The sequence below is a fragment of the Pseudorca crassidens genome, chromosome 3, assembly GCF_039906515.1.
Source record: "Pseudorca crassidens isolate mPseCra1 chromosome 3, mPseCra1.hap1, whole genome shotgun sequence".
Classification (NCBI taxonomy): domain Eukaryota; kingdom Metazoa; phylum Chordata; class Mammalia; order Artiodactyla; family Delphinidae; genus Pseudorca; species Pseudorca crassidens.
In genome coordinates, this window is record NC_090298.1 from 129845621 (window position 1) to 129989799 (window position 144179).

Consider the following 144179-nt stretch of genomic DNA (forward strand, 5'->3'; position numbering starts at 1 on the left):
GGGGTCGGGCCCCGGGCTCCTGTGAGGGTCTGCGTTAGCCTGCCAAGTATCCTTGTGCCTGAGAGAGCACAACATTCAATAGCAAATAAAAAACTCCATGGCAGGTGGACAGAGGAACCATGGAAGAAGGTGAAAAGCTCATTCTTGCTTTTTGAACAAGGAACCCTGCATTTTCATTTTGCACTGGAGCCCACAAATTAAGTTACCCTGGGCAAATCTAAACATAAGGAATGTGCTCATTTAATTTCATTTCACAGGCAAGGAAGTTGTGGTTAGTTTATGATGCCTAAGGAAACATACCTGTAAGTAGCTTAGACAGAATTTGAACCCAGGTCAATTTGAGCCCAGAGCCTGTAGTCTAACCACTGTGCTGCAGGCAGTCAGGTGACTGCGCTGGTGGGGAGCCCCTCCAGAGCAGTAGCCCCTGATGCCCTCCAACCACAATCAAGGCTGTCACGATTCACACCAGGGGCAGCGTCTTCACCTGGACGGAGAAGGCAGAGCCCACCTGGGGGCTGTGAGAGGATTAGGAAAGCCTTCACACCTCAGAATAATTTTCATCAGCTGAGATAGTCTGGCCTGATCTCATCTGGCTGTATGAGATTCTTCTCTCTCCTGGGGAAGCTGAGTGGGCCCCAGAAAAAACCCACAGGGAGCACATTTTCTGGCTGTCTGGTTCCAGAGCTCACCCTGGCTCTTAAACATCTTGCTGTTCTGCCTCCGCAGGGGAAGTGAGCGGGGTAAGGATTGCAAGCCGAAGTGGATTTTATTTTATTTTTTTTAACATCTTTACTGGGGTATAATTGCTTTACAATGGTGTGTTAGTTTCTGCTTTATAACAAAGTGAATCAGTCATACATAAACATATGTTCCCATATGTCTTCCCTCTTGCGTCTCCCTCCCTCCCACCCTCCCTATCCCACCCCTCCAGGCGGTCACAAAGCACCGAGCCAATATCCCTGTGCCATGCGGCTGCTTCCCACTAGCTATCTACCTTACTACGTTTGTTAGTGTGTATATGCCCATGACTCTCTCGCGCCCTGTCACAGCTCACCCTTCCCCCTCCCCATAACCTCAAGTCCCTTCTCTAGGAGGTCTGCGTCTTTATTCCTGCTTTACCCCTAGGTTCTTCATGACATTTTTTTCCTTAAATTCCATATATATGTGTTAGCATACGGTATTTGTCTTTTTCTTTCTGACTTACTTCACTCTGTATGACAGACTCTAGGTATATCCACCTCATTACAAATAGCTCAATTTCGTTTCTTTTTATAGCTGAGTAATATTCCATTGTATATATGTGCCACATCTTCTTTATCCATTCATCCGATGATGGGCACTTAGGTTGTTTCCATCTCTGGGCTATTGTAAATAGAGCTGCAATGAACATTTTGGTCCATGACTCTTTTTGAATTTTGGTTTTCTCTGGGTATATGCCCAGTAGTGGGATTGCTGGGTCATATGGTAGTTCTATTTGTAGTTTTTTAAGGAACCTCCATACTGTTCTCCATAGTGGCTGAACCAATTCACATTCCCACCAGCAGTGCAAGAGTGTTCCCTTTTCTCCACACCCTCTCCAGCATTTATTGTTTCTAGATTTTTTGATGATGGCCATTCTGACTGGTGTGAGATGATATCTCATTGTAGTTTTGATTTGCATTTCTCTAATGATTAATGATGTTGAGCATTCTTTCATGTGTTTGTTGGCAGTCTGTATATCTTCTTTGGAGAAATGTCTATTTAGGTCTTCTGCCCATTTTTGGATTGGGTTGTTTGTTTTCTTGTTATTGAGCTGCATGAGCTGCTTGTAAATTTTGGAGATTAATCCTTTGTCGGTTGCTTCATTTGCAAATATTTTCTCCCATTCTGAGGGTTGTCTTTTGGTCTTGTTTATGGTTTCCTTTGCTGTGCAAAAGCTTTGAAGTTTCATTAGGTCCCATTTGTTTATTTTTGTTTTTATTTCCATTACTCTAGGAGGTGGGTCAGAAAGGATCTTGCTGTGATTTATGTCATAGAGTGTTCTGCCTATGTTTTCCTCTAAGAGTTTGATAGTTTCTGGCCTTACATTTAGGTCTTTAATCCATTTTGAGCTTATTTTTGTGTATGGTGTTAGGGAGTGATCTAATCTCATACTTTTACATGTACCTGTCCAGTTTTCCCAGCACCACTTTTTGAAGAGGCTGTCCTTTCTCCACTGTACATTACTGCCACCTTTATCAAAGATAAGGTGTCCATATGTGCATGGGTTTATCTCTGGGCTTTCTATCCTGTTCCATTGATCTATCTTTCTGTTTTTGTGCCAGTACCATACCGTCTTGATAACTATAGCTTTGTAGTATAGTCTGAAGTCAGGGAGCCTGATTCCTCCAGTTCCTTCTTTCGTTCTCAAGATTGCTTTGGCTATTCGGGGTCTTTTGTGTTTCCATACAAATTGCAAAATTTTTTGTTCTAGTTCTGTGAAAAATGCCAGTGGTAGTTTGATAGGGATTGCATTGAATCTATAGATTGCTTTGGATACTAGAGTCATTTTCACAATGTTGATTCTTCCAATCCAAGAACATGGTATATCTCTCCATCTATTTCTATCATCTTTAAATTCTTTCATCAGTGTCTTATAATTTTCTGCATACAGGTCTTTTGTCTCCTTAGGTAGGTTTATTCCTAGATATTTTATTCTTTTTGTTGCAATGGTAAATGGGAGTGTTTTCTTGATTTCACTTTCAGATTTTTCATCATTAGTATATAGGAATGCCCGAAGTGGATTTTAAATGGCCGCTGACAGCTGATGGGTCCGCCCACTCTAGGTAGCAGTGTTCTCTCACCCCAATTCCATTTGAGCGGCCCCCTTTTTAAGAAATGCCAACCCTGAAGATATAGGAGAACCAAAAACCACCCAAAGGTGGTCTCCTTAAACCCCAAAGAACTTCAAGATGCAGAAGAAAACCCCTCAGCTTGTTTGCGCTATTGTGTATTGTCTCTTCCCTCCCATTGGATCTTGGTATCTTTCACCTTGGCCGACAGCCATCCTGTCCTGATTCCCTTCCTACAGTGTATTAACAGCAGCAGTTGCTTTTCTGGGAGGGCATAATGTGAACTTGAATGAGCCAGCACACAGATATTTTATCTTCCCATTGCCTGTCTTTTAGGTAATCAAAGGAGACAGGCTATAATATGCATTCAACCATCAGGACTCTTTAGAGACCCTAAGTCTATTGGAGAGAAAGGGCTTATTTTTCACATTCAATTGGGATATAACAGGAAGTCCTAAGTAAGTCTCATCCCTTTGAAGGATGAAAAATCCTGTTACCCTCTCTGTCCCTCAACCTGCCCAGGCTTATCTTCTTCCCTGTAAGGCAAGATTGACACTTCTTAAATTATGTCTTTACTGCCCCCTGATAAGTTCAGGTCAGAATTAGCTAATTGGCTCAGCATCCACTGGAGGCATGGAGAATCCAGACCCAATGGTCCAATCTCTTTCCACAGCCGAGAACCAAGCAGCAGTCAGTGCAGTGGCTATGAAGGCAGGCCGAGGGTGGTGGTGAGTCTGCTCTCCCACCACACACCGTGTGACCTCAGGCTAATGTCTTAACCTCTGCAGGCCATCAGAACAGTTCCAGCTTTGTTAGGCTGTTGTGAAAATAAATGGGATGATGTACTTAAAACCTTCAGCACACTGGCCTGGCACATAGTAACCACTCAATTAACAGTAGCTATTATCATTAGCAAGATTAATGCATTGAAAGTGTCTCCATATAAATCCTGTGAGTTAGAGACTAAACCAGCATTAGAACCCAGTTGTCCTGGGTAGGTCCTGTCAAAACCTTTATTTATAAATGGCTTTTATTTAATTTATAATGCTTCTTTCACCTGTTTGATGCAGAATTTGGCTTTAATGATGCTGGGAAAAGAATTCCATAAACATCTTTTCCATTGAGTTGGTGGATTTCAGTGAACAACAATGGATTAGAATCACCCAAGAAAATTTCTCAAACCCCTTCCACTTTGGAACCTGCTCCCCAAGTACCTGTTTATGAAGAGGAGCCAGACGGAGCTGCACTTGCCACCATTCCTGCTTCCGAACACCTGTGATAGGGACGGTCACCTGAAAGAGAGGCCCCTTAGGCCTTTGTTAAACCCAGGAAGTGGGCAACATTTCTTGACTCTTTGGCTCCCTTGGCCCAAAGCCCTCCTCCTTGCTTTTTTTTTTTTTTTTTAACTTAAATAGGTATTGAGATAATTATAGATTCACATGCAATTATAAGAAACAGAGATTCTGTGTTCCCTTTACCCGTTTCCCCCAATGGTAACATCTTACAAAACTAAAATAAAATTTCACAAGGATATTGACATTGATACAATCCACCTGTCATTCAGAGTCCTCAGTTTTCCTTGTACTCATTGTGTGTGTGTGTGTGTGTGTGTGTGTGTGTGTGTATGTGTGCATTTAGTTCTATACACTTTATCACATGAGTAGGTCTTTGTGGCCACCAGTGCAGCCAAGTTACTCCATCACCACAAGGATGATGTGTTGTTCTTTTAAAACCACACCTACCAGACTTCCCTGGTGGTGCAGTGGTTAAGAATACGTCTGCCAATGCAGGGGACACGGGTTGGATCCCTGTTCCGGGAAGATCCCACATGCAGTGGAGCAACTAAGCCCATGTGCCACACTACTGAACCTGTGCCCTAGAGCCCTCGAGCCACAACTGCGGAGCCCATGCACCACAACTACTGAAAGCCCATGCACCCTAGAGCCTGCACACTGCAACTACTGAGCCCATGTGCCACAACTACTGAGTCCATGTGCCACAACCCGCACGCCTAGAGTCTGTGCTCCACAACAAGAGAAGCCACTGCAATGAGAAGCCTGCACACTGCAATGAAGAGTAGCCCCGGCTCGCCACAACGAGAGAAAGTCCGCGTGCAGCAAAGAAGACCCAATGCAGCCAAAAATAATTTTAAAATAATAATAATAAAAGCTTAAAAAATACCCCACACCTACCTAGCTACCTCCTCCCCCATCCCCATTCCTAACCCCTGGCAACTATTCTTCTGTTCTCCATTTCTATAATTTTGTCATTTCCATGTTATATAAATGGAATTATATACCTTATGCAGTTTTGGGGGATTCGATTTTTTTCACTCAGCATGATTCCTTTGAGATTCATCCAAGTTCTTACATGTATCAACAGTTTGTTCCTTTTAATTGCTGAGTAGTAACCCATGGTGTGGATGCATTCACCCACTGAAGGACATCTTCGTAGTTTCCAGTTCGGGGATGTTACAAATAAAGCTGCTGTGAACATTCATATACTCCTCTTTCCTCTTTGATCACTAATTGATGCAGATTCACCAAGATCTCTGTTCCTCCTGCTGCAAACATGACTTGTCACTACACCATCCTTTCTATGCCAACTCCTAGTAGCTTTGGATAATCTGCCCAGATGCTCCCCTACAGACACTTATCACTAGACAGGCGCCTTCAAGCCTTTCTCCTAAAAGAAATAAAATAGAACAAACGTGAGTTTGGGAGCCAGACAACGTGAGCTCACACTGCAGGGGCTCTGCCTTTTACAGTGGTGAAGTCTCATGCGAGTTACTTAACTCAGAATCTGTTTCATAATCATAATAAAACAGCTGATAGTTAAGGTTTCTTTATCAACAACCTGTGATGGCAGTGTAATGTAATGGTTAAAAACAGGAGGTCTGGTACCAAGCTGCCTGGGTTTGAATCCTGACTCTACCACTTGTTGGGTATGTGACCTTGGGCAAGTTATTTGTGACCTTCCTGTGCCTCAGTTTTTCCATCTGTAGATAGGCATACTAATAGTTCCTATCTCGTGAGGATTAAATGAATACACACAAAATGTTCAGAACAGCACCTGACACATAGTATTTACTAAGCATTAGTTCCCACTGCTATGTGGCAGGCACTATTCTAAGCACTTTACACAGATTATTTTACTTAATCCTATCAATGACTTTATAATATACGAGTGCTATTATGAGATCAATTTTACAGATTACCAAACTACAATTTAAGGGATTAAGTCAATTGCTCATGATCACAGGTCTGGAAAATGAGGGAAGTCAGATTCAATTTTGAGTCTGTCTTTGCTTCTCACTTCTACACCATCCTGCAGGCCCATGAACTGGGGGAGGCAGCGCCCTGCCTGGCAGAGCAGTTATGAGAATTTACAAAGTTATGTGTCTTCTGTGGTGCCTGGTAGTCAGTGGGCTCCACATGTGTTAGTGTCCTCTTGTAACTATTGGTAGCTGATGAACAACAGATCATTCTATAGTTCTATACACAGCAGAAATTGGCCTCTCAAGACACAAAGCACCAAAACAGAAGTAGCAATTTGAGGGTTCTGAGGATGCATCTGCAAACATTTGCAATGTGACCTGCCCAACAATCACAATCAGATTTGGGACGAGTCCATCCAGCTCAGCCACAATCCATTACAAGAGAGCAGCTGCCTCACTTCCTTTCTCGGAGGGCTTTGCAGCTACCATGCAGAGATTGCTCAGACAGTGGCACCCACGTAAGCTCCTACAGGACAGAGGCCACACATTCTGCAGTCTGTTCCCCCAGCCCTTAACCCAGTGTCTGGCATAACCTCTCAGTAAATGTGTGCAGAACCCCAGGGAGGCTCTGGTGCAATGGAGAGACTAGGCCGGGATTCAAAGACCCAGATTCAGGTCTACCCTGAGCTTGCTATCAGCCATGTGACTTTGGGGGTCACTTTTTCCTATGAGGCCTCAATGTCCCCAGCTGTGAAATGAGGGTTTTTCACCTTACATGCTCGAAATCCCTTCCAGCTCCATATCCTCTACTAGCAGCAAAGCACTAAGCAAACTTTCCTCTTTTACTTTTCTTTTTCCCTCCCACTCCCCTCCTTTTTCTTCCTTCTTTCTTTCAGCCAGACAACAAGTATTTCCTGCCATGTGCCAGACCCAGTGCCAAAAGCTGGGAACTCAACAGTGAGCAAGACAAATACAGAAAAAAGGTACTTAATATTTGCTGATTTACTGAATGCACTAAATGCCTAAGAATATTCAATTCTTACTTTGAAACTTTTGCTTCGACATACATGCTAAACATGCAGTTCTCGTTACTCTCAATGATATGCCTGGAAGAAGGAAAGGAAGATCAGGTTGTACTAAACACTTAAGAGAAGGCCTTCAGTTCTGACATAAACAGCTACAATTACTATGTAGACAATTCAGGCTTAAAACAGGTTTGGCTGAAATTGCCGAGTCAGTGCACCAGTTACCCAACTGAGACTGGCTGGTAGACACTGTGAAAAACTACTCCCATTCCAACTTTAAAAACATGTTTTAAAATATTAAGCATACTGGTGCATGCACAGTTGTGATGGGGAAAATGACTTCCTCTTTAGAACTAGCTTAAGAGCATAGCAATGGCCCGTGTGCACAGAAGGAAAAAAATGTGGGGCTGACAAGAAGACACAGATGATGATTCAGTGCTATTTGTAGTCTCTGTATCTCTCCCTTACAAGAGTCAGCCAGTCAGAAACTTAGACGTCTAGAAAATTCAACATTCATGCGTGAGGGTGAAGTTGATCTGTCACTGCAGCCTTCCTTTACCTTTAGCCTAAAGGACGTGTTAGTTCAGACAATATTCTGATTTATAAAACAATTTCCCTGAAGAGTTGATTGGGGAAGTGATAGACATGAAGGGACTTTGGGATTTGGCCAGATGATGTAGTGACAAGAAAGGATGTAATAACAAGGGTCACAAGTAAAACAAGGAGGAACGAGTGACTGGTTGGTACGTGAGGAACAGGTTGCAGTTGAAAAGTGACACTAATGGGCGAGTTTTCCAAATTCTCCTCATGTATTAGCCAGAGAACTCGATGACATATTAATTAAGAGGTTTGTTATTTTTAGAACTTCCTCATTTCACAAATGCTTCATTCTAAATCATTTATGAAAATGAACTTCACATTGCAAAGACATAATAAGCGATTTCAACCTTTGACATTTATGAAGAAATATTATGCTTACTGAGAGCCCACTGTGGGTACAATTTTATCTGGGTTTTTCCAACCTGAAGAGTATACTCGCCTTTAAATTCGGAAAACATCTAAAAGTGTAGAAAAATGTCTATTTCTCAACTGATGGCATCAATAGCAACTACTTATAAAACATCTCTCCCTGAAATAGGTCTTTATATAAAAACAAATTCAAAAGAGAGGGTCCTCATTCAAGCAGAGGAACCCACAAAATCTTGTTTCCTGATTGTAGGACTGGAAAATTTACATCTGCGCATCAGTCCTGATTTCAGATTTGTGGTAATGCCACCCATATGAATTACAAATTCACATTTCAGAGACCTGTCAATCTACGTGTCTAACCTTAAAAAAAAAAAAAGAACCACCTATCAAAATTAAGTAAGGAAAAAATAGCTTGTCCTTAACATGTTTCCAAGGTACTGTATAAAGGAAAAAGGAACAAGAATTAGTTCATGGAAATTTCTATTTCTTTTAGATCAAATTAATAAAGTCTCTTTTAATCATAGGCTTTAAAGATCCCAACAGTAGGAAGAGAAACATTTAATCCAGTAAAACCTGAACATTTAACCTATCAAGGTGTTAAGTGAATTGGGAAGGGGAGGTAGCACATACTATGACACAGCAGTAAATCTTAGGTACCAAAAAATTTAAAGGAAGTAGCACCAGAAGAGTAGGTATCATCAAGAAACTACATCATGTACTCACCCCAAATGGAATAATGAAGCATGCACCATCCAAAAACCATCACCATAATCCAACAGGTTCCAATGAGTCCCCTGAATCTACCTATTCCACCTATCAATGAATGTTTATGCTCTTACTTCCCTTACTCTACTGAATCAAAGAACTTTCATTCTTTTTCATTATATTCTAGGTGAAAAGTAGGTAACTGTTACTCAGAATTCATTGGTCCTTTCATCATTTCATTGGTGGTCTCCTAAATCCACTAAAACACATGTGAGTGGGTGGGCAAACCTGATGACAGGGATGAGAGAGAAAGAAGAGACAGTGACTCACAATGGCCTTTTGTAAGGTCTAATCTAAAACAGGTGAAACTGAGGGCTGCAATCTGGACAGGCATAAAAAGTCACTGTTCTATCCCCCACATCTATACCCCTCTTCTTAAAAGAAAAACCTTAGATGCGTTTCCAGATCAAAGAGTAAAAACTGCAAACTGCCCTTATATGAGAATCTGAACAGGTAGTAGGTAGTGTGGCCAGTTTCTAAACCTTACTCAAGAAATACCACCCTCAGGGATCCAGGTTCAGACACAGCAACTGGGCCTGAGGCACAAATTAGGGCTGGGGACACCAGCTTTACTTACCACAACACAACTGTTTTTCTGAAATTACAGAATTGCTCACTTTGGGAAGGGTTAAATGTTTCTATAAAAAGAAATATTCAAAACCTTTTCTCATCATGTTAGAACAGAATATAAGCAGAGTAACATTTTAGGGATGTTGGTGTATCTTTTTAGTCCAAATCTACTTATTTTCCTCCTTGCTAACAAACTGCCCCCTACCCCACATAAGGTGATCACACAGAAATAGTCTTGATATCAACCTGTTATAGGTTCGCTTTGCTATTTCTGTGGTCTGAGAAGATATCAGGGCTCACATTTGCAAAAGTAAATAAAAGGATCAACTGACACGATTATTATATTTTATTTAAAGGTTTTAAAAGATAAGGGGCAGAGCTCACAAAAGTTACCTGAATCATTAAAACCCACAAAGTTGGAGAATTTTTTTTTAAAAGAGTGGATACCAAAATAGCTTTCAGGAAGAAGATAACCTATAAGTCTTTTAGATTGTTGAACAAAGCAAAAGAAGGCTTAAGGTATGAAAGATAAAAGTTATATTTATAAACATGCTAAAGAATACATTAAAAGAAACAAAAAAGAATGAGGAAAAATAAACTGTCTTAATCCTGTTATACATAAACATCATTTCTATGGGACTCTACAGTCCACTTCAATATTCAAACAACAAAATCCCCATCATTGAAAGAGCTTCAACACTCCTTTGGAGTTGGCTATTACAGAATTTATCCTGCATATCGGGTATGCATGAAAAACATCCTGGAGACTCAGAATATCTGCAAACATGAAACTGTTTCTCTAAATTGCATTTATTGGTCATGAATCCCGTAAAGGGGGGTCAACTACAACTTGAAGCTTGTCATCTTGCAGTGGGAAAGCAATTTGAAGCCAAAGGGCACCTTGCTATAGTCCATTCATGTGGCTCTAAGTATATTCTATAAGCTTCTCTTCAATGCCAAATATCTACTGAGAATTAAAGAGGAGATGAAACTTTCTAACCAATTCTAAGAATTCATGTAATAAAGGGTAATCATTACAGAGTTTATATATACTCGGTTTTCTTAAAGCCATAGATTTTATTATAGAGAGGAGAAAGAAAATGGCATTAACAGATCAAGCACATGAAGTCCAGAATACTGAATTCCTTTTCCTCTTGCTTAACAACCAATTACATCCATGGACTGCAAAATTACAGCCACTGCAAAATTTTTAGTGTTTTGCGTCTTGTCAAAGAAAGACCAATATTTTTGCCTGAGTGTCCCCTTAACCTTATGAGCTATTATTTTTTAACTTTGTATAAAACTTCTTTTCAAATAATTTATTAATTATAACAACTGGGAAGAGCAGTGTGAGGACCTGAATACTTCAACCAAGCACTGAAGGCAACAAACTTCCTTAAACATGCTCTTCTGCCTGGATTTTTATATATTAAAATAACCTTTCTCCCTCACTTCTCCAGGGGTACCCAGAAAAGAGTGGCATTTGTTGGCCATCACAAGTCTCAGCTAGAATCTTCTCTGTTCTTCAGTGTCCTGACAAAGGCCTCTGGACCTGTAGCTCATGCCTCTGGTAATTCAGTCTTGTTCTCAATAAGAGAGATCTCCAGCACAGGTAGAAGTAGCTGAAAGGCATCCTGAATGTAGGAAGCACTGTTTGATGCCTATAAGGATAAGGATTGAAAAATAAGAAAAAGAAAATACTGCAGTCACTTAAAAGAGAAAATATATTATAAGACAACAAAAAAAACAAATTAATTTTTACAATCTAACTATATCTGTAGCCTGGCAAATAAGATTACATACTTAACCATTTCACTAAACTTATAGGGGAAAGAATAATCTAGCTCTTTTTTTTTTTTGTTTGTGTGTTTGTTTTGATCTAGCTCTTAAAATGATATGACAGCACCAAAAAACAATGTCACCATTTTTGTCCAACTTGCCCATTAGAATGATAGCCATTCTTTGGCATCTTGCTCAAATACGGCATTCAAAGCTTATTTATTCCTTGATTGAATGGGTAGATCCTATCACAGCATTTTAGTCAATTACTCAAAGAGGATTTCAGAAGGCTATGAATCCTACATCAATAGGATTTCTAGTCCATTGTGATTGTTCTTCTTCCATGGACTCAACGTAATCAGTGAACATGCGACAGGTGCTCACAAAGATAAAGAAGGAATACTGCTTTTAAAGATGATAAAGTACAGATATGTTTCTGTCTACTACAAGAGACATATGAAAAACTTAGAATCATTATGCTCAGAGTTTGCCAGACTTCATTTATATCTGACAAGTTCTGACTTTCCAGAAGCATAAGAGTTCATTACCTTAAAATAAAAATGTATAATTTCAAGGACAAGAGTGTTTCAAATCTGTAAGCAAGAACAACCAACTCAGAATAACAAAAGGGTAACCATATCAAGTGAGCTTACCTTGTTTTGATTTATCAATGGCAAGAACCCCTGTTTAAACTTCAGTGTGACGTTTGATACCAAGTTTTGCAGCCAAAAGAGACCTCACAGCACATCTAGTTAAATCTCTTATTTTGTATATAAAGACAACAAGATTGCCAAGAAGGTAAACCCCTGGTCCATGGTCATAGTGCGAATCAGGGGAGACCTAGGACAGGACTGGGCTCCTGGTTTGCAAACTTCTTTCATCTCTACCACTCTGCCATCTACTAAATCACACACTTATTTTTTTTTAAATTGCTTAAGTGATCAGAATAATTTCCCTGACTATTAAAGGAAAACTATGCAGTTAAGGAATGAAAGGCATTTCTTCATCGGTAATTTTAAAAGAATCTAAAACTAAAGAAGTAACACTCTGGTGGCAAAAAATTTTTTTCAATTCATATTTAAAACCTAACTGATTATCAAATATATTTTCTCCCCTCAGACTTAGATAAATATGTTTTAAACAAATCATCAAACATCTAAATTTCTGCACAATTAATTTACAAGATAGTTCGTTTTTTTTTTATCTTTCACTTTTTCTGCCTTCTGTGGTTTTCTCTTTTTATCAATATAAATTTATTTATTTATTTATTTATTTATTTTTGGCTGCGTTGGGTCTTCATTGCTGCATGCGGGCTTTCTCTAGTTGCGGCGAGCAGAGGCTACTCTTCATTGCGGTGTGCGGGCTTCTCATTGCGGTGGCTTTTCTTGTTGTGTAACATGGGTTCTAGGCATGCAGGCTTCAGTAGTTGCAGCACACAGGCTTAGTAGTTGTGGTTCGCGGGCTCTAGAGCACAGCTCAGTAATTGTGGTGCACAGGCTTATTAGTTGCTCTGCTTCCCGGACCAGGGCTCGAACCCACGTCCCCTGCATTGGACCAGGGCTCAGACCTGTGTCCCCTGCATTGGCAGGTGGATTCTTAACCACTGTGCCACCAAGGAAGTCCTAAGATAGAGTTCTTAAATCATGGAATCCAGAAAGCATCATACATGGCAGCGATATAATCCATCCATGGACTTAAACCACCTACCTTCTTAAATCTAATGAACTGACACGGATTATGTAAACACAGGTAGCTTTTTGACATAATAAAGCAAATTTCTGCGCAAGAAAATGACAAAATGTTTTGTTTTCTTTTGTTTTGTTTTGTAACTAATCTCCTCTGCATAAACCTTACTCCTTTAAGGAGCAGTGCTAGCCTATTTGTAATTTTCAGCGCATCATGTTTACTAGCTAGTCTCCAGAAGATGTTTCATTAATGAGAACCGTCCATTAATTACAAAGGGGTAGTACTAAGTAATGACAGCCTACCGCTTCTTCCACTGCACTTTACCTGGCACCTTCATCTTTATGGTTTATAATTAATGAACAGGAAATATGATAAAATATACACCATTTTGGTCATATCTGCATCAACACGCTAAACTAGTGAAAAAAACAAAAAATGAAAACTTAAAGAGTTATTAATACATAATGCCCTAGAAGTTAGAGACTTAAAAAACAATTAGTACTACTAACCTCTAGAAATACTGCAGTGATTAACGGATTAAGGACGTCTGCCTTTTCCTTGACCTAGAACAAAGGATAATGTGTTAAGCGAGCATAGCACATTAAAAAACAATAGGTAAAATATGATGATTGGTTCAAGATGGCGGAGTAGAAGGACATGCTCTCACTCCCTCCTGCGAGAGCACCGGAATCACAACTAACTGCTGAACAATCATCGACAGGAAGACACTGGAGCTCACCAAAAAAGATACCTTACATCCAAAGACGAAGGAGAAGCCACAATGAGATGGTAGGAGCGGCACATCACAATAAAATCAAATCCCATAACTGCTGGGTGGGTGACTCACAAACCAGAGAACATGTAACCACAGAAGTCCACCCACTGGAGTGAAGGTTCTGAGCCCCACGTCGGGCTTCCCAACCTGGGAGTCCGGCAATGGGAAGAGGAATTCCTAGAGAATCACACATTGAAGGTTAGCAGGATTTGACTGCAGGACTTCGACAGAACTGGGGGAAACAGAGACTCCACTCCTGGAGGGCAGACACAAAGTAGTGTGTGCATCAGGACCCAGGGGAAGGAGCAGTGACCCCAGGGGAGACTGAACCAGACCTACCTGCTAGTGTTGGAGGGTCTCCTGCAGAGACGGGGGTGGCTGTGTCTCACTGTGAGGACAAAGACACTGGCAGCAGAAGTTCTGGGAAGTACTCCTTGGCGTGAGCCCTCCCAGAACCCGCCATTAGCCCCACCAAAGAGCCCGGGTAGGCTCCAGTGTTGGGTCGCCTCAGGCCAAACAACCAACAGGGAGGGAACCCAGCCCCACCCATCAGCAGACAAGCGGATGAAAGTTTTACTGAGCTCTGCCCACCAGAGCAACAGCCAGCTCTACCCACCACCAGTCCCTCCCATGAGGAAACTTGCACAGGCCTCTTAGATAGCCTCATCCACCAGAGGGCAGACAGCAGAAGCAAGAAGAACTACCATCCTGCAGCCTGTGGAGCAAAAACCACATTCACAGAAAGATAGAAAAGATGAAAAGTCAGAGGGCTATGTACCAGATGAAGGAACAAGATAAAACCCCAGAAAAACAACTAAATGAAGTGGAGATAGGCAACCTTCCAGAAAAAAACATTCAGAAAAATGATAGTGAAGATGATCCAGGACCTCAGAAAAAGAATGGAGGCAAAGATACAGAAGATGCAAGAAATGTTTAACAAAGACCTAGAAGAATTAAAGAACAAACAGAGGTGAACAATATAATAACAAATGAAAAATACACTAGAAGGAATCAATAGCAGAATAACTGAGGCAGAAGAACGAATAAGTGACCAGGAAGACAGAATGGTGGAATTCACTGCTGTGGAACAGAATAAAGAAAAAAGAATGAAAAGGAATGAAGACAGCCTAAGAGACCTCTGGGACAACATTAAAAGCAACAACACTCACATTATAGGGGTCCCAGAAGGAGAAGAGAGAGAGAAAGGACCCAAGAAAATATTTTAAGAGATTATAGTTGAAAACTTCCCTAACATGGGAAAAGAAATAGCCACCCAAGTCCAGGAAGTGCAGAGAGTCCCATACAGGATAAATCCAAGAAGAAACATGCCGAGACACATAGTAATCAAATGGGCAAAAAATAAAGACAAAGAAAAATTATTGAAAGCAGCAAGGGAAAAATGACAAATAACACACAAGGGAACTCCCATAAGGTTAACAGCTGATTTCTCAGCAGAAACTCTACAAGCCAGAAGGTGGCATGAGATATTGAAAGTGATGAAAGGGAAGAACGTACAACCAAGATTACTCTACCCAGCAAAGATCTCATTCAGATTCGATGGAGAAATCAAAAGCTGAACAGACAAGCAAAAGCTAAGAGAATTCAGCACCATCAAACCAGCTCTGCAACAAATGCTAAAGGAACTTCTCTAAGTGGGAAACACAAGAGAAGAAAAGGACCTACAAAAACAAACCCAAAACAATTAAGAAAATGGTAATAGGAACATACATATCGATAATTACCTTAAATGTGTGAATGGATTAAATGCTCCAACCAAAAGACACAGGCTCGCTGAATGGATACAAAAACAAAACCCATGTATATGCTGTCTACAAGAGACCCACTTCAGACCTAGGGACACATACAGACTGAAATTGAGGGGATGGAAAAAGATATTCCATGCAAATGGAAATCAAAAGAAAGCTGGAGTAGCGATATTCATATCAGATAAAATAGACTTTAAAATAAAGAATGTTACAAGAGACAAGGAAGGACACTACATAATGATCAAGGGATCAATTCAAGAAGAAGATATAACAATTATAAATATATATGCACCCAACATAGGAGCACCTCAATACATAAGGCAACTTCTAACAGCTATAAAAGAGGAAATCAACAGTAACACAGTAATAGTGGGGGACTTTTAACACCTCACTTACACCAATGGACAGATCATCCAAACAGAAAATTAATAAGGAAACACAAGCTTTAAATGATACAAGAAACCAAATAGATTTAATTGATATTTATAGGACATTCATTCCTAAAACAGCAGATTACACTTTCTTCTCAAGTACGCACAGAACATTCTCCAGGATAGATCACATCTTGGGTCAGAAATCAAGCCTCAGTAAATTTAAGAAAATTTAAATCATATCAAGCATCTTTTCTGACCACAATGCTATGAGATTAGAAATCAATTACAGGGAAAAAACGTAAAAAACACAAACACATGGAGGCTGAACAATACATTACTAAATACCCAAGAGATCACTGGAGAAATCAAAAAATACCTAGAGACAAGTGACAATGCAAACATGACAATCCAAAACCTATATAGCAAGCAGCAAAAGTAGTTCTAAGAGGGAAGTTTACAACAATACAAGCCTCAAGAAACAAGAAAAATCTTAAGTAAATAATCTAACCTTACACCTAAATGAACTAGAGAAAGAAGAACAAACAAAACCCAAAGTTAACAGAAGGAAAGAAATCATAAAGATCAGAGTAGAAATAAATGAAATAGAAACAAAGAAAACAATAGCAAAGATCAATAAAACTAAAAGCTGGTTCTTTGAGAAGATAAACAAAATTGATAAATATTAGCCAGACTCATCAAGAAAGAGAGGGAGAGGACTCAAATCAGTAAACTTAGAAATGAAAAAGGAGAAGTTACAACAGACACCGCAGAAATACAAAGCACCCTAAGAGACTACTACAAGCAACTCCATGCCAATAAAATGGACAACCTGGAAGAAATGGACAAATTCTTAGAAAGGTATAACCTTCCAAGACTGAACCAGGAGGAAATAGAAAATATGAACAGACCAATCACAAGTAATGAAATTGAAAGTGTGATTAAAAATCTTCCAACAAACAAAAATCCAGGACCAGATGGCTTCACAGGTGAATTCTATCAAACATTTAGAGAAGAGCTACCACCCATCCTTCTCAACCTATTCCTTCTCAAATTCCTCAAATTCCAAATTCCTTCTCAAAAAATTGCAGAGGAAGGAACACTCCCAAACTCATTCTATGAGGCCACCATCACCCTGATACCAAAACCAGACAAAGATACTACAAAACAAGAAAATTACAGACCAATATCACTGATGAATATAGATGCAAAAATCCTCAACAAAGTACTAGTAAACAGAAACTAACAACATATTAAAAATATCATACACCATGATCAAGTGGGATTTATCCCAGGGATGCAAGGATTCTTCAGTATATGCGAACAGATCAATGCAATACACTATATTAACAAACTGAAGAATAAAAACCATATGATCATCTCAATAGATGTAGAAAAAGCTTTTCACAAAATTCAACACCCATTTATGACAAAAGCTCTCCAGAAAGCGGGCATAGAGAGAACCTACCTCAACATAATAAAGGCCATATATGACAAACCAACAGCAAACATCATCATCAATGGTGAAAAACTGAAAGCATTTCCTCTAAGATCAGGAACAAGACAAGAATGTCCACACTCACCACTATTATTCAACATAGTTTTGGAAGTCCTAGCCACAGCAGTCAGAGAAGAAAAAGAAATAAAAGGAATACAAATTGGAAAAGAAGAAGTAAAACTGTCACTGTTTGCAGATGACGTGATACTATACATAGAGAATCCTAAAGATGCCACCAGAAAACTATTAGAGCTAATCAATCAATTTGGTAAAGTTGCAGGATACAAAATTAATGCACAGAAATCTCTTGCATTTCTATACACTAATGATGAAAAATCTGAAAGAAAATTAAGGAAACACTCCCATTTACCACTGCAACAGAAAGAATAAAATACCTAGGAATAAACCTACCTAGGGAGACAAAAGACCTGTATGCAGAAAACTATAAGACACTGATGTAAGAAATTAAAGATGATACAAACAGATGGAGAGATATACCATGTTCTTGGACTGGAAGAATCAATATTGTGAAAATGCCTATACTACCCAAAACAATTTACTGATTCAGTGCAATCCTTATCAAATTAGCAATGGCATTTTTTACAGAAGTAGAACAAAAAATCTTAAAATTTGTATGGAGACACAAAAGACCCCGAATAGCCAAAGCACTCTTGAGGGAAAAAAATCAGAGCTGGGGGAATCAGACTCCCTGACTTCAGACTATACTACAAAGCTACAGTAATCAAGACTATATGGTACTGACACAAAAACAGAAATATAGATCAATGTAACAGGATAGAAAGCCCAGAGATAAACCCATGCACCTATGGTCAACTAATCTATGACAAAGGAGGCAAGGATATACAATGGAGAAAAGACAGTCTCTTCAGTAAGTGGTGGTGGGAAAACTGGACAGCTACATGTTAAAGAATGAAATTAGAACACTCCTTAAACACCATACATAAAAATAAAGTCAAAATGGATTAGAGACCTAAATGTAAGACCAGACACTATAAAACTCTTAGAGGAAAACATAGGAAGAACACTCTTTGACATAAATCACAGCAAGATCCTTTTTGATCCACCTCCTAGAGTAATGGAAATAAAAACAAAAATAAACAAATGGGACCTAATGAAACTTAAAAGCTTTTGCAAAGAAAACTACAAACAAGACGAAAAGACAGCCCTCAGAATGGGAGAAAATATTTGCAAATGAATCAATGGACAAAGGATTAATCTCCCAAATATATAAACAGCTCATGTAGGTCAATATTAAAAAAAAAAAAAAACCCAATCCAAAAATGGGGAAGACCTAAATATACATTTCTCCAAAGAAGATATACAGATAGCAAAGAAGCACATGAAAAGTTGCTCAATATCACTGATTATTAGAGAAATTCAAATCAAAACTACAATGACGTATCACCTCACACCAGTCAGAATGGGCATCATCAGAAAATCTACAAACAACAAATGCTAGAGGGTGTGGAGAAAAGGGAACCCTCTTGCACTGTTGGTGGGAATGTAAATTGATACAGCCACTATGCAGAACAGGATGGAGGTTCGTTAAAAAACTAAAAATAGAATTACCATATGACCCAGCAATCCCGCTACTGGGCATATACCCAGGAAAACCATAATTCAAAAAGAGTCATGCACCCCAATGTTCATTGCAGCACTATTTACAATAGCCAGGTCATGGAAGCAACCTAAATGCCCATCGACAGACAAATGGATAAAGAAGATGTGGTATATATATATACAATGGAATAATACTCAGCCATAAAAAGGAACGAAATTGGGTCATTTGTAGAGACGTGGATGAATCTAGAGACTGTCATACAGAGTGAAGTAAGTCAGGAAGAGAAAAACAAATATCGTATATTAATGCATATATGTGGAACCTAGAAAAATGGTACAGATGAACCGGTTTGTAGGGCAGAAACTGAGACACAGATGTAGACAACAAATGTATGGACACCAAGGGGGGAAAGATGTGGGCGGTGGTGGTGGTGGTGTGATGAACTGGGAGATTGGGATTGACGTGTATACACTAATATGTATAAAATGGATAACTAATAAGAACCTGCTGTATAAAAAAATACATTAAATAGAATTCAAAAATTCAAAAATAAATAAAGTATGACTCCACTTTGAAACACACCCACACATACCCAAATATAAATATAAGCATAGACAAAGTCTGGATCAGACTCAAGAAGGGCTTTAAATTTCCTTCTATCCAAATTGAGAGTGTATGCCTTTGTAGTTTTTTTTTTGTTTGTTTTTGTTTTTCGGTACGCGGGCCTCTCACTGTTGTGGCCTCTCCCATTGCGGAGCACAGGCTCTGGACGCGCAGGCTCAGCAGCCATGGCTCACGGGCCCAGCCGCTCCGCGGCATGTGGGATCTTCCTGGACCGGGGCACAAACCCGTGTCCCCTGCATTGGCAGGCAGACTCTCAACCACTGTGCCACCAGGGAAGCCCTGCCTTTGTAGTTTTTACTAACTTTAAAAAGTATATTCATTTTGGAAGGGAGATAGAAATGGTATATTTGACCACAAAAACTTTAGAAAAATTTTAAAACAAAATATACAGATATGAAACATGCGCTCAAAATACTCAACTCGTTTTTAAGATGGGCTGTTTGGAAAATGTGGAGACAAATAATGCAAATTTAATACTTGCATGTGTTAGCACCTTAGAGTTGACTTGCTGGGTTAAAGCATCTTTATGAAACACATGGAAAACTTTAGCCTCAGAAGATTAACTTCAGGAAACCCAGAAGCTCTTTTAAAGAAAATACTAAGAGGAAAAGAGAAACTATATCACAGAATTATCCCTTATAGGAAAAATCTAAACTCAAAGTGAGAAGAATTAATTTGGGCCATGCTCTTAACTAAAATAAATTTAAGGGCCCAGAATAACTTTGCTGCCACACTGACCCTTATACCCTTAACTACGAGCTGATTTTTTTTAATTGAGGTATAACTGACATACAACACTATACTAATTGCATATGTACAAACTAATGATTTACTATCTGCATACATGGCAAAATGATGATAATAAGACCAGTCAACATCCATCACTATACACAGTGAAGTAATTTTTTTTCTCGTGATGACAACTTTTAAGATCTACTGTCTTAGCAACTTTCAAATATGCAATACAGTATTATTAACTATAGGTATCATGACATACATGACATCCCCAATGCTGTACATGCTGTACGTTATTTATTTTATAACTGGAAGTTTGTACCTTTTGATCTCCTTCACCCATTTCACCCAGCCCCCACCTTTGCCTCTGGCAACCACCTATCTGTTCTCTGTATGTATGTGTTTGGTGTACTACAAAGTGATTTTTATCTGTCCATTTCAAATGCCCTTGATTTTATGCCAATTCATGATTACTGATGTCTGAATCATCTTCCATAGTTCACACACCTTCAGTAAATTTTTACAATTCCTTAAAACAAAACAAAAAAACTTTAGCTTTAATTACAACTCTCCTACTGGTTGGCAACTGCAAAATATGAGAGTTGCCATAGTCTAAGTAAGGCGCTGCCCCTTTAAACTAGAATCCAACTTTGGGATTTTTATCTTATCAAGGTCTACATTCTCAGTACAGGTCTTGAGAGCGAGCAGCACAAAATATACTGAAGACTGTATAAAAAAGAACAACGAGTTGCAAAATTCAGTTAGACATAGACAAACTGATCCTAAAATTCATATGGAAATGCATAGGGCCCCCAATAGACAAAAAAATCTTGAAAAAGAAGAAGAAAGTTGGAAGACTTACACTTCTTGATTTCAAAACTTACTACAAAGCTACAGAAATCAAGACAGTATGGCACTGGCATAGGATACCACAGATCAATGGAACTGAAATAAGAGCCCAGAAACAAATCCCTATGACTATGGTCCATTGATTTTAGACAAAAAGGGCCAAGACAATTCAACAAGGAGAAACTTTTCAACAAATGGTGCTGGGACAACTGGATAGCCACATGAAAAAAAAAATGTTGGGTCCCTACCTCACACCATACACAAAAATTAACTCAAAATATATAATAGATGTAAACATAAGAGCTGCAACATAAGACTCTTAGAAAAAAACATGAATAAATCCTCATGATCTTGGGTGAGGCAATGATTCTTTAGATACAATACCAAAAGAACAAGTGATAAAAGAGAATATTGACAAGTTGGACTCTATCACTATTCACTATCAAGAAAGTGAAAGGACTGCCCATGGACTGGGAGAAAATATGTGCATACCATATATCTGGTAAGGAACTTGTATCCAGAGAAAATAAAGAACTTCTATAACTCAATAATAAATAGTAAATAATAAAAAGACAAATAATTAAAATCAGAATAAATTATAAAATAAAAAACCAAATTTATAAAATAATAATAAAAAGACAACCCAATTTAAAAATAGGCAAAGGACTGGAAAAGACACTTCTCTATAGAAGACATACAAATGGCTAACAAGCATGTGAAAAGATGCTCAACATCATCAGCCATCAGGGAAATGCAAATAAAACCCATAATGAGATAACACTTCATACCTACTAGGTCTGGTAAAAGTTTAAAAAACAAAAACAAAAACACAAAACCAGACAATAGCAAGTGTCAACAAGGATGTGGAGAAATTGGAACTCTCATACATTGCTGGCAGGGGTGTAAAATGGTGCAACTACTTTGGAAAACAGTCTGACAGTTCCTTAATGGTCCATATTACCCATATGACCCAGAAATTCCACTCCTAGCTATCCACCCAAGAGAAATAAAAACATACATGCATGCTCATAGTAACATTATTCATTACAACCAAGAAGAGTAAACAATCCAAATGTCTATCAATTGATGAATAGATAAATGTGGTATATATCCATATGATAGAATGTTATTAGGTAATAAAAGGAAATACTGATACAATGTGGATGAACGTCAAAAACATTATGCTAAGTGAAAGAAAACAGACACAAAATACCATAATATTGTATGATCCCATTTATATTAGATGCCCAGAATAGGCAAATCTATAGACAGAAAGTAGATTAGTGTTGCTTAAGGCTAGAAGAATGTGGAGGGGAAGGGAATGGTAAGTGACTGCCAATGGTATGAGGTTTTCTGGGAGATGATGAAAACGATCTAAAATTAGATTTTGGTGACTGTTGCATGGCTCTGTAAATATATTAAAAACCATTGAAACGTACACTTAAATGGGAAAAATTTTATGATATGTAAACTATATCTTAATAAACCTGTTCTAAAAATAAAACAAAACAGACATTAGCCCAATAAAAATCATGAATTCTTACCCCAGCAGTTGTTAGGCAGGTGGTGAACTCTTTAGACAGAGAGGACAACTCTTTACACAACACAACTGTCATCCTAGGAAAGAAGGGAAAAAAGGAGAAACAGGTCCTAGGTCCCCATATATGTTCCAACAGGTCCTAGGTCCCCATATATGTTCAACTACATATATGGGGACCCATGTTATAGGAGGAGAAGGTTCAGTCCTTAGAGAAATACTTTTCTACAAAATTCTCTAGAAAATACTATGCTTTCAAATTAAATCAAAGGAAATAACTAAGATACATTTTAAGGAGACAAGGTCGTACTTAAAAGATCCTACATTCCATTTAGAAATATAGTTAAATTAAATATTTATTCATTCATTCGACAAATACTTACTGAAAGGCTTCTATGTACCAGGTACTTCTGAGCACTGGGGATATATTAGTAAACAAGCAAAGCACCAGTTTTCATGAATACTAACTTACTTGCTGATTGACAGGGATACTATAAATATAGAAAGAGATGGATGTTTGTATATGTTTATAGTTATATATGTATACATTTATACACACACAAAAGTATACATATATTTATATATATAATATGTACTAGATGGTGATATGAAAGCAAGTAAAGAATTCGAAAATGTAACAGGGAAATGCAAATCAAAGCCACATGAGGCAGCAACATGGATGGACCTACAGATCGTCATACTGAGTGAAGTAAGTCAGACACAGAATGACAAATATCATATAATATTGCTTATATGTGGAATCTTAAAAAAAAAGAGTAAAAATGAACTTATTTACAAAACAGAAGTAGAGTCATGGATGTAGAAAACAAACTTATGGCTACCAGGGGATGTGGAGCGGGGGGGTGGTGGGGGTGAAGCGATAAACTGGGAGGTTGGGACTGGTGAATACACACTACTATATATAAAATAGATAACTAATAATAATCTGCTGTATAGCACAGGAAACTCTACTCAATACTCTGCAATAGCCTACATGGGAAAATAATCTCCAAAAAAAAGAATGGATGTATGTATATGTACAACTGATTTACTTTGCTGTACAGCTGAAACTAGCACAACATTGTAAATCAACTATACACCAATAAAAATTTAAAAAACAAACAAAAAACCACACGAGATATCATCTCACACCTGTCAGAATGGCTATCAACAAAAAGAACACAAATAACAAATGTTGGTGAGGATATGGAAAAAAGGGAACGCTTGTACACTGTTGGTGGGAATGTAAATTGGTGCAGCCATTGTGAAAAGTAGTATGGAGGTTTCTCAAAAAACTAAAAATAGAACTACCATATGACCCAGGAATTCCACTCCTGGGTATATATCAAAAAAACAAAAACACTAATTTGAAAAGATACATGCACTCCAATGTTCACAGCAGCATTATTCACAATCGCCAAGATATGGAAGTAACCTAAGTGTCCATCAACAGATGAATGGATAAAGAAAATGTGGTATATATACACAATGGAATACTACTCAGCCATAAAAGAGAACGAAATTTTGCCATCTGCAGCAACATGGACGGACTTGGAGGGCATTTATGCTAAGTGAAATAAGTCAGACAGAGAAAGACAAATACTGTATGAAATCACTTATATGAGGAATCTAAAAAAATACAACAAACTAGTGAGTATACCAAAAAAGAAGCAGACTCACAGATATGGAGAACAAACTAGTGGTTACCAGTGGGGAGAGGGAGGGAGGGGCAATATAGGGGTGGGGAAGTGAGAGGTACAAACTACTGGGTGTAAGACAAGCAAGCTCAAGGATGGGGAATATAGCCAATATTTTGTAATAACAACATGGGGAATATAACCAATATTTTGTAATAACTGTGAATGGAAGGTAACCTTCAAAAATTTTATAAGACTTTTTTTTATTAAAAAATAAATTAAAAAACAAAATAAAAATCCTACCCTTGAGGAGGTTAAACTGATCAATGTAATAGTGAATTAGAGTTAGAGAAAAGAAAAAAAGAATGAGAAAATGGTAGAAGATAGTATTAGATAGGGTGGTGAAAAAGGACCCTCTAAGAAGTAAAGGAAATTCAGTGAAGGAAAGAGCCATGACTGGAAGAGCATTCCATGCAGTGGAAATAGCTAGTTTTCCAAAGAATAGTCTGCTTTGGAATTGTGAATCCCTCATCCTAAGGATGTTTAAGACAAAACTAGGCCCCTCCTTACGGGATGTTGTAGAGGGGCAGTGAAACCGTAGGTGAAGAAATGGCTGAGAGAACATCAAAGGCCCCTCCTTACGGGATGTTGTAGAGGGGCAGTGAAACCGTAGGTGAAGAAATGGCCGAGAGAACATCAATGTCCGAGATAACATCATGTTTTTTCCTCCAATGAAAATTCTCATTATTTAATTAGGAGATTTATTTAGAAAACAGTAGGGGTTTTTTTCCTCCTGTGACTACCTACATTCTATCATTTTTCAAATTTTTGTTCAAAACCAGCAATATACTGGAAAAATACGGTTTGAAACTTAGATAGACCTGGGTTTAAATCCCAGTCTGCACAACCGGGGCATAATTTACTTAACTTCTCTTATGTTTGTGTTTCCTCATTTTTAAAGCTGGACTGATTATTTATCTTGAGGGTTGTTTTTAAAGATTAGAAATGAAACACATAAATCCCTTAGCATGGCACCTGGCATATAATTAGCACTCAATAACCAACAACTGTTATTAAGAACTGAGGTTATTAGAACTATTTTCTGTTTTCACTTATGCAAAATTCTACTTCAATTAAGGTCAGTGATCTGAAAAAAAAAAACTAGTTTTCCGAGTATGAGTTGGTTAATAAAAAAGGGCAGATTTATAATATAGATTTATGGCTCAATGAAAATAAACAACACCCTTGGCTACTTATTAACTAAAACCCAAAATGAACAAACCTCTAAGATGTGAATGGTGCAATGTGAACAGCATCTTACTGAGAGGAAAGTTTCTAAAACTTTGGAAAGAAACTGAGAAAGCTCTTTCAGCAAACTGTATCATTTAGAGGGATACTCATTACACTTACTGGGAAAGGGCTCTGCTCCTTTCTATGGCTGTTACTTCCTGCTTCCTGCCATGCAGAACCAGAGCCGCTGTTTTGTGAAACAGTTCAATTGAGCAGGCAGTCAGTTCTGCTAGGCTCCTGATTGCAAATGCATGGATATCCTGGACAGAAAAACAAAACAAAGCATAACAACACAGAGCATTGTTTTTTTTAATACAAGAGGAAATGACACCACCCTGCTTCTCCCATACTGAAGTATACAATATCTTGAAAGCAACAGAGACTAATAGCTGCCCTTCAATAAACCTCCTTTTCTTCCATAGTAGCTATATAATTTTATAACTGGGCTCATAGCTATAAAAACAGAGGCTCCCCTGAAGTCAGGTGTGACCATGTGACTAAGTTTTAGCCAAAAGATTTGAATAAAAAGTGTCATGTGCAGCTTCTGGGAACCTTCTCATGACGCCACATACATGCACCCTTTGTCTCTTTTTCTTCACTCCTTGCATCCTATAGTCTAGAACTAAGATGTTGCGATCTTGGATCACAAGGTAGAAATTATGGATAGCAGTACAACAAAATAGGTGCTTACATCCCTAATTGCGATACCACATTGAAAAAAAAAAAGCCTTAGTTGTTTTCATTACCTCTATTGAATTGTTATTGATTTGCTCAATTTTTTCTGCTTCCAACTGTTTTTTTCCTTCTTCCTTCTCTTCTAATGGTTTGGCCAGAGATGTCCTGATCCATTCACAGGCTGTATTTCTTGCCTAAATAAGAAAAAGATTATAGTTGGCCCTCCATCTACACAGCTTGCACATCTTCAGATTCAACCAACCACAGTTTGAAAATATTCGGAAAAAAAAAAAAAATCCAAAAAGTTCCAAAAAGCAAAACCTAAATTTGCCAAGTGCTGGCAACTTAAATAGCATTTACATTGTATGTACAACTATTTGCACAGCATTTACACTGTATTAGGTATTATAAGCAATCAAAAGGTGATTTAACATATACCAGAGGATGTATGTAGGTTATATGCAAATACCACACCATTTTATATCAGGGACTTGAGCATCCCTCAATTTTGGTATCAACAGGGGGCCTTGGAACCAGGATACCTCTGAGGATATCAAGGGATGACTGTACAGTCCATCAGCAATTCGATTCAGCTCACCAAGATTACTGTGCACCCACCAGGAACATTTTAGCATCATGGAAGTCAGTGTTCTTGTTCTCACCCAAACAAACATACCATCTAGCTTTTCAGTACTTAACTTACTAGATCTCCTTACAACACTTAACATTTGTGACCACACATTCCCTCTAATCCTTTGGCTTTTTTTAAGCTGAGGTGTAGCTTACACACAGTAAAGTGTGCAAATCTTCAAAGCATGACAGGTTACATGTGTATATGCCTGTGTAACTGTGACCCAGATCAGGATACAGAACTTTCCCATCACTCTAGGAAGTCCCCCATACCCCTTCTTAGTCCCAAATAGCAGCCTTGGCTCTCTACTTATCTCACCCTACTCCCTCCCCTCTCCATCGATCCTATTTCAGTAATTTTAACTATTCCCTACCTGCTGCTGACTCCTGAATCCTTATTTCCAGCACTAACTTCTGAAAACAACATATTCCAACTCCCTTCTGGACATACGCATCAGGATATTCTATAGGCATCTGTCTCACATATAACATGTGCAAAATTTAAATTCATCATCTTTCTCTCCCTGTCCCTAAATTTTTCATCCTCTCTTATTCCCTTGAGCTTTAGAAGAACCACCATATACCAGTCATCCAAGCCCAAATACACGAGCCATCCTAGATTCTTCCTTTCCAATCACCAAGATAGTCTGATTTTACCCTACGTATTTCTCCACTTTGCTCTTCCTCTCTATTACCACCATTTAAGTTCAAATCTACTCTATGGCAAGAGCACTCTGATTGGTCTCCCTGCTTCTGATATGGCTCCTCTTAAATCCATCTTCCATAATGGTACCAGTGATCTATCTAAGCCCATAGCTGATCACTCTGCTTTTCTTCAATGGCTCTCCATCCACTAGATCATGCTCTTTGACATGATCTAAAAAATGCCCATGACCTACTCTACCTACTTCTCTAGCTTCATCTCTTACCACTTCCCACTTTATGATCTGGTAATAATGACCTGTAATATGCCTGTTCTTTATTCATGGTATTCCCTTAGTCCAAAGTGTCATTTCCATTTTTTTTTCCCCTAAATCAAGGCAACTCAATTTTTTTTCAATCCTCCACCCAAACACTGTCTGCTCCAAGTAACTTTCAAAGGCATCCCAGGAGATTGGGCACTTCAACAACCCTTTTCTGTACGTCCACAGTCCCCTAAGTACACCTTCAACTTAGTACTTACCAAAATACACTGGAATTAACTATGTGTTATCTCCTAAATAAACTACATTATTACAGAACAGGGGTGGTATCTTATTTGGATTAGTGCACCCAGATGTTCCCTATAGCATTGAGAGATATCTACTGTTTTTACCTAGTTGGCATATATATCTCCTTTCTTTTGGTAGTAAGTTCTAGATTTTTCTCAGTTCATGTGGTTTGGATGGGGTTACTTTCATCCTCTGACTCCAAGGGTTGGCAAATGATTCAGGTTTAGCTACCAAGAAATTAATCCCCCTGGGATTAATTTAATTAATTAATTAATTTAATTAATTAAAACCAGCTGGGATTTTAAGAACTGATAAAGCACAGAGTCAGCCTTGAAGAAATTTAAGTTTTAGAATGGGAGGTAAGAGACACACATTTAAAAACAAACAAACAGGGGCTTCCCTGGTGGCGCAGTGGTTGACAGTCCGCCTGCCAATGCAGGGGACGCGGGTTCGTGCCCTGGTCCGGGAAGGTCCCACATGCTGCAGAGCAGCTGGGCCCGTGAGCCATGGCCGCTGAGCCTGCGCGTCCGGAGCCTGTGCTCCGCAACGGGAGAGGCCACAACAGTGAGAGGCCCGCGTACCGCAAAACAAAACAAAACAAACAAACAAAAAGCAATGATAATTTTATGAAAATACATTTGCATACAGTTAAGTGAATAAAGTGCTGAAGAATACATATATTAATAGTATGTTAACTTTTATATAAGAAGGAGATAAGAAAATATATCTGCTTGTCTTTAAAATATATCTGCTTATCTAAAAAAGAAACACAGGAAGGATATGCTGGAAAACAAGAAAGTTTAATATCTAAAAGGAGAGGGGAGAGTGAAGTGGGTGGGAATTGAGAGGAAGTGACACTTCTGAATATATTTTTTGTACAGTTTTGACTTTTAGTTTTTGAAAACATATTAATACTCTATATAGTTTTGAAAACATATTAATACTCTAATAGTTTTGAAAACATATTAATACTCTATATATTCAAAGATGAAATTAAATTAACATGGGGAGACAATAAATATATCATAAATTTTTTTATAGTTTGGTTTTATAGTAGTATAGGCAAAGCAAGGGAAACATTTCAGATGCATTACAGGACTAGGGAAATTAGGAAATGCAGTAATGTTGTTGGGAGACAGAATTCTTACTATGAAAAAGAGATACAAATGTATAATGGGGAGAGGCAAGGAAGAACCTGTAAGAATGGACTGAAACTGGACTTATCAGTGTGAACTCATGATCTCTAAAATATGTATGTGAGCATATACATGGACACACACACACACACACACACACACACACACACACACAGGTGCACGTATGTGTACTTGAATACATTTCCTAGGCCAACAGGGCCTAGAAGCAAAGATACCCCAAGCGATGAGCACACCTAGCATCCAGGTTTTGTCCTGTAATATCAAAAAGGAACCATGGCTCCTTGAAGAAAAGGTTCATTCTGGAGAGAAATATGGAAGGTACAAGATCTCGTTATGCCAGAAAATAAGGAAATATTCAAATAGCGCGGGCATGTCACACAGGATTTGAACAGCAAAATAATTAAGGACAGTAATGAATTACAAACCAATGGGGGAAAAAATAGAAACCCATGAGACCATATCAATAACAAACAGATAATAAAGAGATAAGGGGAGAAGGGAGAGCTCTTAATTATAAGTAGAATGCCGAGAGCTCACTGGTAAATGTGGAGCATGTACTGGGATTGAAACAAATCATCATTCAGCAACCATCACAGTAAAGACTGGTGCAGCAAGAATCATGAATAGTTGCTAAATCTAGGATGCTAAATCATGAGGAGCAGGATATTTGTATGGTCTTAAAATGTCTCCCCACAGAAAGCTCATTAGCAGCAAAGGAACAAAATCATAACTATACAGTGAGAAATCAGACAACACATCACCAATAAGGGACAAATGGACATCGTGTGCCTCTAGATATGGTACCCTGTGCAGGATACAACATCACTTACAAGAATGCATAACCTGATTTTAATCATGAGAAAACAACAGACAACACTCAAATGAGGAATACTCTACCTTTATAAAGGGGGAAGGGGCTTGTATTTCTCAAAAATGTCAAAATCATAAAAGACAAAGAAAAGCTAAGGAACTCTTCCAGATTAAAAGAGACTAAAACAAACAAAAAAACAAAACAAAGCAAATATAGATTAAAAGAGACAAAGTACGTGACAACTAAATACAATTCGCAATCATGTACTGGCTCCAACATTAGAGGAAAAAGTTGGATATGAAGGACATTATCAGATCAATTGACAAAACTGGAATGTGGACAACAGATTAAATAAAGTATGGTATCAATGTTAAATTTATTGCAGTTGATAATTTGTGTGGTTATAGAAGGGAATATCCATATTCTTAGGAGATACATATTGAAATATTTAGGAGTACAGGGCTATAATGCTTACATTTTACTCTCAAAAAATAGTCCCAGGGACTTCCCTGGTGGTCCAGTGGTTAAGACACCACACTTCCAGTGCGGGAGGGCATGGGTTCTATCCGTGGTTGGGGAACTGAAGATCCCGCATGCCACACGGTATGGCCAAAAAAAAAAAAAAAAAAGTCCCAATAATAGTAATAACTTGTGTGTGTGTGTCTATGGGGGAGGTGGAGAGGAAGGGATAGGAAGAGGGAAAGAGAACATATTTGCAAGCACAAATGATGAAGCAAATGCAGTGAAATGCTAATAGATGTATCTGCATAAAAGCTATATGAATGTTGTTTGTACTTTTTTTGCAACTTTTTTCTAAGTTTGCTATTACTTCCAAAACAAAAAACACTATAACACAAGCTAGAAAGTGCCATAAAGTGCTACAGACAAGATGAGGGAGAGGAGCTGCTGACGAAAGGTTCTGAAAAGCTTTCTTGGAGAATGCAGTGTTTTTAATGGGCATGGGAGAGCGGGGTAACTTCCCTGAAGCATCCTATTCCTTACCGTGGGGTACGCAAGAGGTGACTCTGATGACTATACAATGGCTATCAGCTCTCCCTGGCCAGGAAGCAATGTGTGCTGCTGCTAACCGATCCTAAGATATTTCTCGAGAAGAGGGTGAAGAGGCAGCAAGCAGCCCAAGACCCAAAGAATACTGTCCCAAGAGCTGGCACTGGTGTATATGCTAGGCGGGTACTACCCTGGAAACAGTATCTCCCGACCCACTCTGAGCTTTGACTGAGGACAGCTCAGGCATCACTACCAAAGACCAAGGTTCAGGCCATGGACTCTCTCATTTCCACAAGCTAAGTGGTCATTATCTGAGTTACTGGGCTCTGGGAAATGGCAAACTCCAGCTACCTAAAGGCAGGGGCCACATCCCATCATCTCAGAATCACTCAGAGCCCTGAGAACAGTGAGCCCTCAATAGAGCACTAGCCCATTGGTATCATGATGGCTGATGAGTGCTGCCAACTTTAACTGACCAATGCTATGGCCTAACTTAAGCTTTCAGACAAGCAAAGCATTCCAAATGGAAACAGGTGAGGATGGCAGATGTGTTGGGGGGCTGGGGGTAAGGGGGTGCAGTGTGAGTTTAGCACACTAACCTGCGAGACCAAGAGGGAGACAGGAGGTATGGAACTCAGAATATACCTTCGGTTTTGGTGACATCCTTACCAGGAATTTACAACCTTACATTCTTTATCCACTAAATATATATGTAAAAAATTGAAAATCAGCAAGAAGGAAAACTTACCCTAGTAAGCTTCTCTGGTTTGGAGGAGACATGCAGCTGGGAAAATACCTCTGTTATCTCTTTGGTAAAGTCTTCATCCCCTAGAAAAACAAGTCCCACATAAAACACTGCAGAAAGACTGGTGAGGATCATTGCAGGGAGAGAGAAGAGGAATGATAGTAGCAGCTGTAGCAGTAAAAACAGCAGAAGCAAATTATATGAGCAAGGTGCTTTAGTGCTTACAGAATCCTTTTATGTATATTTTACTGATGAATTCTTCCAATAGGCTTCTAAAAAAAATGCGTCATTATCCCATTTTCGAGATGAAGAAACTAGGGCTTGAAGAGGTTAATTTATATCCCCAAATCTCATAACAAATAAGGAGTCAAACCTTGGGCTTCCCACCCCCAGTCCACAGCCTATGCTCTTTGGATTACATCCTAGAAGTATGAATGGAAAAGTGATGAAAGCAGAGTACTAAGTGGGTAAGAGGCATGTGCTTCCAAAGAAATGGAATTTAAGCTGGGACATAAAAAACAAGTACAAGTTAGCCAGGAGAATGGAAGAGCTTCAGGCAGAGAAAACAAGTACAAAGATCCAGAGGTGAAAGAAAGCGTGGCAAGAAGTTTAACATGGTTGGGAGTGTCCTAATGGAAGAAAGAGAAGAGGGGTAGAATGAAGCTAGGAAAGTAAGCAGGATCCAGGTAATAAAGGGCATCATAAACCATGGTGAAGAATTCAAACTTTTATTAAGAGAATGAGGAGCTGCTGAATAGTCTTATACAGAGACAGGTAAGTCCAATTAAAATTTTAGAAAGATCACTTTAGCTCCTGGTGGGAATGAAATAAAAAGAGAAACATGAAGGGAGGCAGGAAGCCTGAGGCAATATTCCAGGATCCAGATAAGAATAAGGGTAGGTAATAAGAAAGGAAGAGGATTCCAGAATGTTGGAAGGATAGTAAGGAAGCTTTGGAATAAGCTTGATGAGCGATGATGTGGAACATGGAATACTTAATACCTGAGAAACATGCAAACAGGTGAGTCAAGATCAAAAACAATCAACACATCCAAACAAATGACAGGAAATGGCTCTTTTCCTCTCTATTCATCTAAATCCTATCCAATCTCCTCTTTGAAGCCCAGCCCAAGTTTTCTCTCCACCAAAGAGTACAGAGAGAAATCCTGTACACAGAAATCTCTTAGCACTTACAATCTATGTGAGTATTTCTTAGACACCAGTTCATGGTTACCAAGGCAAATTACTACTGCTTCATACATGCTTTCTCCCCAGAATCCTTAGGAAAAAAAATCTGTCTTGGTTCTTCTCTCTCCATCTGCTCTTCTGTCCTCTCTTGGCATTCAAGGCAGAGAATTCAAAGGGTTTAGTGATCCCAGGTATAACATAGTTTGGGAAAAGCCGATCTCACTAAATGATACAACTGTGACCTATATAACTCATGTAAACAACTCCTAAATCATATTCTACTAAAAACCTGACTCTCAGGAAGGCATTTTGCTTTCCCAGTTAAGCTCTAAATTATGTGAGACACGGGATGGATCTGAATCCAAGTGGGATGCAAGCACCTCAAAGGGTTCACAAAAAATTGAGTGCAGGAGGAAAAAAATGCAACTTTTACTTGTAGTCATTTATCTCATTCTTCAAGAAGTACTTTTTTAGGATGTACTTTAGAATGTAAATAATATATTACTATGGTAGTATATGTGTATAATTTATACACATTCAAATATACACATATTGGGTCTAAGTGCTCAAAAACCTTTTACTGCTAAGCATTGATCAAAAAATGTTTGCATTTGCAACATGTATAGACCTGGAGGGTATTATGCTTAGAGAAATAAGTCAGATAGAGAAAGACAAAAACTATGTTATCACTTATATGTGGAACCTAAAAAACAAAACAAATTAATATTTTAAAAAATAATAAGGTAAAATAAAATACAGGGGGAAAAAATGGAGATCCTTGTCGTGTACTCCCCAGAGACTTGAGCATAAAAAGCAGTTGCTGCATTAGAATAAAGCATGTAAGGATGGAAGGGAGACAGGGTTAGTGCTTTGGAGGGACTCAGCAGAGAGGCTGGCACCTCAAGCAGGAAGTCTCCTAAAAAAGTGAAGGCATTGAGTATATAAGATAGAGGGACAAGGGCTAAGGATGCTGATAGAAACTGAAGATGATCAACATCACCAGAACTAGGTTCTGTGGTTTTCTCTCCCCTCTGCTACCACTTTTTTAAAAAAAACTTCATTGAGATATAATTAAATACCAAGGTCAGTGTTGCATTCTCAACCAAAATCACTGCGGAGGGCCATTGGGAAGGGTGGCATGCAGCACTCCAGTGCTATCTTTGCAGAATCCTGATCTCAGGCGAACAGGGAATAAAAATATTATAGACACAAATCCATCTGTTTAGAAATTCCCTTAGAGTCCTCTGAATGGTATTTAAAGATCAGGATTTCTGATCACTATGTGAAGCCAGATGTCAACTAAATTAAACAAATCCTATTAGGCACTATGTACAAATAACCTTAATTAAGTTCATAAATAACCAGGGATTGTCACACCAGGGCTTAGTTAAGAACAATGGAGCAACTTAAGCAAATCAAAATTAATTTATAGGTTTCCTGCTAAGTGAGACTTTGAAAATGCAGATCTTTATTTATTTACTTATGCCATCCTAATAATGAAAATAATAGCCACCATTTGTTGAGTGTTTACTATGAGCCACACATTAAACATAATATTTCATTTAGTCCTTATAACAAACTGAGAGGAATTAGCTACCTCTACTCACAGTTGAGGAACCAGACACTCAGGGTTAAGTAATTTCACAAAGTTGCATGGCTTAATAAATGGCAGATCTTGATTTAGAACTCAGGTCTAACTCCAAAACCCATCCTTTTATCCACCATGCTTATTGCCTTCTCAATACCTCAAGACAGCTTTAAAAACTCATATTCAAAGACCATTTCATATCAGGACTCTTTTACATAGAGTAAGATACCATTTAGCAAGATATTACATAACCAGACAATTGGTTTCAGAAGATGTGGTATATATACACAGAAGGGACTACTACTCAGCCATAAAAAGAATGAAATATTGCCATTTGCACCAACATGGATGGACCTAGAGATTATCATACTAAGTGAAGTCAGAGAGGCAAACACAAATACTGTATGATAGCACTTTTATGTGGAATCTTAAAAAAAATAGTACAAATGAATCTATATACAAAACAGAAACAGACTCACAGACACAGAAAACAAACTTATGGTTACCAAAGGGGGAAGGGGAAGGGGGGATAAATTAGGAATATGGGATTAACAGATACAAACTAGTATACATAAAACAGATAAGCAACAAGGATTTACTGTATAGCACAGGGAATTATATTCAATATCTTGTAATAATGTATAATGGAAAACAATCTGAAAAATATATGTATATAATTGAATTACTTTGCTATACACCTGAAACTAACACAATACTGTGAATCAACTACACTTCAATTTTAAAAAAAAGAGTTAATGTAATTGGAGAGATTTATTTCAAGGACAATCACTGCATATAAACACACTACATCCCTCCCACTCAGATGCTGGATTTCCATGTTACCTTTCTTCTCTTCCTCCTCTTCCTCACAGAACTCTGCTAGGGAAAATGCTTCTTTGAGTTGCTCCAATTCACATTTTAGAGTCTCCAATTCTTCTCCACTTAGAGAATTAAGAATAGATTTCACCTGAATTGATATAAAATAGTAAGTGGGAGTATGAGAGAAAAAGAAAAACATTCTCAAATGAAGAGGCTTTGGATCATATTAAAATTAAAAGTATGAGTTCACAAGCTCTTCCTCAAGTACCTTAATACAAGAGGCAGGTCATCAAAGAAAGGTACGGAGAATTGTGCTTCCAAAAATAATATAAGCCAGAAATGTCTGGAAATTATTAGTGCTTAACAACAGCTTAGAAATTAGGAGGAAATGGAATAGTCTTGAATCAATTAAATGCTAACAGGTAACTGTATCCGAACTGGCAGCTTAAACCAAAGAAACTTATAAAAAGAAAAAAAAAAGAACAAGATGAAGGAAAAATAATAGATATGCTATCAAGACCTCTTTGTTAACCTGTCCTTTTTTTTTTTTTTTTTTTTTTTTTGCGGTACGCGGGCCTCTCACTGGCGTGGCCTCTCCCGTTGCGGAGCACAGGCTCTCAGCGACCATGGCTCACAGGCCCAGCCGCTCTGCGGCATGTGGGATCTTCCCGGACCGGGGCACGAATATGTGTCCCCTGCATCATCAGGCGGACTCCCATCCACTGCGCCACCAGGGAAGCCCAATCTGTCCATTTTTTGTTTAAATTTAGAGAAACAACACTTGACTCATTCTATTTCTAGCAATTAGTTCAAAAATTAGTTTTTTTGTTTATTTTGGTACAGTATTTTCAGAGAGTCTCAAGCCTCTACCTGACATACATTTCATCCTCCAACTGCACAAAAGGAAAAGAAACTATGCAGTGTGCTTCTGCTTAAAGACTACTCCAGCTGAAATTTTTGGTTTGGAATTACCTTTATTTCACTTTCTCGGGAGAGCATCTCCAGAGCTTCTAGATGTGAAAGGCCTTGAAATTCATCAAAGAGTAGCCCATAATGAGTTTTCTTGTCCGTTTCCATGGTAACCTCATTGGTGGTCCATAGCTCTTCTTTCTCCTTCGCCTCTCTTAAAACCTGAAAGAGATCAAGGCATTACACTGCAACAAGTAACAAGAGCTTAAGGGTGAGTTCTGAAAGTCAAGGGAAGCAAACTGAGACGGGTAACACTGCCCTTTCATTCTTGGAATTGTGATTCAAATCGGATAGGCTCAGGAGCTGCAGGGAAAATATAATCACATAATTTGCTCCTAGACAGGGTAAATAACACCCCAGGAACCAGGTGTTTCTCTGACAGTGGTTTAACCATTAATCTAATAACAACCCTGAAAGGGCTTGGCATCTTATATTGCACTGACAAGAGGCTCCTGTAGAAAGGAAAGAGGAGGAAAAAAAAAAGAACTGGGCATTTTTCTAAGCATTAGAGCTGTGCATCCCCTTACCAAAAACAAAACAAAACAAAACAAAACAAAAAACACTGAAAAGTCCTCAAAAGGAAATAATAAGAAGGTCCCAAATTACCAAAGGCAAAAATACAGATCAAAATACAGACAGGAATGCAAACAGTACCTGAGACAGTGTGGAAGTCCGGTTCATCAGACCCTTGGTTCTTTTAAATCCAGGATCCCCTTCTGCTATTACATCCATTGTCTTTTTCCCAATGAATTCTAAGGCATCCAAACCCCCACTGATAACACTCTTTCCCTAGGAAACACACGCAACCTCATTACAATAATACTGAAAAAAGACACCTGCATGTTTTCATTTCATAAAATAGTGGCTAACAATAGCAACCACTGGCAAGAACAAGGAGCAACTAAAACAATCATACAGTGCCTGTGGAAATGTAAAGCAGTATACCCACTTTGGAATATTATTTGTCAGTATCTACTATAGCTGAACATGTGAATATCCTATGACCCAGCAACTCCACGCATGGTTAAATATTCAAAAAAGTGTGTAGAGCTTCATCAAAAGTCATACAAGAACACCCATAGCAGTACTATTATAAAACCTAAAAGCTGGAAACTACCCCAATACTTACCAACCCTGGAATGAGTAAATGTTACATAGTCACTCGATGGAATACAACAAAGAAAATGGAATACACCACACAAACTATACCGTGGATAAATTATATAAACATAATGAGTGAAAGAAACTAGATACACTAGAGTACATTCTGTATGATTCTGTTCATATAGCAGGGAAAATTAATCTATGATGGCAGAAGACTGGATTGTGGTTATCTTAGATGGCAAGAGGGGGAGGCACAGAAGACTGGGAGACAGCACAGGGGAGACATCTGATATACCACCCTGCTGTTTCTTAGTCTGAATGTGCTCATGTCGTGAAAATTAAAACTGAACACTTATGATTTCACTCGTCTGTATACAGATTATACTTCAATAAAAAGTTAAAATTAAGGGCTTCCCTGGTGGTGCAGTGGTTGGGAGTCCGTCTGCCGATGCAGGGGACGCAGGTTCGTGCCCCGGTCCGGGAGGATCCCACATGCCGCAGAGCGGCTGGGCCCGTGAGCCATGGCCACTGGGCCTGCGCGTCCGGAGCTGTGCTCCGCAACGGGAGAGGCCACGGCAGTGAGAGGCCCGTGTACCGCAAAAAAAAAAAAAAAAAAAAATACACAAAAAAGTTAAAATAAAAAAGTACTAGCTATCTATCCTCATGTAGGAAAGATATTAAGCTTCCTATTTAATCCTTTCAAAAATGTTTCTAATCATCTATAGTTTTATAAGTATTTATCATAAACATCTCATTTTCCCTTTGCCTAAAAGATATAATTATGACAAAAATATTTTTGTAAAGCAGAGATGTTTTTCTAGGGCCACCAAACTAAGAATTCTTAGTCCATAAAATATTAGGTACATTGCCTATTACTCTGCATTTCCTGCTCCCTCTTTTACTTCTTTTAAGTTTTCAAGTTAGCTCTCACTCTACCCTAAGATCAAAGTGAATGATCTTCAGCAATTTGAATTCCCATAAGAGGAATCAGTCCCCATGACTTTTCAAGGAAAAGAAAAAGAGACAAAAACCCGTTATAATCATGGAAGGAAGCAGGCCACCTTGCAATTTTTACTCACTGTGCTCTGAACAGCAGTAGAGATGGTAGAGAATACCCCAAATGGCCCACTCATTGGAGAGGAGTTTTCATTCTCTTTGGCATTTGTGTCTCCTATAGTGGGGAAGGGATGTGTAAATATGAAGAGACAGTCCGTAAATAGTTTTGCTTTATTAGCATCTATATGAATTTTTAAAAATTAGACTTTATTTCCAACACACAAGGCCTTAGTACTTTTTGTTTTATTATTTTAAACCATTTGCCTATTTTAAAATAAAAGTTAAGGCAGTTTTTCATTTTCATTTCAAAAACAAAATCCAGTCTTTTGAACAACCTATGACATATATAACAGACTATATACTGTGTGATTCCATTCATATGATCTTCTGCACGGGTAAAACCACAGGGTCAGAAAACAGATCAGTGGTTGCCAAGAGCTAAGAATAGGTGGAGGGGAGTGACTACAAAGGGGCATGAGGGGATTTTTTTTTGGGGGGGGGAGGAATGAAAATATTCTCAAGTCTTGTCTATACAAATATAAGAAATATTCTATATCTGTATAATCACAATGGACTGTGATTACATAGCATAAACAGGACAGTATGTTTGTTAAAATATGTAAAACTATATACAGTTGGCCCTCTGTTCTATGGATGCTGAACCCATGAATACTCATTTTACATAAAGAACTTGAGCATCTGAGGATTTTGGTATCCATGGGGGGGCTCCGGGAACCAATCCCCCCATGGATATCAAGGGATCATTGTATCTAAAAAGAGTGAACTTCACGTAAATTATAACTCAATAAATGTGACTTTTTAAAAATCCAGTCTACTTTAAACTTTATCCTGGAAAATTATGCTTCTTCACAGGATTCAGACATGCATTACAAAGATTTGTTTAAAATCTGTTCTATTTTATTAACACTAAAATCTCTTACAGGAGATCAACAAATAATCTTTTGTAGGGAGGACTTCTGCTTCCAACTATGATGGATTATCTGGTGTCAGACTTGCCCTTCTACCATAGCATCTAGAAAACTGGACAAATATAAGAAACAATTATCTCCAGACATTGGACTACAGACCGTACTGTACTATGGTTCAGGAGAGAAGAGAAACAAATGATGAGAACTCTATGATTGGCTTGCTTTCCAGACCACAGCACGGGGGGGGGAAACCCAAGCAGAGCATGGCAGTCTTATTAAGTAGAAGAGACAGAGACTGGAATCTAGGAAAGCTGAAGCACCTGGAATTTGCAGGTCAGAGTACAAGCATACCTCATACCTTGTGCATGAAGCACAAGCACTTTATTGTGCTCTGCAGATATTGCTTTTTTTTTTTTTTTTACAAACTGAAGGTTTGTGCAATCCTCCGCTGTCAGATAATGGTTAGTATTTTTCAGCAGTGAGGTATTTTTTAATTAAGGTATGTACATTATTCTTTTTGACATAATGCTACTGTACGTTTAATAGCCTACAATATAGTATAAATTTTTATATGCACTGGAAAACCCAAAAAAGAATTTATGAGACTCGTTTTTTGCGATATTCACTTTATTGCAGTGGTCTGAAACTGAATCCACAATATCTCCAAGGTATGCCTGTACTGGAGAGGAGGGAGATACAGAGGTAAAGAGTTCCAACTATCTACACAGGAGTGCCCTTGAGTCTTTGGATGAATACTAAGCTGTTCCTGCACTGGAAAATTCCACGATACTGGGCAAAGAACTGCCATGGAGCTGTAAACTAAACAATGCCCAAAGCTCATGCTAGGCTGAGAGACATTTGACTTCCAACCAATCAAGTAGAGAGACCTAGTTAAACACCTGGAAATTAAGTAGAGATCTCAGAAGGGTCAGAGACTTGGTAGTTGATCTAGACTAGCACTTAACAATAACTGCTACTCTAGAAATCACCCTCAAGAAGTTTAAAATCGAGACCAAAAGATCAATCTAAGCTACAAATATCTTAACTGCCTTCCAAACAAAACTCACACCCTTTAAAGGACTACAAAATCCACTCAGCAAGGTAACGTTTCTAATGTGCAGCATCCAATCAATGAAATGAAAATGTTATCTCTAAGCAAGAAAAAAAATGGTCAATAGAAACAGATTCAAATGACAGAGATGACAGTCAGGGACACTAAAATATATACATGAGGAGGTGAGAAATGGAAGACAAAAAAAGAAACAAATGGAATTTTTAGAGTTGAAAAATATATCTAAAATTTAAAAGTCACTGAATGGACTTAACAGCATTAGACACAGCAGAAGAAAAGATCAGTAAACCTAAAGCCACAACAAAAACTATCTAAACCAAAGCACAGAGAAAAAAGGCTTAAAAAAATGAACCATGGAACAGCACCAAAACTAACACATTAAAACATTTTTTCATGCCACAGTAGATTCAAATTCAGCTAACTCTTACTGGGCTCTTACTCAATTGTGCCAAGCACAAAGCAAGGCAATTTTTACAATCTACATTCATGGCTTTACTTATTTAATGTTTGTAACAGTCCTCTGCAATATAAAATATCACCCAATTTCATAGATGAGGAAAGTAAAGAGACACCTGAGTGGTTAAAGCCAAAGATTCCAAATCCCATTTCTCATCAGCCCCATGATGCCCTGAATATCAGACAGTCAAAAACATCTACTGAAAAAAATGAGCTTAACTATTCCATTTCAGTTTATAATTCTAGGCCTTAATGTTTCCATATACTGACCTGTTGCATACTGGACTTCAGATGAAATTTCACTGGGACTAGGGATTCCAAGGGAAGTCTCTGCCTTCTCAATGACATTTGAAATACCTTGTCCTAATGAGAAAAAAATAACATTTTTATATTTGAATTTATTTGCTACTAGTCACCAAAACTGAAGAAACAAGCTGAAAATTAAAACCACAGATTTTAAAATTCATTACAACCAGAAGACATGTTATTTTGACCATATATAACTCATCTTTGGGAGTGTATCCTTACTAAAGGAAAAAAAAATTGATTCATTATCACCAATGAATAGTTTTATATTAATTCCTAAATGTCAACCTTCTAATGAAATACGTTACCAATTCTAGTGGCAGTATAAATCAGCCCATCATTACTAATGTATCTTCAAACTATAAAGCCTTTGAGTAATCATGGAAGAAGAATGATTAACAAAGTTGTTTTGAACACACATCTGTAGCAAAATGCACACAAAAATGAATAAAATGACTGATGACCTTACCTACTGTGGCTACTGTAGCTGAGGCTGAGGAGAGCAAGGACTTGCCCCAACTTCCCCAATAGCCCCATCCGGTCTGGGGTACATCTTTGGAAACAGTCTCCTATTCTTCCCAGTAGCCAGAAAAACAAAGGCAAAGAAAAATGGAAAAATTAGAGGAAAATAAGAGTGTATATACAAGGTAGCTAATTATTGGCCAAAAGTATGGGTGAACAGATACATATTAGTTGGCTCAAAAAGTGTATTGCTTGGCTGACAGATGTATGTTACCTTCAATGTAAGCACCACATAGCAAAGGTAACCACTCATAAAAGCATTTATAGAACTGAGAAAATTGTTTTATGGTTATAAAAAGAAAGAAATAGGTGCAATCCCAATTTGGTACTGATTCCGTATTCCTTTTAACCCTAATACTTTTTAATCTCAATGTTTTAATAGATACTTTACTTTGCCTGCAGCCTGTGATGTCTGAACAGGGAGAACGTCTGAAGTCTCAAGGTCACTGGAAGGTTTGGACTCTGGTCTTTTCCGAGTAGAAGCTACAGGTTCTGATTTACTCTCTGACTTGGCACTTTGGTCAACTGACTCAAAATTCTTGGTTGGCTCACAGTTCTCATCTTCAAGGATGGAAGTTGCTTCAGTTATCACTTCAGTCTCAATATCATCTTTATCCGACATGATTAGATCATTGCCTGGTAAAATAAAAGCCCCCCAACCCCCAAAAATGAATTATATAAGCTTGTTTTTGGTAAAAGTTACTTGAATAAACTTTTTGAGATTATCGAGTCACATGCAGGTGTAAGAAATAGTACAGAGAGATCTAATATACCCTTCACCTAGTTTCCCCCAAGGGAACAATTTGTGTAACTATAGCATATCACAACCAGGATGCTGATAAGATACAATCCCCCAACATTACTCAGATTTCACCAGTTTTACATGCACTCATTTGTGTGTGTGTAATTAGTTCTATGAAATTTTATCACATGCACAGATTCATGTGATACAGAATAGGATTACCACAGTCAGGATACAGAATAATTCAGTTACAAGGATCCCTTGTGTTATCTATTTTTAGCCATGTTCCACCCTCCTCCTAACCCACAGCAACCACTGATATTCTCCATCTCTATAATTCTGTCATTTCAACATGTTATATAAATGCAATCACACAGTATGTAACCTATTGAGATTTACTTTTTTCACTCAGCATAAGTCCCTCAAGATTCATCCAAGTTGTTGTACCACTAGTTTCTCCCTTTTTATTGCTGAGTAGTGTTCTTTGGTATGGATGTATCTCAGTTGTTTCACCATTTACCTGTTGAAGGATGTCTGGGCTGTTTCCAGTTTAGGGCTATTACGAATAAAACGGCTATGAACATTTATATACAGGTTTTTATGGGAATATAAGCTTTCATTTCCCTGGAATAAATGACCAGAGTGCAATCGATAGTACTTGCTTAATTTTATGAGAAGCTGCCATACTCTCTTCCAAAGTAGCCGTACCATTTTACATTCCCACCAGCAATGTATGAGTAATCAAGTTTCTCTTCATTCTCACCAGCATCTGGCAGTGTTATTTTTCATGTGAACCATTCTGATATAGGTGCACTATGACAGCTTAATATGGCTTTAAGCTTTAAGCTGCATTTCTCTAATGGCTAATGATATTGAACACCTTTTCATGTGTTTATTTGCCATCTGTATATCCTCTTCAGTGAAACAGCTATTTTTATCTTTTGCTCATTTTCTAATTGGATTTTTTTTTTTTACTGTTAAGTTTTGTTTTGTTTTGTTTTGTTTGCGGTGCGCGGGCCTCTCACTGTTGTGGCCTCTCCCGTTGCGGAGCACAGGCTCCGGACGCGCAGGCTCAGCGGCCATGGCTCACGGGCCCAGCCACTCCGCGGCATGTGGGATCCTCCCGGACCGGGGCACGAACCCGTGTCCCCTGCATCGGCAGGCGGACTCTCAACCACTGCGCCACCAGGGAAGCCCTACTGTTAAGTTTTGAGAGCTCTTTTTATATTCTAGATTCAAGTCCTTTGTCAGATATGTGGTTTGTAAACATTTTATCCCAGTTTGTAGCTTATCTTTTCATCCTCTTCATAGAGCTTTTCACAGAGCAAAAGTTTTTAATTTCAATTTATCAACTTTTCCTTTTTTGACATTTAAAAAAAATCTTATTACTCATTAATCATTCCTACCTTAATTTTTCAGAGAGAAGATTATGAAATGTAAGCTACCAGAATAAGATTTACATCAGACTAGCTTTTGAACAGCAATGTTAACAAATTCAATTCCTTCCAGAAGTACAGCTCTTTGACAATTAAAGTCAAGATATTATTGGTGTTTTTATAAGGAGGAGATGCTGGTTTCCAGGATAACCAAGTATTACCAGGGGAGAAATAAACATATCCCACACATACATAGACACACACATACACCCAGACCTCGGTATGTATAAGCACATGTTTTTACCAATATACACTAACCACAAAATTAGACCCAATCCATCAATGCCATCAAAACATTTCTAACATACTAAAAAAGAGACATACTAACAACTAAGGCAGGCTGGAAGTAGCACTATAACTGAGGTACACACATAATGTTAAAAGAACAGAGAGCAAGGAAAAGTATGCTAGGATCAGGAAATAACACTCATGAACTTTAAATACTTGAAAAAAGCATAAAATAGTGATCACAAACTGGGATTTTGAGTCCCAAATCCAGCCTACAGATTTTTTTGTTTGGCCTGCACAGTGCTTAAACTTTTTTCTATACTAATTGGTAACATTTAAAAATCAGAGTTTGTTTACAAATAGAAATTTCTAACTTCCATTGTAAAACTGAAAGATCTGGCGACACTGGGCCCACATTCGACTTGTTAATAACTAGCTCATGCCAAATATTTGCTGGGGATCTTTTAGACAGGGTAGAGTAGTGCTCTCTAGTTCCCCATAATCTCCACCCAAGTTCACTTGACTCGTTTATGTTACCTGATTAGCCCCTGTAGGCATCTGAACTTGTAATACCTACCTTAAAGGGCACTTAGGATTCTGACAGATGAAGATGCCAATGAGAGAATTCAAGGGTGTGTAAACAACACAGGGGAAATCTCAAAGGTCTGAGGTATGACAGCGTGGAATACAGACAGATACCAGGAGTAGTTAATACGGCAAAGAGAATGATGGGGAGGCGTAAGGCTAGAAAGGTAGATTTATATAACATCCTGGATCCTAGACCATATGGTATATGATATACATACGTTTCCGAAACACATAGAAAAAAACAATCTAGATACAACTATCCATAAACATAAAAACCAACTGTGAAACACTCATTCATTTACTTGCAAACATTTTTTTTGACTACCTGTTGCATGCCAAGCTCTGGAGACTGAGAACTAATTTAAGACACTATTTCTGCCCTACTTACTCCAGAGGCCAAATAGGAAAGGCTACACAGTGCTTGCACAAAGTTCCATCGATGTTTCGTGTAGCTGAAACATTGATGGAATATTTTTTTGCTCTCCTTATGCTGTCTCCAAGTTACAACACACGGTAATATGCATGTAACATACACATTATATACTATATATAATACGTAGTTAGGCTGACACTCTTCCAACTCTGTACTTGAGTGACTGTGAGAAGTCAGTTCACCTCTCTGCGTCTCCGTTTCTTCATCTGTAAAACGAGGAGAGTACTACCTACTTGCCAGGATTCCTGGAAAGACGAAACGACCCGGTGGATGTGAGGGGTTCGGAACGGAGCCTGGCACGTAACCCCTCACGGGTAAAAGCTGCTGTTAGTACCTGGTGGTTGTCTGGAGGGAGCATTACTATTTTCACTAATATAACGATTTGTCTCGAGATGTACAAAATCCGTTCTCCCTTCTTCCTAATTACAAGAACAGGTGCCAAACCGGAGTTCTGGTGTAAACCTGTGCTCCTAAGTTCTCCGACGCTGACAACGACGAGAATTCCTCACGCAAGCGGAGCGCTTCAATAACCAGAGCACTTCCGCAGCCTCAGCGTCCACCGCGAGGCGCCCGCCCCCCAGCCCCAGGCCGCTTCCTCCCCTTCCGCGGCGACCCCGAGACCCCGCACACGGCCTGCCTCCTCCCAGAAAGCCCCGTACCCAGCCCGCCGCCATCCGCACCGCCACCACAGCCGCAGAGAAGCCACTCCCTACTGCCCCGGAAGTCCTCCTTCAGGACGGAGAAGGCCTTGCCTACCTGAGAGAACTTCCGGGTCAAGCAGCCGGTCCAGCCGGAAGGAGCTTGGCGAGGGTCTGGTGAGTGAGGGATAGTTCGCGGTCGTTGTCTAGGGCTGGGGCGGGGTGGGGGTGGGGGTGGGTTACTAGCGGTGTCGAGGCGTGGGTTTGAGCGGTGGGTTGGGGTACAACGTGAAGGAGGGTGGGGTATCCGCTGCCCTTTTGCAAGCCTGGCCTGGGCTGCAGGAGTTCGGCCGTCGTATATTTACGGAGCTCCACATACCTGCCAGGCACTTCTTTGGGCGTTTGGGACATACTGGTTTACGAGCGACTGTGGCTTTGCTCACAAGTAGTTGACAGCCTAGCGGAGGAGACCGACTATAAACAGGTGAACAAACAAACACGATTATCTAAGACGGTAGTGAGTGCTTTAAACAAAATTAAGCAGAATAAAGTGACGGAACGAAGCGAGGGAGTAAACCTTTTGAAGATCTGGTGAAGAGTATTAGAAGCAGAAGGAATAGCAAGTGCAAACGCCTTCTTGTGGGAACAAACCGAGCCAGGCCAAGGAAGAGGAAAAAGGCTACTGCGCGTGGAGCAAAAAGAGGAAGATGAGACCAGAGACTTAAACTGGCCAACCCTTGTAGGGGCTGTGAGCCAGGAGAAGGATTTTGACTTTTATTTGGAAAGCAGTGGAAAAGCACTGAAGGTTTCTGTGCCCAAGAGTGACATGCTGTGATTTATGACTTTAGGTTACTCCTGACCCTTCATCAGAAAGATGCACCTCTTCACTTGCCCTTGGACAGTGGAATGCATGAAACCCAAAATGACGGCCAGAAAAGCATTAGAGACAGCCTCCCTGTAGAGATGTGAAAAACTAAGTCCCAGAGAGGTGAAGGCACCTGGCCTTTTAAGAACCAACGTCTTCCAACTCCATTTAATGCTTTCAGAATGACCATTTTAATGTCTATACATAATTGTCACTTCCTAAAACTCTTCAGATGGTTTCCTTTGCTTTGATGGTGCTTCTCTAAATTTAGGGGCATCAGTATCACCTGGGAGCATGTTAAAAATGCCTATTCCCAAAAAAAACAAGAACACTTTAAGTATAAAATAGAACATGTTTTCCTCTGATTTTCTGTTGTAATGAAAATGCATAAAATTGGAGGTTTAAGAATAGAATCTTGGCAAGCCACTTAACTGTCTTATCCTTAAAATACTGCTGATGATAATTATAATAGAAAGTGTTCAAACTTTTTGGTCTTAGTATCCCTTGACACTTTTAAAACTTATTGAGAACGTCAGAGAGTTTTTGTTTGTGTGCTTATAACTATCAATATGCCATTTTTCCCCCTCACCCCTTCCCTCGTCCAGAGTTCCCTCATACCCACCCTCACCCAGCACTCCCTGACACCCTCCCTGTCCCAGAGTTCCTCAGTATGCCATTTTATATATCAAAACAGCTTTTCAAAAATTGTTAATTTATTTAAAATGATACATTCATTACATGTTAACATAAATAGCATTTCTATGAAGAATATTTTCCAAAAAAAAATTATGGGAAAGAATGGCACTGTTTTACATTGTTACAAGGTTTTTTTTAGTATCTGGCTTAATAGAAGACAACTAGATTCTCATATCTCCTTCTGCATTCACTCTCTTGTGATAGCATTCATTATGTAGCCTCTGGAAAACTGCACCATATTGTGTGAGAATGAGAGAGAAAAGAGCAAATAATTTTCTAATATTAATACGAAACTCATTTTGAAAAAGTCTCTGGGACCCCCAGAGGCCCCTGCACCACACTTGGAGAATCGCTGAATTACAGTAAGGTTTTGAAAATCAAAAGATACATGATTTGTAAGTCATTAAAACTACATGCACGGCAAAGATGCAGATGCCCAAGAAATCTGCATCTTTATTTTTTTAATAAATTTATTTTATTTATTTATTTTTGGCTGTGTTGGGTCTTCGTTGCTGTGCGCGGGCTTTCTGTAGTTGCAGTGAGCGGGGCTACTCTTCGTTGCAGTGCACGGGCGGTGGCTTCTCTTGTGGAGCACGGGCTCTAGGCGCGCAGGCTTCAGTAGTTGTGGCTTGTAGGCTCTGGAGTGCAGGCTCAGTAGTTGCGGTGCATGGGCTTCTCATTGTGGTGGCTTCTCTTGTTGTGGAGCACGGGCTTTAGGCGCGCAGGCTTCAGTAGTTGTGGCTTGTAGGCTCTGGAGTGCAGGCTCAGTAGTTGCGGTGCACGGGCTTAGTTGCTCCGAGGCACGTGATATCCTCCCGGACCTGGGCTCGAACTGGTGTCCCCTGCATTGGCAAGCGGATTCTTAACCACTGCACCACCAGGGAAGTCCCACATCAGGCACTGCAACGCCAGAGTCCATGTTCCTGACCACATAGCCATGATGACACTGTAACTTTGATCTTGCAAAACTGGAAGAATTGTATTGTGTGGCTATCGTTTGAACTATGTATATACTGGACAGGTAGATCTGAGCATGAGAGTGAGGAGTTCTTTTTTAGTTATACTGAGTTTGAGATACTGGGAGGGTGTGGGGGCAGGGGGAGGTTCAGACTATAGAGAAAAAAATGGGCAAGGAGATCATAAGTCTAAGCTTGTCATATCTATGTCTTTGTGTAGCTTCATAAGCAAATGCTTATGGCAAAAATGATCAAAGTCAAGGGCATAACAACTAACCATGGTTTGAAGCACAGCTTCAGCAAATACAGAGGGTGTTCCTCAGTGTACCAGAAAATATGCTGACATTTGAGCCAAGTGCCCAAAGGCCAGTGATGAGGTGTGTGATGGCTCTAAGATGCTGTTGGGAGCATAAGGGCTATTCAGAAACTTTTTGGAAAATGACCCTCAAAATGATGATTTCTGTTTGCGTATTACTAACCTTTTAATGTTATCTATAGCAGTGGTCGAGTATAAGCACAACAGCTTTACATTTGTTCTCTGAAAGGATAGAGGAGTGCTAACAGCCTGCTCTTCATTTTTTTTTTATCCCCTTTGCCAATTCAAAATGCCACTCTGACCATTTGTGTGCCTCGTGTAAGGAGCTTCTCCATTTTTCAAGTGTAACAGTGCAGGCTGAGGAGAGTGGATAAGCTGTAAATACAGCCTTGAACGCAGTTAGCTATGGAGAATGAACCGTTAATATCCCAGTATACTTGCAGCAAAAACCAATACCATCTGGGCATCAGTGTTTTTCCTTCCTTTGAATTATCCCAGAACTATTTCTGCAAACAGCTGTTTCCTCAGCCAACTTAATATTGAGCCACAAGAATGGAAGTTAGCCACATTACTTCCTTATTTACTTCTGTTGAAAATTGGAAGAGAATGGAAATATTTCTTCTCTCAGAATTTGGCAGGAACAGCAACAAGGCAATCTGTTAGGGATGATAGCTTAGGCGCTTTTCTTTCTTTTTCTTTTTTAATGATCTAGCCCATATCCAGAATGATTCTGGAGGGTAAAATCATCTACATTTCTGATTATTCATGATCCTAGAAAAGCTAACGTTTTAGTGTACCTGAAAGATGAAAAAGGAGTTAGATTAAACTTAAATATCACACTTTTCAGTTATCCTATTCATGCTGAAGAAAGGTAATAAAACATTCTACCAAGTAACTTCATCCACAAGCATAGCATAGCCCCTTTTAACTGTTTACAGGAAGGTGGCACTTTGATTTTCCTTTTTGAACTCTTTCTTCTTAGCCTCCAAATGTCAGCTGCTCCATTGAGAATAGCAGGCATGATATTATGCAAAGTCCCAAACTTTTAAGTGAGTTGCATTTCTAAAATTCATGAAGTCCTCCTTTCTCTTTTGTTTTCACAGCACAGTTACACTTCTCTTCAGTACTTCTCTTGTATATAGTTAGCTGTCTCTGCCCCTGCCTTCCAGGTTTTGCTGAACTCAGTCTTTTTTCTCCTACCTGACCGTTTCTCCATTTCCTTCATTGTTTGCACAGTCAGCCTTCATTTTTGTGGTTTTAATTTTGAATAAAATTAGATAAAGATGTTTATTTCTTTTAACATCTTTATTGGAGTATAATTGCTTTACAATAGTGTGTTAGTCTCTGCTGTATAACAAAGTGAATCAACTATACATATATCCCCATATCTCCAAGATGTTTATTTCTCAAAAAAAAAAAAAAAAGGGCTTCCCTGGTGGCGCAGTGGTTGAGAGTCTGCCTGCCGATGCAGGGGACACGGGTTCGTGCCCCGGTCCGGGAGGATCCCACATGCCGCGGAGTGGCTGGGCCCGTGAGCCATGGCCGCTGGGCCTGCGCGTCCGGAGCCTGTGCTCCGCAATGGGAGATGCCACAGCAGTGAGAGGCCCGCGCACTGAAAAAAAAAAAAAAAAAGTCATATTGAAGCCAGGAAGTAGAATTCTATCAGGAGCCAGAGCAGCATGTGTGAGTCCCTCTTTCTCTTACCCTCTGCAGCTCTTTCCACCACCAGCAGCCCCTATCTCCTGTCTCCTCTCTCTTTCCCTTCTCCACCCCTGTTGTCCTTTCTCTAACCTGATTGCCTCAGCTCCCTATAAGGCTTCTGTTCCTCAGATGGCCCTAACCCACAGTGTCTCAATCCAAATTCCAAGAACAAGATTCTTCTTAGCCAGTGGGTTGACTTCCTCCTGGGCCCAAGAAGGCAGGGCTCCAAAAAGGGAAACACGGGCTAGGTAGATCACAACAAAAGCTCTCTACCACAAGCTCAGGACACATTAAAAACAATGTAATATAATGGCTGGGCTCCAAGGTCAGTTTACAATCCCTGTTTGATTCATATAATTGTAAAATATTTATTTGCAATGAGAAAAAGAGGAGTGTGAAATTTAAAGACTGAAATTACCTAGTGGTGTTTCCCCTCCCCCCTCCATGATTTTTAAATGGTTGCATGGTATTCCAAGTAAAAGTGTTTTATTTATCTTAAATAATGGCTTTGCTGTAACGTGTAGATTTTAGCACCTGAAAGGACCATCAACAATAATAATATCTAGAGCTTATTCAGTGATTACTATTACCAGACTCTGTGTTTTTTATATACTGTCTCATTCAGACCTTGCAATAGTCCTGTGAAAATAGATGGTATTATTTTCCCTGTTTTAAAGATGGGGGGACTGAGGCACAGAGAGATTAAATCATTAACAAAAGTCATAAGGCTGGTTAGAGTCAGAGCTAGGATTCGAGCCCAGGAAACCTGGTTCCAGAGTCTGTACTCTGAACTTCTCTGCTACCCTGCCTTTATCAGAGGCCAGCAAGTATGATGTTCCAGGGTAAACAATCCAGAATGTAATCTGAGTAATAGTTATCTCGTATTGGAAGTGTTCAGACAGTCTGGAGCAGGGCTATTGTAGAGGAAATGAGGAAGTATATTAGTGGTTGCTAGTCCATGGACCCTCTGCCTCAGAATCACCCAGGGAGCTAATTAAAAACCATGAATTCCAAAGTCCAAACGCAGAAGTTCTTATTCATCAGGTCAATAGGTCTGGGGTGGAACCCAGTAATCTATATTTTTAACAAGTTCTCTAGGTGATTGTGATATTCAGCCTGGCTTGGAAACTCTGGACTTGGTAATCTTTTATTGCCACCATTATCTCCTAGGACTAGATGGTAAATGAAGACTTTGAGGGTTAGTGGTTGGTTCAAGGAATGCATTTAGGCATTATGCCTTTAGGATCTTTCGAGATTACAACATTGGTTCTTTTTGTCTCAGAGAATATAACAAGTGCTAGTAAATGCATGTGGGCCTGAATAATTATGATCCCTGTCGTATACCATTCTTCAATTTACAAAGATCCATAACATACTTGGTTATATTCAAACTATTCTCTATCAGTAAGTATTTATTGAACATGTGCGAGTTACGAAACATAGCATCAAAAAAATACAGTCCCTGTGCTTAAAGGGCTCATAGGTGAGATGGTGTAGACTGCCTGGTAGTACAGAGCAGCATATACTAGAGCCAGGTGAATAGTGTAATGGTGAGGGCTACAGGGGTCAGGGAATAGCCATCCTGCATCCAGGTATACTCTGGATCCATACGGGAGGAAGAGCCAGGCCTTGAGAGGAGGCTCAGGGAAGCTGCATGAAGAAGGGATTCCATACAGCAGTAACACTGCCAGGACACTATTGCCCTACAGCCCTGTCACGTGGAGGCTGTCACGTGGAAGCTGTTCATTCCCCTGAAGCTCCTGATCTCAGAGCAGGGAGAGTGAGTCCATGTCTTCTATTTCCAGTGTCTTCTACCTTAGCTGCCTTGATCCTGGGGGAACATTAACACCCCCTTACATGAGGTACCCCACTTTTGAGCCTCTCAGTTCTTTGACTGCTTCACCTTGGACAATTATCTCTTTCACTCACTTCAACCTGCCACTCTAGTTCCCAAAGTCTACCTCCAGTTTTGCTGTTGGTCGAAACTGCTCCCCTCCAGAATCAGGAATCAGACCCATTACTCTCTGGCCACACTTGTAGCTCTTTTTCCTGAACACCTTCTAACCAGTGACCCCTCTGCTTTTTCCCTGTCCCCATCCCTTTACCTAGATGGCTCTCTTGCATTCTCGATTCCCATTTATCCTCAGGTCCTATTGCACACCTTACTTTCTCAGGGAGGCTTTCTGCGACATGGTTAGCTCTCCATGTTGGGTGCTCCTGTGGCATCCTGTACTTTCCCTTGGGTAGCATTTAGTGTATTTTGTATGTACTTAGTGTCTATGTCCTCTACCTGACGGAGCTCCGTGAAGGTAGAGACGGTGTCTGTGGTAGAGTAGGTTGGCACAAAGTAGGTGCTCAGTAGACACAGTTGAATAGATTAAAATGTATACCTCTGGTCTAAAATAGTAGGTTCTAAACTCTGTAGTAAGAAGCGGTGGGGAGCAAAGGAGTGGCAGAATAAGAAATGAGGTGGTATTAGAATAAAGTGGAGTTCTGGGAGGTTGGTTTTGTTTTGTTTTTTTCAGTTTGAAAGCAGTCACTGTTTATTAACTGACCAGATTACAAAAAGAATCGTGGTAGATACCTTAGTTCATCCTTCTAATAAGCCTGTTGATCTGGTCTTCCCTGTTGCCAGCATCTCCACCTTCTACAAAATGGGTGGTCTTTTTCTTCATTCCACCTCGTGGAGAAGACAATTTGAAGGGCCACAGGAAGTTGTTTGCTTCTTTGAAACGTTTTCCAACAGTATAGATCTCATGAATCAGATCCTCCATGCAGATAATACCGTATTTGCCAAGAGATCGAGCAATCAACACGTTATCCATCAGGGCATTTCGCTTCTTGTTGCTTTTGCCATAACCATGCTTGTAGATCAGTTCATTTACTGACTTCAGGTTTGGGTACCCCCATGCAATCAATGTATGGTTCCACGATTCTCATCATGTTAATTGAAGCCTCCTCGTGCTTCACAAACGTGCCATTGAAAATCTGACGGAGGCGAAGAAGCTGCAACACCTTTCGAACCTTTGGGCTCACACCATTGATACCTCTGATCCTGATGACAAATGCCAATTTGGGTTCCGTGGGTACGTGGAAGTTGCCAGCTTTTCTTGCCATCCCAGCCGTTCGAATTTCAGTTCTGTACATCTGCCGGTATTCCCTGTGATAGTGCTTAGCTTTTTCATAGATCAACTTCCTCCGTGCCTTTCGAAGCATCTTTTGGGCAAATTTCTTCCTCAGGCACTTGATCTTAAACTCTGTGAAATTCACTTTTTCTTAAGGGTTTCTGGCACAGCAGGAACCTTCTTTTTCTTCTCTTCTGCACTCTCCATGGTTCCAGCCAGGAAAGAGCTGTTTTGTTTTGTTTTTGTTTTCTCCACAAAGAGAGCAGGCCTCTAGCTCAGAGCCTTCAACAGATGGCAGTATCTCTAGAAGTTAATAGCATGACTTTGTTTGCATTGTGCTTATGCGTACAGTTACTTTTATCTACAGATGTGATACAGACTTTCCTTTTAACGTAAATGTATGAAAGAAAAATGAGTTTTTTAAAGAAAAGCGTAACTAATAATAATTTGGTTCATGGATATAGCAAAAAAAAATCATAACGGTAGAAGAAATGAATGAAATTTGGGAAATGCCAACTTGGGTGAAGCCACAGGTACTCGTTATGGAAGTCCTGGGGAAAACTTGGAGCGCTTTTTCAGCACACTCATTTCCTGTCACTGTTGAGAACCACGAGTCTAGAATAAAGGACAAAAATCACATCTGCCAATTGTAGTGAAAAAGTTGGGAGCTTACATATATCAAGCCCTAGCACAGTGCCTGGCTTACTTCAGTCATTTAATAAATGTTATTTCCATTGTTTCCACCCTCCACTCCCTCCTAATAGAGACCAGGATTCTCCTGCTAACTTACAGTATGCTCTTAAAGAGCAAGTCACAGTGAAGAGGTTAGACCAGATCACTTCTATAATCCCCTGCAGTGCCTAAGTGCTTTGTTTCCTTTAGTGTCATTTTAGTGGGGTTTTGGAAAGAAATGGAAACAAGCACATGTGTTTATCTATTTATGTATAGCAAATTCTGAAGTTCTTTGTTTTACTCTAAATAGTCCATACTTAAATTTGAAAGAGAAAATTACTGTCATCATCCAACCATCCTTTCAAGGTCTAATGAAGATTAAATGATATTTACAACTTAATGTAATTTAGACTTTGAGTAGTTTAATGGCAAAATACAATGATCAATTGATTTTTATGTTGTATGATCAAGCAGCTTTCACGTGAGTATACAGGGGAGTAAATGTCATTTCCAAAGCTAATTATTTTGGTCCCTCATAAGAAATAAAGCTAGGTGTTTCATCCCATATTTTATAGAAATAGAATTTGAAATATTTCTTTAAGAGTCAGTGATTTTAGGGGCTTCCCTGGTGGCACAGTGGTTAAGAATCCTCCTGCCAACGCAGGGGACACAGGTTCGAGCCCTGGTCTGGGAAGATCCCACATGCCGCAGAGCAACTAAGCTCGTGTGCCACAACTACTGAGCCTGCGCTCTGGAGCCCGTGAGACACAACTACTGAGCCCGTGCTCTGGAGCCCGTGAGACACAACTACTGAGCCCACGTGCCACAACTACTGAAGCCCGCGCACTGCAACGGAGAGTAGCCCCCACTCACCGCAACTAGAGAAAGCCCGCGTGCAGCAGCGAAGACCCAACGCAGCCAAAAATAAATAAATTAAATAACTAAATTGTTTTAAAAAGAGTCTGATTTTAAAAGAGGAATCAAATTACCAGGAAGTTCATCATAATCACATAGATTCTTAGACTGGGATATCATTTTGCTTTTATTTATGATATTTTACTCTTCTTTTAAATGTGTCTGACAATCTTTCCCTGTAGTTTACATCTGTATTTCTACCAACTAGACATTTAAGGTGTCAGTTCCTCCCTTAGCTAATTTTGTAGACTGAGCTAGAAATCTGGTATTCTTACAAACTTAAATATACTGAATTTTGTTTCTTGATATTGAAGAAATTATTAAAGGAAAATTCTTTTGTCTAACATTCTTGCCCAAGAGGGAGGTTCTATAGCCTCAGAAGTCAGTAACTATTTATGTACATGTAGTAGTGCAGTTTTCTTTCTGATGTTAAAACAAAAAAACTACTTCAGGTAGCCCTGTATTATTTATATCTTATATGTCTGTATACTTGAATTACTCAAATTTTGAGCTCCATGGTTATGATTATAATGTACCAGTTGATTTAAATTATTGATATAACAGCATTTGGTAATGGTGCAGGTGGAATAAAAGATCATTAAGCTAAATATTTTAACCTTCATTGGCTCCCTGTTGCTTGGAGTTTGTCAGAGTGAAATAGAATCACAGCATTTCAGAACTAGAAGGGCCCTTAGAGATTGTCTCATCCAGTCCCTCATTTGACACATGAGAGAACAAGTCCTGCTACTTGCCAAGGACCTACAGCTAGTTAGTAGCAAAGCTAATACCAGAATCTAGGTCTGCCGTTTCCCAATTCAGTGCTCTTTCAACCGATTCCGTTGGGATTTTTAGGTGGTGGTCTCTCTGTTTCACTCCCTAATGTTGATGCCAATTATTCTAATCAGTTTCACATCTGTTTATTTTTAGGACATAGAGTTTCACCCCGTTATGAGTCTTTCCTGGTTAAACTTTATATCTGGCTTTCTTTTAGGTTGGTCTCCACTCATCTCTTTTAATCTTGAAGACTTCAAAATATACCTGGATCTACCATTTTTTTTGAAAACTCCAATACCAAGCAATCAATGACCCACCGTGCTCTTGTTATAATATAGAAGCTTTTCAGTTCTCCAACTCTAGACAAGATTTTCTCCCATTTTCCCATGAAGCCACATTGTTGTTTATTCACTTTAGTGGTGAGTGTTACTGTGCCAGCTGCTTTTGCTTTGGAAGATGTAGGCTTCAACCAAATGACCCCTCTGGGAGCAAATCATAGTTCTTCCAATGCATCATTTCTCCCAAGTTTTGAACTCTCAGCAGATTCCCACTCAGGTGATGATGTCATCATAGCCAGAGAGGGAACTAGTGTTTTAATTGAGTGTCTTCTCACAGTCGACCACTATGAAGGTGTCTATTGGTACAACTCAAAAGGACAGCAGCTGGATAACAGAGGCAGAGGTAACTATGCCAGAGTATAATTAATCAAGGTTACTCATTTCCTATTCTTTCGTCTTGGTTTTAAGGCATATTCAACAAGAAATCTCTAAGATGAGGTACTACAGTAAATAGTTAAAACTTTGGAAGGCCTGGAGTATTATACCTATCAGAAAAAGCAAAATAATGGTAATTACTTAACCAGAAGAAAATAAATAGAGAATAGTTATAAATTTAAAAGGTGTTCACATAATGATGGTGAGCTATTTTCTCTCCTCTTGGTGAGCTGGTTTCCTTCTTCATTCAAGGTAGACTCCATCAGGGTTGCTGCATACAGCTGTGCAGGCTACACGCTGCACAACTCCAGGGGCGCCATTCACCTAGACTGTAATGTGAGTAGTACAGAGTGCTGGCCCTGTGTGAATACAGAAAGAAGGATTTGGGTTAGACTTAGAGTCATAAATAAAAATGTTTTGCTCAGAAATGAGTTACTAAAAATGTTGGAGGAAATCCAGGATGTTTTTAAAAATAGTTATAAAGATCTGTGCATAAAACTTTAAGTCCCTCGGAATCAGAAGGGCACTGAGGAGGAACTCTATAAGCACTTTCTATTCTATACCTTAATTTACTTGAAAACAGGAGAGTTTCCCTTGTATTATTTTTTTGTTTGTCAGTCTTAAAAAATCACACAAACATCATCATAATGTGACCAAGGTCTTCTTTTTGACAGGTTTTTATTTGATTATGCTGTTTATGAACCCGTAAACACATCTTAATCAGAATACTATTTCCTTTAATTAGTGTTCTGTTAGAAAGATTTTTTTTTTTTGAAGACTACTTGTGTTAAAACACCTTAGGAAGAAATCTCCATGAAATATCAATGGGATAAAGATTAAATTCTGGGATCCTCACAAGCTACACTTTTCGGAAAAGGCCCCTTTATATTTTTTGCTAGAAAGATAGTCTAATCTCTTGGAATATAAGGATATTTGGCTATTCATATTAGAGTGGAAAACAGAAAAGGAGACAGACGGTGCTTCCTTCTAAAGTGTACGCTAAACATTTTAACCTTCTGCAAACTGAGTAACTGGCCACCAAGGGATTGAAGAGTTTGAATGTTAGAAAGAACAGAGCTTCTTAAGAATATAGACCTAGTAAATCAGAATCTCTACAGTGGTGCCCAGAAATCAGAATCTCTAGAGTGGTATTTTGAACATGGTTTGGGGTTCCCTGTTTGGATCCACTGAACTAGACTCTTATCTCGTTTGGCTCTAGGGTCCTAACAAACCCATTTAAGATGTGGGTTAATCAATATGATTATTACGGACTGACTGTATAGACAAAGCTTTGGTCAGAATGAGACCAGCCAAGTGGAATGACAGTTTTATTTTCCTATTTTGCCCTTACTTTGAAAACCACTAACATCTGTCATTGATGCTTTCAGCAGCAGCTCTGGACAATTATATTAAATTTTATGAATCTCAAGTGAGAAGAGTTTAAAGAGCATATTAGTCTAGTATAAGGTTCATAAATCTTGAGCTATTATCAGCAAGTGAGCTAGAGAGTTCAGATTGTGGTTATAGTGGTTGATGAATGGAGTCTATGTAGTTCATCATACCGTGGATTCACAGGGTATCCTTTTCATAGCTCCAAGTTTATAGAACAGAAGTTTATAAAATAATGACTCTATTTATAACTACATGTTTTCCTCTTTTTACTTTAGTAAAAATATAACTAGAATTTAGATAAATTTTGATGATGATAAGAATGGGCACAATCCACAGTACTTACTAATTGATGTGCCACCCAAATAATCCTGAACCACAGAATCTCAGGGATGAAAGAGATCTGGAAGATTAGACCTTGAAATGGTGCTTAACAAGCAGTCACCCAGCCTCCTCTGGGACACCACCTCTAGGCATTGGGACTCATACCTACACCGCACATCTATCCCATCTTTGAATGGCTTTCATAGTTAAAGCACAGAGTACACTGAGAACTTACCACAAAGGTGAGAATTGTGCAGGCAGAGCCAAGTTGGTTTTTCTTTTCCAAGTTATTAAAGGATGTTGAATCACGGTGGGTGGTCAGTGTGCTTTGTTTTTCATACTCATGTGCTTTTGTATACGCGTTCCCTGAATGAAGATACCTTCACGTATGGAAGAGAGGCAGCATGTTTTAGGTTTAAGACAAGCCTAGGCATCTTAAGGGCAACTTTTTTCTCTCTCCCAAGCTGGTCATTTAGCCTCGCTTGTGAAACATATCTTTTGGCTTGTGCTTCATTTACTCCTGCCAGAAAAGCAAGATACTATCATCAACCAACCTTTTCTAACAAGACAAATTAACATGTGCAAGGCATGCCAGATTAGCCACTTAGTAATTGAAGAAATGCATTAAATTGGTAGGGTTTTTTAAAAATAGTTTTTGTCTCAAATAGATAAGTTCATTATTGAAAGTAAACAGTTTAAAAGGAAGTAAAAATTACTCATAACCCATTATAAATAACCATTGTTTTATATTTCTGAGGCACATCCTTCTATTTATGAGAAAGTCTAGGTAGAGACTGTGATATAGACACACACACACACGTAAATATTTCTTTTTAAGTTTAGTCATTTAGCATTATGTCGACACACCTGTCTCCCTGAAAGGCTTCTTACATCTGGCAGTGAAAAGGTAGTTATGATAATCATTAGTGTCAGGAAGATCTTGATTCCCTTTTTTAAGTCCCAGGCTGTTTAAATTCTGACTCTGAACATAAAAAGTCTGCCCTTTCTTACATCTTTTAAGGAAATAGCAGAGCCTAATAGAAGAGTTGATTTAAAGTACTCTCATGAAGAGGTGGAATATTGATAAGGCAGTTGGCATATTTAGCAATAGTATTCTTTATGCTGTAATTTTTTATTTCTGTTGGGTTATCAGGTGGAAAATGGTTGGTTTCTGATAACTTCCTGAATATCACGAACATAGCCTTTGCTGACCGTGGGCTCTATACATGTTTTATCACGTCTCCGATCCGTGCCTCCTACTCGGTCACCCTGCGTGTTATCTTCACCTCGGGAGACATGAGTGTCTACTACATGGTGGTTTGCCTGATTGCCTTTACAATCACTCTCATCTTGAATGTCACACGGCTGTGCATGATGAGCAGCCATCTTCGTAAAACTGAGAAAGCCATCAATGAATTCTTCCGAACTGAAGGGGCAGAGAAACTTCAGAAGGCCTTTGAGATCGCAAAACGCATCCCCATCATCACCTCAGCCAAGACTCTGGAGCTCGCCAAAGTCACACAGTTTAAAACCATGGAGTTTGCTCGTTATATTGAAGAACTGGCAAGAAGCGTCCCTCTGCCACCTCTTATTCTAAACTGTCGGGCCTTTGTAGAGGAGATGTTTGAGGCTGTGCGAGTGGATGACCCTGATGACATGGGAGAAAGAATTAAAGAGAGACCTGCCTTGAATGCTCAGGATGGCATCTTTGTCATTAACCCAGAGATGGGCCGGAGTAATTCACCAGGAGGAGATTCGGATGATGGTTCCCTGAGTGAACAAGGCCAGGAGATAGCAGTTCAGGTTTCTGTCCACCTTCAGTCAGAGACCAAAAGTATTGATACAGATTCTCAAGACAGCAATCATTTCAGCCCGCCTGATGATACAGGATCTGCTGAATTGAACTCTAACTACAAAGATGGGGCATATGAAAGCTGCCAGCTGTGAGCTACCCCAGTACCTATAAAAATGGCTCTCAGAAAAGGAACCTGTTTCATGCAGGAAATAACATTTTTACCAAAAGATAAGTAGGACTTTCCCCTTGCTCATATTAAGCACATCAGGACATGAATTGTTACCAAAATCTTTCTAAAAATTCAGTGTTTTCCCTATCTGATCTTTCTCAGTCATTTACCGTGAGCTTGATTAAATGACACATGTTGAGATTTAAAGGGGCCTGAGACATCAGCCTAATGGGGAAAGTACCACACCCAGAATTACATGGCTTCTCTTCTGGTCATGGTTCTTCCATTGTTAGGGCTGACACTTATCTTTAGGCCTCAGTTTTCCCACTAACAAGATGAGGGATTTGCACTGGATGATATCTAAAGACTTTTCTGGCCCTCTAACTTCTTACCTGCCACCTTTAAACCAAAAGAATCTTCAGCCCATTTCTGAATAAACGCTTCCCTAGACTTTGAGTCCCTTTTTATGGAAAGGACCAAGCTGAAACTTTGTGATTTGGATTCCCACACCAATGCTATGCATAGAGGTGTGGGTGTTTTTCAGATGTCTTGCTGGTGGAGCATACAGTTGTATATGCTAGGTTGAATGTCTCCAGTGTAGCCCATGTCTGTATCGTTATACAGATACCGGGGAGCTAACTGCTCATTAGTAAGCTACTTTCCATGAGTAAATTGGAACTTGTGGGGGTGTATCATGTCTTTTTAACTTACTGAGGCATCATTTAGCTCATTGAGCCGGCAGTGATTTCCCAACTGTTCTCCAAAAGTGAACAGTTCGTTCCTAAAGAATAACGTCTTCATTGTTTTTAGAATAAGAAACAATGTCAAATCATCTGTGTCTGGTAAATTAATGGATTTTGACATTTCTGTTCATAGAATTTCTCAGGCTTTCCCTGTTTAAAAGTACTGGACTCTATGAGATAGTTCTGTGTTTGGGATCCCATTCCAGGAGAAAACCCACAGCTGAATTCCTCTTCAGACCTCTGTCAACACTCTTGCCCTCCGTGGTCTTTAATATGGTGCTAAAGGTTGCATGCCTTTATCTTGTTCATCTTGTTTATATTTTATTGTTGAGGTTTTTATTTTTGTGTACTTCAGGTGTAGAATTTTGAGCTAGGGCTGCTTTTGCGGCCTTTCCGAGAAGCACTAACCTGAAATAAGATTAGATAATGGTGTGTGGTGTATGTTACTATATTAAATATATAGATACTAATACAGATGGATATATATATACACACATACAGATGATCTAGACATAAAGAGGGAGAAAAATTATGAGGGATGCCACCTGATTCAACTGTGTATAATAAACACTTAGGACAGTATTTCTTGCCTGGCTGAGATCTGATATAATGGAATTGTACATACTCTTCAGAATAATTTCTTCAGCTACAGTAAGCTTGGCGTCATATAATTTTAAGAACTTGGCAGTGGAGCTCCATGTGCTTCACGTTTCTTCATTTGGCTTCTGATTACTGAAGCATTACTTGAACAGAGGTTCCTGAGAGAAATGTTTGGGAGAGGTTTTTATCAGGATTTTAATTTCAAATGGAGGAAGGCAGGAAATTCGAAGTGTGACCAGATAGAACTCCTTTCTCCTTTGTGAAGGCTTATCAGAAGTAATACATCTGCTCTCGATAGCATGAATGAATCGATGTGCAGTTTTATCAGATGGCATTACAGATAATGATAATGCTGCCTTTTCTGTCTCTCAGGCTGTTTCCATGGAAACCTCCAGAGCCAAACAAAAGCTACCCGTCATTTAGCCAAAGCTTGTCTTGGCTCATAGACCTGTATTTCTTTAAAGAACACTGTTTTCATACATTTGGCTATGAGAGCAAGGGCTCTTGAACATGCCCTAGATTATAGAACACTTTTTCCCTTCCCAGAATGTTTCTCTTGAAAATGTAAAAAATTTTTAAATCCCTTGTCTGAGGTCTATCCCCTGAATGTCCCTCAGATCTTTAGATAGCACCTTGCAACCTGTCCCAATATAGCAGGTTTGGGGTCATTTTTAGAATGTAGCTTGTCACATTAAAGAGAATGGATTTATCCCACATGTTCTCATAACAGACATGGGCATTTGGGACCTTAATGTAGACATATTTAATGATCAAAGTCCTGAGAAACAGGGCTTTGGAAAAATACAAGAAATATTGGGAAAAAAATAAGTTTGCACAATACTATATAACAAGTATAGGCTACTCCAGTGTATCCTAGATAAATCACTTTAGAAATGTAACGGTGACTTAATTTGGTGGCCAAAGTAACTGGATTACTTTGAATATTCCAGGTTAAGGTGCCACTGATAAGGAATTAAAGTAGGTCAAAATTTAAGTGGAGCTGGCATTACTTTCTAAATCTAGTTGTTCAGAGGAAGAAAACCACACTCACTAACATTTTCTGTAGCTAATCAAATACTCTTCATATATTATTAATACTCATGCTGTCTTTTTGTAAAATCCTTAAACTTAAATCCTTTTGAACTTAAACTCCAGTAACAGTCTTTTGACAATAGTGGTAGTGTAATTATCCTTCTGTCTTGCTAGATTTTATGGTTAGTGAAAATGCCTTTACTCAACAAACTGTATTTGAAATAGTTATGTCATCTCATTTACAAATTCTGTCTTGTATTGTGATTTAATGAACCTTACTGTCCTTATGAAATGAAATGGTGGCTTTGTGAAATAAATTTACCAAAAATAGACATGTGAACATTTTTAGAGATTCCTTACCAGCTGAAATCAGACAGACAGGCATCTTTTGAGCTGATACCGCGATTAGTTTATAGGCAGTTTGATAAGCCTGTCCTCAAAGTCGCATCCGTTCTGATAGTTTAGTTCTTGAGTCTGGCCCAGTGAGCGTTTATATTTCCTACCAACTACCTTGATATAAATATCTTGGGAGTCGCTGACCTGGAATGGTTTGAGGAGGCTCCCGGCTTCTTCACCTCACTTACCACGTATTTTAAAGTCGAAATACCCAGCTTTCCTTTTGTCCTCCAGCCACAGTGAACCCCTTGGCACAGTCCTCTCCACGCCCTGCATGTAGTTTCAACCTAAATCAGAGTTTGTATTCTGTGTCACAGAGCAGCATGGGAGCGTAAATGCTTGTTTTCCAGGGCCCGGCCAGTCATGGGTGCTAGCCTTGCCTCCTCACACCAGCTACGGTAACACAAGTATACCAGATTTCCTGAATCACTATTAAGAGAACACAGTCTTTTGTCCCCTACGCCAGCAATGTTAGAAGTGCTAAGCCTTGGGCTTCCCTGGTGGCGCAGTGGTTGAGAGTCCGCCTGCCAATGCAGAGGACACGGCTTCGTGCCCCGGTCCGGGAAGATCCCACATGCCGCGGAGTGGCTGGACCCGTGAGCCATGGCCGCTGAGCCTGTGCGTCCGGAGCCTGTGCTCCGCAACGGGAGAGGCCACAACAGTGAGAGGCCCGCATACCACACACACACACACAAAAAAGTGCTAAGCCTTATGCATAAACTCCTAGATTCTCAACACATTTCATAAGAGTAAATGAGTTGTTTAATATGGTTCAGATGATGTTTAAATGGTTACCATGTTAATGAATACTTACATTATAATTTTGTCCTTTTTTAAAAAAAGTTATACTTGAATTTAATGTATTAAATGTTCAATGGAGTGTATTTCATTTGTCTGAAGTCTTCTATAGAGATACATTCTTTTTTTTTTTTTGCGGTTGACAGTCGAAGTCTGTACCTTTTTATCAGGAAGGCGATAGCTTTCCAGAAGCCTCACCTGACTTGCACTATACAGCTTCCAGAACTAGGTTACATGACTACCTGCAGTAACTGTAAGAAAGCTTGGGAAGATGAAATTGTATATTTTTTCACTGGACATATTGCAGCAAAGTGTTTTATTATTAAGAAAGTGAAGAATGGAAGTTGTAGGCAACTGGTAATGTGCAACAAGGTCAACTTCACTTGAATTACAGGAGCAAAATGTGGTTGTGTGGTGGATATAGTTGCAAACCATGTTCCTTGAAGATACTCCCATGTATGGATGAAGAATGTTGTGTACCATATCAGTAAACAAAGGATGTTGCAGCCATCAAGCCATCAGCCACTACAGCCACCCTGACTGTGCACCCTGAGGGGATTCAGGATGGAGAAAAACAGGATACCGGCCTAGATAGTTAAGGTGTACATCAAAGGAATGGTTTCGATGAGCCCAGGCTCTTACATCTTCCCATACATAGAGAAGTATTAAGTTCATTAACTTGAGGTGTCTGGTTTTTCTTTAGTTAACTAATCTTTTGCTGTTCTGACTACCTGTTTTTTGTTGCAAAAATTCATGTATATCCTGGCTACTCCCTTACCTCTTCAGAACAGTCCCTCAGCACTATCTGAAAGGCCGCTTCCCAGGCTTAAGTCCTCAGTATGTCTGCTGAATAAAACATAATTCTCAACTTTTAGGTTGTGCATTTTTTTCAGTCCACACATGCATGAACAAAGCAAGAATCAGAAGCATTAAATCTTAGGTTAAATCTTCAAGCCATCACTTATGTAGTCTCCCATACACGTGGCTCAAACAGCAGACAGACAAGTTATGGGATTCTGCTGGGGCATAATTGGCTTATCTTAACCTATTTATTCATTATCAGATACGTACTGGCCACCTGCTATGAGCAAGCGATAACAAAGTTCCTAGGGGACAACAAGGTTGGCCTACTGGAGAAAGAGAAGAAATAAGCCTGTGTGGCTGTGAGGGGAGAATGTCAGAGAAGCAGGCAGGGGCCAGGAATAAGGTTAAAAGATTTAAAAGCTCTTTTTGGCTGTCCCCAGAAATGTGTTTCTTAGAAGAAATGCTAGCAGTGCCTAATTTGGAAGAGGAGATTTACCAATTTAGGGAGGGAAGTTTGATCATTCAGTAGTACTATTCGTTTTGTCCTGAAATCATCTGCAGCTAAAAAAAACAAAACACAACTCGATTGTCCTAATTTTCTTTAAGGAATCAAACTCCTTCAGAGCCCCTTAAATTCCAGTCGTCTCCTCGAGTTTTCATGTTTTCACTGGAACCTATTGATTAGGAAATATATATGTAAATATACATATGTTGCTCCATCTGCCTGGATGATCGAGGCTGCTGCCAGCGTGCTGCTTCTTCCTGACAGTTGGAAACACTCTGCTTTGCCTCCTGCTTAGCCGTGTGAGAAGGAGGGCTCAAATGTCCTAAGTGATGATAAATCAGCCTTCAAGGGGGCCTCCTTACAATAGAAGAGCCACCCCCTGGGAAAGAGTTTGTCCCTAAGCAGAAGGGAAGTTTATCAGGAGGAACTCCCACTGAGGGGTAGTTTTGCCATGTGAATTTCATTGCTCTTTCAGAAACTACAGGCAGTTGGACCATGCCTGAGTCTACTCTGCTCAAGTCCCTTGACCCTTTGAACACCTAAGGCTATGCCTATTCAATTTTTCAACAGATGTTTGTCACACATAAACTAGGGACATTATCATGAGTAAAATCAGAGGTGGTCCCTGCTCTTTGGGAACTGACAGCCTATGGGAAGACAGATCCTATTCAAAAAGTCACACGCAGGGTAGATAATTAAAAACTGAGAAATGTGCTAGAAAATGATTCTCTGAGAGCTTGGAACAAAGGAATCTGATCTCATTAGAGGTCAGAGAAGAATCCCCTGAAGAAGTGACACTAGCAGCTGCAGGCATTGCTTGAGGGCTTATTATGTTTCTGTCCTCAGCCAGAGACAGAAACGTAATCGAATGCTGCTTAGAAGGAATTTATAGATCTGTTTAAAAAGTAAGATGTTCCTACAAATAAACCATCTGAAAGAGACAGTGTGGCATCAAGTGCTAAATGGATTAGCACTAGATAATAAACGCTTAAGGAGTTAAAGATGAAAAGTGAGTGGTAGCAGAGGGTGGGCAATACCTTGTGGATGGGGTGAGATTTGAGCCAGGCCAGGAGGATGAATAAGCCTTGGACAGTGAAGGAAGGGCGTTAATCTGGTCATGGAACTCAGAAATCTTCAATGGTGCCCTGCTGTCTTAGCAGTAAAAAAAAAAAATCCAATTTCTTGACCCTCCATGACCTGCTCCCAGCCTATCTTCCCAAGTTTACCTTTTAAAGACCCCTGCACTCTCTTGGAAATACAGTAACATTCTACCTTTTATATTATAGTTACTCCTTCCTTACAAGTTTATGAGCAACTTGAGAGATGGCATCATGTACTAGTCACCTGTATTTGTAGCCCCTTATTCCTTAGGGTAACACATTTTGTATAGAAGAGACAGTAAATGTTTGTTTAATGGGATGGGAGGGGGGACTAAACTGTTGTGCTGTAGTATAGGACCACATTGGTTAATGTGGGACTTGGGGGTGAGGGCTCAGGAGGTGTGGCTGCCCCTTTTCCAACAGCACCCTCTTCCTTGGAGACATCACTGACTTTTAAATGTAAAACTTTTAAAAAGTTTTAAATACCATCTTCACACTGGTGACTCCAAATTGATATTTCCAGCTCTAAATGCTCTCTTCCAGACCTGTGGATCTAACACCTCCCTACTTGCCATCACCAATTGGCCAGGCACCTCTAAAAGGCATCTCAAAATTAATATATCTGAAACAGAATTTTTGATTCCCTAACCTGATAACAAAAGCATACATCAGTTTCTACCTCCACCATCTTCTCTCAGTAAATGGCACCACCATCTAGTCATTTGCTCAAGACAAAAATCAGTTTCATCCTGGACTCAATTTACCTTACTCTCAGTGTCCAATAGATCAGCAAGTTCTCTTGTTTTGCTTCAAAAACCATATATGTAATCCACCCACTACTCTCTTCCTCCATTGATGTCATCCTGTTTCAAGACACCATCATCTCTTGCTTGTACTATTTGATGTTCCCCACTATTGTCCCCAGGTGATCCATTCTCAGCAGTGCAACCAGAGTGAACTTTCAAAAGCATGTCATCTCCTGCTAATGTTCTATAGTGTCTCCTGTCACTAGAAGAAAATTCTAGAAGAAAATCCATACTCCCCACCATAGCCTATAAGACTCCCTATGAGCTGCTCCTTCCTGTGTCCATGCTCATCACCTACCACCCACCTCACTATACCTCCCAGCCACCCTGACCTCCTTGCTGTTCCTCAAACACACCAAGCTTGCTCCCACCTCAAAACCTTTGGTCTTGTTCTTCCCTCTGCCTAGAATATCTTCCCCCAGATGTTCCCTTCACTGGTTTCTTCTTGGCATTCAGATCTCAGCTAAGCTGTCACCATTTCAGAGAGGCCTCCCTGACCATACAACAGTAGGTGCCCCCAGGGTTGGAGTTAGAGTCAGGGCTAAATAACTGTAATAATAACTGTTAATTTTACCATAGTACTTGTCACTATTTGTCTTAGTCCACTGGGGCTACTGTAACAGAATACCATCGACTGGGTGGATTAAAAAATGGAAATTTCAAAAAAAAAAAAAAACGGAAATTTCTCTCTCACAGTTCAAGAGGCTGGGAAGTCCAAGATCAAGGTGCCAGCAGATTTGGTGTATGGTGAGAACCAGCCTCCTGGCTTGCAGATGGCTGTCTTCTTGTTGTGTCCTCACGTGGTGGAAAAGGGTGAGAGAGCTCTCCAGGGTCTCTTTTATAAGGGCACTAATCTCATTCATGAGGGCCCACCCCCATGACCTAATCACCTCCCAAAGACCCCCACCCCCTAATACTGTAACACTGGGGATTAGATTTCAGCATATGAATTTGGGGGAACACAAATTCACTCTATCACTCTATTAGATATTGGTTATTTATTATTTATTTACTTGTTTATTATATTATTTCCCCCACCTACAATATCAGCTACATGAAAATAGGGACATTACTTTATTTCCTATTATATTATCAGCAACTAAACAGAGCTTGGCACCTCTAAATTGACAATCACTAAATATTTGTTGCATCACTGATATAGATGGATGGGTGAATACTGGTTAATTGTGTAAACTTAAAGAAATAATTTAGAATCTTTGCCGCAATTTACCTCCTTCCTTGATGTAGATGGAAGGTAATATACTACTTATGTTTTCTGGAACACAAAGGACGTGGTTAAGATAAATGAGAAGGCTGAAGGCTTTACCACTTATTATGAGAAAAATATTGGAGTGTATGGGCAAGGAGCCATTTGAAAGTGGTGATGACAGGCTAATGGAGAAGAAATTCATTTGTTTTATTACCCGTGAACCTCCTGGATACTGAGTAAGATGGAGGAAAATGAAATGTACCCATGTGTAATATAAAAATTCATAAATACAGCTTTTGTTAATTCAAAGTAGAGTAATACTTTGTTTTTCTGGCATCAATAGGTATTCTGCTAAGTGTTTTGTTTTTTCAGATAGTTAATGTTCCCGTTGTAAGAAGATTTTTTTCAGTTTGACTGTTTTAATGGAAATAGTTTTCAAATGAGTTTCAGTGCCACTTTCTCTGGCAGCACACTGAGCAGAGCCTTTTGTCAATAACTTGGAATATCATTACAAGCTTACATTACATACTTGGGTATAAAATAGTGATAAACTCTGAAATCACAGATGTGTAGACCTTTTATACTTCCTGCGATCTTTTATGTATATTGCATAGGTTTTTTTTTTTCTCTCTTCTTTCATTTATTTAATCAACAAGTAAGACACACAGTACCTGCAGGCTGGCCACTAAGAACTCTGCCCAGAGTGATAAACAAGAGAAATGTGATTCCTGCCCTCTTGGAGCCCACAATCTGCTGGGAAAGATTACAGTGACCAAGGAAGTACAAGTGCGACAAGAATCTCAAAGGCCTACCCTGGGGCTTGGAAGCACCTCCCCAAGGAAATGGCCTTTAAGCTGATTCCTACAAATTGCTCAGGGGAAGAATGTTCCAGGCAGATGGAAAAGCATGTTCAGAGGGTGTGAATGGTGAGACAAAGGTGCATTTGAGCAGAAAAAGTAAGACCAGCAAGTCTCCTGATGATGCTGTAGTGTCAGGGAACCAGATTGCAGACCCCTCCTCCCATAAGCCCAGGCTAGGAATCTGAGACTTCATTCTAAAAACAAATTAAATGCTTCTTTTAAAGAGGGGAGTAACACGATCAGCATTACCCTTCAAAATATGTGTTAGAAGAAAATAACCACTAAACCTATGCTTTCACACATATTTTTGGTTTAAATGAAGTTAAGATAAGTGATGCCACAGTTATCAACCTTCCACAAAGTATGGAATTGACAGGTGATGCTCAGGGCCATAGGGACAGTGCAAAAATCGAGAAGAGGATGTTCAAGTTTGGGAAAATGTGGGTTTCGGAAAGGAACCTCATTATTGGAGGCCTCTTACAATACGGTATATATAAGAGCCTGATTTAATTCGGTTCGACATTATCTGAAATACCCGCCATATACCCAAGAGCTAAAGGAAAAGTTTAAGTGGATGAACATGCACTGGGAGCAGATGCCTGAGTTCCAGGCCTGCCTTGGCCACTACCAGGATGGACCCTGGCCTTCAGCAAGTCTCTTCCCCCATGGACCTTGGCTTCCTCTCCTGCAGAATCAGATGATGCCTGTGCAAGCCACTCCGCCTGGAAGGCTGAGATGCACATAGCTTAGCAGGCAGGAAGCTCAAAGGGGGGCTCCATCACCTACTCACCAAGTGACCTTGGACAGATTACTTAACTTCTTTGAATATCGGTTTACCTATTTGTGAATGCCCTACCTCACAGATGATTGTGAGAGCTAAAACGCCTGGCACAGACAACGCAGTCAGGAAATATTAGGATCACTCTGTAATTTTACAGCTTAATATCTGCTGGCTCACATGTTAGCCCACTAAAGCAGGAAAAAGAATTTGGAAATGAATGTTTCCTTCAGGAAAAAAGTGGCCCCTTATGAATTAAGAACTCATTCCACATATTTCATTTTTCTGTATCCTTTTGAGACTTAGCAACATTTTGGGAAACATCTTCCACCATCCATCTGTCCAACATTTGTGCTCTGGAATATCTTTCCTCTAACAGCTTGGCCAGACTCTGTTTTGAATGTGTCCAGTGACACTGTCCCTAGCCTATCTATTCTGAGCATGTTATTAACCTGAGCTTGCATGTATCAGTATAAATTCTGCTAAGAGCCAACATTTCCTTACTTTCTGAGCATCCATGCGGAAATAAGCTTGCATGGTTTCTTTGTGGTCTCTTTGTAGACCCCAAGGGTATTAATAGCAAGTCATACACCCTCCATTTTTCTTCTTATTTTTAAACAACTGGGTTTTAAATAAGTTTCATATATGCACATTGTTTAAAAATATGAACAGTATAGAAAGGTTTTAGGTTCAAAAATCTTTTCTTTGCTTCCCGCCCCCTGATCCCTAGTTATACTCCCCATATATGAACAGTATTTTATACATTCTTCCAGAAATCTTTTCCCTCCCTTCCTCTCTTTCTATATATATTCTACGTAATTATCTTTATCTTACAGAAATAAGACAATAACATCCCACCTTCCTTTCTCTATGTATTTTATATCATTGTACTTATTTTACACAAATGGGACTGTACTGTTCAGACCTTATGTCTTAGACATTTTTCCATAGGAATACCTATAGATCTGCCTCATTCTTTTGAGTGGCTTTCTGGCATCCTATTAATGGAATGTACCCTTTAACCAACCCCTGTTGTTGGACTTTTTAGATGTTTCCAATCTTTTTCTCTCACAAACAGTTTCCTAAAAAATACCTCTGGACATACTTCTCTGCACACTTGATAAACTTTATCTGTAAGATAAGTTCTTATAAGTTTTAAAACCCAGAAGAGCATCCTCCTGTGTGTTCACCAAGCCATCAGCCTGTCTCTGCTAACGTCAGACCTCCAAAAAGAGCTCCTTCCAAGGCTGGTGGCTGCCTTATTGGACAACACAGGTACAATCAATACTTTGAAAGATGTTATCAATCTATACTGTGAAGACAGGTGATAATGTAGCAGAGTGCCTAACAAATATCCGAACATCTGACATACTGTAGTTACCTGTAAATTGTGGCTCTTAGTCATCTTGCCTTTATGCTTGTGAACAACCGGTGAGGAATTTATCTCCAAGGCCCGAAGCTAAACACAACTAGAGTCAATGGGTTGGTATAATATTAGCAAATTTAGGTGGCACTATTTTTATGAAACAGCCATTTACTGAAGATGAATGTCCAATGGAACAGGAAAGTCCTTCTTAGGTAGTAAAGGAAAACCTATGAGGCATTATGCTTCAGTTTTAGAAATTTTCTCTGGCTGGATCTCCAAGAAGCCTTGACATTTTCAACAATAAAACTCAATTCATAGCTGGTAGGTATTAATCTTAGCATTTTGGGAAAAAGAATTGCCAATTTAAACAAAGTAGTGTTGATTTTGATCTTGAGAACATGAGAACATGATCAGGCATTTGGGTTCCATTCATTCATTCCTTCATTCAACAAATGTTTATTGAGCACCTGCTAGGTACAAGGCAGGGTTCTAGGTTACAGGGGATGCAATGTAAACCAAACAGATATGAGCCCAGCAATTAAATAGCCATGTGACCTTGGACAATCCTCTTGCCCTTCTTGGCCTTTATCTTCCACATCTTTAAAAGAAGCTGGCTGAACTACATTGTCTCCAAGGATCCTCCCAGATGTATCATTCTGTGCCTCTCCTTAATGCATTCTTAATGGTGATCTCAATGCAGTGCTGCACTAATTGCATAGCACATGGGGACACCACATAATCCTTCACAGGAGTACTGCCAAGTTTTGACCAATGGGTACTGTATTAGTTTCCTCAAGCTGCCATGACAAATTACCACAAATGTGGTGGCTTAAGACAACAGGAATTTATTCTCTCACAGTTCTGGAAACTCAAGTCTGAAATCAAGGTCATCAGGGCCATGCTGTCTCTGAAGGATCTATGGAAGAATCCTTCCTTGCTTCTTCCCAGCTTCTGGTGTTGCCAGCAATTCTCAGTGTTCCTGGGCTTGTAGCTGCATCACTGCAATCTCTGCCTCAGTCATCACATGGCCTTCTCCCTGAGGGTCTGTGTCTCTGTTTTCTCTTCTTATAAGGACAACAGTCAGTGGAGTAGGGCTCAGCCTAATCTAGCGTGAACTCAACTAGTTACACCTTCAAAGACTATTTCCAAATAAACTCACGTTCCTAAGATTCCAAGTAGACATAAACTTTGGCCGGGGGGGACACCGTTCAACCCAGTACAGATACTATTTCCTTTTGCTTCTACCAAGGGTATGGACTGTTACAGCAGTGTCCACCAGTGGACACTGAGCTGGGGAGGTCACCCAGCCTAGTGCAGAGGGGTGCTCTATGAGGAAGAGGTAGGCAGTATATCTGAGCATCAAGGCTGGCACAAAGAACGGAAACGTGTTTAATGGAACCTGTGAGACTGTGCCTTGCAGACAGGTACAACAGGACGAGCAAAGCCAGCTTGTGCGCCCAGGACGTTCCAGGCAATAAACAGCAACATCGTGTTGGGCATGACAGTGTAAAGGGAACGATAACTGAAAGCTTTCCTCCCAGTTATACCTGGGAGACTTTATAACAGCGCTGTAGGCATGATTACTTCCAATTAATTGTTGGTTTCTTTGGTACCGTTTTGAGTCATTTCTTCCCTTCTAGTTGAGCACCCAAAATGCAGGGATTTTAAAGGGTGGCCCACATGCAGGAAGGTCGACAGCTGGGCCTTGCAGAGTAGGGGTCAAGGGCTCTAGCTCTGGAGGCAATTCCAGGATGGAACCTCTGCTCTTCCCTCTTACTGGCTGTGTGTCTTTGGGAACATTAGTTCGTTTCTCAGAGCTCAGACTCCTTGGCTGTAAATTGGGGATAATAATAGAAACGTCTCATAGGATTGTGGTGAGGAGAAAATGTTATGTTGTGAGGAGAATAATTCATGTGCAACATTAAACAGTGCCAGGAGCATAAAAACGTGCTTAATGTATGTTGTTGCTATTAAAATATCTACTAATCTTTCCCTGAGCTGGAGGAGCTTTCCCAACAAAGATAGAAACATGTTGTTACTTCTCTCATATTAAAAAAAAAAGACCTTTCTAGACTGTATCTTCCTCCAACACCTTCCCTTTACAGCAAAATTTCATAAAGGAATTGTTGGTCCTGTGTCTCCAGTTCCTCTCCTCCCATTCCACAAACAGGCCTCTGCCCTTCTCCCAACCCCTCCACTGACACTGTTCTCAGTCAGTGTGGTCCCCCGTGACCTCAGTGCTGCTAAACCCGGAGGTCATTCTCAGTCCTCACATTACTTGCCTGGTCAGCCGTTTGTGACAGTTGAGCAGCACCTTTCTCTTGAAACACTTTACCACTTGGGTTCTTGGGATACCACTGGCTCTTGGTTCTCTTCCTACTTCCTTCTGACATCGGAGCGCCCCTAGGGCTCCTCTGAACTTCTCTTTTCTATCTACGCTCCCTCCCTAAGTAATCTCAGCCAGCCTTTGTACCTTAAACACCATCACCGACAGCTCACACACTTAGATGTCCAGCCCGGACATCTCCCCTGAACCGAGTCCGCATCTCCATTTGAATCTCACATAGACATTTCCAAGTCAGCATGTTCAAAATCAGATTCCTGATCCCCCTCCATGGGGAAACCTCTTCCTCACTTCGTCTGCCCCACCTTAGCAAATGGAAACCGTGTCCTTCCAGCAAATGGAAACCACGTCCTTCCAGTTGCTCAGGGTAAAAACCTGAGAGTCATCCTGACTTTTCACTTTCTCTTACACCCTGTCTCAAATCTATGAGAAAGTCTTGATAGTTCTACCTTCAGAATAGATCCAGAATCTGGATCTATTTCCTCCACTGCTGCTGCTCTGGTCTAAGCCCCCTTCATTCCTCGCCTGTATTACAGCAATACCCTCCCAACTCAGCCGTTTTACATCAGTAGCCTCCCAGCTTAGCTTCCTGCGTCTTCCCTTGACCCCCTGCAGCCTATTCTCGACCCAGAAGCCAGAGGGACCTCACGCTTGGCTGCACATTAGAATCACCTGGAAAAGTTTCAGAAATGTCAATGCCCAGCCCATATCACTCTAATCAAATTAGAACCTCTGGGGGCAGGACCAGAGGGCACAAGTGTGGTTTTGTTCTTTTATGTCAGATCATGTCACTCCTCTGCCCCAAAACTTCTAATGGCTTCTCATCTCAGAGTAAAAGAGTTCCTGAGATGGCCCAGGAGGACTCGCATCAGTGGTTCTCACACTGCGACAGCATCTGACTCAGCCAGAAGGCTTGTTCAAACACAGCCCGCTGGAACCCATGCCCAGAGTTTCTGACTCAGTAGGTCTGCTGGGCGGGGGAGGAGGGATGGGGAGGGGCCACACTTGGAGGCCCAGTACCTTGTGGGATCTGGTCCCACACCTCTCAGACAGCATCTCCTGCTGCTCTTCCCCCACTCAGTCTGTTCCAGCCAAACTGGCCACCTTGTTATTCCTAAAACGGCCAGGTGCTTTCTCACTTCAAGGCCTTTAATCCTTGATGTTGCATGTACCTGGATTCCCTCCCTCATCTCTCTCAGGTCCCTCTTAGATGTCACCATGTCAGTGAGGCTTTGTACCTTATTGAAAAGGGCTATCCTCCTCCCCCTCCCTAACCCTCCTCCCTGCTTTATTTTTCATATAGTTCTTCTGAACATCCAACATACATTTACACATATATGCACATATATTTTCTGTCTCCCACCCCCAACTCACACAAGAAAGCTTAAACCTTATGAGGGAGAGGACTTTGTTTTGTTCACTGATATGTCCAGGGTGTCTAGAACCGTGGCTGACACGCAGTAGGTCTCAATACATCTAAACGGAAAAAAAGGCAGAAAACCCGACCAGACAGGAGTGCCTTAGTTCTGTTGATAGCCACGAGGGGCCGCTGTGGCGCCGCAGAACGGACAGGAAGGCTCGCTGCTGCTCTGCCTCCCACAGCCAAGGGCTTAACACAGACCCTGGGAGGGAAATACCTGGGTGGCCAAGCAGGCCAGCTGGGACATGGAAACATGTTTGTTATTGCCTCCTAAAGCCTCATGCCCAACACCAAGACAAGCTGCTCCCGGAGATCCGCCGCAGCCCATATCCAGTAAGCTTTTGGAAGGCGGCATATCAGGGTGAAAGCATTTGAACAAGTCCCCAGTGGGGTTTGATGGATACCAGGTCCTGGGGAAAGGCTGAGGGGAAGGAGTGAACCTGGCCTGGTCCAGGTAGACACAGCCGAGAGGCAGAATTACACAGAGTGGGGTAGTCACTCCAAGTTTAAATCCAGAAGCCAAATTCTCAGAGGGGAGAGGTGAGCCTAGCTTGAATGTATCCCTCCCTGGATCTGGGATGTTCCAGGGCTCACTCTTTCCTCCTTCCTCATCAATATAGCCATCTATCTATCCAGACGTACATGCATGCATATACCTGAAGGCTCTAAGAGAATTCGTTTGCATTCTCCGTGACATAGCATATAAAAGCTCTGGGCTTAGGAGTTAAAAAAAAAATGCTTTAGTTTCACCTCCAGCTGTGTGACTCAAGTCTTACCTTATCTGTGTTCCCTACCTCGTGGATTTGTTGTGCTGAAATATTAGTTGAAATATTGTGAAAGCTCCCTGCGAACCATCTAAACATCAAAATGTTTGTGTTTTTTTTGCGTGTGGGTGGGGCTGCTTTCACAAATGGCACTTGAATCCAGCAGGGATTTATCAGAAGACCCCACCCAGCATAGAATCCAAGTGAACCACAGATTTATTTGTGTGTTGGTTTGCATACAATTTAAGGACAATATTAATAATAATAATAGCTAAAAATTATGTAGCATTTGCCTCAGGCCAGTAAACCCATTACACACTTCATCTCATTTAATCCTTACAACAAATCTAAGAGGTATGAACTATCCTAATCTTCCAGTATATAGATGAGGAAACTAAGGCTCAGAGAGGTTAAGTAACTTGCCCTAAATGACAGGCTTGTAAATGAGATTTGGGCTCAGGCAGTCTGCCCCCTCCCCCTCCTACACCAGAGCCTGTTCAGTGACCTGAAGGGACAGTGAAATCATCCTGGTGGACCAGCCTTGGACCTTAGACCTGGTGTGCATCCCAGCTTTGCTACTTCTCAGCTGTATAAACTTGTGCAAATGATTTATCTGCCCTAAGCTGCTGTTTCTTCCTCTGTAAAATGAAGATAATATTTCCCTTGAAGGGTCGTTGTGAGGATTAAATGGGATAACACGTAAAGCACCCAGCCAGTCCCTGTGAGAGTAGATGTCCATTAAACATTACTCCGCCCCTGACTCCTCATTAAAGATGAAAAAGCAAAGCACTGAGAAGCTAAATGTCTTAGCTGACATTTTCCGGTGTGTTTTCCCAGACTTTGTGGTAAGTCCCTGGGCCATTTCCAGGTAAGGTTTTCTCTTTGCTGCAGTTGGTAGTCAAGGATCTTGACTTTTCTCAGTTCCCTCTTAGCCAAGGTGGGACCCTGGCAGATAGGGCCCATCAGAAGCCTTTGCCCAGCCACCCTTCCCTCTTACTGGCCCTTCTTTTCTGCCCTCTCCCCATAGGTTGAAAAGAAGAATAGGACAAGGAGAAGTTAAAAGCTCCCTTGGTCATCAAGAGAATTCAGGTGAGGAGGAGGGATAACGCGGAGGGGAGAGATTCGTGGTTTGGGTCATGCCCGCACTCCAGTCAAGAGCCTCTTAGCTCTAAGCCACCCACTTAGGCACAGCAAGATTCACTTAGTCACGCCGTCTAGAATCGCATTTAGTATTAAAGCTGAAAGACCGCAGAGATTATTTCATTTTCAGCCAAGCTTCATGCTTGGTAGATGAGGCGTCACGGGGTGACTAACTTGCCTGGCGTCCCACATTAGCAGTCTCCCCAGCCACCCAGGGTCCGAGTTCCCTGGCCTCTTTGCCTTTTACCACTTTGACTCCCATGACCTCTCCATTCTCTGTGGATTCATTGCCCTGGAGCTTTGCGTGGTCAAGGCTGCAGTGATAGACTTTACCCCTCTAGTGCCATCTTCTCCCCCAACACTCTTGCTCTGCTGAGCACCACTTAGTCAAAACCTTTTTTGCTGCCTCCTGGCTGCCCAGGACCCCACACTAAGGTAAACTCCTTTGGCAAAATCCCATGCGCTAAAGCTTCCCCTATGCCCATTTCTCTATCACAGCTTACCTTTCTTACATCCCAGCCAACAGTCAAATTCAAAAGGAAATCTGATATGTAATAAGTTCCACCATGTTTACGACTGATAATGAACTCAGATGGTTCTAAGGTTGTTTATTTTTAAAACTGGGCTCCTAGAGGAATGAAATGTTTACCCAAAGAGGTAAGGCCTTTAGGGTAGAATTCTGGGAATTCTGATGCAGAAAATTCTCCCCAGCATGCCTCCAAGTGTCCAGTGGAGACAGCTCCAAGCACTGACCCCATGTGATACTAGCCTTGAATTAGAGGTATGTGTGGTTTCAAGCATTAGCCTGATGATGGTCTGATCTCTTTTCTGAATCTAAGAAATTCTTGGTCTTCTTACCATAGCAAATCTAAAGTCGTTTATCATCTCCATTTCCTTGCAGTCTTTTAACCTCTCTTTTTCACCCAGTGCCTGCAGTCAGAGAGTGAAGGGAAACGGAGTCTGTCAGGGGACGGTGCCATCTGGTCTTTGACTACTTCTTGTAGCAGCTCTAGAGGCCCCCCTTGCAAAAATCTCAAGCACCAAACCCCAAATGCCTTATTTCCACAGGACTTGACCTCTTTCCCAAAATGCTTCCTAAGATCAATGTAAGTGCTCACTGTAATGGTTAGGATGGTGGTGCTGCCAGCTGTAGTAGATTTCCTCTCCATGTCATCATGATTCATGGTGGTCCTGAGGGATGCGGAGAACACAGTGGCCAGGAGCTGGGATGACCACACATCCCTGTTTCTGCCTGCTATCCTGGCGTAATTATTAATAGGGCCAAAGTGTCCTGGGTTGAACGATAAACTCTATTAAGATCATGGGCTTGGGAGTGAGTTTGACCTGAATTCAAAGCCTACCCTTGCCTCTTAGTAGATGAGTGACCTTGGACAAGTTTCGTAAAGTCTATGAACCTCAGTTTCCAAATCTGCAGAAAGAGGATGTTATTAGCCACCACCCCCCACCACCACACCCCCCGTTCGTAAGGCCATTTGGCAGGACTGGCTTTGCACAGTGCCGAGCACATGCTAAGAGTGCAACCTGAGTTAGCTCTGATTCTAGAATTATAGAGCATCCATGTACATCCTCCTCATTTGCAGACTCACCGCAGAGAGGATGTAGACTCCAGTGAGGAATATTTTGCACTGGAAAAACTTGCAACCAGACAGACTAGCATTCAAATCACAGCTGCACTATTTCTAGTTCTGTGACCCTGGGCAATTGAAAAAAAATTTTTGAGCCTCACCTTACTCATCTGTGCAATGGGGATAAAAATCTCAGGGTTGTTGAAAGGAGAAAATGAGATAAAGGTATTGGAAAGCTCTGTGCCCTGTGTACTAGTAAAGGCTGCTGCTTATTATTACATTTGGGGGAAGTGAGGCACAGAGAGGTAGGAAGAACTGCCCACGTACACAACTAGGGTTGTGAGAGAGGGGGCATGTCTGGCTCCGTGCACTTTCCACTCTATCTTACGGTCTCTGAGGACTATATTCTCCCTCCTCCCCAGGTTACAATCATGCCCTAAGCCATCAGCATCATTTCCAATGCTGTATTAATCCTTCACAAGCTCTCCCCTCCCTTATCATGGAGGTTCGAAACAGGAAATGGAAGCCTCATGATGACATGCAGCTGGCCCTGGGATTTCTGAATTAGAGCCAAATTTCATGTTTGTGGAATAGATGTCAGTCTGCTGGCTGTGTGACATTGGGCAAATAACTATACCACGCTGAGCTGCAATTTCCTCCTGTGTAAAAAAAAATGACACCCCTTGCAGGGTAGGCGACAAACTAAAGTCATTCTGACTCCCAAACCTCTGCTTTTAACTTTGATCCTAGCTGAAGTTCAGTGGCTGTCCAGTCCCCTGGCCATTTGGGGAGCAGTTAAGATGATGGCAGGTAGTAAGAAAAAACCTACATTTCAGGTGTATGAGGATGACTTCAAAAATTGAGATTTGGGCTATGGTATGAGATAGAATGCTACCTCGTGTGGGTAGATATTTTATTCAAAATCGTCCAAAAGCAGTTGGCCTGTTTTTTGATTTTTGTTTTTAACATCTTTATTGGAGTATAATTGCTTTACAATGCTGTGTTAGTTTCTGCTTTATAACAAAGTGAATCAGCTATACATATACATATATCCCCATATCTCCTCCCTCTTGTGTCTCCCTTCCACCCTCCCTATCCCACCCCTCTAGGTGGTCACAAAGCACCGAGCTGATCTCCCTGTGCTATGCGGCTGCTTCCCACTAGCTATCTATTTTACATTTGGTAGTGTATATGTGTCCATGCCACTCTCTCACTTCGTCACAGCTTACCCTTCTCCCACCCCGTGTCCTCAAGTCCATTCTCTACGTCTGCGTCTTTATTCCTGTCCTGCCCCTAGATTCTTAAGAACCATTTTTTTTTTAGATTCCATATATATGTGTTAGCATACGGTATTTGTTTTTCTTTTTCTGACTTACTTCACTCTGTATGACGGACTCTAGGTCCATCCACCTCACTACAAATAACTCAATTCTGTTTTTTACAGCTGAGTAATATTCCATTGTATATATGTGCCACATCTTCTTTACCCATTCATCTGTCGATGGACACTTAGGTTGCTTCCATAGTCCTGGCTATTGTAAATAGTGCTGCAATGAACATTGTGATACATGACTCTTTGAATTATGGTTTTCTCCAGGTATATGCCCAGTAGTGGGATTGCTGGGTCGTATGGTAGTTCTATTTTTAGTTTTTTAAGGAACCTCCATACTGGTCTCCATAGTGGCTATACCAATGTACATTCCCACCAACAGTGCAAGAGGGTTCCCTTTTCTCCACACCCTCTCCAGCATTTTTTGTTTGTGGATTTTTTGATGAAGGCCATTCTGACTGGTGTGAGGTGATACCTCATTGTAGTTTTGATTTGCATTTCTCTAATGATTAGTGATGTTGAGCATCCTTTCATGTGTTTGTTGGCAATCTGTATATCTTCTTTGGAGAAATGTCTGTTTAGGTCTTCTGCCCATTTTTGGATTGGGTTGTTCGTTTTTTTAATATTGAGCTGCATGAGCTGCTTGTATGTTTTGGAGATTAATCCTTTGTCAGTTGCTTCATTTGCAAATACTTTCTCCCATTCTGAGGGTTGTCTTTTCGTCTTGTTTATGGTTTCCTTTGCTGTGCAAAAGCTTTGAAGTTTCATTAGGTCCCATTTGTTTATTTTTGTTTTTATTTCCATTTCTCTAGGAGGTGGGTCAAAAAGGATATTGCTGTGATTTATGTCATACAGCATTCTGCCTATGTTTTCCTCTAAGAGTATTATAGTTTCTGGCCTTACATTTAGGTCTTTAATCCATTTTGAGTTTATTTTTTGTGTATGGTGTTAGGGAGTGTTCTAATTTCATTCTTTTATATGTAGCTGTCCAGTTTTCCCAGCACCACTTTTTGAAGAGGCTGTCTTTTCTCTATTGTATATTCTTGCCTCCTTTATCAAAACTAAGGTGACCATATGTGTATGGGTTTATCTCTGGGCTTTCTATCCTGTTCCGTTGATCTATATTTCTGTTTTTGTGCCAGTACCATACTGTCTTGATTACTGTAGCTTTGTAGTATAGTCTGAAGTCGAGGAGCCTGATTCCTCCAGCTCTGTTTTTCTTTCTCAAGATTGCTTTGGCTATTCGGGGTCTTTTGTGTTTGCATACGAATTGTGAAATTTTTTGTTCTAGTTCTGTGAAAAGTGCCAGTGATAGTTTGATAGGGATTGCATTGCATCTGTAGATTGCTTTGGGTAGTATAGTCATTTTCACAGTGTTGATTCTTCCAATCCAAGAACATGGTATATCACTCCATCCGTTTGTATCATCTTTAATTTCTTTCATCATTGTCTTATAGTTTTCTGCATACAGGTCATTTTGTCCCCTTAGGTAGGTTCATTCCTAGGTATTTTATTCTTTTTGTTGCAATGGTAAATGGGAGTGTTTCCTTGATTTCTCTTTCACATTTTTCATCTTTAGTGTATAGCAATGCAAGAGATTTCTGTGCATTAATTTTGTATCCTGCTACTTTACCAAATTCATTGATTAGATCTAGTAGTTTTCTGGTAGCATCTTTAGGATTCTCTATGTACAGTATCATGTCATCTGCAAACAGTGACAGCTTTACTTCTTCTTTTCTAATTTGGATTCCTTTTATTTCTTTTTCTTCTCTGATTGCTGTGGTTAAAAATTCCAAAACTATGTTGAATAATAATGGTGAGAGTGGACAACCTTGTCTTGTTCCTGATCTTAGAGGAAATGCTTTCAGTTTTTCACCATTGAGAGTGATGTTGGCTCTGGGTTTGTCATATATGGCCTTTATTATGTTGAGGTAAGTTCCCTCTATGCCTTCTTTCTGGAGGGTTTTTTTTATCATAAATGGGTGTTGAATTTTGTCGAATGTTATTCTGCATCTATTGAGATGATCATATAGTTTTTCTACTTCAATTTGTTAATATGGTTTATCACATTGATTGATTTGTGTATATTGAAGAATCCTTGCATTCCTGGGATAAACACCACTTGATCATGATGTATGATCCTTTTAATGTGCTGTTGGATTCTGTTTGCTAGTATTTTGTTGTGGATTTTTGCATCTATGTTCATCAATGATATTGGCCTGTGGTTTTCTTTGTGACATCTTTGTCTGGTTTTGGTATCAGGGTGATGGTGGCCTCGTAGAAGGAGTTTGGGAGCGTTCCTCCCTCTGCTATATTTTGGGAGAGTTTGAGAAGGATAGGTGTTACCTCTTCTCTAAATGTTTTGTAGAATTAGGCTCTGAAGCCATGTGGTCCTGGGCTTTTGTTTGTTGGAAGATTTTTAATCACAGTCTCAATTTCAATGCTTGTGATTGATCTGTTTACATTTTCTGTGTCTTCCTGGTTCAGCCTTGGAAGGTTGTGCTTTTCTAAGAATTTGTCCATTTCTTCCAGGTTGTCCATTTTATTGGCATAGAGTTGCTTGTAGTAATCTCTCATGATCTTTTGGATTTCTGCAGTGTCAGTTGTTACTTCTCCTTTTTCATTTCTAATTCTGTTGATTTGAGTCTTCTCCCTTTTTTTCTTGATGAGTCTGGCTAATGGTTTATCAATTTTGTTTATCTTCTCAAAGAACCACCTTTTAGTTTTATTGATCTTTGCTATTGTTTCCTTCATTTATTTTTCATTTATTTCTCATCTGATCTTTATGATTTCTTTCCTTCTGTAACTTTGGGGGTTTTGTGTTCTTCTTTCTCTAATTGCTTTAGGTGTAAGGTTAGGTTGTTTATTTTTTAAGATGTTTCTTATTTCTTGAGGTAGGATTTTATTTCTATAAACTTCCCTCTTAGAACTGCTTTTGCTGCATCCCATAAGTTTTGGGTTGTTGTGTTTTCATTGTCATTTGCTTCTAGGTATTTTCTGATTTCCTCTTGATTTCTTCAGTGATCTCTTGGTTTTTAGTAGTGTATTGTTTAGCCTCCATGTGTTTGTATTTTTTACAGATTTTTCCTGTAATTGATATCTAGTCTTATAGCATTGTGGTTGGAAAAGATACTTGATACGATTTCAATTTTCTTAAATTTACTAAGGCTAGATTTGTGACCCAAGATATGATCTATCCTGGAGAATGTTTCATGAGCACTTGAGAAGAAAGTGTATTCTGTTGGTTTGGGGATGGAATGTCCTATAAATATCAATCAAGTCCATCTTGTTTAATGTATCATTTAAAGCTTGTGTTTCCTTATTTATTTTCATTTTGGATGATCTGTCCATTGGTGAAAGTGGGGTGTTAAAGTCCCCTACTATGATTGTGTTACTGTCAACTTCCCCTTTTATGGCTCTTAGCATTTGCCTTATGTATTGATGTGCTCCTATGTTGGGTGCATAAATATTTACAATTGTTATATCTTCTTCTTGGATTGATCCCTTGATCATTATGTAGTGTCCTTCTTTGTCTCTTGTAATAGTCTTTATTTTAAAGTCTATTTTGTCTGATATGAGAATTGCTACTCCAGCTTTCTTTTGATTTCTATTTGCATGGAATAAGTTGACCTGTTTTTGTTTTCCATACCTATGAGCCTCTAGCAGAACCTGTATAGCCTGCTGACTATTTTTGTAAATAGAGTTCTATTGGAGCACAGCCATGCCCATTTGTTTATGTACTACCTATGGCTGCTTTTTCTCTGCTGTGCCAGAGATGAGTGGTTGCAACAGAGACCACACAGACTGTAGAGGCAAAGTATTTACTATGTAAACCTTTACAAATAAAGTTTGTAATCCTGCTAGACAGTAAATACCGCTTAAGTTTTAATAATGATAATTACAGTAATACCTGCTGCTATCACGTGCTTGCTCTGTGCCAAGTACTGTTCTAAGGCTTTATATGTACTGTCTAATTTAATACTTGCAACAATCCCCTGGCACACACATACTTTTATTCCCGTTTTATGAGTGAGGAAACTGAGGCAGAAAGAGATTAAGTAACTTGCTCAAGGCAAATGACAATTGGAATTCTAACCTAGGTAAAGTATTAGACTTCCTTAGAAACTTTCACACCCATTTTCTTTCCTGATACACTTAGTCACTCATCATATGAGAGAGGATTTTAAGTGGTCCACAGCACATTAAAAAACATCCTCTCCTGCGAATTCCCTGGCGGTCCAGTGGTTAGGACCCTGCACTTTCACTGCCAAGGCCCCGGGTTTAATCCCTGGTCAGGGAACTAAGATCCTGCAAGCCACGGTGCGGCGCAACCAAAAAAAAGAGTCCTCTCCTATTTAAAAGGTATTCCCTTTAAAATTCTCTTTAACGTTGTGACTCTCCCTTTTAAAAGAAAGAATGAGTGGTCTCTTCACATATAGCGGTAACTTGCTAAAATTTGTATTGCTTTGTTTCATAGCATTTATTTTTATGGTTGCCTTTTATTTGTGGCAAATGATCCTTGCTTTCCCTTTGCACCAGTTTCCTTTCAAAATTAATTTATTTAGGAGTAAAAAATAGAGTCAATTCAATTATTAAAGAAACAATGTTAATAAATGTACAGATGGTGTGTAGATATGACAAAAATCATGACACCAGCACAGAAATGAATGACAGTGCCCAGAGCGCTGGCCCCTGTCCCAGCCAGCAGCAGTTTGGTTTGTGGCTGTGGACACACCAATGCCCCTTCTCCACCCCCTGAGCCTCAGGTTCCTTATCTTCTGAGAGAAGGAGTTGAATTAAATTATCTCTAATGTTCTATGGCATGCCAGTTTATTCTTCCTGGCCTGGAATTCACCATACCTTCACTTGAGCCAAGATTAAATTAGACTTGTTAGAGCTCCATCCTTTCAAGCGCTGTAAACACAGAGGACTTGATGGCACTCCTTACGTCTCTCCCTGTTAGAGTGAGCCCGTTAATCCCCATCTAGATTCTTGCAGAAAAGGGAGAGACAACAAATGCATATGGTACAGAATTCAATTTGTGCTTCTGGCCTAGAAATTAAACAGGTCCAGCTTCGTCCAGGGCATTTACCAGGAGAAAGAGAAAGCCCTCGACATTACCTCATTCATAGTTATTCCACCTGGGCCCCGCAGGCCTGGCCTGATGGGCTTTCTCACCCTCTGGAGGGCTCTGTGTCTCCTTACCCAGAGACAGCCATGGTCACAAAGCTCACAATGGCTGGAGGGGAAAGAGTAGGATTTCTATTAGAAAATACAAGATGCAGCACTTCAAATGGGCTCCAAGTCTATATGAAAAATATCCTGATCAGTAGTGGCGAGAGTGGAAAGACCCATTCTTCTTCCCTTTAAGGAGACTTAGGGGTGGAGGGGCACCCGGGATGGGCCAGGGACAATAACCTATTTACAGCACACTGCTATATTTAGTACTTTAACACACCCCTCCTCCCTCCCGCAACATCAGTTCTGAGAGGTAAGAGTGATCACCAGTGTCATCATCATCATCATCATTTATCATTCATTTTATTACATTATATTGTATAGATGAAGAAATTAAGACTCAGAAAGGTTGCAATCCCCTCTAACTTCAGTATAGTCCTAATCGGATAGGTGTTATCACTCCCTATTTTATATTTAAGGAACTTGAGATTGAGGGTAAGTGACAGAGTCAGGTTTTGAACCCTGGTCGACTCTCTCCAAGTCTGTTCCCTGTGCTTCCTCTCATGCAGGCCTCGGGAAACTTTCAATTATGGCCTTCTAGCCCTTAGCAGGAGAGAGGGAGTGAGAGGGAGAAGCAGGCAGGCTGGATTCCAGTGGAGATGATAGTAAGAGAGGGCAAGGGGGTTTCCCCCTCCGGTCACGTCTTCATAAGGGCACTGACCCCACCCAACAACACTGTCATTTTTCATTCCTCATGTATGTCAAAAATTCCTACATGGTCAGTACAATGCACACTTCCCCCCAGCCACTCATGCAGATTTGAAACCATCTATCAGTCCTTCCCAATGATAGCTGACGGAGGTATCTGTGGCCAAAAGCCACATGAGTCCCTCCTCCAACTGCCAGCAAGGAGCAGGTTAAGAGCCATGTTGTCTGTCTTGACTAAAGTTCTTTCCTACGGGCTATTACTTAAGCCCCATCCATACACAGTCTGTGAAGCCCAAGTTATCTGAAGTGCCAGGACCTCTGTCTGCAGGGAGTCTCCATCCGTAGTGGGCACTGTCAGTGTTCCACCCAGAGTCCTCAGATCCCCTTCACCATTTCTGTGATCCCTCGGCCAGCTTCTGTGTGCTCTGTTTCTGATGAATCACACCGCTACTTTCTGCAGAGGCCTGCCTCAGGCTGTCGGATTTGCTCTGCCCTCACTTTCAGAGAGCCAGAAGTGCCTGAGAGCCAGTGACCAACTAGGGCAGGAGCCTAAAAACCCAGCTCTCTTGCCGCAAGTCAGGGCCAACTCTAAGGTGTCAATTACATTCCAGAGATCCCCCTGGGATCAGGCTCGGATTGAGCCTGAAATCACACCTTTGCCTGGCCTCTTCCTCATCATGTTTTACTGCCCACACTCCCTCACCTTGGAGCGCTCCCTTAATAAACCACATGCAAGCACACTATCACCTGCCCTGAGACACCATCTGCCCTAAGACACCATCTCTCATCCTTCATCTACCTTCTTTTCCTCCAGGCCCACAGACTATATTCCCTTGAATAAATATTCCCTCCCCATGATCATCTGCATCAGTCTTCCTTATGGAAATGTGTCTCATGAATGTAAACATGGTAAATGGGAATGTCACTGTTAAAGTTATCTACTCTATCAGCAGATTTCTACACAACAATAAACTCAACTTGGTGGTGTTCATGTCCATCTTATATATAAAGCCTTTTCAATAAGGAAATTTCACTACACATAATGGTGACCTCATCCCATTCCTTTTATAGAAAAGAAAAGTGAGAAATTTACCTTTTTTTTAAAAGTTGAATATTCTTTTTAAAAAAAATTTTATTGGAGTATAGTTGATTTACAATGTTGTGTTAGTTTCAGGTGTAAAAGTGAGAAATTTAGAGATGAGTTTTTGTTTTTGATCCATCCACTTATTAACTTGTCCATTCATTTATTAACCATTGGTAAGTGGTATGACCTTTATTTTATTTTTAAAAATAAAAGGTTTTTTTTCTCCTGATTCTTAAGGTAATATACATATATCCTTTGTGAAAATTTTTATTAAATTTAGAAAAATATTATAATTCAAGCATGCTAACATCAATCAGTGCTTTTTGGTAAATTTCTACCCAATTGTTTTTTTCTATGCAGATATTCTTAAATAATTGTGATAGACATTACTCACGCCCATCACCTGCTTCTCTTCTCCTTCTAAATACATGGGACAATTATACTTCCTTCCCCCCTTGATATTAGGCATGGTCATATGACTTGGTTTGGTCCATGAAATGTGAGCAGTGTATTTAAGAGCTTGTGTGCCGTTGTCCATGCCCTCTTCCGTCACTAAGGTGAACCATGAAGCTTCAAGTTGAGATGGTGACTCCTCCATCATTCTGGGTACCTGCAAGATTACAGGCTCTCTGATAGCAGAGCCCCCTGCCAACCCAAAATGGGCATGTAGCATATGCAAGAAATAAACGGTTGTTTCAAGCCATTGGAACTCAGTGGATATATTAGTTTGCTAGTGCTGCTGTAACAAAGTACCACAAACTGGGTGGCTTAACACCAGAGTTTACTGTCTCATAGTTCTGGAGGTTAGAGGTTCAAGTTCAAGTTGTTGATGTGGCCTGGTCCCTTCTGAGGCCTGTGAAGGAGAATTTGTTTCATGCCTCTCTGCTAGATTCTGGTGGTTTACTACTGATCTTGGGCATTCCTTGGCTTATAGAAGCATCTCCCTGATTACTGCCTTCATCTTCACCAGGCATCCTGCAAGTGTACTTATCTGTGTCCAAATTTCTTCCTTTTAATAAGGACACCAGTCATATTTGATTAGGGCCCACCATAATGACCTCATCTTAACTAATTATGTATGTAATGACCCTACTTTCTTATAAGGTTACATTCTGAGTACTAGGGAGTAGGACTTTAACATATGATTTTTAGGGAGACACAATTCAACCCATAACAGTGGATGTTTGTTACAACAGTGTATCTTAGGCTAAACTGACCAATATAGAGCTCATCCTTCTTGTGCTTTTTTTTTTTTTTTTTTTTTGGCTACGTTGGGTCTTCGTTGCTGCATGCGGGCTTTCTGTAGTTGCGGAGGCTACTCTTCGTTGCGGTGCGCAGGCTTCTCATTGTGGTGGCTTCTCTTGTTGCAGAGCACAGGCTTCAGTAGTTGTGGTGCACGGGCTTAGTTGCTCCGTGGCATGTGGGATCTTCCTGGACCAGGGATTGAACCAGCGTCCCCTGCATTGGCAGGTGGATTCTTAACCTCTGTGCCACCAGGGAAGGCCCTCATGCTGCTTTTTAACTTCCTATTTTGAATTTATGAGGCTAAATAATTTTCCCAAGGTCACAAAACCAATAAGAGGGAAAACTGAAATTCTAATACAGGTTTTTCTGATTCAGTAGAGTGTACTTTCAACTAGTCTCCAGAGGTTGATCCCTGACAGTCCAAGTGCTTTGCCACTCAACACAGTACTTGTTATATCCCAGACATTGAGGGTCAGTACTGTTTGTCTTGGGCTTGGCCTGTTGAGTTTCCTACATGAATCAATTTATTTGTTTATGTTACCTGTTTTCTCCCTGTGGGCATTGCTTTTGCAACCTTGTACTATGCTATAGTTCCTCTAAAATAAATATTAAAAGTATAACACATGACCTTCCAGGTCACCAAAAACCCTAGAGTCATTAAGACAATCTGAACCACTCTCACCCTAAGCTCCCCTTGTCCCTGACTCTCTCCTCCCATGAGCACAGACCCATGGACTAGGTCCCCATTACCCTTCTTGTACCTGTTTTCTGCCAAGCAAATTTCCCCTCGAAGGAATGAGCCAGGAATAAAAATATTTGATCGATTAAAGCAAACAGGTTGTCAGGTAATGGCAGCTCCTCCTGTGTACGTCCTTTATAAAAGAATCACCCCATTACAAGGGACTCAATCAAATGGCAACTTTTTCTCATTCCTGATGCTTGCATCTCCCAGTGAAGAGAAAAGAAGAAACCCCACTTTGTGAAGCTTATACTCAGGCAGGGAATCACAGAAGCTCTTCAACCTCTTATTGCTTTTTCCCTCTTGCCATTCCTATTGAGCATGATGTCTTTTTTATCTGACACTGAGAGGCTTTGTGTGTGTGCTACTCCTCATTAATTTGATCACAGAGGGCAGATCTAAGATGTGATTCAAGTAAATGAAAGGTTCTCCAGAAGCTATCCAGGTATAGGCATTCTTTTCTAAGCCCTTATCCGTGCCTTTGAATTCATTAGCTCGGAGAACATAGCACTTCCAAAGAGACACGTAGACCACATGTACACACCTCGGAGAGCCTGACTCTGCAGACTGGCACCAAGTCACCTTCTCCTAACCCAAGTCGATGAGACACACATCGTGTTTACTCCAATTTTCTCATTAATTTTGCTGGCTGCCTGACAGCCTCTGCCTCCCCGGATTAGATTTCTGAAATTAGGCTGATCTTCATGCTGCGACAGGCCCAACTGCCTCCTTGCAGGCAAAAAAATCCCCATCCCCATTTTGGCAACTGAAGCTCTGCCAGGAAAGATCTGTCTGAAGTGGTAAATGCTGGGGAGGCTTGCCTTCGCGTGCAGGTCAAGTGATTTGCCTAACCAGAAAGAAAACCTTACCGAAACATCTCTCAGATGCCTGCCACTATGCTGCAGTGTACAGCATTGGTCCAAGATTTAAATGAGGTGTGTTAAAATGCAGCACTTCCCCGGAAGGATTGCTATAATAAGCCATTAATGCTTTAGTGCAATTGAGTTTGATCAAATTGACTTTAGCCACCTGGCAGGGTCAGGAGGGACACAGCGAGATAAATTCTAGTGAGATAAAAGGATTCAAAAAAGGCAGCAAAGGCAAGAGGAGTAGTAAGGTGCCCAGGACCCCAGGAACATCAAATGGACATTGGGTCCATGAAATGTGAGCAGTGTATTTAAGAGCTTGTGTGCCGTTCTCCATGCCCTCTTCCGTCACTAAGGTGAACCCTGAAGCTTCAGGTTGAGATGGTGGCTCCTCCATCATTCTGGGTACCTGCAAGATTACAGGCTCTCTGATAGCAGAGAGCCAACAGTTTACTTCTTGCATATGCTACATGCTCATTTTGGGTTTTGCCAACCCAAAATGAGCATGTAGCATATACAAGAAATAAACTGTTGTTGTTCCCCCACCAGGTGGGGGAATGAAATGGAGAGGCCAAGAGAACGTAGGGAGATGGTGCAGACAATCCTTAATCACCTAACGGTCTTGGTGGGGTGGAGGCGGGGGGGGGCGACTTGAGATGATGTCAAACAAGCTGTGACCTTGAACGAGCCCCTTAAAAGTCTCTGACCCCATTGCAACTATCAGAAGCAGAAAATAGTGGTTTATCTAACCAAAGGCAGAGGGGCGAATTAAAAGATCCCTTTCTCCAGGAAGATTCTGTGAGTCAGAGTGAAGTCCAGTCAGTGAAGAAATCCTCTGGTTTAATCCTTCCAAGCCTTAGCATCATTGTTAGAGCCAGGTAGACTTGGTCTCAATTCTTTTTTGTTTTTTTTTGTTTTGTTTTGTTTTTGCGGTACGCGGGCCTCTCACCGCTGCGGCCTCCCCCACCGCGGAGCACAGGCCCCGGACACGCAGGCTCAGCGGCCACGGCCCACGGGCCCAGCCACCCCGCGACACGCGGGATCCTCCCGGACCGGGGCACGAACCCGCGCCCCCTGCATCGGCAGGCGGACTCCCAACCACTGCGCCACCAGGGAAGCCCTGGTCTCAATTCTGAGCTCTGCCGCTGCACAGTTCACTGGGCAACCGTGGGTGAGTCTAAATCTCTATGGGCTTCAAGTTTCTCATCTACAAATAAATCATAAAACCTACCTCACTGGGTTGTCAGGAGGTTTCAATAGGACCATGTATGTACAATCACTTAGTAACAATGATGGGCAGAAAATAAACCCTCAGTAATAACAGCTTAGCTTCCATGTGTCATCACCATCACCACCACCACCATCATGCCATACCCACCAGTGATTGTGTGCCTCCTGGTGGGTGGAGTTCAGCAACATCATGGTGAAGGGAGTGGGTTCTGGAGTCAGACCATCCTAGTCTCAAATCTGGGCTGTAATGGGGACCAGATATCTGATCTTGGGCAAGTTATTTATTCTCAGCTTCAGTTCCCTCATCTGTAAATGGGAATAATAAAATTCCCTACCCCACAGGTGAGGATTAAGTGAGACAATTCATGTAACTTGCTGAGGCTGGTGCCTGGCACACAGTCAGAGTTCAATAAATGGGAGATAGGGACCCCAAAACTCCCTTTCTCATCCTCTGCCTTTCTCTGCAGTTCTTTTTTGTTTTTTTGTGTGTGTGACAGATGTGGTTGGGTAGGGGTTATGAAATCCAGTTCTGTGGATGATCAGAGTAGATGCAAAAAACATTGCTTTCAACCAGAGAGACAAAGAAGACCCCCGTGAGCCAGCTCAAATCTGGTTTCATCCAGCTGCCATAGTATTCTGGCTTTTAGGCTGCAGTACAGAAAATTACTTCTCCTGAAGCTGTCCCCTTCAGAGTGCAACTGGGGAAGATAAAGAGTGGCGAAAGAGCTCTGAACAATGGCTAATCTTCTAATTAGCACTTCAGAGAGAATTGGTAACAGGAATCCACTCTCAGCCATAAACCCCAGGGAACGGCAGGATCTGATCAATGTTTTCCTGGAATCTGACTCAAAGCCACTGAGCTCCTGCCTTCTAAGTTTGTGTCTCCCTCCTGGAAACTTACCTTCTGTCCCTCTCTTTTTTTTTTTTTTTTTTTTTCTTTTCAGTACGCAGGCCTCTCACTGTTGCGGCCTCTCCCGTTGCGGAGCACAGGCTCTGGACGCGCAGGCTCAGCGGCCATGGCTCACGGGCCCAGCCGCTCCGCAGCATGTGGGATCTTCCCGGACCGGGACACGAACCCGTGTCCCCTGCATCGGCAGGCAGACTCTCAACCGCTGTGCCACCAGGGAAGCCCCTGTCCCTCTCTTTTATTATCTTCTCCTTTTTCTTTTTCCCGTTTTCAATCTTCCTGTTCCCTTCTAACTCTCAGAACTAGGCAACCCCTTTCCGTCTCTTTCTCTCATAACTACCATAATATGGGGTGCATGTAATCAGGTGTTTGTTCCTTCATTCTTGAGACATTTACTGAATACTTACTAAGTGCTAAGGATATAGAAGAGAATAAGATGGTCTCTTTGTCCACAAGGAGATAGACTAACAAACAATGGACAGTGCTTGCAAACAACCTCAGCTGCTTCAGCAAGTGCTTTTTCAGAAGTATAAGTGGGGCGGGTGTATATACGAAGTGCCAATTTCTGGCTGAGTGGGGCACAGAAAGCTATTCTAGAGGAGCCGGTCCTGAGCCTGAGACATGAAGACTAAGTCTAGGCTTTTTTTTTTTTTTAAGATTTTTTGATGTGGTCCATTTTTAAAGTCTTTATTGAATTTGTTACAACATTGCTTCTGTTTTATGTTTTGGCCCCGAGCCATGTGGAACCTTAGCTCCCCAACCCGGGATCGAACCCACACCCCCCTGGCGAAGTCTTAACCACTGGACCGCCAGGGAAGTCCCTAAGTCTAGGCTTTTAAACAGTATAATCATTCAATCAATTGCAGTTCTTGGTCTTCATTCAAACAGCTGTGACTTCGATGTGCATTTGTCTGTCACACAGGAAGCATATTCCTAAACTAACCAATTGAGTTGTTTCAGACATTTGTATAACCCTCAGTTTTCCCCTCTATATATGTCAGTGACCCAGGAGGAAAAGGAGCTTCCTCTCCTTCTGGGCTCCTTAATCCCAGTGAGCGTAAAAGGTGAGGTGAGTGGGGAACTGACCAGGAAAGTCAGTAATAAGGCTCCTCATTCATAGTATCTGTAGAATGAGGGTCCTGTACTTTTAAATCTCTAAGGTTTATTCCTTGTGATTAAGGCAAGGTTTTCAAAATAACCCAATGCCTTCTCTCCCCCATCCCTCTCCAAGGCCAGAGATAGCAAGAAAGAGAAGCATGGACTTAAAAGGCAGACCTCTCCCTATCCAACCATTGATTCATCCTCACTCTCCCCAGATCAATGCTTGGAGCAATTTCTGAGTGACAGCTCACAGAGACAGCATTTTACATTTAAGCCATTCGGGTTTTGAAGCCATTTAAGTTTGTCAAAACAATGCCACCCCCTGCTGTGTCTCTGGCATAATAATAGGGCTGAGCAGGCCAAATCTTGACTCAGCTTGCCTGTGACCATTTGAACGTATGGGGATAAAAGGAGAGAGAGAGAGGGAGAGAGGGGGAGGGAGTTCTTTTTTCTTTTCTTTTCTTTCTTTTTTAAATTCTTAACAGATACAGGGAACTTTTGGGTCCAGTTTTCCCTCTGATTCACTGCCATGCACCAGTAAATATGGATCTAAGTAGAGCCCAGTTTATCTTGGAGTATTAAGAATTTAGCGAAGCAAAGAAAATTCACTCTCAGGGTTTAGAGGAAGTTGAAGAATATACGTTTACCTCTATCATGGTGGGGACCCTAAATGCCTTATTCACTGGTGTATTCCACAGATTTTCCTGGTACCTGAGGTGTGGTAGATGCTCAAAAAATATTTGTCGAAGGAATCAACGTTTTTACCAACACCAGCTCTACCACCCGCCCCCCCACCAATGCCATACGGGCTTTCTCCCCATTAGTCCATTCCTGGTGGTGGTGTCATTCATGCCACTGCCTTGTGTTTCTAGGGAGCTGCTCTGAATGATCCATCTTCATCTCATATCTGAGTAGTTTTCTATCTTGCAGTTGAAACCATTTGTTTGTCAACCCTATATTTGTAAGGAGGGATTCTTTGGGTCAAGCTTCCAATTAGTGACAGGAATGCAAAGGTAAGAGACATATGGGAGAGGCCCTTGAAGAGATGACAGTTTGGTAGAGGAGACAGGGATATGGACATTTAAAATCAAGGGAGGGCTTCCCTGGTGGCGCAGTGGTTGAGAGTCCGCCTGCCAATGCAGGCGACACGGGTTCGTGCCCCGGTCCGGGAAGATCCCACATGCCGCGGAGCAGCTGGGCCCGTGAGCCATGGCCGCTGAGCCTGCGCGTCCGGAGCCTGTGCTCCGCAAAGGGAGAGGCCGCAACAGTGAGAGGCCCGCGTACTGCAAAAAAATTAAAATAAAATAAAACAAAATAAAATCAAGGGAGTGAGCCTGGGCAGGGATGAGTAAAGATGGAAACAGGAAAAAGAGGACAAATCCTCAAGGCAACCTCATCAAAGGGTTTAGAGAAATGAGAGCTGTCTAGTTTGTGGGGTTTGGAAGTTAAGAGTGTGGACCTGTGAAAGAACTATAAAAGGAGTGGCTTTGGAGTTGGGTACATGTGTTGCCTAGAAACAAGCTAATTAGGACCAGGATCACTCCCCATTCGCACAACCAAAGGGGCTGCACCCAAACTCAGCTCCCCACAGAACTGATGGTTTCCTTCATCTGGTAAGGAGAACTCTAACTTTCTACGGACCCCAAGTTCAAGTGCAGGGTAGCTAGTATCCCAGACTATTCCTATAAGTGGTTGGCACCCCACGTGTGGACTAATGGCACAAAGTAGCCTGTGTGTTCCTCTACCAAGGCTGTTTTCTCACTTTTGCCCTATAAATGGGAGAAGAGCAGGGGGCAGTTTTTCCCTGCTGGAAATCACACCTTAGCTGTGAGCCCCTCAGTGGCTTCTCTCTGTGGGGTATGGAAGCACTAGCTATGAAAGTTTTCCATTTCCCCAGTAAAGCCTGTTTCTTAACCCACAGCCAGTTGAACCCAAACCCTGATGCACAATAGGCAGGGACCAGGAAGAGGTTCCCTTTCCATGATATGGGCTTGGGGAACATACAGAGGTAGGCAGGAAGGGCATCCCAGAGTGAGCAGGACACAAACCAGAAGAAATGGGGAATATGGTAAAGAAGAGGGGACAGCATGTGCTGGGAGTCTTGGGAAGTAGGCCAGTAGGGTGGCTGGAACCTCTTCATGCAGGGCCTTTGTGCAGACAGCTGCTGTCTCTGCCTGCCTTCATCCTTTTTTTTCTGGTAGCAGTACATCAATATTTCTTTGGGGAAACCTGCTTCCCCATAGCATGCAGACTGGCGGGCCTGTCAGTCCCGACACACACTGGGCAGGAGAGAGCTGACCTACACCATAAGAGTCTCTCAGGGATTTCAATCCATGAGCAGAATGACACAGAGACTGAAAACCATTGCACCAACTCACCAGATGGTGTCCCCAGGGAGTGAGTTCATGTTCATTTCTGCCCTGGATCTCAGAGCTGCCTTTGCCGGCCCTGTCCAAGGTCTCAGCCCTTTTTTGTTTTGTTTTGTTTTGTTTTTTATTCTGTCAGCCCCACAGTCTTCCATTAGGCCCCCTTTGGGCCTGAGTTAGCCGTTAGCCTGAGTCAGTCTGGGCTTGCAAACAAAGAGCCTTAACAAACAGCCTTGAACACCAGGCTGAGGCAAAAGAACTGCAGCCCAGGACCCGAGTAGTGTCAGAATCCGTGCCCTCCATCTGTACAGTGCTGGGCAGTTCCCTCACATGGTCCCCCTAAAATGGCACAGTTGGAGCATTTTACCCACCCTAGAGACACTAAAATTGTGATTCAGAGACTCAGGTAGACCTCCCAGCCTACCACTGTGACTGCAGCCTCCTGTTGGGGGAGTTCAATTAGAGAGAGATGTGTTGGTGATCAGGCATGGCTCTTTATCTTCCCAACTCCAAGCTGCTGGTGAAACTTGATAAAGAAATTAAAGTTCTGTGTGAGTGTGTAAATGTATGCTGAAGTGTCCTTGGATAGTATTCCAAGGAGCTGTGCAATTTATTTGTCATTGCCATTTACAAACATTGATCTTACTGATAAAATTCAAACCTGCCACATCCTCTGGTGACCAGCGCTCCTCCCTGGAGCTCTGCCTGGCATCAGGCTTGCCCTGACTCTGCTCTGTGCCTTTCTGGGTACAGTCCTGAGGGTGGGGAGATACTTGATGTGGTCCTGGGAGGAGGCCCTCCTGAGCAAAAGCCTTCAATCTTCAGGTTCACCTGTCTAGAGACAGTGACCTGTACTCGCCTATACCCTCCCCAGATTTTACTCCCCTGAGTAGAAAGAAGGGCACCCAGCATCCCAGGTGCCCATCAACAGACAATTGGATTAAGACGATATGGCATATATATATATATATATATATATATATATATATATAAAAAATAGAATGTTACTCAGCCATAGAAAAGGAAATACTGCCATTTACAGCCACATGGATGGACCTAGAGAATATTATGCTTAGTGAAATAAGTCAGACAGAGAAAGACAAATAATGTATGATATCACTTCCATGTGGAATCTAAAAAATAATACAAATGAATGTATATGCAAAACCGAAACAGACTCACCTATATAGAAAACAAACTTGTGGTTACCAAAGGGGAGAGAGAAGGAGGAAGGGACAAATTAAGGGTATGGGATTAACAGGTACAAACTACTATATATAAAATAGATAAGCAACAGAGATATACTATATAGCACAGGGAATTATACCCATTATCTTGTAATAAATTTTAATGGAATATAATTTGAAAAATACTGAATCACTATGCTGTACACCTAAAACTAACACAATAGTGTAAATCAACTAGACTTCAATTTAAAAAAAAAGAAAAAAGGAACCACATTTGGAGTTTCAGAAGCTCAGGAAGTGTTAATTCCAAAACTCTTGAGAACATTGAGCAGATGCTGGGGCTTGATTGCTGGGGCTCCTACTCCTTGGTATTGTGCATAATCAGCAACAGGGGCCTTTTTCCTGAACACAGTGGTTTTTGCTGTCAAGCATAGTTGTCTTGGAGCCTGCTGTCATCTTATCAACCATGCATTCTGTGTGAAGCATACTGGGTAAGGAAATTAAATCCAGGTGAAGGAAGGCAACTCAGGACTCTTTTATCATCCTAGAATCTCAGAGCCAGAAGCAATTTTAAAGGTCATCTATTTCAAACCTTCATCTAATCCCCTCAAATTAAAAAACTTACATACATGGGTACGTATATACTGAATGCTTCCAGGCACGGTACTAAGTATTTTATATGGATTCTCTCATTAATAGACTTTGCATCCATTCAACCCTCTGTAATAGCCACCAGTATTCTCTCCACTGTACAGACTGGGAACCTGAAGCCCCGAAGTTTCCATATTTCACTCCAGGTCATGCAGTGAGTAGGTAGCAGAACTTCTTCAGAGATGGTGGCCTGGCAGGTCTCAGCCAACTCTTACTTGTATGTGTGTTTTTTTAATTTTCCAATATATTGTCAGTAATATAAAATAGGGAGTTTGACATTAAAAGTATCCAGATTTCCAGCTTTGCCTGAGAAGTCAGAAGAGCTGGGCACACTGGGCTGTGTGGCACATTTCTACAAGGCAAGCGTGGGCTGCAGCTGAGAAACCATCGCCCCTTTGGACACGAATAAGATCACATTAGCAGCAGGCTTCGACTTTCCAGTGGCTCCTGACCACACTTGGAGTAAAATCCAAAGTCCTCATAATAGCCCGCGGGGCCCACGGGCCCAACCCCTGCCATCTGCTACGCCCTCATCCTGTCTACTCCCTGTGCTCCCACACCCCAGGGCTCTCTCCAGTGCTTGGACTTAAAAAGCTCTCTCCTCGGGGTCTTTGCCCTCGCTGTTGGCTCCATCCAGAAAGCTGTTCCTTCTACTCTTCTCATTTCTGACTTGTGCTCAGTCTTTAACTTGAATGTTATTTCCCCAGGGAGGCTTTCTTGACCCCGTGGTAGGCAGAATAATGCCTACTCCCCCCACCCCACACAAGATGTCCACATCCCAATCCCTGGAACCCGTCAACACGTTACCTGACACGGCAAAAGGGACTTTGCAGGTGTGATTAAGGAATTTTTTTTTTTTTTTTTTTTTGGCCACACTGAGTGGCTTGCAGGGTCTTAGTTCCCCGATCAGGGATTGAACCTGGGCCCTCGGCAGTGAAAGCGCAGGGTCCTAACCAGTGGACCACCAGGGGATTCCCTGATTAAGGATCTTGAGATGGGGAGATTATCCTGGATTATTTTGGTGGGCCCACACAGAGGTTGGCCTGGTTCCAGGAAAGGGTCCTGAGCCAAGGAAGGTGGGTAACCTCTAGAAGCTGGTAAGGCAAGGAAACATTCTCCCCTAGCACCTCCAGAAGCAGCCCCCAGACACCTTGACCTTAGCTCTGTGCGACTGATTTAGAACTTCACATCCATAACCGTAAGAGAATACATTTGTGTTGTTTTCAGCCACTGTTTGCGTTGATTTGTTATATCAGCAACAGGAAACCCGTACAACCACTTATTCTAAAATACTCCCTTCCCCCTCATTAGTCTCCAGCTTAGGCCTTTGTTAGTGTCCTTCCATGAATTTATCACAACTTGAAATTACTTTGATTGTTTGCTTAGTTTTGGTGCCTTTGGCTGCTAGCCCAAAGTCCCAAGAGGACAGTGTCTAGCACATTCTAGGAGCTTGACAGATATTTACTGAAAGACTAAATTGGTTATTGAATAATTGGCCTCATTATCCATCCCAGGTGCCTTCATCTGAGCACACTGAGGTTGTAAATGTCCCTATTTAATGGTGGAACTTAGGATCGAACTCAGCCAGGTACAAGTGTTTCTCTGAAGCATAAGAAATAATCAGAGTTTTAAGGAAATTAGGCAGCAAGCCCAATGACAAAACAGGCAATGAGCCCAATATGAATTCATTTTCTGTTTCCTACATCCTTGCTACTCTCAGCATCACCTGGGAACTTGCTAGAAATGCAGACTATCAGGCCTCGCCTGAGACCTACTGAATTAGAATCTGCATTTTAACAAGATGCCCAGGAAATCCACATGCATACTAAAGATTCAGAAAAGCTGCACTACATAATTGGTTGGGGGGGGCACTTTTCTGAAGGACAGGCTACAGGTATGTTTGCCACAGGCAGGTACAATAAGCATTAGCTACCCCATCACAGCATGAGCAAGCCCATGAGCCAACAGCCCTTTGCTGCCACATTCCATCACCTGCCCCATGTGCTGAATTCTCTGACTCTGCTGATGAAACTCTCAGTCCCATCTCTCCACCCCCAGCCACCTGCCGAGTCTGTGAAGACAGGCAAACAGATCCTGAGTTTTTACCCACAAGCCCAATGAGAACCAGGCCTAATCAGGGGAAGAAGCCCTTGCCACCAATGCTGGCGATGGTGGGGTCTGGCTTTGTTGAATCCTGCCCTGCATGATTGTTCCAGGGAGTGAAAGAAGCTAGAAACTACTGAGGGCCTCTGGGCAGCTCGGTCTGCAGTTGGAGACAGTAAAAATATCAGTAATTGCCAAGAGTTGGGTGGGGGAGAATAAATGGGTGGAGTGCAGGGGATTCTTAGGGCAGTGAAACTATCCTTTTGATACTGTAATAGTGGATACATGTCATTATATGTTTGTCAAAACCCATAGAATGTACAACACCAAGAGTGAACCCTGAGGTAAACTATGGACTATAGTTAGTAACCATGTATCAATATTGGCTCATCAAATGTACCACACCAATGCAAGATGCTAATAATAGGCGAAACTGTTGGGGGAGGGACAAAGATAATGGGGCATATGGGAACTCTCTATACTTGGCACTCCCATTTTTCTATAAGCCTAAAACTACTCAAAAAAGTAAAGTCTATTAAAAGTAGTAATAAAAGAGGGGGGAAATGCAGACCACTTCAGTTTCGATCTGGGTTAGGCACTTAAAAACTGGGAGATCTTAGGCAGGTTGTTTAATTCCCAGCCTCAGTTTACTCAGCTGTAAGATGAGGCTGTTAATACCCACCTCACAGGGCTGTTGTGAAAGACGAATTAATGCACGAAGTGCCTAGCATAGTTCCTGGCATCACGTAGTAAGCACACAAAAAGTGTTAGGCTTGGAGATTGGGCAGTAGAGGTGTTGCTTGTTTTCTGTAAACACTCAAGAAGCCTTGGAAATTTCATATGCTGGGAAGCTGCTGCTCAGAATTCCCCTTCAGTAGTCTTCGAATGGCAGCTCCCTACAGAATGGATTGTCATACAGAGAAGGTAGAGGGAGGAAGATAAGTTAGGACATTATTCCAAAAGGACGTGGCAGTGGAGGTGGAAGAGAGGTAGTGATAGTGGAGGTGTTGATCAACGGTGGACATGGAAAGGGGCTTTGGGAGGGGAACAGGGTGCCTTGTACGAAGACTGGAAGTGTGAGTGTGGAGGCAGCCCGCACTGGAATCTTCAACTGGTGAAAGAACTGGCTGGATTCCTGAGATTGTTTACCTCTTCCTCTGGCTGAAGGCAGTCCTCCTGTCTGACGGCTGTCAAAGAATCTTACATAATCTCCTTGCTCTAAAGCAGAAAGAGGATTTTTACGCAGAAATTTACCTGCCAGTTGCACTGCTGCCTTGACATTTTAAGTGGTACCTGCCCTTCTGTGTCGGACATTTCCCGCAAATGAGAAAGTGACAGGCTTCCCTAATGGGCGTTCAGCGTTCAACCCAGTGAGAACCCTGCTAGGGATGGGGAAATGTGGTGCCTGCAGAGACAACGGGAGCACCAGCAGCAAACGTATTCTGAGCAATTATCTTGGTGCCCTCCCACCCAGTCTCCCATGCTCGGCCAAGCAAAGGCTTCAGGAGGAGGGCTAAGTGGATGGGCGCCTCCTCCCCGCCTCCTGCTGAGCCACCAGAGCAAAATACAGCAGGCAAATAGAACTGCCTTGCAATCGGCACGGCCAAGCTTCAGGGAACACAAATGCTGGCCTCTTAGATTTAAAAATAGATGAAAAAACATATTGGCATCAGACTCTCATAGGAGAGAGAACCGTAAAGGTCATGGCGACCCATCTCGCCGTCCTGTGATTGAATCCCCTCTGTGACTTTGTTGCCGTGGACTTCCCTGGCTATGACTCAAGCTTACATCCAATGATAGGGGGCCGACCCCTGAACCAAGGCTACCTGGCCCATTGGAGGATTTAGAGCCGATCCACTAATTTACCTGGAGAATTCAAAACCCAGATGAGAAATTTTGCTTGCCCTAAGTCACCCGGTGAGCTGGAGGCTGACCTTCCTGGGTCTTCTAGAATGCAGTCTTTTTTTCTCCCCCCCCGACCAGGGATCGAACCCTTGCCCCCTACGGTGGAAGTGCCGCACCTTAACCGCTGGACCGTCAGGGAAGTCCCCTAGAATGCAGTCTTGAGCACGTTCACTAGGCCTAACATAGTAGCTAAAAGGTGGGTTATGAGGTCAAAACTCAGCCTCTGCCCTGGGTCAAGTCATTTTTCTTTTCAAGTTCCAGTTTTCTTGGCTAAAATATCAGGGCAATAATAGTACCTAACTTACTGGGTTGTTGTAAGGATTAAGTGATAAAATTGATACTGAGTACTTGGCCTGGCATCTAGCAAGTATACAGTACTAATAGCTGCTAAATATAATTAATACTGATTCTTCTTATGTTTACCTACAATTCCAGTTGAACGTTAGAAAGTCATATTTACCATCCTGACTCTTTACTGCTCATCATTTGGTTCCATTTGGACCCCAGCATCTCAGAGAGTCAAGATGGCTGTGAACTTCCAAGAAGACATGCTGTCAGGAAACAGCCCAGGATAGACAGGGGCGTCCCCTCTTTACCAATCTTTGCAGCCCTGCACCCCACCCCGCAACCACTCATCTCTTTGAGATTGAGATCTGTGCACATTGCAATCTTTGAGATCTCCTCTGAGATTTCCATAAGAATACCAGTTATCAACACCTCGGATAGTGTACAAGTGATTCCGCATCTCTAGATATCAGGGAGGTGTCAGTTCTTTGACACAATGCCAGCGTGGCTAAGATATTTGGGAGCCAAAGGTTTCCCCCCTACCCCCGAGACCAAATTCTAAGGGAAATTGTACTGACAAGGGAATAAAACAAACAAACCAAGAATTAAACCTCCCAGATATATAGCTTTCATTCTCCTCTTTCCACAGAAAACCCACTGCTTATTAAAAGTTTGAGATGGAAAAACAAAGTTGGTAGCCATTTCAAAGAAAGTGATTGGAACAAGGTAGGCACATTTCGTGGGACAGGCTGATCTGCCGGCTCCATCTCTGTGGCACTGTTACAATTACAGCTATTCTTGTGGATGCAATTCATTATGGACCCATTATTCCCAAGAAGCAGAGAAGAGCAAAAATCAAAGATTTATCATCTGGCTGTGGTACATAGAAGACAGCAGGCTGCCTGCTGGGCACATGCCGGGTGGCAATCAAAAACCAGAGATCAGGGACAAATATACACTCCACTGAGCTCCTGCATCCACCCAGATGAAATGATACCATTTGCAACAAGGAAAGAAGGCTGTTGGCCTTCTGGGCAATTTCCAATCAGCTGGCCAACAGAGGAGAAGCTGCTGCTTGCAGAGAGAGGGGGATACTACCCTCACTCCCAGAGCTCAGAGGAAGGAGGACCATTACCAGTGCGGAGCTCCCACTCTGGGCCAGCGCTGTGCTAGACATCTTACATGTGTGGGAGAGGTACCGTTAAACCTTATTTAGCAGAGGACAAACCTGAGGCTGAGAGAGGTCCTTTAGGACTCTTTCGGTGACAGAAACCCAACTATGACCAGCTTAAATAAGAAAGGGAAGATATTGGCTCAAGTAACTAAAAGGTCTAGGGGTAAGTTGGTCTTCAAGTTCAGCTGGATAGAGGGGCTCAAAGATGACACTGTCCATCTCCTGCCTTGGCTTTTCCTTTCCCTCTGTGTTGCCGTCACCCCAGATAGGATTTTCCTCTTGGTTGCAAGATGGAGGCTACAAACTCCTGGCTTCATTCTTCTAGTCTGGCAATGTCAATAGAGAAAGAACTTCTCTTCCTTAACAGTTCTAGTAAAAGTTCCAGAAATGACACCCACTGGTCTGTCATGGGTCACGTGCCCGTCTCTAATGCAAACCCTGTGGTCACTGTAGGTCAAGTCTGTCCGACTTGAAGTTAATGTTCTTGACTATGTGCAAAAATCTTTAGGAACCTCCATTCTTGCCAGGAGATGAAGTAAAGTTTTTTTGGAGAAGGTAGCATTTGAGGAATGCATCAGTCAGAAATTTGGGGCTGTAAATGACAGAGATCCCACTCATACTGGCTTAAACAGAAGTAGAGGATTTTTTTTTTTTTTTCTGGCTTATGTAACCAAAAAAAAAAAAAAACCAGGGAGAGATGGAACTGTAGGCACAGGCTGATCCAGGGACCCGTGTCGGCAGGACTCACTCTCCGTCTCTTGGTCCTTCTCTTTTCTGTGGGAGCTGTGTGAGCACTCGAGGCTGACCTTCTCCTGGCTTAGCCACCCTGCTGGAAAAAGAGCATTATTGTTTCAGGAATTTCAACAGAAATCCCAGATCTGAGTCTTATTAGACCATTGGAGCCATGTGCCCATCCTGGTGGCCAGAGATACACTGATTGACAGTCCTGCAGTCAGAGGAGCAGGTAGACTAACTTCACCAGAAGCATCTAACTTAGAATGAAGGAGGATGTTTATCACTATAAAAGCAGGTTGCTAGCACCAACAGAAGGGGTAAGAGATTAGACTGATAAGACCCATTGATGGCTGCATTAGGTATCTCTTGTGTTTAAGAAACCACCTGAAAAGTGTTACTTAAAACAACGACTATTTATTTAGTACAGGATTTTGTGGTTGGCAGTTTGGGCTCACTCATGCATCTGTGAACAGACACACGGTCTGCTTGGGGCTGACTGGTCTAGGGCCCTTGGTTGAGCCATCATTTCTGATTCACAAGGTCTCTCGGCTTCCAGCAGGCTAGCCCCGGCTCATTCACACAGAAGCAGAAGGTTTCCAAGAGAAACAAAATGAGTACAAGCATTTTTCAGGCCTTTGCTTGCATCCCATTTGGTAATATCCCATTGGCCAAAACTAATCACATGGATGAACCCAGAGTCAGAACGGGAGGGCACGCAGGGTTATAGGTGAGGGGACGTGGATTCAAGGAGGGGAAGAATTTGTGGCCTTTTTTGCAGTCTGGCCATTTCAAACAGCATCAGAATAGTCTCTGCCACATAACAGACACACCAAGCAAATAAACTCTTGTCTAATAAGTGACGTGATTAGGATGAGGAAAGAACAAGGAAGGCCTTCAGGCAGAGGAAATAGCATCAGCAAAGGCCCAGAGATAGTAAATAGGGGTTCATTTGCAGTGAGCATGTATGCTGTGGTTAAAACATGGAATAGAGGAAGGAGTGGCCCTTATGGGCCATATCAGGGTAAGCCGCCTTGGGTGCTGAGTTTAGAGTTTGGACTCTATTCTGTATGTTTGGGGCAGTTGTTGAAGGTGTTTGAGCAGTGACATGATTCATCTAGCAAGTCCAAAGCAGGGTTTTGAAGGGTAGCTGTAGGTGGGGGACTCCTCTGGCAGACAAAATCCTGGGGAAGGAGGAGGAACAGTGACATCCTTGAAGTCACAGAAGCAGAGCAGCTGCAGCGTCCACTGTTCTCCAGTGGGTACCACAACTGAGTTTCGAGCTCATTTCGCCTTGGCATATCCCAGATAGTGAGCTTCCTCCTGCCTCCCTCAGGCTGTGAGAACTTGGAGACGCTCTGTATCCTGAGTGCCAGACAAACACGGGTTGCTTCCCATATCACCTTGTATGCAGCCACCCCCAATACCTGGGATCAACTGCCTGTTGATCCTCCCACCCCAGATGTTTCTTGGTGGGTTTTTAGTGCACTAGAGCCTCCTTGGGAGTGAGATTTCAGCTCTAAGTTCCCAGCTACTGCTCCGTTCTGAAATCCAAACTTCCAATCACAGCTAACTTGTTCCTGTCTTTGCCAGCCCCTCCCACGTGATGCCGGCAAATACCAAAGACCTGAGACCCAAATAAGCATGGAGTTTCTGTGCAGAGCCTCCCCAAGCCCAGTCACAAGCGCAGCAGGCTTTGAATCTGGCTGTGATGGATTGTTACTGTCTCCTGATTTGCCTAAACATGCGTCTCGCCTCTCAGTGCTTTGCAGTGTGGACTTTTTGTTTGTTTGCGTGTTTTAGCAAACGAAATAAATGTTGGAAAACAAACCCACAGGCCATGTGGTTGTCTTTTGAGAAATAATAAGCCTCACGTTCCTATACCCAAATGATATCCCACAGCAATCCTCCCAGCAGCGCTGCAGATTAACCATGGCATGGGCTGCGTCCACAGACCCCAGCTCACTGAGGCTGGACGTGGCTCCTGCAGCTTTCAGGGGCAGGATTCGGAAACTGCAGGCGTCTGGGTTGCTGCCGTGGCTCATTCATACCCAGTTTCCACCTGATGGTGTCCTCTGGGAAGGAAGGCAAGAATCACAGCATACAGTGTAAGGCCTCGTTCTAACCACTGTGTATATTTTAACTCATTCAGTCTTCCCAAGCCCCCTTTGAAGAAACTGAGGCACAGAGAGGCTTGAGGATCTGCTAAAATTCACACAGCTTTGATGATAACGCTTTCTTCATAACTACATATTCAAACTTAAACAAAACTGAAGCTAAAAATAAATAAGTGAATTTTTTTACTTTTAATAAAATGAGTTTATGCAAATGGAAAATTTGAATATCTTTTACTAGAAAGAGCAGGAGAAAGCTCAAGCATGACCTTTGCATTAGCCCTTCAAGACCCCACCCACCGGCCTCCCCTCTCTACCACTGCAGAAGTGTAGATTCCCTACTTTGGGGACCCCCAGAGGTCACCCACACCTATTCCTATCACATCCCTTCTAAGGTAAATAACACTCATAACTGTTCATGTTTCTTTCTTTCTCAGAAGACGTGAGCTCATCAGCATTTAGTACAGCACCCGGCACATAGCAGATACTCAACACTTGGTTGAAGACCAAGACTTAGAAGGGTCCCTAGTCTAGCCAGAACTCATAATTGCAAGTGACTATGAGTAAGTCATTGCCTGGTCTGTGCCTCCATTTTTCCATAAGGAAAATTTTAGACAGCAGGTACTACTGATGAATTTCGAGTGGTGGTAAACTCAGAGACATTATATCTATGGAATCCTAAGCTCAGAAGCCAAAGACGGAGAAGAGCATGTGTGCTAGGCTGCACGTGGGAACCAGACTGCCTGGCGCCCCCGCGCATCACTGGTTCTGCGTCTGGAAGTGAAGGCCCTCCCTCAGTGCTCATGCTGTGGGTCTGTGGCTGCCACCTGTGGCAGGGAGGTGTGATTGAGTTAGCAGTGGCGCTCCCCTGAATCACTGCATCATCCAAAGGCTGCCAGGTGACAGCTGGCATCTTTGGCTGCCACAGTGGACCAGGCAGTGTGTGCTGCTCCAGGCTCCCAGCTGTCTCTCTTAGGGAAGGACTGGTGAGGATTGCCTTCCTCCTGCTGGGTGTATTGGCTGGTAACACTGGGCAGGTGGGTCGGGGGTCATCAATGACACTGCCTTAAAGAAGGTCATATCCCCGACGTGGGAGCTGGGGGTTAGGGTGGGCGAGGCATTCACCTAGATTCCTGACATCCTCATCTGAGGTCTTCTGCTGCCCGGTGCCTTCTGGGTAACCTCCAAACAACTGATTTTAAGTCCTAGTTCCTTCCTCTGCTACGTGGGGCATGGTATCTGATTTCTCTGAGCCATGGGTTCCTCACTGGAAAAAGGAGAGGAGGGGTGAGAGAAATAAGAATAGGTACGTGGCAAGGTTGTTATAAGATTCCAAGATAAAATATGTCACCTCCATACTCTAGCTAAACACCTGGACTCCTGTCCCTTTGCAGTCACTGGCCCTGATAACCCATCTAAAAAGTGCCCTCAATCCTTCCCTGTCACTCAATCCTGTTCTGTTTTCTCTGTTGCACTTACCACAGTCTGTTTAATTAAGCTCTTATTTAATTATTTGCTTGTAAAATATGTACTTTTAAATATTTGTTTAGAATATTAAGTTAATTAATTGTTCAGTTGTGTGGTCCTTCCTGCCTGGAACACAAGTCCCATGAGGGCACAGGCTTCCCCAGTCTTGGTCACTGCTGTTTTCCCAGCACTTTAGGCACTGCCTGGCATCTAGTGGGCATTTTAAAAATAAAATTTCAATAAATGAATGCTGAATGAATGAATTGTAACTCATTTCATAAGCTCTAAAATGCTCCTTAGAAGTTATGGATTATTATTACTCTTAAGGTCAGACCAAGAGCTGCAAGTGAAACATATCCATGAGTTCGGGTGTTTAAGAAACAAGCTAGAAGAGTCTACCAAGAAGATTCCTGGGGTACAATGCCAAGCGCACCCCAACTAAAGTGCACAGAGATGGCCCTCGCCAGAGTTATCATCATTTTCATCATGGTCACCATTTATTGAAAGCTCGCTGTCTACTTGGCACTGCATTAAGAGGAGGAAAAACTATGGTAAGAAAAAATATTGACTTGCTCTTTAGATCATCTATACGTTTGTACGCACTTACACACGTGTTTGAAGTTGAGTTCCTTGGGAGTAGTGCAGACTGAACAAAGCAGTGGTATACGGAGATGCCAGCAGCCAGGTAACACATGCATATTCTCAGTTAATCCTCAGTGTTGTAACTTCTCTGTATCAGTCAGCTATGGCCACAACCATGGTAGTTTGTGCATAAGAAACTACCCCTCAAAACCCAACGGTTTATATTAAAGAGCATTTCATGCTCTAGTTTCTGAGTCTACAGGCCAGTTTGGGAGGGGCTCAGCTTCAAGCCATAGGTAGTCTCCAGGCTGTTGATGGTCTCTAGTCTGTTCCACCTGTGTCCTCATTTTCCTTAGACAAGACACTATAATGTTCGTGTTCTTTCCATGGTAGGTCATAGATGCAAGAACGAAGCCAAACCTTGGAAGCACATTTATGGCCTCTGCTCACACCAAGTCCTTATCGTTCCGTTGGCCCAAGCAAGTTATATGGCGAAGCCCAACATCCATAAGGTAAGAAAATATATTCCTGTGCACATGTGTGCCCTGCAAGGTCACATGGAAGACCGAGGGTGTGAAGAATCAAGAACAACAATCCCATCTACTACAGCCCAACTTTACCCCATGGTGAAGCCGAGGCTTCAAACAGTTAAGCTGTTTGTCTAAAGTCACAAGTGTGTGTGGAATGCATCTGGGTTTTGGACCCAGCTATGTCTGACACCAAAGCTTGTGTGTTTAATATGCTGAACTCTGCTAAATGCAAGGTGAGCTAAGCCCCACAGGGAAGAGGGTCCTGGAGTTCAGCCTCAGAGGCTTCTCCTCCACCCAGCACAGTGTAAGAGCACCCAAGTTAACCAGAGATCACCTGTCTGGTCAAGGTCATGCCATGGGTCAGTGTCAAGGAGACCCTGGAACCCTTTTTTCCTGCTCTTTGCACCATTCTCCCTGGGTAGAATCATGTGCTCTTGGCTTTAAAATGTTACCTAGAGGGTAATATTTTAAAATATTACCTAGAGGGTAATATTTCTCTCTGAGAAATGTTACCAGAGGCTTTTGAAGCAGGCCCAGGAGACTCAGAGGTGACAAATAGTTCCCTTTTCACTTCCTGGAAATTTCTCCTAAATGTGCTTACTCTGCCAACCGTACCTGCAAAAGGAAGAGGCGAAGTTTACACCCAGCTGTTACCATGCAGCCCATCCAGACACCAGCACGCCCGGGCAACTCTGGCTGCTTTTGCAATGGAATCAAAGTGGGGGAAAATAATCAGCAGGGGAGCAAACTCTTGTTTAAATGCAAATACCTTTGAGAGGAAGCAACTGAGGGAAAGGAGATTATGAAAACCCCAGTTAAGAACACAGAGTTGGGACGAAGGCTGATAAACCATGGCAGTCCCCCAGCGGGATTGTCCCTGCTCCATCTCCCGTCAAAGTGGGACACTCGTTTCCAGAAGCGATTTGCCAATGGTACACATCCCAGTCACCCCTAACAAGACTCTTAGAATGGAGCGGAGCGGACTTCCCGATGGGCAGAGAGCCTGTCAGAGCCGAGGGATGCTGATGGAGGGCTGAGCTGGTTTGCACTAGAATTTAAAGTGAAGGAAATGAAGGTTGAGAACTGGGGCCCAAGAGGGAGGTTTCAGAAGGCAATGTGGGTACATCTATCAGGCTCCCCAGAGAGGAGGATGCCTCAGGGGATGTGGATGGTGGGGAGGGCATCTGGAAGCTCAATCAGAGGCAGCAATGCTTTAGAGCTTTCTAATAGGAATTATAGTAGATTTTCATTTGCTAATCTTGTTTTTATTAAAAATAAAACTATCCATTTTTAGCTTAAAATGTGCTGAAGCTCGAGGATTTAACCACAAATGAGATTATATTTTATAATTATATTGCATCAAGGATTATTTTGTCCTGTAAACTTTTAAAAAGATACATTCCAACTAAAACTCATTTTGTAGCTGATCTCAGGGAAAGTGGGCAGAGACGGGAGGCATGGAGTGAGGGGAACAGCTGCGAACACTCAGAATCACCCCTGCCCCGATCTGAGCCACTGTTGGACTGTGGGTGTTATGCAGGCACATAGGTAGAGGTTCTGTGCATCATCTCAAAACACAGTTATCTGTAAGCACTGCAGGAAAAGACATGGGAGAAAAGCAAGGATTGTGGCTCCAGGGCAGCTCACCATCCAGGCTGTGAGTTTCTAGAAGGATTCCTGTGACTTGGCAAAAGGGCACCAAACTAAGTGTCAAAAGACCTGAGTTAGAGTCCCATCTTTAACATAATAAAGCCGTGCAACATTGGGCAAGTCATTTCACTTTTCTTAGCCTTGGCCTCAGTTTCCATACCTGTAAAACTGGGTGGTTGAGAGTGCTTGAGAGTGCTAAATAAGATGACCGGGGTTTTCCCCATCATTCATTGAGCACTTAATGGTTACAAACTGAGGTTACCAACTGAAAAACTGTGGGCCACATCCTGGCAGCAGCCATGTCTTATTTGCATGTTTAAAAAAATAAATGTGAGCCAGTATTTTAAGATTAGGCAATCTCACATAAAAATCCAGATTTCTGGTTTCTCTTGAAAAAGAAAAAAATCAGATCTGGCAACACTGAGACCTACAGTGTTACAGTCAGCTGCAGTAAACTGACCCATTTGGCCTCAATCCCCACTGCTCCACGTGTCCCTAATCTCAGGACCAAGCGTCATTTGCCCATGTATCAGAGAAACTATGTTTTATCTTACTGTATGATAGAAATTTGGAAAGCACTGTGTATTTATTCCTCACAATGACTGTAAGCAGCAGGCATTCTCTTCACTCCCATTTTACAGATAAGGAGACTGAGACTTCTTGCTTTTCTGCCTAAATAGAACTATCCATGCTTCATGTTGATTGGCACTTGCTCAAGGCCACACAGGTAGTAAGTGATAGAGACCAGATTTGATTCCAGACTGCCTGCCTGAAAGCCCATGCTTATAACTACTTTGCTACCCTACTGGTCTAGAAAAGACACCCTTAAACATGTTAACTTTATTCAGATCACAACACTGAGGTTCAGGGAGATGGTAGCCCACCTGAGTTTCTTTTTCCACCTCTCACTTGTTGCTAGAGATAACTGACCTGCACAAGGATCAAAGCCATGAATGAAAAAGACAGAGAAAATGAGAGCTGAAGGGGCCCAAGGAGATGATTCAGTCGGAGGTCTGCATTTTAAGAAGGGGAAACAGACCCTTGGAAAGGTTAAGTGACTTGCTTGTGGTCACATATTGCTTAGAAATATCAATGCTAGGACTAGATTAGGAAAATGAAGTGAGGAAATTATTTAGCTTGCCAGATGTATTTTAGGCTCCCAAACTCACTTAGGTTGCACATGTGTGGATTTTCCAGTACAAATGTGTTGAGAGGCGGTGAGAATTACTGGGGAGTTGCCTCCATTTTCCCCTTTGTTCTTGATAGAAATCGTCCCCAGAATCTTACCAAAGCAATAATGTAGCCTTTTGGAGACATAGAATGTCAGAAGAACAAATGTCATCATCTACAACAATCATTTCATTTTACAGGTGAGAAAACCAAGACCCATAGGTGAGGGGACTTGTCCAAGACTGTTGGCACAGAGCTAGACAGGAACCATTCCCTGCCTCGCATTCCGAGCTACATCGCTTGGTGCTGGTTCTGCCGTCAGATTCTCACCTGCTCGGCTTGAGTTTCTTCTTGGGAAGCATTTTAATGATGTTGTTCAGAGGCTCTGCACCTCATTCCTCAGGGGCTCACGATGGTCTAAAAAATGCTCACAGCTGGATTAATAAGAGGAGCAGCACCTCTGAGTTCCTTCACTTCGGCAGGAGGGAAGGAAACGCAGCTGTTTCCCTCTCCACATCCCAGATGCTCCCAGGGAGGTGAAGATGGTCCTCGCTTTCCTTTGCTTTCCCGCCTGACCAGAATTATGTGCTGGGCATCTAGATGCCTCCCCCTCAAGCAGCCTTCCCTTACTCCCCACTGGAGTCAGCCTTCCCTCCTCTGAGCCCTGTCGGCGGAGAAGCTATGGCACACTTGCAGACTAGATATTGCTGATCCCCTCAGCGATGTTAGAAGCTGCTTGAAGGCAAGGACCAAAGCTGATTCATTTCTGTCCCCGGCTCCCAGCAGCGGTGCACCTTGCCCAGTCATAAAACCAGTTGCTGCCATTTATTCCAGGATTGCAATAGACCAAGTTCTGGGCTAAGCACTTTATCCTAAAATGGCATATTTTATCTCAGTGAATCCTCGAAGCCACTCTGCAAGGAAGGTATTTCTATACACATTTTATGGATTAGGACACTGAAAGTCAACCAGTTTACAGACTTTATTACAGCATTAATAAACTCAAAACTCCCCATTATGTGTTGCTCTCCTTCCCTCACCCTTCACCGTCTACACTCCTCCAAAGTCCTCAAACTTACCCAGCTTCCTTCTGCCTCAGGGCTTCATCTGAACAGATTCCTTTGTCTCCATTATGCCCCCATTTTCCACCCAGTGCAGCCTCTCCTAACCCTTAAACTAGTTCATGCCCTCTTGGAATTTGCTCTCATAGCTTCCCTGACTTTTGGTTCATGGCATTTGCCACATTTTGTAATTCAATATATTGTGGGATTATGCCGTTCCCTTCTGTCTCCTCCTTCAGTATAAGCTCCTTGGGGACCGGCCCCATATCCGTTTTGCTTGTCATTTTGTCCCCAGTGCCTGGTTAAGTGCCCAGCATAAAGTAGGCGCCCAGTAAACATTTATTGAAGGAATGACCATCTGACTTTAAAGCATATGCCCTAGTTACCATGCAAAGCAGAAAAAGTAGATGCTCACTAATGACTGTATCAATGAGAGAAGAGATGGAGGAGATGATCGGCCACAAGGTGCCAGCTAGGAAAGATCAAATACTCGGCTAGTAGAGAATATGAAGACCCAACAGGCGGCTGGTTCACTTTCAGCAAAGTAGGCTTCCTGTATGGCAATCATGAAAATGATTTGCTCTCCCGCTTTCTCTTTTCAGTAACTGCTGGGAGCCCACGACTAGAACAGCCGTCAACTGCAAATGAAGGAACAGCTCAGCTCATGTCAGAACGGAGTCTTGAAGGGCGTCTCTATTACTTCCTCCAAGCACTTCACACCCAGCCTCCTGGAAGGGCTGCTCCATCAGCCCAGCCCCTGAAATCACGTGGGTGATCTTTTTTTTTTTCTTTTTTTCCAAATCGCGTTTTCAAACTTTCACTTAAAGGAAGATGACGGGTGGGAGTGTATGACCTGAAGTGACAGGAAAATCAATAGCAGGCTTTCAGAGTCATTCTGGATAAAAGGCCCAGGGGTCACATGATAGAAAGGAAGGGGAAGGGAGGGACAGTGGGGAATCCGCTGCAGGCCTCCCAGGTCTTCTCAGAAGGTGTGCTCCCTTTGCCCTGGGGGTGGGAAGAAATCGGCACACACAGATGAAAGGGGTGGCTAGATAGAGCCCCAAGCCTAAAGCTTATGTATCGAGTCCTAGAACGTGGAGGCTGGGAGGCGCCTGTGAAATGGATCACATCCTAGCCCTTCGTTTTATTCAATATATCTGCCAAAAGCCCAGTAAGTCAGACTTACTACCCACAGTAAGTCAACCCAGGGGCCAGACCAGGACCCTGGGTTCCTGATTCCCACACCAGGGTCTTACCGTTACATCAGGAGAGTCCAATGTGTGAGGCACAATAATGGCCCCCCAAGTACGTCCATGTCCTAACCCCAGAACCTGTGAATATGCTACCTGACATGGCAAGACTTTGCAGATGTGATTAAGTTAGGATCTTGAGATGGGGAGATTATCCTGGGTTATCTGGATAGGTCCAGTGTAATCACAAGTGTCCTTACGAGAGGGAGGCAGGAGGGTCAGAGTAAGAGGAGATGTGATGACAGAAGCAGAGATGGACCCAGGCAGCCTCCAGAGGTTGGAAAAGGCAAAGCAAGGGATTGTCCCCCTACAGCCTCCAGAAGAACCATAGCTGCCAGCCTATTTTAGACTCCTGACCTCCAGAACTGTAAAGTAATAACTCTGTGTTGCATTAAGACACTAAGTTTGTGGTGATTTGTTATAGGCTACAATCAGAAAGTAATACATCCTGTGATACCACTCAACCCACATGCTAATCCTGCAAATCCCCCAGAGACAGGAAGAGTCAGGGAGTGCATCCATACTTGAGTGGCAGTATGTCATAGTGATTATGAGCACACTCTGCAGAAACAAGCCCAGAGACCATCCACAGGAGAATGGACAGATACATCGTACATACTCACACACTGCAGAAAAGCATACGACAGTTCAAAAGAACAAACTTCTGAAACACGCAACGACATGGATGAAGCAATGACATTGGAGAGAAAGAAGCCAAGACACAAAAAGATTATGTAATGAATGATTCCAGTTGCATAAAATTCAAGCACAGACTGGGGACTTCCCTGGCGGTCCAGTGGTTAGGATTCTGCTCTTCCACTGCAGGGGGCACGGGTTCGATCCCTGGTTGGGGTACTAAGATCCCACATGCTGCATGACGCAGCCAGAAAAAAAAAAAAAGAAAAAAAAATTCAAGCACAGACAAAGCAAATCTATGGTGATAAAAGTCAAAAATGGTGGTTATCCTGGAGGGAGAGTATCAAAGACAAGAGTGATAAAAAGAGCCAGCTGGGACTGGAAATGTTCCCTATCATGATCTGCTCACATATGGTATACATACCTAAAACTCCACTGAGCAGTGTGCTTAGGATTCGCTCACTTTCCTGTAAGTTATACTGCAGTTTAATCTCAGCTCCATCGTTGCCTGTGTGACTTTGGGCAGGTTACCAAGCTCATCTGTGACTGCATTTCTCATCTGTGTAATGGGAATATTAACAGCTCCTGCCTCATAGAGTTGCTGTGGGTTAGTATATATGAAGGGCTTACCACTGGGCCTGACACATGGTAAGTGCTTCCTAAACCCTGCTCATTGTTCCTTGGGTGTGAATGCAGGGGTGAGCTGGAGCCAGTGCCCACCTGCACATGGGGGCCGATCTTGTGCCTCACCTCCCAACTCCACAATCACACATTATGCTGGAAGCACAAAAAAAATCAGCCGTGGTGGGAGTATTTACACCCCCACTACTGGCCAAAGCGACAAGTCAGTGCCTTTTGTGTTGCCTTGTTTGGAGAGCCCACAAACTGCTGTGTACATGGCTGACACCAGACCTCTCTGGACAGTGTTTCACTTTAGGAAAGGGGAAGAGAAGATGGGGGACCTGTGGTGACGAAAGCAGGACCTGCCACCTCCTCTCCACTCCTCACTGGCCCAGGAGGCTGGAAGGGCTCAAAGAGCCAGCCCCTAGAGACTTGAGTGTGGGCCTCGTGATGGCATCAGAGTCCCCCACCAATGTCTCTTTTCTCTTCTCTCACCCCTGGGCTTTAGCCACTTAACCCAGCCTTTCAGACCCCATCTCCCCTTAATATGTGCCTTGTGAGAGGCCTGGCCCACCTTCCCACCCATCCCCTAGCACCAGGGACCCCTCCAGCCAAACTCTCCCCAGCCCTCAGAGAACTTGCCCAGAGTCACACTCCCTGTTCCTTCTCTGCCCTCAGATCCTCTTTGAATCAGCTCTTTCTCATCCTTAATGTCTTAGCTCAAAGGTCACCTCTTCAGAGAAGCCCTCCTTGGCCTCACTCTCTCACTCTCCATCACGCTACTCATCACTGACTGAAATTCTTGTATGTGTGACTGTCTGCCTATTTAGTTTCCCAACTAGGATGTTAATTCCAGGATACACACTATTTTCATCATCCCTATTCTATATATCAAGAAACCGAGGACTGCAGAAGTTAAATAATTTACCCATATGGTCACAAAGCCAAGAAGTGACAGAGCTGGGATTTGAACCCATACAAGCCGACATGCTTAGCTGCTCTGTCATGATGGACTGCCAGAAAAGCAGGGCAGTGTAGGCAACTGGTGAGTCCGGAGAGAAGTCAGGGGAGCAGGAGCCTAGGTTGGGTGTAGGGGGTGAATAAGGGGCACACCTGCCAAGCTAAGGAGTTTGACGGTCTGGCTGGAAGTAAGTCTGACGTCCCAAGGCCAGTGAGTAACAAGGTGTAGAGAGCAATAAAAGGCCCATAGGAGGCGTCGAAGCAGTGCGTGCAGAATGTGCCTTTATTCACTTATTTATAGAGGATGAGACATTAATCAAGGGCCCAGGCTTTGAACTACCAGCGCCTTCTCTTCTCCTGCAGCAGGTCAGTTGGTATGATGAGCTGGCACCGGGGAAGGAAGCCAAATTCTCTGCTTTTCTCTGAGACTCACAGACTCCCTGTTACAGGGCCTTCCCCAAGCCAGGAAATCAGTCCTTTGGCCAGAGAAGCATTGGCTCCATGCAGGAAAGCAGGGATCAGGAGTGGGAATGGGGGAAGCCAGCTGGGGCAGTGAAAAGAGTACTGGACAGGAGGAATCCTCAAGCCCCATAGGACCATGTCGAGCACTTAGCACAGTGCCTGACACGTACTGAGCGCTCAGGAAATGCTTGGTGGCGGTGGTGGCCCCAGGTCTCTGTGACCTTAGGCAAGTCATAGTCTTTCTGTGTTCCCCTTCCCTCATATGCAGAAGGCAGTTGAAAAGAATTGCCTGCTGAGCCCTCCTCTCAGAGAAGCTAGGGGGTGCTCAGCACAGTGAGTGGTAGCAGCCTCATAAATGCTTATGGAATGACTATAGTGCGTGTTAACCGTAAAAACCTTTAAAAACCTAAGTTGTTATTACAACAGCCATCTGAAAATACGATAAGATGTCTGGGCAGGTGCTGAGGTCCCCTCACTGGGTTCACTCCGAGAGCAGCTGGGAGTGCCGGCTGAGGCTCCCCTCTGGGGACAGTGCTATTTAGAGAATTGGCTTTAGAGCCCAACAGTGAGAGTTCAACTCCCAGCCCAGCTACCTGTTAGCTGTGTGGTTTTAAGTTCCTTCCTCTCCCGGATCCTTGGTTCCCTCTCCTCAAAAACTGCAATAATAACAGTAACTGCCTTATATGATTGTTTGGAAAATTCCTTGATACAACGGACAAGTAACTGACATATTGGGCCATTAACACGAAATGGCTTTTTTTCCTTCTATTTCTGCCTCTAGTTGTACCCAGTCAGATCCATCATCTTACCCACTTGATGATGATCACTTCAGCAAATACCAAACATTCTGGTCATTTAAAGCCCATTTCTTCCCTCCTCCTAGTGTGGGTTGGACCGATGGCTCGAGAAACAGGACCAGAAGTGGGCAGGGGCTTGGCCTGCTCATTCATGCCCCCTCCTCCCTGCACCTCCCTCCCTCTCTGAGTCTGGGTCTTTCCTTCCTCCTGTGACATCTAGTGTCCAAGGTGGGTAGCTGATGTGTCACCCATCTGACCTCCTGGGGGTGGGGGGAAGTGTCCCTGGCCTCCCAGAGGGTCAGCGACTTTCCACGAGGTGCTGGTGGTCTCTGCGGATGTGGTGGTCCTTGTTTTGGTGGTGCGTCTTCTTTTCTTAGGGTGGTATTTGACTTCACTTAACGGCAGCTCTGCAGACCCCCCAGAGGGCAGCAGCCTACTCTTCCTCAGCCCTGCCAGGAGTCCACGATGGCCCTTCTCCTCTCTTGCCAGCTTCAGGCCCTGCCATGTGAAGGAAGCCTCCGGGCTCCTTCACATGGAGCTGCAGGACCCAGGCCTTTGGGTCCTTAAGCATCTACTACACACCAGCTCCCTACTCACTGTAGGGGAGGGAAAATTTTTCCTCAACCCTTTTAAGGTCCCTGACTGGGTCTGAAAATTAAACTGACAGCCAAATTAACAGGCGAAAAGCATACATATATATTTAAGTAAGTTTCACACGCAAGCCTTCCAAAGGAAATGAAGACCTGAGGAAATGATTCAACCCGCATCTTTTTAAATTTTATTTATTTATTTATTTTTTACGGTACGCGGGCCTCTCATTGTTGTGGCCTCTCCCGCTGCGGAGCACAGGCTCCGGACGCGCAGACCCAGCTGCCATGGCTCACGGGCCCAGCCGCTCCGCGGCATGTGGGATCTTCCTGGACCGGGGCACAAACCCGTGTCCCCTGCATCGGCAGGTGGACTCTCAACCACTGTGCCACCAGGGAAGCCCTAAACCCGTATCTTTTCATGCTAGGTTTGATAAAGAGTGGACATCGTGGAGGAATATGGCAGGTCGAGGAGTACGAAGCCAGTGTAGGGAACTGGAGGAAACTTAGCAAGGCCAGTGCATTTGGATTCTTCTCCATGATCCTTTGTCTTCAGAGATGAGGATGCCCCTTTCCTCAGGGTGCAGGCAGGCAGAGACCAGGTCAGTGGCAAACAGCTAAATTGCCACGAGCACTCAGCACCTTGTCTGTTGTAAACTGTAGCAGCACTTCCGTGAGGGGCTGCAGCCAGCAGGTGAGGGGCTCGGGGCGCCCTGAGAGGAGAAGGGCTCTCATATGAGTGCCTTGTGACCCATCTCAGGGGAGGGAGGATGGGGTCAGAGTGACCTTCCTGCTTCTGCTGTCTTCTCAAACTCCTTCGGCCTAAAATATTCAGCATGCCAAGGTGCTCTCTATGGGGGTAGGTGTCCTGAACCCCCCTCATCACTCAGTTGGGCCAGGCTGCTCCACCTGTCCTCCCTGCCTTCCTCAGCACCAGTCTCCACGTTCATGACCGCCCCCAGAATCCGGGGACCCAGGCTGAGTGCACCCACACTGGCTCACCACGTTCACGGTGGCGTAGACTCTGCCGCTCAGCAAATGTCCACCTGTGAAACTCTGTCCACCAGAGTGACCTGTCAGTCTCGCCTTCTTGCAGGACCGCCCCCATACTGCAGGAGGGATTCCCTGGGAGTCCTCCCACCCTCCACCCTTTGACTGGCCTCTGGGTTGTGTGGTACAAGGGAGGGGGAGCCGGGGGAGCTCTCAGGGGAGCACTGCTCCCCACGAGGCCGAGGCCGCAATTCTGACCCTCTCCTTGGTTTTCGATTACAAACCAGAAGGGGAATGCGGGGCTGGCGGGGGGTGGCTGGACTAATCTGCTGCCTTCCAGTGGGCCCTGGGGAGTCTGGACACTGCTGCTGGCAGTCCTCATCAGAACAGGGAGAAAGCAGCACTTGCTTCTCTACTCTGAACTCTAGGCGTCAGTTCAAGGGGGAAAGGACAAGTTCCCTCAACATCCTGTTATGCGGAGAAGTGTTTACCGCAGCAGATAGCAAGTGCTCACCTCAATCCCAGTGTTAGCTGCTCCACCCTCCTCTGACTGCCTTCTCCTGGGCCCCTTGTCCACATGCCCCAGTCTACCGAGCTTCCTCCCGCTCTTCAGACCTGCCTCTGGGTCCTCCCACATTCCACCCCCTCTCCCTCCTCCCCTAGCTCACTTCTTCTCATCAGTTAGGACTCAGGTGGAGGGTGGCACCCTCAGGGAAGCCCTTCCTGACCATCCCTGCATGAGGCACCCCTACTAGGTATTCCCATACCCGTCCTGTCCTGTTAGAATGCATTTTTCCAGAGAAAGAGAGCTTATATGAGGAATCTAAAAAGAAATGGTACAAACAAACTTATTTACAAAACAGAAACAGACTACAGACTCACAGACTTGGAGAACAAATTTATGGTTGGGGGGCGGGGCGCAGGGGGAAGGATGGGGAGAAGGGATAGTTAAAGAGTGTGGGATTGACATGTACACACTGCTCTATTTAAAATGGATAACCAACAAGGACCTACCGTATAGCACAGGGAGCTCTGCTCAATATTATGTGACAACCTAAATGGGAACAGAATCTGAAAAAGAATAGATACATGTATATGTGTAACTGAAATACTTTGTGGTACACCTGAAACTATCACAACATTGTTAATCAACTATACTCCAGTATAAGATAAAAAGTTTAAAAAAAATGCATTTTTCTCACAGGCTTATTTTTCAGTTTCTGCTACTAGAATGAGGAACATGTCTACTGAGTTCTCCAAGGCCTTTACTGCTAGCACAGTGGCTGGTACAGAAAACTGCTCAATACCTGTTTGTTGAATGGAAAAAAAAATAATTAGCTGTTCTTTTTTAAGGCAATTTACTGGTAAAGCTCCCATGTCCTGGGGGGTTGGGAGACCTAAGGCCTGAACAACTTGAAGCCCTCTGCTCTTCCCTTTAAAGAGGCAAGGAAACCCCTGAGCAGAGGACACAGGCTCCCCCTCGCCCTGCCTTTCTGCAACTCTCCCCCAGGGTGCTCGCTGTCAGCAGATTTGATGAGGCCTAGGGGAGCTATGTGTAAAGAGAAAGAAAAAGAAAGAGTCTCAAACCTAACTCTATGAAGCTAAAAGATCACCAGGGCCCATTTCTCCCCTAAGGTTTCAGGCCTCCCTCCCTCCTGTCTGTGTTAATGAGGCAGTTACTAACTAACGTTCCATCTGAGAACAACCAAGTTGGTTAAGGGCTTGGGACCAAGTCTGCGGCCATTAACCAGCTAATAGGTGAGAAAGAACGCGTGGGCCAGCACTTGGATGGCTGTCAGACACCGCTGGGCCGTGCAGCAAAATAGATCCTCCTTTTGAATCTCTTCCTTGGCCACCCCCTGGTCATGTGACCTTTGCTAAGTCAGGGAAGCTCTCAGAACCTGATCAGCAAACAGGGATTCATTCATTCCACAAATGTCTGCTGAGCACCCACTGTGTGCCAGGGCCAGACAGAGATTTCACTCTTTCCATTTTCCAGTGGTTTTAAGGAGACGAACTACTGACTCAAATGCTTCCAGGGCCTAGACAGATAATGGAAATGAAGAGGTAGGGGGAAAACTGTGGTGTGCCTGCCTGGTCTAAAGGGACAGCAGATACTCAGCTCCAGCTGCTTGTTGCCAGGAACTTCCATTACTTTTAGAAAATCTGAAAACCTGTATTTTTATGTGAAAATCTTATAATTTTTCAATGTTGGCAACTAATTCAAAATTTTAAAAATTTCCAAGCAGGTCAAACACATGGGCTAGATTTGGCTTGCTAGATGCTAGCTGGTGACCCCTCGGGAAAGGCTATGAAGTAACTGATGTGATGCAGCCAGCTCAGAGTCTCTTGCTTTTAGCTTAGCTTTTATCAGTATACCTGTGATTTATAATACATACTCAGGGCTTCCCTGGTGGCGCAGTGGTTGAGAATCTGCCTGCCAATACAGGGGACACGGGTTCAAGCCCTGGTCTGGGAAGATCCCACATGCCGCGGAGCATCTAGGCCCGTGAGCCACAACTACTGAGCCTGTGCGTCTGGAGTCTGTGCTCTGCAACAAGAGAGGCCGCAATAGTGAGAGGCCCGCACACCGTGATGAAGAGTGGCCCCCGCTTGCGGCAACTAGAGAAAGCCCTCTCACAGAAACGAAGACCCAAGACAGCCAAACAAACAAATAAATATATAATACATACCCAGTTCCCAGAGAGCTCTTAGCCCAGAAGGGGAAATGGGGTATACATATGTAAAGATAGGAGCTATAGTTGAAAATGTTCATGTGAATCACAAGATATCTGTAGAGAATGGAGAGATCATTTCCCTAGAAAAGAAGACAGGCTTCTTGGAAGAGGTGGCATGGGCTGGGCTCAGGAAGACTTGTGAAATCCAGTGGTCCCCAGCCACATGATCATACAGAGAATTTCATCAACTCCTTAATCTGAAATGTAATCAGAAATGTCACTTGATACTGTGTTTTTGACTGGGAAGACTCAGTGTCATAAAGATGACAATTCTCCCTAAAGTTAATGTATAAAAACTTGGTAGTCCCAATAAAAATATCTTCAGATTATTCCTGCAGCTAAACAAGTTGATTATAAAGTTCATTTGGAAGAACAACAAATAATAGTGAGAAAAATCCTGAAAAAGAAGAACAAAGAGCGGGAGCTTAACCCTACTAAATACTAAAACATGCTATGAAGCCTCTATAATTAAAATGAAACAGAACAGGAAAGTCAGAGAAAGACCCATTCATATGCAAATTTAATATGCGATAAAGACAACAGCTCAAATCAGAGGAAAAATGATAGACTTAAATTATATTCAGATCATTGGAGAGCCATATAGAAAAAGATAAAATTGCATCCGTTCCTGTCACACATCAGAATAAATCCCAAATGGATCAGAAATGTAAAGGTAATAAAGCAAACCATACAAGCACTAAAGAAGAAAAAACATTGTTGAATTCTTCTGTAGTCTGGGAATGGGGAAATCATTCCTATGACTTAAAAGGGAAAATATAGCTAAATTGATTACATTCCAAAAAATTTTGGGCACGGCAAAAGTTGTTATATGCAAAGTGAAAAGATAAACAAACTGGGAATAATATTTGCAACTTACATTGCAAAGAGTTCATGTATCTAATATATAAAAGAACTTCTAAAATTAGAGAAGAAAAAACCTATAAGCCTATAGAAAAATAGGCTAGAGAATTGTACCAACGGTTCACAGAGAAAGAAGTGCAAGTGGCTCTTATTTTGAAAGATGCTCAAATTTGCTCATAAGAGAAATGTAAATTAAAACTATACTGAGATATAATTTCTCACCTGATATTCAACTGGAAAAAATAAAAGTTTGACATTCTCTGTGGGTGCATCTCTGGAGAAACAGGATCTCAAGCTTTGCTGGTGGAAATGCATATTGTACAATCCCTATGGAGGAGAATATGACAATATCTGGAAAACTTACACATTTACCTTTGAACCAGCAATCCCATTTCTAAAAATATAACTCAAATATACACTGGCAAAACATGAAAAGATATATACACAAGGCTATTCACTGAGAACTGCTTGTAGCAGTGAAAGATTGGAAACAACCCAAATATCCATCCAAGGAAAACTGATTACATAAATTACAATACACTCATACAATGACAGGGCAACCAACCAACCTGGTTTGGGACACATGGAACTTTCAGTGGTAACACCAGGAGAGTCCTAGGCAAACCAGGACACGTTAGTCACTCTTACAATTGAGAACTATGCAACTGTAATGAAGGAATGAGCAGTATCTCTTTATACCAGTATGGAGTGATCATCAGGATACATAGTTACATGAAAAAAAGCAAAATGGAGGAAAGTATCGATATGTAGAGTATACTGCTACTACTTATTTAAATAAGGGGTGAATACAACACACACACACACACACACACACACACACACACTGCTTATGTTAACAAAAGAAAGAATAGAAAATAAACCATGAATATTATTTTTAATTGTTATATATAAGGAAATGGAGTGAGTAAGGTGGAAGGTATAGGAATACCAGCTAGACTTCTATGAATAAATCTTATTTTGTAGATTCGATTTGGAATCTTGCAAATATTCTATATAATTATAAAATAAAATTATAAAAAGAAACTCCAAAAAATAAAAATATATGACCTCTGTTTCAGACGACGGAGTAACTGGGACTGGACCAGCCCTTCCACCATGGGAAAGCATATGCAGTAACTACTGTTTTTAGATGTTTCACAGCAGGCAGTAGAGGACTGTAATCCATAAGAGAAATTGCCCTGGCTCTCTGCTTGGAGGTCCTGCTCCAGACCATGCAACACAGGGAGGTGGATTGCAAGCAGAGCACAGAAGTTTTGCTTGAGATGAGGGGGCACATATTAGAGTTCAAGGCTACTGAGGCAGTTGGAACTGCAAGACTGGGTACCAGATAGGAGGGACTTGTGTATAGAAAGAGTTGTGAAATCTGCATAGGGTGCCCTTAAGTCACCTTAAGTCTTTAGCCAAATGTAAAGAGTAGACACACAAGACTAGATTCTGGAAAGCCTGGCAGAGAACAGCTACAGAGGAACTGTGAGCTGAATGCAGATTCCAAAAGTCACAGCTCTGGGATACATATGAGATCTGATCATCCAGAGCAGAGGGACCTGCTGAACACTCTAAACATTCAGCCGTGATACTGGAAAAACCACGCCTTACAGTGTAGAGCTGTTATAGCTCCAGGGTAAAGACTACTCTAGACATACCTTAATGAAGCTTAAAAACAAGACTTCAAATGATCGAGCTGGCCCACTAGTAAATTAAGTGCCTGCCAGAAAAAAAATTCAAAACTCTTTAAAGAAGACACCACCAAATCCCAGACTCAACAACATATCATCCACAATACCTATCATACAATCAAAAATTATGAAACCTGTGAAGAAACAAGAAAAGGAGACCATAACCAGGAAAAATAATTAATAGTAATCAAGAGAAACAGATCCATAGGTGACACAGATATTGTAATTAGTAGACAATATCTTTAAAATGTCTATTATAAATACATTTTAAAGATTTCAAGGAAAATATAAATATAATGGGTGAACCTATAGAGGAATATCAGTAGACAAATGGCAACTATAAAACTGGAAATTCTAGAACTGAAAAGTATAATATAGGAAATGAAAATTTCAGTGGGACAAAACAGAAGATTTAGCACTGCAGGAGAAAAGATCAATGCACTTGAATATATATGACAAGAGAATCAATTCAAAATGAAGCACAGAGAGGAAAAGGTTTTAAAAAAAATGAACAGAGCCTCACTGACTGTTGGCATAATATCTAGCAGTCTACCACATGTGTAATTGGGATTCCAGAAGTAGAGGAGATTGAGAATGGAAAATAAAAAATATTTGAAGATATACTGGTCAATTTATTTTCCCCAAATTTGTTGAAAAATTCCAGTTTCCTTCAAAGAACTCAATGAACCTCAAGCGGGATAAACACAGGGAATAGATAAGCTACATTATAGACAAATTGCTTAAACCAAAGATACAAAGAACACCTTAAAAGTAGCTAAGGCCAAAAGACAAGTATATGGTGGAGAAAAATGGAAAACCACCCACTTTTTATTACAAATAATGTGAGGCAGGAAAAAATATAAAGACATATTCAAAGTGCTGAGATAAAGGGGGAAAAACCACCCTGACAAACTAGAATTTTATATCCAGGGAAATAACCTTCAAAAATAAAAGCAAAATAAAGACATTTTCAGAACAAAAGCTGGAAGGATTTGTCATCAGAAGATCTTCACTGCAAGATATAGTAAAGTTCTTCAGGTGAAACATGAATCTAGCTGAAGAAATGGAGAGATGAAAATAGTAAATATGTAGGGAGATATAAAAGGTTTTTCCCTCCTTGTTTCTTAATTTTTGAAAATATAATGGGTGTTTTAAAGCAAAAGCAGTAATGTATTGTGGAGTTTATAACATGTGGAAGTCAAATGTATCATAGTGACAGAAAGGATGAGTAGGGAGTAAATGGAAATGTACTGTTGTAAATTTTTTATATTACATGTGAGTTAATACACTATTAACTCTAAGTAGACTATGGTAAGTTAAGGATGCATACTGTTTCCATAAATCAACCATTAGATATAAAACAGGGAAGTCTAACTAAAAAGCCCACAGAGGAGATAAAATAGAATACAGAAAATAGAATACAAAAAAAGAATGCAGGAAAGAAGGCAAAAAGGAAGAAAGAACATATGAACAAATATAAAGCAAATAGCAAGATTGTAGACATAAAGCTCACCATATCAATAATTATATGACTTCACATTAAATAGACTGAGCACTCCAGTTCAAAGGCAGACATTTTCAGACTGTATAAAAAGGCAAGACCCAAGTACAGGCTGTCATCAAGAAATGCTCTTTAAATATAAAAGCACAGGTAAGATTGAAAGTAAATAAATGTGAAAGGATATGTCATGCATTATTAAGCATAAGAAGGCTGGGGTAGGCAAAGATTCCTTGGCTAGGACACAGAAAGTACTAACCATAAAAGATCGATAAATTTATCTTCCCCAAAATCAAAAACTTTGCTTATCAAAAGACATCAATTAAGAGAATGAAAATGTAAGCCACAACTAGGAAAAACTATTCACAATTACATAAGTCTGACAAAGGATTTTCATCTAGAATATATAAAGAACTCATATAACAATAACCAAGACAATTCCATTTTTTTAATGGCAAAACAATTGGACAGACACTTTCCAAAAGAAGATATACAAATGCCAAATAAACAACTGAAAAAGTGCTTTATGTTATTAGTCGTTAGGGAAATGCAAATTAAAACCATAATGAGATACAAGTACAAATGCTTCAAAAAGGTAAAATTGAAAAGATGGACAACTTCAAATGTTGGCAAGGATGTGTATTGCTGACAACACTGTAAAATTGGTCAACCACTTGGGAAAATGGTCTGGCAGTTTCTTATAAGGGTAAATATATACCTCCCAGCAATTCCACTCTTGGGAATTTACATAAGACTGCTCAGAAAAAGACTATGTACAAGAATGTCCTGGATGCAGCTTTATTTATAATAACCAAAATGGGAAGCAGTTTAACTGTCCATCAATAGGAGCTTGGATAAACAAACGATGAGTATTTGTCCATGGAATACTATTCAGCAATAAAACAGAACAAACTACTGATACACACAACATGAATGAATCTCAAAAACATTATGCTGAGTGAAAGGAGTCAAACACAAAAGAGTTCATACTATAAATCCATTTATGTACAATTCCACAGCAAACTGATCTATGGTGAAAGGTATCAGAGGGGTGGCTACTTTGGGGTGGGGTATCAGGTGGGGTAAAGGCTGATAGTGACTAGGAAAAATGCACTGTGTTTTCTTTTATTCTCCCACTCACAGTACTTCTGAAACAAGATGTGTGGGGTTTTCCCCACATGGACCAATTCTCCAACACGAGTGGGATGTCCTACAATTCAATTCATTTCTGATGCTATCTACCTAGAGTTAGTATCAGATGGTCCCACAAGTTAAGGGCTCAGTCCCACAAGGCTGCCTCCATTTCAGATGCCAATTTCAAGTCCTATGTTGTCACCTGTACTTCTGACAGAATGGCTATAAATGGAGTTCCCATGATCCCTCCTTGGGTTTAATAATTTGTTAGAATGGCTCACAGAACTCAGGGAAACACTCGCTTATGTTTACCAGTTTATTATAAAGGATGTAATACAAGATGAATAGCCAAATGAAGAGATACAAAGGGTGAGATTCAGAAGCACAGGAGCTTCTGTCCCTGTGGAGTTGGGGTGTGCCACCCCCCTGGCGCAGGATGCGTTCATCAACCTGGAAGCTTTCTCAATCCCATGCTTTTGGAATTTTTATGGAGGCTTCATGACGTAGGTGTAATCAATTACTGACTGAATTTCCAGCCCCTCTCCCTTCTCTGGAGAATGGGTCCTGGGGCTGAAATTACCAAGCTTCTAATCATTACTAGTTCTTTCTGGTGACCAGCCTCCATCCAGGATCCCACCAAGAGTCACCTCATTAGAACAATGAATGCTCCTATTGTCCAGAAAATTCCAAGGGATTTAGAATCTTTGTGTCAGTAACTGGGGTCAAAGACCAAATATTAGAACAAAAGATGTTCCTAACATCCCTTTTCAGAAGAGATTTAGGAGTTCTTAATCAGAACTTGGAGGCAGAGACAAATATATATATATATATATATATATATATATATATATATTTAACATCTTTATTGGGGTATAATTGCTTTACAATGGTGTGTTAGTTTCTGCTTTATAACAAAGTGAATCAGTCATACATAAACATATGTTCCCATATGTCTTCCCTCTTGCGTCTCCCTCCCTCCCACCCTCCCTATCCCACCCCTCCAGGCGGTCACAAAGCACCGAGCCAATATCCCTGTGCCATGCGGCTGCTTCCCACTAGCTATCTACCTTACTACGTTTGTTAGTGTGTATATGCCCATGACTCTCTCTCGCCCTGTCACAGCTCACCCTTCCCAAATATATATATTTATTATTTCACAAGGAGCTTTCTGGGCTGTGGACAATCTATATCCTGATTGGGCTGTGAGTTACATGGGTATATGCATTTGTCAAAGGTCATCAAACTGTAAAATCATTTATAATGTAAAAACTTTAAGATCTGAGAATGTCACTGTGAAAATTATACCTCGAAAAACAGAAATAAAACAATTAAATGGACTTAATTATGTATGTATTTGTTGGCATAACCATACATACAGAAATATTCCAAGTGACTTTAAAACACAATAATTTGACTGTACATCCTAAAAAGTATGTACTCTAAGGACAAAAATATTTGCAAGAAAAGATCATAAGTCTTTTCAGTAATCACATCACATTGGTGATGGTACTGTGGTGTTGTTATTTTCAGACTGTATTGTGTGATAAAGAAAATGAATAATTCAGTGATACTCTAATGCTATCATTGTCATTGTCATTGAGAACCTGGATTCTCATCTTAGGAGAAAGGAGATACAGATAGAAGATTTTTAAAAGTTAAATAAAAAATTCCTAAAGTACTGAACTTAAATAGAAAGCATTGCTATTGAAAACATGACATACTTTACCCTTAAAATAATTATCAAGCCCTGTCTGCTAAAAAGACCTAAAAATAATAACCAGTGTCAGTGAGCTCCCTTAATAACTATATTACTGTCTTGAAATATCATTTCCCACCAATAGGAACTAGGGGTTCTTGGAGAAGTGGCTGATTCAGGTCAGGTGTAATAAAAAGAAAATGTACAAGATGAGCCTAGAACATCTTATTCTTGATAACAAGGAGACTATTGACAACTACAAGGACATGTCAAAAGAACTCCATAATCAACTTGAAGAAGATGTTCCCACTAGTCAAATATGGGATAATTTGAGCATCAGTAAGGACAATAACTGCAAAGGATTGAAACATTCAGTATGTTTAAATTCATGAATTCATTATGATATTAAAACAAAATAAGACTAATTGAATGGCACAGAAAATGCAAGATAATCAACTTTTGCAAATTGAAAATTGGTGAAGAAATGGAAAGAATCAAGCATTTATTCTGCATTCTCTTTTCAAAATATATCACTGGAAACCTAATAATAAATGGGGAGACATTTCTCTCTCTAGAAATGTTCCACCTAATAAATGAAGAAGAATATTACTGCTTTGAAATCCCTAATGAACTAATGAATCTGGCAATGGGCAGCAACAGCTAACATCACAAGCAAGTCAATCAGACATTATGAACCTCCCAGTGGAAGAACACAGCACCACCTAGGAAACAGTTTTGCTGAAAAAAATTGAAATGGAATCAGATCAAGCCTCTAGATCTAATTACAGAGAATAGGAGAGCATGTTAAACAACACCATGAGGATGCAATCTTAAAGTTCACTTCTCTGTGAGCTACTCTACAAGATAATTTGGTTTCTTCCTCAAACAAATTGCAAGGCAGAGAGAGAGTGAGTAGCAATAGATTAAAGAGGCCTAAGTGACATTTCAACCAAACCAAATATGTAGAGTTTATTTGGATCCAAATCCAAATAAACAAAGAAAAAAAAAAACATTATGAGGCAATTGGAAACAGGAACACTGACTGAAAATTTAATAATATTAAGGAAATGTTATTAAATTTTAGACATGGTAAGATATTGTAATTTTATTTTACTTTTTATTGAAGTATAGTTGATTTACAATATTGTGTTAGTTTCAGGTGTACGGCATAGTGATTCAGTATTTTTGCAAACTATATTCCATTATAATTTTATAAGATAATGGGTATAATTCCCTGTGCTATATGGTATATCTTTGTTGTTTATCTGTTTTATATACAGTACTTTATATCTGTTAATCTCATACCCTAAATTTGTCCCTCCTCTCTTCCCTCTCCCCTTTGGTAACCACAAGCTTGTTTTCTATATAGGTGAATCTGTTTCTGTTTTGTGTATACGTTCATTTGTATTATTTTTTAGATTCCACATTTAAGTGATATAGTATTTGTCTTTCTCTGTCTGACTTATTTCTATTAAGCATAATATTCTCTATGTTCATCCACATTGCTGCAAATGGCAGTATTTCATTCTTTTTTATGGCTGAGTAATATTCCATTTGTATGTGTATATAGATATATAGCTCCCATATCTCATCTTCTTAATCCAATCATGTATTGATGGGCACTTGTAGTTTTTCAGAGTTCTTATTTTTAGAAATACATACTGAAATTTTTACAGATGAAATAATTATAGGAAGTTCGAGGGATTGGGGTAATGATCAAGGAAAAACATAGGACCATATGAAGCATTAATGTGCAACAGGCTTTACTGCATGATGCTTGGACAGTTGCATGAGAGGGGAAGTGCATCATAACATGAGGCCATCCAGAGCTTAGGGCAGGGAGGGGGCAAGGGTACACTCAGGGGAGACGGGGATCAGAGAGAGGGTGTAGGTGTCTAGATGATGTCTGTTTGTCGCTCTTCGGTGTGGTGGGGAGTCTCTGGGTCAGGGAACTTGGAGGGCAGCTTGGGGTCTCATAACTACAAGTCCCCATCTTATCAATGGTCAGGAGGTGCTGGATGAGGTTTCCAGGGTGTGCAAAGCAGTCTCTAAGTGCCTAAAAATCTGCTTGTTTGCGATGTTTTGAAAACAATTGGATGTGTAAAAATTTGGGTTTGACTTTTTTTTTTTTAACAGTTTTATTTGATTATTTTTTAACATCTTTATTGGAGTATAATTGCCTTACAATGGTGTGTTACTTTCTGCTTTACAACAAAATGAATCAGTTATATATATACATATGTTCCCATATCTCTTCCCTCTTGCGTCTCCCTCCCTCCCACCCTCCCTATCCCACCCCTCCAGGGTTTTTAAGTTAATGGGTCCGAACCGTCAGTGAAGAAATAAACCTAGGAATCAATACACAGAGGCCATCTTTGGCTCATTTATAACAATATATAAAAAGGTATGATTTCTGGGGCTTCCCTGGTGGCGCAGTGGTTGAGAGTCCGCCTGCCGATGCAGGGGACACAGGTTTGTGCCCCGGTCCGGGAAGATCCCACATGCCGTGGAGCGGCTGTGCCCGTGAGCCATGGCCGCTGAGCCTGAGCATCCGGAGCCCGCTCCGCAAGGGGAGACGCCACAGCAGTGAGAGGCCCGCGTACCGCAAAAACAAACAAACATAAAAGGTATGATTTCCGACTTTTCCTTCAAAGTAATCTGGGAGAGGGGAAGTGGCTAAGAGTAATGAAAGAAGACTGGCTATGAGTTGCTAATTGTTGAGGCTGGGTGATGAGCGCACGAGGGTTCATTAATATTCACTCTACGTTTGTATAGGTTTGAAATTTTCTCGATAAAAGGTTAACTACTCCATGGTTTTTTGTGACCCAGGAAAGAAGGAACAGATGTCTCTCTCTCAACACAATCTAGGTCTGAAAATCCTTCCCAAGAGGCTTGGTTTTCTTCTGGGGCTTGAAAGAGTTGCTTTTCTGGAGACCTCTCCTAAATTTCAGTGATCTAAAAGAGCATTTTGAGCCCCTAGTCCCTCGGCAGGGATTCAGCTGGCCACCAGGAGAGAATGAAAAGGGTAGCAACAAGCAGAGGACCAAATAGGATGTGGGATTTAGGTAGCCAGAGGGGTGAAGGAAAGGAAGGAGGCCCAGGAAGGTGAAAGACCACCCCCCCTACACACACACCAAAACCAACTTTTCTTTCATTATTCTGTTCAACCACAAACCCAGGCAAGGGCACCATAGGAAACTATTCCTTCTAAGTAATCTGGGAGTGGAGAAGTAGGTCAGAGTAATGAAATGCGATTGGCCATGAGTTGCTACTTATTGAGGCTGGGTGTTGGGTACTCAGGGTTCACTGATACTCTGTCCTTTTGTATAGGTTCAATACCAGCCATCCACTTGCTGTGTGACTTTAGGCAGATTCCATGCCCTCTCTGGGCCACCACCTCCTTATTAGTGTTCTAAGCTCATTTATAGAAGTTGCAGAATTAGCTACTCAGGGTGCAGGGCAAAGGGCTTGCTCGGGTCACACATTTTATCAGGAATATTTTTCATTGAGAGATCAGTAAGCTTTGGGAAAGAGGAGAGAGCTTATGGGAGAGAAAAGGAATAGGGAGGGAAGCAGTGCAGGGGTTCACAAAAACAAACAGAGAAGTTGCCCAGTGTGTTCCCAGCTGGATAAGGAGGGAGAGATGGAGGCATGGGCATAATTTAGAGAAACACTTCAGTGCAACAATGTAATAGAAATCACCCCAGCCCCTCCTGGCTCCCGGAGCCTGACTCTTGAATCGTCAGTGAGTAATGATGTGTAGCCCTGCAGGCTGACACTCAGATTTCGATTTGAGCAATCAGTCCTGTGATTTGTTTTTGTCAAGACTAACAGTATCTCTGCAGATCCTCCACTTCAAAGACCTGAGGGTTTGGCAGCTGAGTGCTGGCGGCAGCTACTACACAGAGAGAAGGAAAACAGCTGAAAGGGGTTTTTGCCCCCAGGTGCCAAGGTGAACTTTGGCTCCACGGCCAAGGCTTTTTTTTTTTTGCGGTAGGCGGGCCTTTCACTGTTGTGGCCTCTCCCGTTGCGGAGCACAGGCTCCGGACGCACAGGCTCAGTGGCCATGGCTCACGGGCCCAGCCGCTCCGCGCATGTGGGATCTTCCCAGACTGGGGCACGAACCCGTGTCCCCTGCATCGGCAGGCGGACTCTCAACCACTGCGCCACCAGGGAAGCCCTCAATGTGTAACCTTTAGCAAGTTTCAGCACCTCCTTATCTGTTAAACAAGGTTACTTACAGTTCCCAACTCTGAGTGAAGCTTAAAAGAGCTAACCTACATAAAGCACTTTCGTGATGTTAACTGTTACGAAAAGGTAAACGAGCCATAGTCTCTGCTGGCAAGGAATTCATAATCTAGTAGGAAAGATCAAGCTAGGGATAGAAATGGCAACATTGGAGGCATACAGTGCTAATGTCTCGAGGGTGGGAAAGATAAAGTGTCAACGTGAATACAGAAGAGAGAAGCAATCATTCTTGTGGCCAAAGACAGGACACGTTCCCCGGGGGGTAGTGAAATATTTTAGCTGGACTAAGGGTGGATAAAGTTTGGGCAGCAGAGGCCAGATGGCAAGAGCAAGAGAGCGAGACCAGGAGCCGGAGGAGGCCTGGCAGAGGGAGGTGTGTATGAAGATGTCAAGAACCCCATTTGGCTGAAGAGTAAGTTTCGTGATGAGACGTGGGGGAGATAAAGATGGGAAGGGGCTGGAACTCTGGGTTGGGCTCTTTTGGGGCCAAGGAGCAGAGAGACACACTCAAGCTCACTTTGAAAACCAGAGATATTTTAAGGGAGAGATGCAGGAAAACCCCTGGAACTGGGGCATAGGGATTTTAAGAGTGCTGGTGTTGGGGGCTGGGGTGGGATGAATTGGGAGATTGGGATTGACTTGTATACACAATTGACACTATGTATAAAATAGATAATTAATGAAAACCTACTCTATAGCACAGGGAACTCTACTCAGTGCTCTGTGGTGACCTAAATGGAAAGGAAATCCAAAAAAGAGGGGATATATGTATACGTATAGCTGATTCACTTTGCTGTACAGTAGAAACTAACACAACATTGTAAAGCAACTATACTCCAATAAAAAGTAATAATAAAAAGAGTGTTGGTGTTTTGCACAGGCTGGGTGGTAGACTTGTTTATTCAACAAAGGATGACTCAGCATCACTGGGTCCCCAGTCTAGGTCCCTGCCCTTGTGGGCAAATAACCATGGAAACAAGTCAGTGAGACAATTTCACATAGTGATGACTTTTGCAAAGAAAATAAAAAGCAGAGTACTAGGACAACAACTGGCAGGGGCAAAGGGATAAGCATTTATTGGGGGTGGGGGCGGGGATTAGGAAGGAGATCTCTGAGCTGAAACCTACGTGGTGGAAAAGCTAGTTAGCAAAGATCTGGGAGAACTGTGAGTGCAGAGGTTCTGAAGTAAGAGTGAATGATCTTGGACTGGCAGCAGAGGAAGCCAGAGAAAGACAGAGGTAGGGCCCCATCATGGAAATACCATGCTTCTTAGGCTATGGTAAGGGGGTTGGAATTTATTCTAAGAGTGAAGGGAAGAGATTCAAGGGTCGTAAGCGGAGGAGTGACATAATCTGTTGGGCATGATTACAAGCCAGCCCCGGCTGCTGTGTGGGGACACATTGTCACCGGAAGGCCTGGAAACAGAATACTAAAGAGGAGGCTGCCCCAGTGTCCAGGTGTGGGATCGTGCGTTCTGGGTCCAGAGAAGCTCTGGGGACCTTGACGGGGAATTTGTGTGTCTTCCCAAGAGGGGATCTGATAAGTAATTTATGGAGCATATCTTCTGGTATCTTCTGCAGCCACAGCCATGGTGCAGATCTGAATACACTGCCAGGAAAAGACATCCCTGGACATGCTGTTCGAGAGAAAAAAGCATATTGCACAACTGCACAGATATTTTATGAGCCCAGCTACATAAAATTAAACACTCATTTTTATACCAGTTTATCTACGTATAAAGAGACCTCTGGGAAGATACTCATGGAATTGTTATCAGATTTTTCTGAGAAGCAAAGTGTTTTGTTTTTGCTTTTTTATTACATTCTTTGAACTTTTCTGAGTTAAATTTTTTTCAGTGAGTATGCATCATTTGTACAAGAGCCTAGTAACTTTTGTAAAAAAAAAAAGAAACAAAACAGGAGAAGGAAGGAGAGAGGGTGGAACAAGAGAAGGAAGGAAATTAAGAAAATAAAAGAAAGTACAATCTCTCTGTGCCCCTAACCCTGCCACACATAAATGCGCGCGCGCGCACACACACACACACACACACACACACACACACACGGAATGTGAAAGGCAGCCAGAACAACTCCAGATGTGACTGTCCAAGGACATCACCATAGCCTTGGAGAGTTCCTCTTGGAGAGCGTGATTAATCCTGCTACAACAGGGCTAGGTGCCCAGAGCAAAGATCCTTCACTCCTTGAGAAGCCAGCTTTGAATTTCAGAGGCAGGAAGCAGAGATGGCACCTTTGAAGGCTCCCTCTGGACACACGCACGCACCACATAACACTTGGAAGCTGAGAAGCTGCCTTTAACCACCTGTAGGGAGTTGCCAGTTCATCCAGGTGTTACCGACCACAGTTCTTGGCTTTCCCCAATCAATAGAAATTGACTAGAGGCCAGACAAGAAATTCAGGCAAGGCTTTGTTGGGGCCCCTGCTGCAGCAGCAGCGGGGAGCAATAACAAACAACAGGTTCCCTTGCTTGCTCGCTCCCTGAGGGGGGGGCAAGCTTGTTTCTTATATGGGGTGAGGATAGGGGTGCGTCCAGGGGTAGGGCCGGAGGGATAGCTTAGGTGTTTTGCTCACCCCTTAGGTGGTGGTGTGTGCAGGGGGCATGCTTCCGTGCTTTTGCTCCTGACACCCTGTTTTTGCTCCAGGCTCTTCAAAAGTGGCAGTTGGGTTTTTTGGTCTCTTTGTATCTTTTGGGGGCAGAATTTGCCCAACTGCAATGCACACAGTTATTTTTAGTCCCGTATAGTTTCTTTGTATTTTGTTGCTTGAGGAGAGGTGTGTCCATGTGCAAGCACTGCAGCAAAGGGTCTCAGGTCCCAGCAAAGGTCCCAGGTCCCAGGCCTGTCTCACAGGGGCGGGAGGGAAGTGTCTGAGTAGAAATAAACCAGAGCATGGGATGGACAGGACCTGCTATCTGGAGATGCAGGCTCAGCGGGATGAGCTTGCAAATCTCTCTTTATCCTCAGAATGAAAACTCAGAGCTTACCAGGTGATGGGATGGTCAGGACGGAAAGGAAAGGGGAGAAGGTAGAGCAGGTGTGCTGGTTCGTGGAGCTTAGTGAGCGACTCCTACGTGCTACTATTTGTCCCTTGGTATCTATGATTACAAGCTCCTGGCCCTCCAGATGCGTTTTATTTGACCCACAGTGTTTAAAAACTTTGAATTAGTTGCCAAGTTCTAAAAATTGGGATTTTTTTACATTAATGAATTTCTGTTTTTTTCCTGGAAAATTAGGAAAATCCATTCCCTGGGCTCTCCTTCCCACAGGGGAACAATCAGGTGGAGCCGAGTGGCAGCTTCCCCTTCAGGACTGTGCACTGCTCAGTGACCTCTCATCTCAATTACTTTCCTGGGCCATGTAGGCCTGTGCCTTTGCTACCCCTGATATTTATAACAGCTCCTTTACTCCTTTCACAAACCTGTGATGGAGGAACTATGTGCATTTTATGGAAGCGGAAACAGGCTCAGAGAGGTTACATGACTTGGTCAAGATCACACAGCTTTCAGTAGCAGAGCAAGGATTCAAACCTGACCTCAGAGCCTATACCCTCGGCAGTGAAGCAAAGTCACAGAACGAGGAACTGAGGAGCCAGTGAGTCATCTCCCAAGTTGCTGGCCAGAGTCTCTTTAAGGTTCCTCTTTCCAGAAAGAACTGGTCCTCCAGCTTAGGACACGGTGAGCCCCGGGTGGTAGGCAGCAGGTCCCTTTTGAGTACAAAGCGTTATGGGCACAGCAGCAGGGAGTCAGGAGGGTTTTCTACCTGTGAATTGGGGCAAGTGAGGGAGCCAAAGGGTTTTTAATCTGGGTTGAGACCTCATTGCCTGAGGTGTGGCCTGAGTGAGGGAGGGTGGGCATAACCTGAGTGGGAGGGGCACTGTTTCCCCATCCCCATTTCCATACTTGAACTAGAGTAGCTTGCTGTTTTCTCTTTTCTGTGTCAGGACTCTATTTAAAACCTCCTTTAGGCAAAGGGGGATTTTGCTGCTCAAAAATAATTTGAAAAAATTTGACATTTTGAGTTTGTGTCCAAAAGCCATAGATACATATTTCATGTGTGGCTAAGAAGCTATCACTGGGAACTGTCAAATGAGCCCCATGGGCCATGGCCAGCCTCTTATCTTCAGCTTTCAGGAGGGGCCTCCTGCTAGATTCACCTCCCTGCCATGGCTCCTGAAATGGAACCCGCCCTCCCAGGACTCCAAGCAGGGCCCAGAATTTGTTTGTGTGGATTTGCATAAAAAGCTTCACTGAATGAGATTCACTAAAAGCAGGTGAGATTCACAGAGTCCCCCAGGGCAGTGATTTTCTCTTTGAATTTCATTTTCTCTTGAGAAGCACACACTTCACTTCTCTGGCTTTCTCCCTCCACTGGACCTGCACTCCCTTCCTGTTCCCTTATTTCGATATACCACACACTCATAGACACAGATGCACATGCATGGCATGCACACACGTATACAAACACGTGTGTACGCATGCACGCACACACATAAGTGCTCATGCACAGGCACCCAACAAGCTTTAAGTCACTGAACAAGTGACTGTGTTTTTTCTATCACAGACGATCCTGGAGTTTGACTCTGGCCTAATGTCAGGCTGGGGTGCAAAGAAGAAGCTTCCAGCCCATTACCTGAGAAACGCCTGTCATTGGTTTGGGTATAGCAGTGTGGCTTCCAAGGAGACATTAGTGAGACCCCACCCTGTGTCACTGAGTCAGCCCTCGGAGACTGAGGCTCAGGAATCTGTACTGGAACCTCAGGAGAGTCTGAAGACTGGCCAGCTTGGGAACCCCTGAGGAAACCCTCTCCTTCTGTTCCTAGGTTGCATCTATATTCTTGGCAAAGATCTTCAGACACAATGTCACCCAGACCTTCTCATCTACCCTGTGCATGGTGAGCTACTCTAATAGTAAGGAGTCAGGCATCACCACGGGATGGGGTGGAAGCTCTCAGTGGACCCTCCCAACAGCCTGTAAGCCTAACATGGAGATACCTGCCACTCAGAGACCCAGCCCTGCCAAGAAACCCAAACGGCTCTGTCCCTGGGCACTGAGGATGAAATGAATGGACTCCCCCCACCAACCTGCATGTCATTTCCTGGCTAGACCAGGCACCTTGGGGGCGCTACGTGGGGCTCCCTGCTGGTTAAGGCTGCAAGCCCACTTCTGTCTTGTGGGCTGGGTCCCTCACACCCTCCTCTCCTTCTGTATCGTCCCACCCGCCGTGAGCCCAGTTTGTGCACTTCTTCCTATCTCGCCCACCTGCTCTGTCTCCCAGGTGTCTGCCCACCCCCACCCTACACAGCTCTTGGCCATGTCCACTCCCCTCCAAACCCTTCCCCCAGTAATAGTAACCAAAATGATAACCAACATTTACCAAACACCTATTATGTCCCAGGTAGTGCTATTCACTCCATTTCATTTTCACACACAAAAAACCATGGAGCACTATTGCTGCCATTTTATAGATGAGGAAACTGAGGATCAACAGGGTGAAGCAACCTACTCAAGGTCAAACAATTTGTGGTGAAAAGCCAGGCTTCATATTCAAGTCTGTCTTGTGTATTTCATGCTCCTTATTGCTACCTGGCATTATATTACACACTTGATTGGGCTATTATCAATCTAGAATGTGGGTTTCATTGGGGCAGGGACTGTCTTACTCACCTCCTTCTATATCAGTCTCTGCCACCTAACTGATATTCAGTAAATATTTGTTAAGTGAATAAGTGAATTGATGGCAAAGTCCGTGCTCTATTTTTAAAACGTTTATTAATTTTCGAAGCAGCAATGCACATGGTTTAAAAAAAATCAAGAAATACAAAAAGTGAAATTTATATCTTCTCCCTAGACACCCTGTTCCCTTCCTCCAAGCTCACATGGCTCTTGTGTATCCTTCCAGAGATATTAGAATATTCTATGCATGTGTGTGCTTGTACAAGCATGTGTGTGATATACCTGTGTGGTATCATACTATAGAAACCACTCTGCCACTTGATTTTTTTCGCGTAATATGTCTTGCAAATGTTCAAATCAGCATATATCTATACACACACAAACCCCTATGCTATTAACTGTCATGCTAAGCTTCATACCCATCATGTGGGTTCCCCAAAAGTCCCTGGAAACTTTTGAAGTCTGGAGTAGTAAGTGTGATCTGCTATCATGAATGACCTAGAATTTTGGAGCAGGGGAGGGACCTCTGAGATGGTCTGGTTTAACCCCCTCATGTTACAAATGGGGAAACAGGCCCAGGGGATGGTGGTGGTGGGAACAGACATTCCCAGAGTCACGCAGGAGTTAATTGCAGATCTGAGGCAAGAAGAAGGCCTCGGGAATCCTTGGCCAGGCTCCTGCTACCCTAGTCTCCTCTCTGCTTGGCAAGCTCAGAAGAAATCATAGCCAGTTCCCAGCAGAGAGAGTGCCTGATTGGGCTTTGTCAATGGTAGTGCCCTCCCAGGAAGGCTGGGGTGAGAGTGATTATGTAGGTCGCTTGGTAATCAGGAAAGAGAGCTCGAGCCCTTTAAATGCCCGCTGTTTCATTTGGTCCCAGAAGACTGGATTAGCATAGATTGTCTGCACTGAGCTAGAAGATAAAAGGCCCGCACCAAAAGGGAACACCAGCCTGCAAGGCTGAGCCAAGGCACCACACTCTCAGCACAGCCCCACTCTGGCATCTGGGACTTCCTGAGTCCATGGGCAGCTTCCAGGAGCCTGTGCCTTTCCTCCAGTTGGCAAAAATGTGTGTGTGTCGGGGTGGGTAGGTGGAGAAATAAATCAAGAAGCACAGCTGGGGGAGCAAAAATTCAAAGAAAGCAGTCTCTGTTGGGATGAATGCCCTTATCTTCATGTGCATTTCCCAACACCTTCCATCCCCATCCTTCACTTTACCCTACACGCACGCACACACACACACACACACTCTCTCTCTCTCTCTCTCTGTAAGCGACATGAGGGCAGGGACATAGCACACCTTCTTTGCTGTGATTCCCAGTGCCTACTTCAGTACCTGACATGTTAGGTGCTCAATTAATGTTTGTTAAGGCAGTCAACACATGCACACATATATATCATTCCTGCACACACAAACACACACTGTGCACTCCCTCCCTCTGGATCATTGTTTAAACTGTTTTTACTCCCTCACCTGTCCTTTTTCTGCCTGTGGCTGCAGGTCCAGCCTTCTCCAGGAAACCTTCCCCTCTACTCCAGCTATAAGGGCCTCTACTTTCCCTGAAGTTCATGTAGGTCCAATGAATAAAGCATAGCATCTTCCCGCCCCCATACCAGTCATAGTCTGATGGGTATGCATGATTTACAGGACCGATGGGAACAGAGGGTTTAAAAGCCAGACCATCACAGAAAAATCTGTGTTGAAAATATAATTGATACCGTACAGGCAGTAATTAATTCTGTGTTGCCTTTTGTACAGTGGCAGGGTGGGGTAGTGGAGGGAGCCTTGTGTGTATCATCACGGAGACTTGGGTTCAAATCCTGCCTCTGCCACTGGCTAGCTTCCTGATCTTGGGACTAGTTGCTTAGCCTAGTGTCCAGTCCTCATCTATAAAATAAGGGTAATAAGACCCTCCTCACAGGGTTGTGAATATGAAAAGAGTAAGCACTAATAAGTAACCCTGCAAGAACAGTGATTTTTGTCTGTTTTGTTCATGGATGTATCCCAGCACTTAGAACAGTGCCTGTCATGTAGTCGGCACTTGATAAACAGTTGTTGAATGAATTAACATGCAGTAGTAATAAAGGTAGCTACAATTCATGAACCACTCAGCGTGTCAGGCTGCACGCTAAGCAGATAATGTATATTATCTCATTTAATCCTCACCATAGTCCTGGAGGTAGCCCCATTGTTTTTAGATGAAAAACTGAGGCTAAGCCCCAACTTCATAGCAAGTTGTCAGTGAGGATTTATTCCCTTCTCTCCCACAACACACTGTTGTTTCTCTTTCCTCATGTTAGCTTTCTCCCCTCATTCAACCCTCAGCTTTTCAGCAACTGCACCCTCACTCAGTTTTTTCCCTTGAGGATCCGGCCTTGGGCCCTCTGCTCAGGCTGCAGGGTACAGACTATGCTTATTATCCAGACATAGGCATGGATTCCCATTTACCCCGTTCCATTTTCCTCACTGGCTACAAAGCAGCTGCCTGTGCTCCGGACCTCATTCTGCACTCTCCTTCTCTGTTCATCACTCTAGCTATTTGCTGACCTCCAGGACTTGGGCATTTTCTGCCTAGACTGAACCTCTGCCTGGAACACCCTTCCTGTCTTCTTCCCTCACAAATGACCAGATCCCTCAGGTTAAGGGTGGCATTCTTTAGGTACCCTTGTCTGACCCCTCCTGTACCATGACAGGCATGCTTTTTCTGTTCCTGCACATCCCCCCACCCCTTCCCTTTGTATTGTCATTGCCTGTTTGCCTGCCTCCCCCTACTCACCCTTATTGACTCTAAGTTCCTATTTGAGACCAAGAGCCTTTCCATCTGGCCTGTGGCTGTATCCCCAACACCTCACATGGTATCTGGCGCAGAGTAGGGCTCACTGACACTTTGTGAGGGAATGGTCTGCTCTATTAGCTGACTTCACACTCTGCCAGGACCCACAGTTCTGCTTTTTTCTTTCCAGTCCCGTCTGCAACCCTGCCAGCCATCCCTTCCTACTGCTGAGCCAAACTTTTGGATTTGGCCCTTCCTCACCAGGCCAGGCCAGTTTCCACCAACCCCGGGAAAATTCTTCTTTACTAGTTTAGAGTTTTTCCAGGCTGTTGGGAAAAAACAGAAGTGTCTTCCTGGAAGGACTATAAAGATCATGTAGTCCAGCCTGTTGACTGTACAGAATGGAAGTGGACTGAGCAAGGGGCAGAGGGACTGCCCAAGGTCACACAGTCTGTTCAGGGCAGGGACAGGAACAAAACCCAGGTTTCCCAGCTCATCATGAAAAATCCTTTCTCTACATTTAGCCTACGGCCCATATGAAGCCAAACCATGGACTTGTCTAGATGGGATTTTACAATCATAAGAATCAAGAGTACACTCTGAATTGGGGATCTCGTATGTCATCAACATTATGTCTCCTGCTCTGTTCCTTGTTGGGGAGCAGGATAAAAAGCATGGGTGGGACTTCGGCATTCTTGCTCTGGCCTCAGCCCTGCCACTGATCGGCTAGCCGTTTTCCCACTGCTCTTCTTAGTGAACAGTGAACCTGACTATAGCATTAGAGGAAAATAAGGCTGGAAAGAAAGGATGCAGCCCAATCAGGGAGAGTTGGGAGCGTCCAGGTGAGCAAAACTTTGTTGGGAAAGCAGTGGGGAGCCTCTGAGGGTCTTGATGACCTGATGGGCCGCAGCTGAGCCCCTAGGGAACTCTTGGCTAATAAATTTGGGTAGAGAAGCAATCTTTTCACATGAGGCTGTAACCGAACCCACCTGCTGGGAGGCTAATGTCTCAGTATCTCTGCCTCTCAGGTAACAGCCATCTCTCCTAAGGACTCTCATTTCACAAGCTCCGATTTCCTGAGGGAGAGATTTGAGCAAAGCAGAATGGTTCCCCAGGTAAGTCATTAGCGTAGTGCCTGGAATCTCCATGGAGAGCATCGATGAATAAATCTGTCCAGAGAGGCCGGTCCTTGGTAAAACTGGTCATGAGGCTCTAGGGAACTCACCCAGTTTGTGCTGTGGATCCTGGGCTTCCAGGAGGGGCAGTGAGTAGCACCAGAGAAAGGCCCCAGCAGGACCATTTCTTTACGGAGCCCTGACTGCAGGGAAAAAATCATGGTTCCTGTAGGAGAGCTCAGTCTAAGCTAGAATGTTGCAGCACCATTGATGCTTCTGCTACCAACCTAGGTTTTTAAGAGCTGACACAGGGGAAAAAATCTTGGCATGCAGAAGGCAGTCCTGCCACTCATGGGTTGCACGTCCCTGGGAAAGACTTCATTGCTCTGGGCTTCTGTTTCCCTAACTGTTGAAGGAGGCATTTGGCCCAGTTCAAAACAAAGGGGCTCCGGCTCCCCTTTCCAACTCAGATCTGTTGTTAGTGATTGCCAGATGTATTGTGTTAATGACTCTGAGGTTTCATCCAGAAAAAGAGTACAGCTTTCTTTTTAATTTTTAAAATTTATTTATTTTTGGCTGCGTTGCGTCTTTGTTGCTGCGTGCGGGCATTCTCTAGTTGCTGCGAGCGGGAGCTACTCTTCCTTGCGGTGCGCAGACTCCTCATTGCGGTGTCTTCTCTTATTGCGGAGCACGGGCTTTAGGCACGTGGGCTTCAGTAGTTGTGGCACGTGGGCTCAGTAGTTGTGGTGAACTACAGAGCTCGAACCCGTATACCCTGCATTGGCAGGCAGATTCTTAACCACTGTGCCACCAGGGAAGCCCAAGAGTACAGCTTTCTGTCAGCTTCTCCAGAAGAGGGAGTTGCCTCATATATTAGTTTCCTATGGCTGCTGTAACAAATTACCTAAACTTTGTGGCTTAAAACAACACACATTTATTCCCTTATAGTTGCCGGGGTCAGAAATCTGAAATCATTTTCGGTGGGCTAATGTCAAGGAATTGGCAGGGCAGGTTCCTTCTGGAGTCTCTGAGGAGAGAACCTCTTTCCTTGCTTTTTTTTTTTTGTGGCCGCGTTGTACCGCATGCAGTATCTTAGTTCCCCGGCCAGGGATCGAACCCACGCCCCCTGCAGTGGAAGCACAGAGTCTTCACCCCTGGACCACCAGGGAAGTCCCTTTCCTTGCCTTTTTCAGCTCTTAGTGTCCCACTCCTATTTCTTGGCTTGTGGCCCCTCCATCCATCTTCAGATCACATCATGCCAATGTGTGCTTCCATCATCACACCATCTTCTCTGCCTCTGTCTCTTATAAGGACCCTTGTGATCATACTGAAGGCCCACTACCCAGATAATCCAGGATAATCTCTTCATCTCAAGATCCTTAGCTTAATCACATCTGCAAAGTTCCTTTTGTTGTGTGAGGTTAACACAGTCATAGGCTCTGGGGATTAGGCCATGGATATCTTTGAGGAGCCCGTTAGTTAACCTGCCACACCTGACACATGGCACTCATTTGCAGTCCCTACAATCAGCCTAGAATTAGAACAGGGATGGAATAATGGAATCATTCCAAGTTAGCAGGTGAGGCCTGGCGTATGGGAGCTGTACCAGAGACAGAGATTGCACATGGCATTTTCCGTTGCAGGAACCACGCCAGCCTCATTGACATTCCACATCCCACTGCCTTCTCCTGACACTGTATCATTTACAATGCTCCTGAAGCTAGTACAGTGACTCATTATTATCAGTTAATGAAGCATCTAAGGCCGAAACCCACAGTCAGCGGCTGGGATAGAGTGAGGACAGAGCTGGACTGAAGGGAGTTCTGTAGCTGGGATGTAAACCGGAAGAGACAGAGGCCATGCTGTCCTCATGTCTTCATTTCACAGACGTTTGCTGAGCACTTAGGGTGTTCCAGCAACGATGGGTACAATAAGAATAAGGGCCACAGGGGTGGTCCTGACCCCCAAGAATTCACAGGCAAGTGAGAGAGACAGACAGGTACATGAATACACCAAGACACTCATGAAAAATGCTCAGAAGGAGGTGGGTGTTGGGGAGCCCTGAGGACAATCTCTGCTTCAAAGGAGGAGGGGAGGACTTCCAGAGGAGGGGGCAGTTGACCCGGGTCTTGAAGGACGACTAGACATTCTGAGGTTGGAAAAGGGAAGGAAAGGAGACTTGGGCAGAAGAAACAAATGCTAAGGGGAGTAGTGAAAAGGCGTGGTTTTTCACTGCGCCTTGAATGACATGCAGAGATCCTCTGGCAGGAGGAGAAGAGAAGCTGGAAAGTTTGCCTTTAGGCTGCAGTGAGGCAAGGCGGTGACATTTGGCTGGTAAAGGGAACTGGGCAGACCCTGTGGGGCAGTCTGGCTTTGGGAATAAAGAGCCAGACCTCACCACTGTCTGAGTACATTCAGGGGGCTGGGCCGGTGGCTGCAAGGAAAGGCCAAATGCTGACGTGGTGAAGACCAACTGGGGTTCTGCCGCTTACCAGCTCTGTGACTCTGGTGAGTTTCTTAACCCTTCTGGGCCTCAGTTTGCTCATCTATAAAATGGGAAAGCTCGTCACCACCTATGAGGATGGTCGTGTGGCAAGGGCCTTG

General features: G+C 42.2%; 2 protein-coding genes, 2 long non-coding RNA genes and 1 pseudogene across 6 annotated transcripts in view; 3 read left to right on the forward strand and 2 right to left on the reverse strand.

Moving 5' to 3' along the window:
- Window positions 1–4352, forward strand: part of LOC137221917 (uncharacterized) — an 8840-nt gene extending 4488 nt beyond the window's left edge. Inside the window, exon 3 of the long non-coding RNA XR_010942205.1 lies at window positions 3881–4352. This is a non-coding gene — a long non-coding RNA (uncharacterized lncRNA). The remainder of the gene's footprint in view (window positions 1–3880) is intronic.
- A 5335-nt stretch (window positions 4353–9687) lies between these two features.
- Window positions 9688–45900, reverse strand: FAM114A2 (family with sequence similarity 114 member A2). 2 transcript variants are annotated; one of them, XM_067732353.1, is made up of 14 exons: window positions 45817–45900; window positions 42122–42366; window positions 41678–41777; window positions 41173–41265; window positions 38469–38560; window positions 36940–37074; window positions 36289–36447; window positions 35341–35464; window positions 31726–31805; window positions 26232–26354; window positions 25606–25745; window positions 22566–22638; window positions 13331–13384; window positions 9688–11017 (listed from the first exon to the last, which is right to left on the reverse strand). In XM_067732353.1, the coding sequence occupies exons 2-14, from the start codon at window positions 42350–42352 to the stop codon at window positions 10916–10918; spliced, it is 1506 nt and encodes a 501-aa protein (XP_067588454.1). In that variant the 5' UTR covers window positions 42353–42366; window positions 45817–45900; the 3' UTR covers window positions 9688–10915. The 2 variants fall into 2 exon arrangements, with proteins under 2 accessions (XP_067588454.1, XP_067588455.1); XM_067732354.1 differs by lacking the exon at window positions 45817–45900 and adding an exon at window positions 45391–45697.
- Window positions 45893–64642, forward strand: MFAP3 (microfibril associated protein 3). 2 transcript variants are annotated; one of them, XM_067732355.1, is made up of 3 exons: window positions 45893–45972; window positions 56033–56496; window positions 59395–64642. In XM_067732355.1, the coding sequence occupies exons 2-3, from the start codon at window positions 56202–56204 to the stop codon at window positions 60186–60188; spliced, it is 1089 nt and encodes a 362-aa protein (XP_067588456.1). In that variant the 5' UTR covers window positions 45893–45972; window positions 56033–56201; the 3' UTR covers window positions 60189–64642. The 2 variants fall into 2 exon arrangements, with proteins under 2 accessions (XP_067588456.1, XP_067588457.1); XM_067732356.1 differs by lacking the exon at window positions 45893–45972 and having other exon boundaries at window positions 56106–56234.
- On the reverse strand, window positions 52873–53661 carry LOC137220846 (large ribosomal subunit protein uL30-like; annotated as a pseudogene).
- An 11852-nt stretch (window positions 64643–76494) lies between the features above and the next one.
- Window positions 76495–119003, forward strand: LOC137221916 (uncharacterized). The gene is made up of 5 exons (XR_010942204.1): window positions 76495–76599; window positions 76759–76820; window positions 107157–107380; window positions 107805–107923; window positions 112425–119003. It is a non-coding gene; the product is annotated as an uncharacterized lncRNA (long non-coding RNA).
- The last annotated feature ends 25176 nt before the right edge of the window (window positions 119004–144179 follow it).

Excerpts from the sequence above, each read along its gene's own strand:
- FAM114A2 (XM_067732353.1), bottom strand. The coding sequence starts at position 42,352 with ATGTCGGATAAAGATGATATTGAGACTGAAGTGATAACTGAAGCAACT. Across the intron at positions 41,778-42,121 it reads CATCACAGGCTGCAGGCAAA|GAGACTGTTTCCAAAGATGT; the intron begins GTAAAGTATCTA and ends TGGGAAGAATAG. Across the intron at positions 38,561-41,172 it reads TGAAGTCCAGTATGCAACAG|GAGACACAAATGCCAAAGAG; the intron begins GTCAGTATATGG and ends TCCCCACTATAG.
- MFAP3 (XM_067732355.1), top strand. The coding sequence starts at position 56,202 with ATGAAGCCACATTGTTGTTTATTCACTTTAGTGGTGAGTGTTACTGTG. Across the intron at positions 56,497-59,394 it reads GCTGGATAACAGAGGCAGAG|GTGGAAAATGGTTGGTTTCT; the intron begins GTAACTATGCCA and ends TTGGGTTATCAG.